The following is a 144,179-nucleotide window of genomic DNA, read 5'->3' on the forward strand; positions in this document are numbered from 1 at the left end:
TGTCACATGCTTTGCCCCACCAGTCTGTGCTCCTGAGGTCTTCAGGGCGAGACTCTTATGGAATGTTCATTTTTTCTCTATCTCCACCCTGTTTTTCCCCTTGTATTGTCACTTCAGATTCTGAAGTTCATTACAGGTCTTATTTGACTGAAAGGGAAAGGAATGGGTTAGCATCAGAGACAATGACCTGAATTTCAGTGAAATCCTGACACCAATGTGAGAAATTCATGTTTTTAAGACACTATCAGGTTTTCAGCCAAATGTAAAAGGCCACAACACAGTGATTACAGAGTGAGACTATCCAGGGATCACCCATCCAGTCTTAGACATGTGATTCCCTTTCCATAGGTTGATTCACTTAAGATAGAAAAATCACTTTTTCTAATCAAATAGTTCAAATGCAACTGTTAGGAAAACTACACTTGGATTATAAATTCATCTTTCTCAAATCATTTGGTTTGAGCCTAAAGTTGGTTCAAAACTTATAGTAGAGTTTAATTTCCATTTTAAGTGGTGGGATTTCCTCTTTCCCCTCGCCACTCCCATCTCATTTCTTCCTCACACTTCTCCATTTCTCAGATTTCTCAATGTGCCTCAATTTCATTCCTTCCTTCTCTACTCTCCCCACCAATTGCTCTTCCAGTATTTCTTACCGGAGTATACTCCCCATTTTACGCCTTCTTCTGGTCACTGCCTTGGCTTTACACTTCCTCTTCCCTATTGTATCTACATTCTTTTTATTTACTTTTTTCTTTTAATCCTTCCCTTGTGCTCTCATTGTCTATCTCCCCATTCTCACTAATTGTTTGATGTTTACAAAGTCCTATCTTAAAGCCTCGTTGAAGGCTAGGAATATTTACACTTACCTCGTTGCCTATGAATTGCTGATGGGACTGGCTGACGATGAAATCTGTAATCAGCTGTTTTTATTTCTTCAGGAAGCTGTTTGACCAATAACATCTATGGGCCCTGATTAAGTACCCTGTTGAGTTGGTTACTGCTGTTTTTAAACTGTTTTTTTTTTATTGTATATTTTTTAATCGGTTTTGTATTTGCATTTTATTTATTCACATGTGTATCTTTTGCTTTTATGGTTATTTATGTTAACCTAATAAAGATTTGTAATGATTCAATAATTCGACCCAAATGATTTGAACCCCTCTCTGGGTACCAACAGCTTGTTTTGTGTTTTTATTTAATGTCACCCTGAATTCGTTCATCAAAGTACTCACTTCTGTCAATGAAACAAGGCAACCAAATCTTAAAGGTTTTGTCAATTTTATTTGGCTTGAAGACCACAAAAAAAAACACAACGCAACAAAAACTTAGAAAAACACAGAATAAATGCTTGTAACAATCATCTGGTATATGGATACACACAAATTAAAGGAGGGCAGTCACAGGCAGCCAAGACAATTTGTGTTTTTACATATGGTTTTTAATACTGAAAAAAGATAAATGTAATAAAACAATACAAAAAACAGGACAGCACCTTTCAAAGTAAAGTAAACAGCAACAGAAATACTGCTTGTAACTGCAGGGAAATTGACTCCCCACAAATATGTGGTCCAACTACTGCCAAAGTGATGTAATAGCTCAAAGCTGAACAACAGTACATGTAATTTGCCTTTGGACTCCAGCAGCAGCCGAACCAATCCTTCTGATTTAAGGTTGTCCCACATCTGACACTATTCCAATGATCTAAGTAAACTGAACAAGTTGATTTTAATGGACTTCAACCACAAGAAGGAAACAAGATGGCCGCCACAAGCACGCAACCCCACACTCACGGTAAAATTCTTCTTCTTCAAAAGGTCCACCCAGGCATTGTATAAGACTTTTTTTTTTAAATAAAGAGGGCTTTGCTAATGTTTTGTCCCCAGTATAATAATTGATCAGCAGAGTGTGAAAGCTTTTGTGGTTGAGTGGTGAGGGGAGGTCACTGGGCACCGGCCATGGGTATTCTTTAAAGTGGACATGCGGTGGATTTCCAGATCATTTCCACTTTCTGCTAATGTGTCTTTAAACAGAACTGCTTTTGATACCTGGTGGTGGTGGCTGAGGTTTCCACCCCAATAAATATTCCCATTTAACAGTGGCAAATACTTGCCCATCTGCTATGTTTTGAGCTTTGCACAAGTGGCAATGTTCTCTGACTTCATTCCACCACCACTCCCCTACTCTCAGTTGATTATTGTTGCCTTGTATAACCCCGGCCGCGCCTTGCACAAAGCCGCCAATCAGGATGGGGCATACTTTCAAAATGTGGTTGCAAAAGTGGCAGTGATTATCTTTATGAGTTCTTGGGTGATTCTGGGGACATTTCTGTTGCATTTTCCACTGTAATGAGATGTGAACGTAAATTTGGGCCAATTAGCTGGAACACACCTACCCGCACTGAAGACGAGGGATTTGTTCTGTCCTTCTGCACCAGCGAGTGGTAGAGGTTGGCCCTATTACTAACACTGCACTGAGATGGTCTTTCAGGCACTGCTACGCGCCCTTCTCAGTACATACAGAGCAGAAATGCCTCCAAAACCATTAGAGGTATTGTGGCCATACCCAACAAATAATAATTGTAATACAAGAACAGCATCCAAGCCCAGATCCTCTCGCGACCCTGCTGAAGACATCACGCTCTTTGGTTTTTGTGCACGAAACATGAATGATGATGTCACCAGCAGTGAAGCGAGAGCGTCGGGCTTGGGTGAAGGACATTGCATTACCACGCAAAGCTCAATTGTGCATTTTCAGCTTATTTCGAAGACGAATAATCATTTATATTGTTTGATTTCAAAGCACCACATGATAATACAATATATTAAATAACAAATTTAAAAAAACTGCTAGCTAATGATACAAAATTATATTTTCTAAATAAAAAAAAAGTAAAAAAAAAGGGAATGGTTAGCTGTTCCTTGACACGGCTAAAATAAGCACCTACATGGAGCGTCGGGGGAGCTGGTGCAATTAACAGTGGAAGGAGGCAGGCGAGGCATGCATTTGATGGATGGGGAGACAGCAGAAGCTCAGGCTAGGACAAAGATATGTGGAGAAGCTGGGCAGAGGAGTCAACTCTTTCATTCCCCTCAAAAGCATATCAAAGCACTTTAATGGAAGCAGCAGCCGTGATGGGTGCTTGCTAGAACTCTCGCAGAGCTCTACTACACAAAAAAATTCCTGTTCACCATCCTAGGAATGTATAATTTATTGGAGAAGTAGCTTGTGGAACAGAGTGGGTCTACCTTATTTTGACTTTTTTTACTTTTGAAAACAGAGGGCGATCACCAATTTTCCACAAATGCAGACACCTAAGCATTGTCTTCCAAAATCTAAAACTTGAATGTGTCAACTATCTCTCTACAAAAATTACAACCTGTATTTAATTCCTAAATTAAGCCAAGCTCACTTCCCACAAGTTTAGGGCTGTGTTAATTTACTATTCGAAGTCCGGTCCACCCATACTCGGGGTCAAGTGCCAGGATTTGGCCAGCTTGAAATATAGAAAGGGAGGTATTGATTAACGTTGATTTTCTGGTAGTGTATGTTTAGAAGTTTATGATTTTGCAAAAGATCTTTTAAAAGTCTAGGTTTTCACAGACCCCAAACAATGAAATGATCATCACATCCTGTTATCAAGTCCCTCAAGTGCGCCTTATTTAGAGTCAGCTGCCCTTGTTGTGAGACTGCCTAGCCCCACCGGTTGCCGCATACAGAACCTGTGTGTAATCGGTTTCTGAAACACTTACAACTCTAAAACAATAGTTAAAGATCTAGGTTTTATCTGATCACTCCCAAAAGAAAGCCCTGCCGTGCCTACGTACTTCCTGTTTCCTCTTCTGATAGTTGCCAAAGTTTCCTACCTGCCATTTCTGAGTAGCGAGTGGAAAGGGCAGGAGGGTTGGCACCGTGGCACCTTGCATCCTCATATCACTTCCTTTACCCCTTCCACTACTTGCGCCTCAACCTACATGGTCAAGTTGGTTAGAACAACTGGTTTAAGCTTCCCACTGAAAAAATAAAAAAAAGAGATTTGGGCCCATACACAAATGCTTTGGTAACCCACCCAAGCCTGTGTTTTTAAAGAAATCCCTAACTGAAATGAACAAAACACATTCTTCAAATTAAAAAAAATTGTCGATATAAATTGCAAATATTTATGATCTGGCAAAAGAAGCTCCCTCTGCGCGTCAAACCCTGCGCCGATGAATAGAGATGCGCATGCGTGCTGGGCGCAAATCTTCTTGGCTCCTTCCACTGCAGTGACATCATGTCGTCTATATCTCCTTGCTGCTGATCTTTTTGGACTTTTCAACCGTCTCCTTCAGAAAGAAGAAACATAAATTAAAGGCAGCACTACTCGACAAGGTGATCACTCTCGTTCTCATTTTGTAGTCGCTGAATTGTTTTAGTAAAGTGGAAACCATTCTGTAGACGTTGCGCGGTGGTCATGCCAAAAGCACAATTTTCAAATTTTCACAAGGGAAACTGGGTTAAATCCCGCTTCCTCTGAGAAAACTTCTAACTCGCAGAGGGTTGACCTGGACTTCTATTGAGCAATGTGTTCATATTATGCATTGTAACCACTATCCTATTCATCCCTGTTACATCTAGATGTACTTATGCTGGGCTGTCCTATTCATCATCACACGCTGAATTTCTATAAACTAGGTGCTGCTGTCATATTTATAATCAGTTGTAGACTATCATGCATGGACGCTGATATGCTATTCAAAATCAGAAGATTTAATGTAATAAGTTCATGTGTTGTTGTCCTATTCATCATCACTTGCTGAATGTCTATATCCAGGAGCTGCTGTCCTATTTATAATCAGTTGTAGACTATCACACATGGACGCTGATATGCTATTCAAAATCAGAAGATTTAATGTAATATGTTCATGTGTTGTTGTCCTTTTCATCATCATACACTGAATGTCTATATCCAGGAGCTGCTGTCCTATTTATCATCAGTTGTAGACTATCATACATGGACGCTGTAATGCTATTTAAAATCAGAAGATTTAATGTAATAAGTTCATGTGTTGTTGTCCTATTCATCATCACTTGCTGAATGTCTATATCCAGGAGCTGCTGTCCTATTTATCATCAGTTGTAGACTATCACGCATGGACGCTGATATGCTATTTAAAATCAGAAGGTTTAATGTAATAAGTTCATGTGTTGTTGTCCTATTCATCATCACTTGCTGAATGTCTATATCCAGGAGCTGCTGTCCTATTTATCATCAGTTGTAGACTATCATGCATGGACGCTGATATGCTATTCAAAATCAGAAGATTTAATGTAATAAGTTCATGTGTTGTTGTCCTATTCATCATCACTTGCTGAATGTCTATATCCAGGAGCTGCTGTCCTATTTATCATCAGTTGTAGACTATCATACATGGACGCTGATATGCTATTTAAAATCAGAAGATTTAATGTAATAAGTTCATGTGTTGTTGTCCTATACTTCGTCACACGTTGAAAGTCTATATTTCAGGCAATGCTGTCCTCTTTATCATCAGTTGTAGACTGCCATGCATGGATGCTGATATGGTATTCAAAATCAGAATATTTAATGTAATAAATTAATGTGCTGTTGTCCTATTCATCATCATAATAATACGCTGAATGTCTATAATCCAGGTGCTGCTGTCCTATTTATTTATCATCAGTTGTAGAATATCATGCGTGGATGCTGATATGATATTCACAATCAGAGGATTTAATGTAATCAACTCTTGTGTTGTTGTCCTAGTCATCATCAGGGACTTCAGTGAGTAAGATCCAGCTATACCCACGTGCATTCCTGACCAGCGTCTTTCCACACAAACACCCACGTGCTGGCCTTGAGAGTATGACCAACACACTGCTTTTGCTGGAAATCGCAGAGATCAAATCTCATTCACTCTTTCCAGTCAGGCAACAATGTACGCCTGCATCACCGTTCTAGTGTGGCGGTAGCTTTGGAGAGACATGTTTGAACTACAGGACCTTTTTAGTGGTATGGCTGACTACAGTGTATGAGCTGGTGTCAGCCTGTTCCTAGTGTGTCTACATTGCTGCCTACATTTTAACCATTCTTCTACTGTGTATGTAAAATGGAGATTTGCAATGCTGAAGTCATTTTGTTTTAAATTACATTACTGAGTCATGCCTGTGGTAGGTTCTAATCTCAAATGTAAGATCATACCCTTGCCCATGCCAATTGTTTATCAGAAGTTGCGTCGGTGGAAGGGATTGGAATGGGAGTATGTAAAATGGAGAACCCAGCAATACTCCACCCTCTTCAATCCTCCCCCTCCCAATGAAGGACATACATGGGCACAAGGCTCTAGGAATAAGGTCAGCTGGAGTGACCCAGAGAGAGAAGCGAGAAGAGGAGACCAGGCCATGGGCTGAAGGGAGTGAGGATCAGGCTGGAGGGATGAGAACGTGACTCCTAACCTGGTGCTTCTGCAGCTCCTGCACGTATCTGGTCATCTCTTCCTCTGTCATTTCCTCGCCTGGCTCTCCATCCTTGTGAGTCTTCCCTAAGAATCAGAGGCAGAGGTTAAAAGCAAAGCATTCCCAGTCACAGGTCAGCATTCCTAGCAGCAATACTCTGTGAATCATAGCCAGCCGTTCATAGCAGAGCATTCCCAGACAGGCATCAGCATTCCTAGCAGCAGTACTCTGTGAATCATAGCCAGCCATTCATAGCAGAGCATTCCTAGACAGACATCAGCATTCCTAGCAGCAGTACTCTGTGAATCAGAGCCAGCCATTCATAGCAGAGCATTCCCAGACAGACATCAGCATTCCTAGCAGCAATACTCTGTGAATCATAGCCTGTTGTTTAGGTATGTGTGGGGGAGTTTTTAGAACTTCGTGCTCTGCTCGGAGCGCAGTTATCCAAAACTCTCTGCTAGCCCTTCCAGCAGAACAGAGCTCATCCGGTGCACGCTGCAGCCCAGTGTGGGATGCACAGTGCAAGAGCAGACACTCTGCACTTGTGCTGTGCAGTCCATAACTGGGCTGCAGTGCGCACCGGAGCAGACCAGAGGGAGGCAGCCTCGCTGAGACTCTGTGGATGAAGAGGAGGATCCCTGGGAAGACCCAGGTAAGTCATCGTCTCTTTTGTTGTCGCTTATGCACACTGGTGCACAAACATGGACTGAAATGGCAGCTTTAGCTGAATTCAGGCCAGGACCGTAGGCAGTGAAAGCTGCCGTTTCAGGCATCTTGTGCTCCAGTTTGTCCCGTGTGCACTGCACACTGGGAAGGCCAGTGCACAAGATGCCTGAAACGCCAGCTTTCACTGCTTACAGCTCTCCTGAATGCACCCATCCCGGAAGCGCTAAGCAGGGTCGGGCCTGGCTGACCAGGCCCGACCCTACTTAGCGCTTCCGAGACGGGCGCATTCAGGAGGACTCCGTGGGGCCCGGAACTCGGGCTTCACGGAATTCCACAGAGTTTTTTTTCAGCTCCGCGGAATTCCACGAAGCCAATTCCGTTCACTCCTCCATGGGCCAAATGCCGTTCAAGGCAGAGCGTTCCCATACACACATCAATGTTCTCAGCCTCTGTGAATCATAAACAGTCATTCAAAGAAGAGTATTCCTAGACACGCATCAACATTTTTGACTCTGTTAATCATAGCCGGTCATTCAAAAGCACAACATTCCCAGACACACATCAACATTCTTAGCCTCTGGAATCATCGCCAGTCATTCAAAGCAGAACATTCCTAGACACACATCAACATTCCTAGCAGGAATACTCTGAATCCTACCTAATTTTTTAAAACATTCCCTGACATATGTCAACATTCCTATTTGAAATGTGAATCATAACTAATCACTTAGAGCAGAGCATTCCTAGACACACGTCAACATTCCTAGCCTCTGTGAATCATAGCAAATCATTCAAAGCAGGGCATTCCCAGACACACATCAACATTTCTAGCCGAAATCTCTGTAATTCAGCCAGGATGGTCTGTAAACTATAGCCAACTGTTCAAAGCAGAGCATTCCCAAACATATCAACACTCCTATCCAGACTGCTTCTCTGAACCACAAGCGGAGGTTGAAAGCAGGACATTTCCAGGCATTTATGTACATTCCAAGCTGGAATCCGTCCGTGACCCAGAGCCAGTAGCTGGAAACAGAGAATTCCCAGACACACATCAACTTTGTTGTTCCGGATTGTTTTGTAAAACATGGCCAATGATTCAAAGAAGAGCATTCCCAAAATACATCAACATTCCTAGCCAGATTGCTTCTGTGAACCACAATCAAGGATTTAAAGCAAACCCTTCTAATTGTCATAATTTATAATCGAATTAAGTCATGCATCACCTGAAACTCTTGTTTAATAATGTAGGTGGTTCTGTCCACCATCCCCATCACAGGTTCTAAACTAATATAACTAGATGCTGCTCTCCTGGTCACCATCGGAAGCTTTACTTTAATAAATACACGTGTTCCCATCCTGTTCATCTTCAGACCATGGATCCCTTCCCTCAAACCTCATAACCAGTCTACCCACCCACCAACCCTTGGTACAGGGGTCAGAGAGTGACTACACCCATCCGTAGCGTTAATGGGAATTCACTGAAATTGACTTTAGTTTGCCCTTTCATTCCAGAAGGCAGAGTAGCACAGCACCACTGTTTTATTGCTCAGTGGGTTTAGATTGGAGCCTTTTAAGTTGAAGACCTTTTTCAGTGGTATTGCCAACCACAAGGTCATGACCTTGAGCCAACTTGTAATGGGCTTGTTTAAATATGAGCCATATCCTGCAGAGGTGAAGTCTGTCCTCAAAAAATGTATAATGAAAATAACTTTTAAGAGAAGATGGATGCCTGGGATGTGAAAAGGCAGTTTTAAGTCACAAAGATTGCAATTCACAAAATCACGGGCTTTGCAAACTGTAAAAAGGTGTTGCTATTTATTACAAAAACTCTTTTAGAAGCCAGAAAAATGTTTCTCACTCAGAAATGGGCATTCACGACCCTGTTTGAGTAGCAAACAGAAGGGCAAGAGACAGGGCATCCTATTTGCGATTCAGGTGCAATTGGCAAACCAGTCAAGGTGCAAACTGCACATACCTGGTTTGCGAATGAGAATAGTACATAATGCTCATGATTCCCTCCCAAACAACAGTAGGGATCCCCTGAGCGAAAAAGGGCTAAGCTCTCGCCGTCCTCACTCTCATGCTGTGGATTTCTTCGCCTTTATCTCTGCGGCCCCAGATAGATGTACTACTTTTCTGGGGAAAGTGAAAATTTGTTTTTGGAGTAATACTTATAGACTGTATTGTCTACATTCTGTAGTTCCCAGTGCCAAGAAGTCCTCTTTATGAACGCTGCACCTCTCAAAAAGTTACAATATGAATTTGCAGGTTATGGTACATGTGGTTTAGGACAGGCTTCTCCAATCAGTAGCTCATGAGCTACTGGTAGCTCTCCATCCACCAGTGATTAGCTCTCCTGTGCGCAGCCAACCCTATTAAATTAGATGTTTTTGCCTGTTGTGGTCACTATTACAACCCTAATAACCATGTAATAAGTAGCTTGAGATGATCTTCATTGAACATAAGTAGCTCTTGTTTAAAAAAAGGTTGGAGACTTCTGGTTTAGGAAATACCTACCAGCACATGTCATGGCTGTGCACACCCAGTTCCCGCAGGCACACACACAGCGGTTGCACTCCACCTGAGTCTCAGCTCCATCCTCATAGGATTCATCTTCAAGGGCACACTCTAAGCGAAGGAAGAATAACGGATATTAGGGTGACATTGTGGGTATAGGGGTGGCCAACAGCACCGCCAGGCCCTGAACAGAAACCAGGAGCAGGTGAAGCAATGGGGTTTATAACATGCTTACTGGTGGGGTTAGCACAGGTATACACTGGGCCAAACCTTCAGCCTAAGGCCACACTAGAAAGCTTTCTGTGACTGCCATCAAATGAACTCCCTTGCAGTGCTTTATATTCACACCCTCCCACCTCTGATCTCTACAAATCCTTTATATCACCTATCACATCTCACGCACAGCTTCGCTTCCCACAAAACATCCCAGACCACTGGTTACTAGCTGCACCCCAACTCTGGCCCAGCACGCAAACGCCATCTTGACAGAGACCCCCATACATGACCTGCATCTCCTTTCTCAATGTAGGTACAAGTACCATGTGTTGATACCACTCTGGTATGTAATGCTTTATAAACATAAACTCGTATATTCCATTCCACTGTTTTGTACTCTTCTGCATGCCCCTCTGCTTCTCCTCTTCCCTTGTCTCCCTAATCCTCTCTGCTCTCACTGCCATTTCCAATGTGTTATCTTGTGCCTGACGCTTGATTTTGTCATTTGCTTTGTCCTGCTCTCTGCTACGCCTTCGCCATCCTCTTCTGCCTTTTGATTTGTGTCCCACTTCTGCCCTTATTTTCTTTCACGTTTACTTTTACCCCATCTTGAACTAATTAAGCATATCTCACTAACACCCTCTTAACACTGTTGTTCCTTCTTTGTCCTAATTCTGATCTACTGACTCCTTTGTGTACTTTCCCAATTTATTTTATCCCTCACTTTAACTCTGGTCAGCTTCTTTTTCTTTCCTTACTTTCTTTCTTGTCTTTCTTCCCCCTTTATTCGTAGCTCTTTTGCACAATCTGTACCTACGAGTGCGCGCTCCATCGCTCCATGCTCGCTTGCGCTAGCTCTCTCGCGCTCTCTTTGTCTCTATCTCTCTGCTCCACACTCCCCTTTGACTCTCACAGCCTGTCACTCTCTCTGTCACACTCTTTCTCCCTCCCTCAGATTCTGGCTGTCACTCCTGTGGTCCTCTCTCAAGTGCCCTGGGAGGGCTGAAGGGCAGAGAAGACACATACTTTTCTCTGGAGGGTTGAAAGAAGGATTCAGGCACTTGAGGAACTCATTGAAGCTCAGCTTCCAGTCTGCGTTCTCGTCCGACACCTCGATGAGAGCATCAACGCATAGACCCCTGCAGGAAGAATAAAGAGAGCGTTATACCCTATAGGCTCAGGGCTGTTCCCACCTTTGAGGTTTTTCTCACCCTGGTCATGGTCCACTTTCCGCGAGATCCTCTCCCACCATGTCCAGCACCTGACCAACCAAAGTTTTCCTGGCCTACATAGAGCAACATCCAGTCTCCTCTTCCACACATAGTACGTGAGCAGGCAGAGGGACCCTTGGTCCATATATAAAACCAAAGCAACCAGGTTGCCTCTTGGGTAGTGTGCAGTACCACAGCAACCGGACAGCCGCCTGGCACATATCTGGTATCGAGGAAGCTGTTTGGTCCCATGGGCTATATACAGTACCCAGGCAGCCACTTGATTTCCTGGCACAAATACAGCATCTAAGCAGTCATAGTTTAAATACAGTACTTTGGCAATAGGTTGGTCTCCTGGCCTATATGGAGGCCCTTGCATGTAACCATTTGGTCTCATGGAATAAATGAATTCCCAGGGCACATGGCTGTATAGACAACCTAGACAGCTGGCGGGTCCCATGTTTATGTACAGTACGCAGGTACCTGCTCGGTTCCCTGGCCCATCACAGTGCCTGAGCAGCTGCTTGGTGACATGTCTGTATATGCTACATAGACAGCTGGTTGATCCCATGTCTATATACAGTACCTGAGTAGCCGGTTAGTCTCCTGATCCATGTACGTGGTGATGTTGATGGCCGTCTCATTCTGCTCCACAAACTTCAGGAACTCGCTGGAGTCCAGGCGGGAGTCTCCATCGTCGTAGCTCTAAGGACACAAAAGTAAAGTCGATCACCAGGTGTTGGCTGCCGCAATGTTATGCACCAAAACATGAAGAATGGAAAGTCTTGCATCGATTTGGGCCACTTGCAATGACTCGATGCGTGTGCTCTTCCATAGATTTTTAGCTTGTGTTTACAATTACAGGAGATGAAGCACTTGCAAATCGGCCATAGTACTGCCCCAAACAGCAATCAAGCAACTTGCCAAGACAGGACCTCTCCAACATGTGGACATGCAACCCAAGACTTAATTCACCACGGTTGGCAAGTTAGAGACTTAAGTTTGTTATCAAAAACTTTTATGTTTATTGGCCACGTAGGCAGTTGCCTTGTAGGGCCACCACAAGAGGACACAGCTTGGGGGCCGCGCATTACAGTTAGTCATAGTGGCACCTCTTATGGCTGAATCCCAAAACAAAAACATTACCCCAAAAATAAAAAGAATCAAGTACAGTTCTCTGGATCCAGTCATCAGATGGTGGAATAAGGCACAGGATGTCAATCTAGAATAGGTTCATGCTGCCCTTATTGGTAGAGGCTCTGAACATCTGTAGGAAGTTGGCTCTGTATGTGCTATTTCAAAGTAAGGAATAGCATGCACAGAGTCCAAGGGTTCCCCTTAGAGGTAAAATAGTGGTAAAAATAGATAATACTAATGCTCTATTTTGTGGTAGTGTGGTCGAGCAGTAGGCTTATCCAAGGAGTAGTGTTAAGCATTTGTTGTACATACACATAGACAATAAATGAGGTACACACACTCAGAGACAAATCCAGCCAATAGGTTTTTGTATAGAAAAATATATTTTCTTAGTTTATTTTAAGAACCACAGGTTCAAATTCTACATGTAATATCTCATTCGAAAGGTATTGCAGGTAAGTACTTTAGGAACTTCAAATCATCAAAATTGCATGTATACTTTTCAAGTTATTCACAAATAGCTGTTTTAAAAGTGGACACAGTGCAATTTTCACAGTTCCTAGGGGAGGTAAGTATTTGTTAGGTTAACCAGGTAAGTAAGACACTTACAGGGCTTAGTTCTTGGTCCAAGGTAGCCCACCGTTGGGGGTTCAGAGCAACCCCAAAGTCACCACACCAGCAGCTCAGGGCCGGTCAGGTGCAGAGTTCAAAGTGGTGCCCAAAACACATAGGCTAGAATGGAGAGAAGGGGGTGCCCCGGTTCCGGTCTGCTTGCAGGTAAGTACCCGCGTCTTCGGAGGGCAGACCAGGGGGGTTTTGTAGGGCACCGGGGGGGACACAAGCCCACACAGAAATTTCACCCTCAGCAGCGCGGGGGCGGCCGGGTGCAGTGTAGAAACAAGCGTCGGGTTTTCAATGTTAGTCTATGAGAGATCTCGGGATCTCTTCAGCGCTGCAGGCAGGCAAGGGGGGGGTTCCTCGGGGAAACCTCCACTTGGGCAAGGGAGAGGGACTCCTGGGGGCCACTTCTCCAGTGAAAGTCCGGTCCTTCAGGTCCTGGGGGCTGCGGGTGCAGGGTCTCTCCCAGGCGTCGGGACTTTGGATTCAAAGAGTCGCGGTCAGGGGAAGCCTCGGGATTCCCTCTGCAGGCGGCGCTGTGGGGGCTCAGGGGGGACAGGTTTTGGTACTCACAGTATCAGAGTAGTCCTGGGGTCCCTCCTGAGGTGTTGGATCTCCACCAGCCGAGTCGGGGTCGCCGGGTGCAGTGTTGCAAGTCTCACGCTTCTTGCGGGGAGCTTGCAGGGTTCTTTCAAGGCTGCTGGAAACAAAGTTGCAGCCTTTCTTGGAGCAGGTCCGCTGTCCTCGGGAGTTTCTTGTCTTTTCGAAGCAGGGGCAGTCCTCAGAGGATGTCGAGGTCGCTGGTCCCTTTGGAAGGCGTCGCTGGAGCAGGATCTTTGGAAGGCAGGAGACAGGCCGGTGAGTTTCTGGAGCCAAGGCAGTTGTCGTCTTCTGGTCTTCCTCTGCAGGGGTTTTCAGCTAGGCAGTCCTTCTTCTTGTAGTTGCAGGAATCAAATTTTCTAGGGTTCAGGGTAGCCCTTAAATACTAAATTTAAGGGCGTGTTTAGGTCTGGGGGGTTAGTAGCCAATGGCTAATAGCCCTGAGGGTGGGTACACCCTCTTTGTGCCTCCTCCCAAGGGGAGGGGGTCACAATCCTAACCCTATTGGGGGAATCCTCCATCTGCAAGATGGAGGATTTCTAAAAGTTAGAGTCACTTCAGCTCAGGACACCTTAGGGGCTGTCCTGACTGGCCAGTGACTCCTCCTTGTTTTTCTCATTATTTTCTCCGGCCTTGCCGCCAAAAGTGGGGCCTGGCCGGAGGGGGCGGGCAACTCCACTAGCTGGAGTGTCCTGCTGGGTTGGCACAAAGGAGGTGAGCCTTTGAGGCTCACCGCCAGGTGTGACAATTCCTGCCTGGGAGAGGTGTTAGCATCTCCACCCAGTGCAGGCTTTGTTACTGGCCTCAGAGTGACAAAGGCACTCTCCCCATGGGGCCAGCAACATGTCTCGGTTTGTGGCAGGCTGCTAAAACTAGTCAGCCTACACAGATAGTCGGTTAAGTTTCAGGGGGCACCTCTAAGGTGCCCTCTGGGGTGTATTTTACAATAAGATGTACACTGGCATCAGTGTGCATTTATTGTGCTGAGAAGTTTGATACCAAACTTCCCAGTTTTCAGTGTAGCCATTATGGTGCTGTGGAGTTCGTGTTTGACAAACTCCCAGACCATATACTCTTATGGCTACCCTGCACTTACAATGTCTAAGGTTTTGTTTAGACACTGTAGGGGTACCATGCTCATGCACTGGTACCCTCACCTATGGTATAGTGCACCCTGCCTTAGGGCTGTAAGGCCTGCTAGAGGGGTGTCTTACCTATACTGCATAGGCAGTGGGAGGCTGGCATGGCACCCTGAGGGGAGTGCCATGTCGACTTACTCGTTTTGTCCTCACTAGCACACACAAGCTGGCAAGCAGTGTGTCTGTGCTGAGTGAGAGGTCTCCAGGGTGTCATAAGACATGCTGCAGCCCTTAGAGACCTTCCTTGGCATCAGGGCCCTTGGTACTAGAAGTACCAGTTACAAGGGACTTATCTGGATGCCAGGGTCTGCCAATTGTGGATACAAAAGTACAGGTTAGGGAAAGAACACTGGTGCTGGGGCCTGGTTAGCAGGCCTCAGCACACTTTCAATTGTAAACATAGCATCAGCAAAGGCAAAAAGTCAGGGGGCAACCATGCCAAGGAGGCATTTCCTTACACAACCCCCCCCCCAAACGAAAGAGGATGAGACTAACCTTTCCCAAGAGAGTCTTCATTTTCTAAGTGGAAGAACCTGGAAAGGCCATCTGCATTGGCATGGGCAGTCCCAGGTCTGTGTTCCACTATAAAGTCCATTCCCTGTAGGGAGATGGACCACCTCAACAGTTTAGGGTTTTCACCTTTCATTTGCATCAGCCATTTGAGAGGTCAGTGGTCAGTTTGAACTAGGAAGTGAGTCCCAAAGAGGTATGGTCTCAGCTTCTTCAGGGACCAAACCACAGCAAAGGCCTCCCTCTCAATGGCACTCCAACGCTGCTCCCTGGGGAGTAACCTCCTGCTAATGAAAGCAACAGGCTGGTCAAGGCCATCATCATTTGTTTGGGACAAAACTGCCCCTATCCCATGTTCAGAGGCATCAGTCTGCACAATGAACTGCTTAGAATAATCTGGAGCTTTGAGAACTGGTGCTGAGCACATTGCCTGTTTCAGGGTGTCAAAGGCCTGTTGGCATTCCACAGTCCAGTTCACTTTCTTGGGCATTTTCTTGGAGGTGAGTTCAGTGAGGGCTGTCACAATGGATCCATATCCCTTCACAAACCTCCTGTAATACCCAGTCAAGCCAAGGAATGCCCTGACTTGAGTCTGGGTTTTTGGAGCTACCCAGTCCAGAATAGTCTGGATCTTGGGTTGGAGTGGCTGAACTTGGCCTCCACCTACAAGGTGTCCCAAGTAAACCACGGTTCCCTGCCCTATCTGGCATTTGGATGCCTTGATAGAGAGGCCTGCAGATTGCAGAGCCTTCAAAACCTTCTTCAGGTGGACCAGGTGATCCTGCCAGGTGGAGCTAAAGACAGCAATATCATCAAGATAAGCTGTGCTAAAGGACTCCAAGCCAGCAAGGACTTGATTCACCAACCTTTGGAAGGTGGCAGGGGCATTCTTTAAACCAAAGGGCATAACAGTAAACTGATAATGCCCATCAGGTGTGGAGAATGCTGTTTTCTCTTTTGCTCCAGGTGCCATTTTTATTTGCCAGTACCCTGCTGTCAAGTCAAAGGTACTTAAGAATTTGGCAGCACCTAATTTATCTATGAGCTCATCAGCTCTTGGAATTGGATGAGCATCTGTCTTGGTGACAGAATTGAGCCCTCTGTAGTCCACACAAAACCTCATCTCTTTCTTTCCATCTTTGGTGTGAGGTTTGGGGACTAAGACCACTGGGCTAGCCCAGGGGCTGTCAGAGCGCTCAATTACTCCCAATTCCAGCATCTTGTGGACTTCCACCTTGATGCTTTCCTTAACATGGTCAGATTGTCTAAAGATTTTGTTCTTGACAGGCATGCTGTCTCCTGTGTCCACATCATGGGTACACAGGTGTGTCTGACCAGGGGTTAAGGAGAAGAGTTCAGGAAACTGTTGTAGGACTCTCCTACAATCAGCTTGCTGTTGGCCAGAGAGGGTGTCTGAGTAGATCACTCCATCTACTGTGCCATCTTTTGGGTCTGATGACAGAAGATCAGGGAGAGGTTCACTCTCCGCCTCCTGATCCTCATCTGTTACCATCAACAGATTCACATCAGCCCTGTCATGGAAGAGCTTAAGGCGGTTCACATGGATCACCCTCTTGGGGCTCCTGCTTGTGCCCAGGTCCACCAGGTAGGTGACCTGACTCTTCCTTTCTAGTACTGGGTAAGGGCCACTCCATTTGTCCTGGAGTGCCCTGGGAGCCACAGGCTCCAGAACCCAGACTTTCTGCCCTGGTTGGAACTCAACCAGTGCAGCCTTTTGGTCATACCAAAACTTCTGGAGCTGATGGCTGGTCTCAAGGTTTTTGGTTGCCTTTTCCATGTACTCTGCCATTCTAGAGCGAAGGCCAAGTACATAGTCCACTATGTCCTGTTTAGGCTCATGGAGAGGTCTCTCCCAGCCTTCTTTAACAAGGGCAAGTGGTCCCCTTACAGGATGACCAAACAGAAGTTCAAAGGGTGAGAATCCTACTCCCTTCTGTGGCACCTCTCTGTAAGCGAAAAGCAGACATGGCAAGAGGACATCCCATCTCCTTTTGAGTTTTTCTGGGAGCCCCATGATCATGCCCTTTAATGTCTTGTTGAATCTCTCAACTAAGCCATTAGTTTGTGGATGGTATGGTGTAGTGAATTTATAAGTCACCCCACACTCATTCCACATGTGCTTTAGGTATGCTGACATGAAGTTGGTACCTCTGTCAGACACCACCTCCTTAGGGAAGCCCACTCTGGTAAAGATACCAATGAGGGCCTTGGCTACTGCAGGGGCAGTAGTCGACCTAAGGGGAATAGCTTCAGGATACCTGGTAGCATGATCCACTACTACCAGGATATACATATTTCCTGAGGCTGTGGGAGGTTCTAGTGGACCAACTATGTCCACACCCACTCTTTCAAAGGGAACCCCCACCACTGGAAGTGGAATGAGGGGGGCCTTTGGATGTCCACCTGTCTTACCACTGGCTTGACAGGTGGGGCAGGAGAGGCAAAACTCCTTAACCATGTTGGACATATTGGGCCAGTAGAAGTGGTTGACTAACCTCTCCCACGTCTTGGTTTGTCCCAAATGTCCAGCAAGGGGAATGTCATGGGCCAATGTTAGGATGAACTTCCTGAACAGCTGAGGCACTACCACTCTCCTAGTGGCACCAGGTTTGGGGTCTCTGGCCTCAGTGTACAGGAGTCCATCTTCCCAATAGACCCTATGTGTTCCATTTTTCTTGCCTTTGGACTCTTCAGCAGCTTGCTGCCTAAGGCCTTCAAGAGAGGGACAGGTTTCTTGTCCCTTACACAGCTCCTCCCTTGAGGGTCCCCCTGGGCCTAAGAGCTCAACCTGGTAAGGTTCAAGCTCCAAAGGCTCAGTTCCCTCAGAGGGTAGAACTTCTTCCTGAGAAGAGAGGTTCCCTTTCTTTTGCTGTGTTGCAGTTGGTTTCCCAACTGACTTTCCTGTTCTCTTGGTAGGCTGGGCCATTCTTCCAGACTCCAGCTCTACTTGTTCACCCTGTGCCTTGCATTGTGCTCTTGTTTTCACACACACCAGTTCAGGGATACCCAGCATTGCTGCATGGGTTTTTAGTTCTACCTCAGCCCATGCTGAGGACTCCAGGTCATTTCCAAGCAGACAGTCCACTGGGATATTTGAGGAGACCACCACCTGTTTCAGGCCATTGACCCCTCCCCATTCTAAAGTAACCATTGCCATGGGATGTACTTTTCTCTGATTGTCAGCGTTGGTGACTGTGTAAGTTTTTCCAGTCAGGTATTGGCCAGGGGAAACCAGTTTCTCTGTCACCATGGTGACACTGGCACCTGTATCCCTCAGGCCCTCTATTCTAGTCCCATTAATTAAGAGTTGCTGTCTGTATTTTTGCATGTTAGGCGGCCAGACAGCTAGTGTGGCTAAATCCACCCCACCCTCAGAAACTAGAGTAGCTTCAGTGTGGACCCTGATTTGCTCTGGGCACACTGTTGATCCCACTTGGAGACTAGCCATACCAGTGTTACCTGGATGGGAGTTTGGAGTGGAACCTTTCTTGGGACAGGCCTTGTCTCCAGTTTGGTGTCCATGCTGTTTACAGCTATGACACCAGGCCTTTTTGGGATCAAAGTTTTTACCCTTGTACCCATTGTTTTGTGAAGAGGCTCTGGGCCCACCCTCCTGTGCAGGTTTTTGGGGGCCTGTAGAAGACTCTTTACTATTTTTAGTTTTGGTTGTCTCATCACCCTTCCCCTGGGGAGTCTTTGTGACCCCTTTCTTTTGGTCACCCCCTGTTGAAGTCTTGGACACCCTTGTCTTGACCCAATGGTCCGCCTTCTTTCCCAATTCTTGGGGAGAAATTGGTCCTAGGTCTACCAGATGCTGATGCAGTTTATCATTGAAACAATTACTTAACAGGTGTTCTTTCACAAATAAATTGTACAGCCCATCATAATTACTTACACCACTGCCTTGAATCCAACCATCTAGTGTTTTCAATGAGTAGTCAACAAAGTCAACCCAGGTCTGGCTCGAGGATTTTTGAGCCCCCCTGAACCTAATCCTGTACTCCTCAGTGGAGAATCCAAAGCCCTCAATCAGGGTACCCTTCATGAGGTCATAAGATTCTGCATCTTTTCCAGAGAGTGTGAGGAGTCTATCCCTACACTTTCCAGTGAACATTTCCCAAAGGAGAGCACCCCAGTGAGATCTGTTCACTTTTCTGGTTACACAAGCCCTCTCAAAAGCTGTGAACCACTTGGTGATGTCATCACCATCTTCAAATTTTGTCACAATCCCTTTGGGGATTTTTAACATGTCAGGAGAATCTCTGACCCTATTTATATTGCTGCCACCATTGATGGGTCCTAGGCCCATCTCTTGTCTTTCCCTTTCTATGGCTAGGAGCTGTCTCTCTAAAGCCAATCTTTTGGCCATCCTGGCTAACAGGAGGTCATCTTCACTGAGAGCATCCTCAGTGATTTCAGAAATGTGGGACCCTCCTGTGAGGGACTCACTATTTCTGACTAACACAGTTGGAGACAGGACTTGAGGGGTCCTGTTCTCCCTATTTAGGACTGGAGGAGGGACATTGGCCTCCAAGTCACTAATTTCTTCCTCTGTGAGGTCATCATCAGAGGGGTTGGCTTTTTCAAACTCTGCCAACAGCTCCTGGAGCTGAATTTTGGTAGGTCTGGAGCCAATGGTTATTTTTTTGATATTACAGAGAGACCTTAGCTCCCTCATCTTAAGATGGAGGTAAGGTGTGGTGTCGAGTTCCACCACATTCATCTCTGTATCAGACATTATTTTGCTAAGAGTTGGAAGACTTTTTAAAGAATCTAAAACTGTTTCTAGAATCTAATTTCAAACTTTTAACAAACTTTTAAACTCTAAAAGACAATGCTAAACAGGGACTTAACACACAAGGCCCTAGCAGGACTTTTAAGAATTTAGAAAAATTTCAAATTGCAAAAATGAATTTCTAATGACAATTTTTGAATTTGTCGTGTGATCAGGTATTGGCTGAGTAGTCCAGCAAATGCAAAGTCTTGTACCCCACCGCTGATCCACCAATGTAGGAAGTTGGCTCTGTATGTGCTATTTCAAAGTAAGGAATAGCATGCACAGAGTCCAAGGGTTCCCCTTAGAGGTAAAATAGTGGTAAAAATAGATAATACTAATGCTCTATTTTGTGGTAGTGTGGTCGAGCAGTAGGCTTATCCAAGGAGTAGTGTTAAGCATTTGTTGTACATACACATAGACAATAAATGAGGTACACACACTCAGAGACAAATCCAGCCAATAGGTTTTTGTATAGAAAAATATATTTTCTTAGTTTATTTTAAGAACCACAGGTTCAAATTCTACATGTAATATCTCATTCGAAAGGTATTGCAGGTAAGTACTTTAGGAACTTCAAATCATCAAAATTGCATGTATACTTTTCAAGTTATTCACAAATAGCTGTTTTAAAAGTGGACACTTAGTGCAATTTTCACAGTTCCTAGGGGAGGTAAGTATTTGTTAGGTTAACCAGGTAAGTAAGACACTTACAGGGCTTAGTTCTTGGTCCAAGGTAGCCCACCGTTGGGGGTTCAGAGCAACCCCAAAGTCACCACACCAGCAGCTCAGGGCCGGTCAGGTGCAGAGTTCAAAGTGGTGCCCAAAACACATAGGCTAGAATGGAGAGAAGGGGGTGCCCCGGTTCCGGTCTGCTTGCAGGTAAGTACCCGCGTCTTCGGAGGGCAGACCAGGGGGGTTTTGTAGGGCACCGGGGGGGACACAAGCCCACACAGAAATTTCACCCTCAGCAGCGCGGGGGCGGCCGGGTGCAGTGTAGAAACAAGCGTCGGGTTTTCAATGTTAGTCTATGAGAGATCTCGGGATCTCTTAAGCGCTGCAGGCAGGCAAGGGGGGGGTTCCTCGGGGAAACCTCCACTTGGGCAAGGGAGAGGGACTCCTGGGGGCCACTTCTCCAGTGAAAGTCCGGTCCTTCAGGTCCTGGGGGCTGCGGGTGCAGGGTCTCTCCCAGGCGTCGGGACTTTGGATTCAAAGAGTCGCGGTCAGGGGAAGCCTCGGGATTCCCTCTGCAGGCGGCGCTGTGGGGGCTCAGGGGGGACAGGTTTTGGTACTCACAGTATCAGAGTAGTCCTGGGGTCCCTCCTGAGGTGTTGGATCTCCACCAGCCGAGTCGGGGTCGCCGGGTGCAGTGTTAAAAGTCTCACGCTTCTTGCGGGGAGCTTGCAGGGTTCTTTCAAGGCTGCTGGAAACAAAGTTGCAGCCTTTCTTGGAGCAGGTCCGCTGTCCTCGGGAGTTTCTTGTCTTTTCGAAGCAGGGGCAGTCCTCAGAGGATGTCGAGGTCGCTGGTCCCTTTGGAAGGCGTCGCTGGAGCAGGATCTTTGGAAGGCAGGAGACAGGCCGGTGAGTTTCTGGAGCCAAGGCAGTTGTCGTCTTCTGGTCTTCCTCTGCAGGGGTTTTCAGCTAGGCAGTCCTTCTTCTTGTAGTTGCAGGAATCTAATTTTCTAGGGTTCAGGGTAGCCCTTAAATACTAAATTTAAGGGCGTGTTTAGGTCTGGGGGGTTAGTAGCCAATGGCTACTAGCCCTGAGGGTGGGTACACCCTCTTTGTGCCTCCTCCCAAGGGGAGGGGGTCACAATCCTAACCCTATTGGGGGAATCCTCCATCTGCAAGATGGAGGATTTCTAAAAGTTAGAGTCACTTCAGCTCAGGACACCTTAGGGGCTGTCCTGACTGGCCAGTGACTCCTCCTTGTTTTTCTCATTATTTTCTCCGGCCTTGCCGCCAAAAGTGGGGCCTGGCCGGAGGGGGCGGGCAACTCCACTAGCTGGAGTGTCCTGCTGGGTTGGCACAAAGGAGGTGAGCCTTTGAGGCTCACCGCCAGGTGTGACAATTCCTGCCTGGGAGAGGTGTTAGCATCTCCACCCAGTGCAGGCTTTGTTACTGGCCTCAGAGTGACAAAGGCACTCTCCCCATGGGGCCAGCAACATGTCTCGGTTTGTGGCAGGCTGCTAAAACTAGTCAGCCTACACAGATAGTCGGTTAAGTTTCAGGGGGCACCTCTAAGGTGCCCTCTGGGGTGTATTTTACAATAAGATGTACACTGGCATCAGTGTGCATTTATTGTGCTGAGAAGTTTGATACCAAACTTCCCAGTTTTCAGTGTAGCCATTATGGTGCTGTGGAGTTCGTGTTTGACAAACTCCCAGACCATATACTCTTATGGCTACCCTGCACTTACAATGTCTAAGGTTTTGTTTAGACACTGTAGGGGTACCATGCTCATGCACTGGTACCCTCACCTATGGTATAGTGCACCCTGCCTTAGGGCTGTAAGGCCTGCTAGAGGGGTGTCTTACCTATACTGCATAGGCAGTGGGAGGCTGGCATGGCACCCTGAGGGGAGTGCCATGTCGACTTACTCGTTTTGTCCTCACTAGCACACACAAGCTGGCAAGCAGTGTGTCTGTGCTGAGTGAGAGGTCTCCAGGGTGGCATAAGACATGCTGCAGCCCTTAGAGACCTTCCTTGGCATCAGGGCCCTTGGTACTAGAAGTACCAGTTACAAGGGACTTATCTGGATGCCAGGGTCTGCCAATTGTGGATACAAAAGTACAGGTTAGGGAAAGAACACTGGTGCTGGGGCCTGGTTAGCAGGCCTCAGCACACTTTCAATTGTAAACATAGCATCAGCAAAGGCAAAAAGTCAGGGGGCAACCATGCCAAGGAGGCATTTCCTTACAACATCTATGACCAGAGCTGGGCCACTGTACTGAAAGATCGTTCTCTACTGCCTGAAGTTGCAACATGAACATGGACACACTGGTGTCTAGACTAAGCCCTTCCAGTGCTTTACGCCATCATTTAACAATGAAGAATTGGTGATGATACCCCAATCTGTAAATCAGTAATGTACTCCCAAGATGCAGGGGACTCATTGGTAGCATCTGGTGGTATAACAGTCTTGAAAACATTTTAAATCTTACAACTTTTAAATGAATACACTTAGAAAGCACCAAACATGACCAGGGTTCTCATTACTAGAGCAGCAGCGTTGTACCGCCCCCCTCCCAGAGGGGTAGATACTGTGGTGTAAAGAAATGCCTCTTTTTCTATGGTCACCCCCAAGTTTTTTGACTGATGCAGCAGGTTTTTCAACTCTGAGAGTGCACTGAGTTCTGCTAACCAGACCTCAATGCCAGTGCCTGACCATAAAGTGTGTGTCGAATTGGCTGTCCCCAACTGGAAATGGCTAACGTATCTGTAACCTTGGAAACATAACCTAGTAGATGGTACCCTGGGCATGTAGGTTAGCAGGGTACCCCAGGGCTTGCAACACTGGTTACGCTACCCTGGAGGGCCTCTGCATAAAATGAGTCCCCAAGTTTGCCACTGCAGACTGGTAGAGCAGTTGTGTACTTCTAGCCAGACTTTTCCATTAAATATCAATTGCAATGTCACTAGTTCCCCTGGACAGCTGTTTAAGTCACAGGCCTACCGAGTCCTAGGCAGGATGCAACATATAACATGTGCAGGACATGTATTTTACATGTCCTGACAGCAAACATGCTAAGCTATTGCTTTTATTATGGAAAGACTTGGTCACCCAATTGGCAAATGCAGGATTACAACCTGGTCCTGCAGCGGTGCTAACTCCTGACGGTGCTACCAAAGTGGGTACCGCGAGGTGTGGTACCGCGAGGTGTTAAAGAACTGGTTACATTAAGCCCGACCTGTATCTGAAGTCAAAGTTAATGTCATTTGTTGCAGTGCAAGCGTTTACAAAGCTGCCATTTTGTTGCCTTTAAAACTCCTGTGTCTTGCCAGGCACTGGGTATTATGTGTCAGATCCTGAGGGCCCCCGGAGAAGTGAGGAATCTTCAATTCTAGTCTTGATTTCAAACCGTTTGTAGCAGAAGTAAACCCTCATTTGTGAGTGACATAGTTTTGGGGCGGAAGGGTGCACGGGAAACTAAAGATGTGCTATGGTGATTACGTTTCTGACTGTGAGAGCAGAAAACCTATTATCTAATCTTCGCTTCACAGGTTACCAAATTGTCTGCCTCCTGCCAAATCATTAAATTACAAATATTTTCCAATTACACATTGATTGCACACACAGACATTTGGTTTTAGAGTTGATATCCTCAAATCCCCGGCCCTCTCCCTCTTGTGATCACCTTTAGGAGTAAGAGAGCTAGGCACAGCATGCCCCATCTTTGGCCTTTCTCTATGGTGCACGTCCTCGGGAAGGAATGCTACTCTAAGCGAGAGTGTGGTCAGTCCATGAGCTCGCTCTGTATGGATCACCTCTCGAAGAGGAGCAAGACCCACTGTTCTCAATTATTGGTCATCTGTGTTTGGATCACCACGAAGAGAATGGAAGCAGGGCTAAATGCACTCTCCCTCTCTCTACAGACCACCTCTAAGAGCGAGAGCTATCATGCCCAGTCACTGGCCTCCCTCTACAGAGATAACAGATCACCTCCAGGAGTGAGGCCCAGAGTACTCAAGCATTGGCCTCTCGCTACAGAGATCACCTCTAGGTGCGAGACCCAAAGTATTCAGTCACTGGCTTCTCTCTAGCGATCAGCTGTAAAAGTGAGGCCCAGCATGCTCAATCTTTGAGTCTATCTCTATAGAGATCACCTCTAAGGGTGAGGCCAAAAGAGCTCAATCATTGATTGGCCTCTCTCTCTATAGACATAACCTCTACGGGTGATGCCCGGTGTGCGCACTCATTGGTCTCTCTCTCTCTCTCTATCGCTATATATATATATATATATATATATATATATATATATATATATATATAGACATCCCCCCAGGTTTGAGCCCCAGTGTGCTCAATCATTGGTCTCCCTCTATATAGACATAACCTCTAGGACTGAGGCCCGGTGTGCTCACTCATTGGTCTCTCTCTCTATATATATATATATAGACATCTCCCAGGTTTGAGGCCCAGTAAGCTCAATCATTGGTCTCCCTCTCTTTATATACAGACATAACCTCTAGGAGTGAGGCCCAGTGAGCTCAATCATTGGTCTCCCTCTCTTTATATATAGACATAACCTCTAGGAGTGAGACCCAGTGTCCTCAATCATTGGTCTCTTTCTATATAGACATAACCTCTATGAGTGAAGCCCAGTGTGCTCAATCATTGATCTCCCTCTATATAGAGACAACCTCTAGGAGTGAGGCCCAGTGTGCTCCATCATTGGTCTGCCCCTCTTTATATATAGACCTAACCTCTAGGAGTGAGGCCCAGTATGCTCAATCATTGGTTCCCCTCTATATAGACATAACCTCTAGGAGTGAGTCCCAGTGTGCTCAATCATTGGTCTCTTTCTATATAGACATAACATCTAGGAGTGAGGCCCAGTGTGCTCAATCATTAGTCTCCCTCTATATAGACATAACCTCTAGGAGTGAGGCCCAGTGTGCTCAATCATTAGTCTCTTTCTATATAGACATAACCTCTAGAAGTGGGGCCCAGTGTGCTCAATCATTGGTCTCTTTATATATATACATAACCTCTAGGAGTGAGGCCCAGTGTGCTCAATCATTAGTCTCCCTGTATGTAGACCTAACCTCTAGGAGTGAGGCCCAGTATGCTCAATCATTGGTCTCCCTCTATATAGACATAACCTCTAGGAGTAAGGCCCAGTGTGCTCAATCAGTGGTCTCCCTCTATATAGACATAACTTCTAGGAGTGAGACCCCGTGTGCTCAATCATTGGTCTGCCTCTCTTTATATATATACATAACCTCTAGGAGTGAGGCCCAGTGTGCTCAATCATTGGTCTCCCTCTATATAGACATAACCTCTAGGAGTGAGGCCCAGTGTGCTCCATCATTGGTCTCCCTCTATTTAGACATAACCTCTAGGAGTGAGGCCCAGTGTGCTCAATCATTGGTCTCTCTCTATATAGACATAACCTCTAGGAGTGAGGCCCAGTGCGCTCAATCATTGGTCTCCCTCTATATAGACATAACCTCTAGGAGTGAGGCCCAGTGTGCTCAATCATTAGTCTCCCTCTATATAGACATAACCTCTCATAGTGAGACCCAGTGTGCTCAATCATTGGTCTCCTTCTATATAGACATAACCTCTAGAAGTGAGACCCACTGTATTCAATCATTAGTCTCCCTCTACATAGACATAACCTCTAGGAGTGAGGGCCAGTGTGCTCAATCATTGGTCTCCCTCTCTGTATATATAGACATAACCTCTAGGAGTGAGGCCCAGTGTGCTCAATCATTAGTCTCCCTCTACATAGACATAACCTCTAGGAGTGAGGCCCAGTGTGCTCAATCATTAGTCTCCCTCTATATAGACATAACCTCTAAGAGTGAGACCCAGTGTGCTCAATCATTGGTCTCTTTCTATATAGACATAACCTCTAGAAGTGGGGCCCAGTGTGCTCAATCATTGGTCTCTTTCCATATAGACATAACCTCTAGGAGTGAGGCCCAGTGTGCTCAATCATTGGTCTCCCTCTATTTAGACATAACCTCTAGGAGTGAGGCCCAGTGTGCTCAATCATTGGTCTCCCTCTATATAGACATAACCTCTAGGAGTGAGGCCCAGTGTGCTCAATCATTGGTCTCCCTCTATATAGACATAACCTCTAGGAGTGACGCCCAGTGTGCTCAATCATTGATGTCTTTCTATATAGACATAACCTCTAGGAGTGAGGCCCAGTGTGTTCAATCATTGGTCTCCCTCTATATAGACATAACCTCTAAGAGGGAGACCCCAGTTTGCTCAATCTTTGGTCTCCCTCTGTATAGACATAACCTCTAGGAGTGACGCCCAGTGTGCTCAATCATTGATGTCTTTCTATATAGACATAACCTCTAGGAGTGAGGCCCAGTGTGTTCAATCATTGGTCTCCCTCTATATATACATAACCTCTAAGAGGGAGACCCCAGTTTGCTCAATCTTTGGTCTCCCTCTGTATAGACATAACCTCTAGGAGTGACGCCCAGTGTGCTCAATCATTGGTCTCTCTCTATATAGACATAACCTCTAGGAGTGAGGCCCAGTGCGCTCAATCATTGGTCTCCCTCTATATAGACATAACCTCTAGGAGTGAGGCCCAGTGTGCTCAATCATTAGTCTCCCTCTATATAGACATAACCTCTCATAGTGAGACCCAGTGTGCTCAATCATTGGTCTCCTTCTATATAGACATAACCTCTAGAAGTGAGACCCACTGTATTCAATCATTAGTCTCCCTCTACATAGACATAACCTCTAGGAGTGAGGCCCAGTGTGCTCAATCATTAGTCTCCCTCTACATAGACATAACCTCTAGGAGTGAGGCCCAGTGTGCTCAATCATTAGTCTCCCTCTCTGTATATATAGACATAACCTCTAGGAGTGAGGCCCAGTGTGTTCAATCATTGGTCTCCCTCTATATAGACATAACCTCTAGGAGTGAGGCCCAGTGTGTTCAATCATTGGTCTCCCTCTATATAGACATAACCTCTAAGAGGGAGACCCCAGTTTGCTCAATCTTTGGTCTCCCTCTGTATAGACATAACCTCTAGGAGTGAGGCCCAGTGCGCTCAATCATTGGTCTCCCTCTATATAGACATAACCTCTAGGAGTGAGGCCCAGTGTGCTCAATCATTGGTCTCCCTCTACATAGACATAACCTCTAGGAGTGAGGCCCAGTGTGCTCAATCATTGGTCTCCCTCTGTATAGACATAACCTCTAGGAGTGAGGCCCAGTGTGCTCAATCATTGGTCTGCCTCTCTTTATATATATACATAACCTCTAGGAGTGAGGCCCAGTGCGCTCAATCTTTGATCTCTCGCTCGCTCTCTAGAGATCACCACTAAGTCATCGGGGCACTAAGGTCTGCGAGCTCAATCATTGCTCTCTCTCCGGTCACTTCTAAGAGGGAGGCACAGGTTGCTGAATCCCCGGTCTCTCTTTCGAGCGAGGACCCTCATGCGCAATGAGTGGTCTTTCTCTCGAGAGTTCACCTCTAAGAAGTGGTGAAGCATACACGGTACCTGGTTTCCCTAACAGCGAGGACCACAGTGCCTAAACGTTGGCCTCTCTGTAGAGATCACCTCTAAGAGCGAGGACCAGCACAGCCCCGGCCTCTAAAGAGATCACCCCTAGGACTGTCCCTCGATCCAGGATCTAGGTCAGAAACGCTGAGCATTATATTTACAAAGCTGAGTCCTTGACAGCCCAGGCTATGCTCACAGGAGAGAAGCTCATCTCTAAGTCTCTCTGCAAGGAAACGCTCCCCGTGGGGCTGTCAGCAGCCCTTGTACCCACGCCAAGCCTGGAGGTCATTGAGCTGCCAAGCACACAAAGGTGTAATGACAGGTTCGGTTACAGCTCACTATCCCAGCCACACGCGTGCGTTACTGTAACCAGCAGGTTTCTTCAGACTGCCCCAGCAGGTTAGGCAGGAGCCAGGCCTGTCTGCTAGACCCATCTGGGCCTGTGGACTCGAAGGCAGATAAAGATCCATCTCGGAGACTGGGCACGCTCAGACCTCGCCCACCCCATCTTTGGATCATGGCTCATTGTCTGAGGTCTCCAAAGACCTAAGGCCAAAACACAAGCCAGCGAAGAGAGTGAGGGCCTGCTGGTCCCATGGAGAGCATCAGAGGGCCACCTTCTGGGTATGGGGCTCAGCCACGGGACGTACTGGTTGAATAGTGACACCTATAGAGCTTTCTCAAGATAGCAATGTCTGAGGCCTCCAAGGAGAGAGATTCATCCCAGGGGCCATAACGCAAGCAGAGGAAGAGAGGGGGGTTGCCAGCACCACAGTGAGCATCGGAGGGCCAGCTTCCAGGTGTGGGTGGTCAAAGGACCATGGGAAGGCACTGGTGCAGCAGTGACACCTACAGAGCAGTCTGAGAACAGAACTGCTGGTGGTCTCCAAAGAGGGAGGTTCATGCCTTGGGGCAATAGCACAAGTCAAGGAAGAGAGAGGTCCAGCTTCTGGCTGTGGAGATCGCAGGACTGTGGGAAGACAGCCACAGGAGACGCTGGTGAAACAGTGACACCTGCAGGGCAATCTCAAGATAGCAATGTCTGGGGTCTCCAAAGAGGCATCTTTGTCCCCAGAACACAAGCCAAGGAAGAGAGGCAGGGCCTGGTAGACTCATAGTGAGTATCAAAGGGGCAATGTCCGAGTGTGGAGGACTGAGGACTGTGGGAATGCAACAACGGGAGGCAATGGTGCAATTGTTGGAACTACATAGCAATCTCAGGTCAACACTTAAGGTGGTGTTAAGGAAGCAGGTTCATCCCCTGAGGCAATAACACAAGCCAAGGAAGACAGTGAGGGCCTGCTTGTACCACAGTGAACACCAGAGAGGCAGTGTCTGGGCTGAGACACTGGTGCAGGACTGACATGCACTAGTTACTTGAGGGCTCCAAGGAAGTGGGCTCATCACCTGCCGCTTATAACACAAGACACAAGAGACAGGGATAACAGATGTGTGGTACCCTTCTGGTCGTCAGAGGGGTAACTTTCGGATGTAGTGGACTTAGGAAAACTGACAGCGGAAGGCACCAGTGCAGCAGTGACACCTACAGGGCACTGCCACTATAGTACTGTCTGAGGTCTCCAAGGAGACCCTGGGGCTTGATCTGCGGCTTGCAGGTATGTGGTACCATAGCAAGAGCAGCAGACAGAGTCTGGTTGCTCAGTGGAATAATGCACCCACTCCAGCAATCTTTGTTTCACCTCATGGCAACAGGTTTGAATCCTGTCTAGTTCGCTAGGCCTTTCATCCTTACAAGGTTGAAAAATGAGTACCATAGACTTGAGTAACAAAGTATATCAAAATAGTTTCTTGCCTGTAAGTGTAGTTTTGCAGCTTGAAGAATTTTCTGGATTTACATGCTGTGCATTATTCTGCCATCTAGTGGTTGGAATCAGAATTCTCCAAAGTAGTAGTAGTCCTTTTTCTTTTTCTCCTTTTTGTGTGTGTCGACAACCTCCACCATTTGGTGCCTAGATCTTTCTCCAATGACATCATATGCCCTCCCCTGAGCCTTCCTGTTGGTCGCCATCTTCAGATTCTTTCAGGGCACCGTGGTGAACATAAGAGGAACAGCTTCTGCCTGTGGGTGTCTTAGGACTGGTGGGAGGCAGCAAAGAGTGGAAATGGTGCAGCAGTGACAGCCACTGGATACTCAGACCAAGGCAATATCTGAGGTTCCTATTGGAAGCAAGCAGACTCCTGTGCAGCAGTGGCAGCCAGTGGTTACTTCAAATATGTCAATTTCTGAGGTGCTATGGGGAGCAGGCACGCTCCAACAGCGCAGCAGTGACACCCAGTGGACATTCTCAGTATCGCACGAATTGAGGTCCCAGTGAGAATACTCAACACCAGTGGAATAGTGACACGCAAAGGACAGCCATAGTATGGCATGGACTGAGGTCTCTTACAGCTCAAGCCACATCAGCAAAATAGTGACACTTAAACTCACAGTATGACGTGACAAACTCAACTAAAATTAAGGTTCTGGACCACCTATAACCAAAGCCACTAGAAGTATGCAGCAGGAGAGAGCCAAATTATGCAGCAGGGTTGACCAAATTAATAGGCAAAAAAAGGCAAATTATGCGGCACATTTTCTGATAGTGTTACTTTACTACTTTGGCATTTTTACACTTCTTAACCCTGTCTGGGCATAGGTTGCACCTCATTAGTACCAGTTTAATGTTCAAACATAGCAATAAGCAAGAGAAGGGTGACCAATAAACCTTTGCAAAGGGCCTTTCACTGCGCTGCAACAAGTGTCGTTGCATTTTTAGTACCATGTCTTCAGCATTAAATAATATTATAGGAATTTTTGGAGATACCACAAACTTAGCTGTCTTTAAGTGTGTTGTTATAGACTGGAGTTCTCTTGGTTAAGAATAATGGTACTCATTGTAATAACATTGGTTGCATAAAAGGCTCTGATAGCCAGGTTAGACATCACATATCTGAATGTTACAGAAAGATCTCCTTAACTGGTGTATAGAGAAATTTGCTTGCGAAATAGAGGTGGAGGGCCAAATAAACCATTTGAAATTTACCAAGGTAAATCCAGGATTGATTTTGCGAGACAACTTTTAAGTTAAAGGCCATCTTTTCAGCTTATCTCAGACATGCACTGTTGCATTGACCATAACTATTTTTAGGTTTCATAATCTCCCAAATCAGACATGAGCAGAGGGAACCCATCCATTTTTAGGTTGAGCACGCAAGCGCTTTGACCTGTTGTAAGTATTGTGGGCTTTTAACCAGTGCTTAATTTGTAAATAAAAACGTGCTGGTGCCCAAAGCACTCCTCTTAAACACTCGGCTCCTTCAATTAAATGTGGGAACACGGAATATTGAGGCGGTGTAATCCTGAAGCCATCTTGAGCCTCTTCAGTACATTTACAGCCACTCACTGCCCCCTCAGCTCACTCTAGCAACTTTCTACTTTCTCCCATTGTGACGCTTTTTCGTTTTTCTCTTCTTCCGTCTTTCCCATATGTGTCTTTTGCTAGCAGTAAATGCTTGAGGCAGAAGAATAAGCCCCGGTCCTCAAAAATAAGTTCCGGTGCTCAGTACCGGAAACAACAAGCACAAATTAAGCACTGCTTTTAACCACGCCCAGCACTTTCACTCGTTCATGGGTTTGCCTTTAAAAAATCCATTGATATAATTGGTAAATGCTTTATGTTTGTCCCTCCTTGGGGCAGTTTTGTTGCCGCCTTGCAAACTGCCCCTGTTACATGGATAATTGCATGATTTGCCGATATGTTTGACTGTGAGAAAACTTATTTTTCCTTTTGTGTCTCTCATGTTCACGGCGGCCGTGGAGCTTTGAATCGGCTTGCTTATGTCAACTGTTTTACTTTTCATTTCAATTTATGTGGCAAGGAAAGCCGTGCTAGGAATTTACAACGCTAATAGCTCTAACTCGGGCAAATGCGAGACCCATTGCCTTGCAAATGCTTATTTTAGGTTTGATACGTATGGCAGTTGCGCAATTAATAGCGAATATATTGTGTTCTATGCATACTAGTGCCTTCTTCAGCCACTGGGTTTTTATTCTGTAACCTTGAGCCCTTGGCTTGAGGAATGGTCAATCACATCTTGGATAAGCCCATAGCAGTATTTTACTCTCACCATTTTTTCCACTGGCTGTTTGGCTGTGTCCTTCCGCCACCGTTGGAATGCATCAGGGACTATTCTACAGCTGAAATGTGTGGGTAAACAGCCTGGTAACAAGGGGTGACAAAAACTTCTGAAACATGATAGCTAAAGAAAATAAAGCACCTTCTCTGTAGCATCCATGTTCAGATGCTTTTGTCTGCTGGCTTACCCGTGCTGCCAGGCAGACAAGCATTGGTAAGGCCAATAGGTTTCATGATGCGCACGTCCTACAAACGTTAAGCCTATTGGCTTTGCCAACGCTTGTTTTAATTGCATTCAACTAACTACTTGTACTTTGTTTTCTCAACACTATAGATTGCCGTATTCAAAGAAAGATCAAGGCTGAACAAATTACTACGATCTGACATCCGCTGTACGAAAACTATTTATTCGTTCATCTTCAAAGGTCGGTGTAGCGCTTTACCATCAAAAGCCTAAATTCATAATCCTGTTACCAGCCACATTCGAGCCAGAGTAGACCCCTTTACCCGCTCCCTCCGCCATTACTGGAGCAGCTTCCAACCGATAGCCAGTCTGGTCAAACAGCTCAGTGGGTTAAGGCACCTGGGACAGATAACTTTGCAACTCGGTCGGGAGATCGATTTTTCGCAGATATAGTCACCCACCCGTCCTTCTCAGGTGCGTGAAATAAATGCAACTTAGTTGGATAAAAATATCACCCTTTACTTTAATCGCCGACAGACCGAGCTACCAAGAGCCCTCTATGTAACCCAGTCATTGTTTCTTAATTTGATAGCTAAATACACAGCACCGTTGTCGTTCTGCGTTTTTTAAAATAATAGCCGGGTGATCGGCTTCAGAAGGATGAAAGTCCTCGCAGGGTGCGCGCAGACCTCCGACGCATTAACCCCCTGAGCTACCTCACGTTCCATCACTAGGGAGCTTGGTGATTTAAAGATGGCGCCGCCCTGAGGGGAGGGAGGAGCAGGCGCGGTGCCAGGGCCCAGTCATTACTGGTAATCACAGGTGTGGGTGACACACCTGACAGGGCCGCCTCTGCGCACACAAAGGGCACTGATAACAGTAACAGTTCAGGTGCGGCGCTGCGGGGGCACTCCTCGCCGCCCGGGCCTGCGGGGGCCATTGCCATGGAGGAGGCCGCGCTCACAGTAAACTCCTGTCAGGCCCTGGCAGCCGAGGCCTGTGTTTATCCCCCCTGACGCCTCTCTCAGGCCTGTCACAGCGCTATGTACAACCAGGGACAATTTACGGATTTGGGGGGCCCGGGGCCAAACCTATTTCGGGGGGCCCTGTTCAGAGCAGGTTTCAGTTTATGGTTTAATTTCAGCTCTTTGATGCCCTCTTTGGACTGGTCACTGACAGCGCGCAGGCGCACTGGTTCAAATACTAAATGTGTTTATATCTAATATCCAGGGATAGTGACGTGTGTTTCCAATATTGTAACACAGCAGCAGCTCACTCACATTTTCTGTAGTTAATGTCTGTACCCCCTTCCATTTCTCATATGTGAGGTCCCGTTTTGATCTAAAAGAAACCTTTTTATGGATGTTGCATGAAAAATAAACACATCTCTCTGCAAAATGTCTGTAATTGACTCTCGCACATCACCCACATTAATAGTAAATTAAAGGAAAAAGGTATTTAAAACATTTTGTTAAAGAATTAATCAAGGTCATTAGGGCAAGACTCTATCTGGAGCAGAGCTGGCTCTATCAGAGGGCCTCTTGAACAGTGCTTAATTTGTGCTTGTTGTTACTGGTGCGGAGCACCAGCACTTATTTTTGAGGGCCGGCACTTGTTCTTCTGCCTCAAGCATTTGTTGCGAGCAAAAGACACATATGGGAAAGACAGGGAGAGAGAAAAACGAAAAAGCGTCACAAAGGGAGAAACTAGAAAGCTGCAAGAGTGAGCTGAAGGGGCAGGGAGTGGCTTTATGTGGATTAAAGAGGCCCGAGGTGGCTTCAGGATTACGCCGCGTCAGTATTCAGTGTTCCCACAATTAATTGCAGCAGCTGCGTGTTTAAGAGGAGGGTTTTTGGGCACCAGCACGTTTATATTTACAAATTAAGCACTGCCCTTGAAGGGATTGGGCCCTGAGCCAGAGCCCACTTTGTCCAGGCCTTGATACATCTCTGCTGCAGAGCGTGCACAGAAGCAGTGTGCGCCTTGAAGCTGTGAGCTTAGACTGTCTTGTTAATGTGCTTTAGACAGCACACACACATACAGAGACTGTTAAAGTGGTCGAAGTGCGTTAAAAAATTATGGGAACTGTGATGCTCTGCGCAATGGGGGTGGGGAGACAGACCATGGGGCAGGGTCAAAGGCGTGGCTAAAACAATCCAAAATATTTTAAAACTTTTTTTGGTCTTTCACCTTCAGGTAACTACATACAAAATAAGGCACAGCTTAAATGAAAAACACAAGTTGCGTTAATCAGTGGTAAGTACACTATTGTGCATTATGAAACTTCTATTAGTTAATGCACTGCAGAGGTCTGTGTCTGTAACCAGAGAGCCACATCATTGAATGCTGGCTGGTGCAGTGGAGAGTAGCGACTTCTGTATGTTTAGTGCTATGAGAGCCAAGTCTGTGACAGAAAGCACTGTGAATATGTAAGCCATTATTTAAAACTTGCATTGCGCACAGTGTAAGATGGGTTGCTACAAAATGCAGAAAAAAGTTTTAAGATAAAAGAGTGCTTCTAAGATATAGATTTTAGTAATACCCAGACTATAATGCAATTTTCTTTCCTAACTGCCCTTTAAAAGCACACACTTCACAACTCGACTGGTAACTCCCTTAAAAGACCACCCAAAAAGAATACATTTGTCTCATAAGAAAGGTTCAAGTGATTCTATCAATTAAAGCCAATACCGCTTCCAGGCGCCCTTTACATTTGCAGATTGACCAGTTGCACACAAAACAGAAATGTGCAGTGCTATGAATGGGTCTATGATTTGGCCCCTAGACGTTCAATTGACAAATCACTGCCTTTTTAGACTTCTAGGCACCGGGTATCCTGGAAAATGACCTAGGTGTGGAGGCTGAGATGAGATTCTGTATTTATGAGCGTTGAAAGTGGCATGCGCGTTTTGGGGGGTTGAAACAGAGCTGTATGCCTAAGTTTTATTAAGTGCATTTGCTAAGTGTTCTTTCGATAATGTGTTTGGCAGCTATGATGGAAGTCATATTGACTAGTGGCCAGCAGGGCTGAAGCAGACTAATATATTGTTAAGTGGCTTATAATATTCGACAGTGGCCAGCTACATATTGCAACAGATCTGTATGAAGGGTCATGTGCGTGAAAGTCTGCACATAAATATATTCTTCTTTGTTACGTCAGTGTGTGTGTGTCTTGAAACGATGCTTTGTGTGGGGACTTGATAAATTTGTGTTTAGTGTATTTTTGCTGAGATGATTCTGTGTGTGTCTGTGTGGCAGAAATGGGGGGGGTATGTCCTTGGGGGGGTGTAGTCCTTGGGGGGGTGTATGTCTCAACATTTCAGTTGACCTGCAGAAAACTCACATAAACAGTAACCATTACCACTTTGTTGTCAAGGTCAGTATACCCAGGGAAATATTGGTTTTCTATTCTTCACTCCACATCTATTTATCTTGACAATATATAATGGTAGTCGATATTGTGGATGCTGTAATCTGGTAGGTCGATATTTCAACAGTGATACAGTGACACGCCATCACCCATAAATGTCAAAGGACTACCTTTTTGTCACGAAAATAGATGCCTTTTGATTGTGCCCCTACAAATCACCAATTTCACCCAAGGTCTTCCATCAAAAACATTCCATCTAAATGACACCTACCACCCAAAGAAAGCTTCAAATTGTCCTTTTTCGCAAACCCCACAGTGTGTGCTCTTGTTTGTGACAGTATTTCGTGAATGTGTGTCCAGGCAGAGCTGTGTCAGTGAGTATGTGTGTCTGTGTGTGCTGGGACAGGGAGGTTAGTCTATGAGATGGTCCAACCTATTCTACCAAAGGATGACTTTGGAAAATTGTGTTGACAGCTTCAGCAATTGAACAGGTAGTTAAAGGGACTTTAGATAAGCTCAGATCAGAGGTACTCGGATCACTGACCCAGAAGGCATAGCTGCCAAGTTTTCCAGGTCCAAGATTGATGTGCCACTCCACTACAGGTTTTTACTTGAAATTCTGGGAGTTGTAGTCCTCTTTTATAATGATGAAAACAAGACTGCAAGTCCTAGAATTCAAAGAAAAAACCTAGAATGGAGCAGCACATCACACATGGACCTGGGAAACTTGGCAGGGCTGAGAAGGATGCTGTGTTACTGCTCAAGGGCAGAAGTGCGCCAAGAAGGCCAGGAATGTGCTAAATAATTGTGCATTTCTTTGTTTGATGGAAGCTCTTTCGTTGGATATAGTGGAATCAGAGGACATGCAGACCCAAAATTCTGGAGGGCAGTTTGATTCTTAAGGACATTTAACATTTCACCAATAGCATGTGCCACTTTTTCCACTTCACTGAGATGCAGTGGATGTGTGAAATCAAAAGAAGAAACACAAATCATAGAACTATTTGATGACAACCATGTTAAGTTGACTCCATGTACCAGAATGCTCAGCGGGTGAGCAGCTAAAGTTAATTCCATCCAATCAGTCTAAAAGGCTATAGATGGAGGCCACACCCACCTGCACCTAGTGGTTTTTAGGTTGAGTGCGCAAGTATTGTGGGCTTTTAACCATGCCCATGTCAAGCTCATCACATTCACTTGTTCGGGGGCTAGCCTTTCAAAAAACACTTGATGCCATTGGTAAATGCTTTATGTTTGTCCCGCCTTGAGGCTGTTTTGTCAAGACTTGCAGACTGCCCCTGTTACATTGGATTATTGCACGATTGCTAATATACTTCAGTGTGGACAAACTATTTCTTTTGTCTCTCCCCTTCGGGGTGCATGGTGGGCATGGCGCTCATAGATGAACGGGCACAACAGCGTGAATTCGATCAGTGGTACTGGAGCGCTTGTCAAATTGTTCACAGTTACCTAATCAGAGTGATTTCTTGTGGCACTCCTCGTAAAACGCTTGAAAGTGGTGAATGCTTTAAGTAAAACAAAAATCCTCAAAGCGAAAGTGGCTCTCCTGGCACAGCGGGAGAGCCAATACCACAGTATTCACTGCAATCAGGTAAAGTCAACCCATAATGCTTTGCAAGGAATTACTTTTACAAAACATTTTTGCTCATAACTCAGCCTGCGGTGGTTCTAGGACAATGGGACTACCTTCAAAACATTGACCACAATATGCTAAGTCTGCCTATATCATCTCTGGGTCCCAACACTGTTGGTGGGGAGTCCAAAATAATAACCACTATCACATTTCATTTTCTTTTTAAGCTTTCTCATGGCTGGAACTTTTGTTTTACAGCGGAGAGAAGTTACGGTTTATGAGCCTTGTTTGCAATATCATTGCAATAGTCTTGCTAGCCATGAAAATGTGTAATGTACTATGTCCACGAGGCTAAATATATGGTTACACTGCATTACTTTCTCCTGTTCTTTAATTCATGCGGTTCTGCTCTCTAAGGGCTGACTCTATGGTTACATGACCATGTTTCTTCCAAATGCTATTTTTTTTGTAGTGTTCTCTAGGGGCTGTTCTGAGCATTGCAGCAAACATACCATAATATCTACTGCACAGAATCGCACCCCATAATGCTTTGCAGGGCATTAGGTTTAGAAAACATTTTTGCTTATAACTAGGGGCGGGTGATGAGCACCGCTCCGCTGGCAGAGCTAACAGAGTTTTTGTCACTCAGCGCAGAGTTCGAACAAAAACTCCGGTAGCCCCGGCAGCAGCGCAGAACGTGTGTGCACCAATGCAGCCCAGTTATGGGCCACACAGCACAAGTGCAGGCACTGAGCACTCGGCCTGACGTCGGCGTCATGGAGCTGCTTCCGGTGCCAGCTCCAGATCCAGGCCTCCCTCCCCAGCGGCCCAGAAGCAGGGGACAGAGGGAGGCAGAGAGCCAGGCCACTGGCAACGAGGACCCGGGGAGGACCCAGGTAAGTCCTTGTTTTTAGGGTCGAGCGCGCAAGTGCTCTGGCCTGTTGTAATCTTCTGTGGGCTTTTAACCACGCCCATGTCACACCTATCACTTTTGTTGGTTCGTGGGATTGCCTTTTAAAATTCGCTTTATTTCATTTGTGCAAGGCATGCATACGTCATGTCTATTCCTGTGTTTAGCCCTCCTTGAGCGCCCCGGCCAACTACTAAAAACATACAAGGCTCCATGTTTTCAGCATGGTTTCTGAACTACTTTCCCTTTTTATTTCCTAAGCAGCAGGATCTCGCTGGGCAGAATTGAGCGCTTTGCAAGGCTACCAGTTTAATTGTATTGTTTATCCTAGTACTCCTTGGCGAATTTCAAGGTTTTACACAGCGCGATCGCGCTCGTTTTTTAATTTTTATTTATTTTTAATTTCCCCCTGTTCCCGTCCCTATCCCCATCCCCGCCCGCCCTCCCTTTGTTTAAAGGTACTAAAGTTCTGCAGGGAGAGGGGTCTTAGGAGTTTACAATGCTAAGAGCTCTAACTCGAGCAAATGCAAGACCCATTGCATTGCAAATGCTTGTTTTTAGTTCTAGTGCACTGGTGCACAAGAGGCCTGAAATGGCAGCTTTCTCTGCCTACGGCCCCGGTCTGCCCAGGCCTCTTGTGCACTTGCCTGCCCCGTGTGTAGTGCACACGCGGCAGGCCGGTGCATAAGAGGCCTGAAATGGCAGCTTTCGCTGCCTACAGCCCTGGCCTGAGTGCGACCGATCTCGGACGCGCTAAGCATGGTCAGGCTTGGAACTCAGTGAGCTCCGCCCACCCCTATTCATAACTCAGCCTGTGGTGGCCCTAGGACAATGGAACCACCTTCAAAAAGCTCTTTCTGTCTACATCATCTATCAAAATAATAACCCTTCCCACCATTGAGTGTCTTAAGCTTTCTCATGGCTCCAACTTTTGTTTTACAGCTGGTATAAGTTTTGTTTTAAAGGCCTTGTTTGTAATATCATTGCAGTCGGCCTGCTAGCCCTAAAACCGTCCTTTAGGGGGTAAGTATATGTTTACACTGCATTACTTTCTCCTGTTCTTTTCATGGGGTTATCCCCCCTAGAGGCTAACAATATGGGTAAATGACCATGTTTCTTACAAATGATAGTTTTGTTATGGTGCCCTCTAGGGGCTATTTTGAGGATTACAGTCTAATGCCAAAAGTTTATTTCTGATAAAGGTTTATATGCTAACTGTATATGTTTTAATAATCTCTCCTTATTACAATTATGACCACAATTCAGGCCAATTTAACATCCCTATTACACTATGACTGTTTGAACACTCTTGATATGTTTGGGTGACCCTTCTAGTTTATTTCTCCTGTGTGGCTGTCTTAAGCCTTTTTTGTGGGGAATTGTGTTAGCCAGCCAGCAACTCTGATGGAGGGGTGGTGAAAGTGCTATTCTATTAGAATTAGCATGGCAGATTTAAGTTAGGATGCTAAATGGCAACACTTTCATTTTTTTGCTGCAGACAGAGGAAGAAGTAAATGGAAGTGTTTTAGTTATATGCATGGTCACTGGAATTGTATGGCAGAAAAAGACAAAATCATGAGGCAAGGTTGACCAATTTATATGGCAAGAAAACTCCAGTTTTGAATTTACAATGCCAATAGCTCTAACTCAATCCAGTGCGAGACCTATTGCATTGTAAATGCTTGTTTCTTCTAGTTCCTCACCTTGAAGTACTTGTCGAGGATTTCACTGTAGTTGTTGCCCTTGGAGATCCAGCCGTCTGGAATCACCTCAGCTTCAAGCCACTGAATAATGCGTTTCCGTAGCTCGTCCCGATCAGACTGGTAGCAGACAACTGCCAATCAGGGGAGAGTAATAGAAAGGGCGTGAGCAACAGATGTACATCTAGCAGGAGCAGAGGCATACAACAGCCAATCCGGGGAGAGGAGGAGAGAGTGCGTGAGCAAAAGATATACAACCAGCAGGAGCAGAAGCATTCAACAGCCAATCAGGAGACAGGAGGAGAGAGAGCATGAGCAAGAGATGTACAACCACCAGGATAGGAGACATACAACAGCCAATCAGGGCACAGATGAGAGACCGTGTGACAAAGAGATGTACAAATAGCAAAAGAAGAGGCATACAACAGCCAATCAGGGGAACGGAAGAGAGAGCACGTGAGCAAGAGATGTACAACCAGCAGGAGAGGAAGCATACAGCAGCCAATCAGGGCACAGAGGGAGAGAGCGCACAAGCTGAGATGAACAACTAGCAGCAGCAGAAGCATGCAACTGCTAATCAGGGGACAAAAAAGAGAGAGAGTTTGTGAGCAAGAGATGCACAACTAGCAGGAGAAGAGTCATACAACAGCCAGTCAGGGCAAAGAATGAGAGCACGCACAAGCAAGAGCTGTACAACCAGCAGAGAAGGAGACATAAAACAGCCAATCAGGGCACAGAATGAGAGTGCACATGAGCAAGAGCTGTACAACTAGCAGGAGAGCAGACGCAACAACAAATCAGGTCATGGAAGACAGTAAGTTGTGAGCCAAGGGCATAAAACTGCCAATCAGGGGAGAGAAAGAGGGAATCTATGAGCTACAGATGTACAACTGCCAATCAAGGAAAGGAAAAAGGACTGGCTTCGAGCTAGAGGTTTACATGAGATGGAGAGGGTGTGTGGTACAGAGATGCACATCTAACAATCAATGGAGAGAAAGAACAAGCATGTGAGCTGAAGTCACAAAAATACCAACAAGTGGAATGAGAGGGCATGGACCCTGGCGATGTAACACTACAACATGGCAGAGAACAAGCAAGTATTTAACATACAGGTGCAGAACTACCAATCAGCGATCAGGGAAAGTAAGAGGGGGCATCAGATGAAAGAGCCAGTTACAGGTGTGTGGACTCCGCAAGGGCATAGGGATCCACTCGCTATACCAGCTCAATTGAGGGTGATACAGGAGGAGATTAAAATGTTTTATGGTCTTTAATTTTTAACTCGGGCTCGCATGTCATCACACATTAGGAGAAACTAATAAATTCTGCAAGACTAAACTACAATAACACAGCGGTGGGCTGGAGACCAAAAGAAAACCCAAACGTGGCCTAAAAGTGTGACAGAGAGAAAGAAACATGATTAAAACGGCAAAGAAAAAGTGAGTTAGCGGCAAATGAAGTGGGAAAGCATAAAGGAAAGACATTAAAATACAAATAACGAAGGAAGGAAAAAGGACAAAAAGAACATGGAAAAAAGAAAAGGCAGGAACAACAAAATAAAGAAGAAAAATTGAAGGAGAGGAAGAAGGAAAACAGAAAAAATATAGTGAAATAAAGAAGAAATGTGAGATGAAAGAATGGGCGACTGGAGGAAATAAAAGAAAAAATAATTAACAAACGGAAGTAATATTAAAATAAGAGCCAAGGAGCGACATGAGCAAGATAAGAATAAAGGGATATGAAGAAGGATAGAAAGCTAGAAAGAAGTGAGATAGAATGAGAGAAGAACAGAGTCAAGGGAAGAAAGATGGAAAGACAATGAAATATGCATAAAAACAAAGGGATGATGATGGAAAGAAGGAAAGGAAGCATAAAAAGAAAGCAAAAAGTTGGAAAGAATACATGGGAAATAAGCCAGAACAGGTAAATGTGTAGTTTCTAGCCAAATTCCTTTAAAATCTTTCTGTATTATTTACAATTTTGCACTATTTTCTGCAAATATTCCCCAGACTACAATGTCCTTGGTAATTACTAGAAAGGGCAGGAATCACTCACTTTACCCGTATATTTGGGTCAAAGTGGGGGTATTTTATTTTTCTGGCTGCCCCCTGTGTCACAGTGAAGGTGGTATGAACTGGCTGTTTGTTCACATGTGGGACACAGGTCTATTGCCATGTTACTCTCATGCGTTCTGTGTGATGAAGGCTGTCACTTCTAACTGGACACATCAGTAGAGGACTGTGGTTGTACAAAGACTTGAGTGTTCCAGTTGCACATTTTGCCTTTACAACAGTTATGGACCTGAGGTGGAGTGTATATGTCTTTCATGTTCAAGAAACAATCATTTTAACTTTACACATATGCAGAGATCTTGCAGTTTACTGCTAGCACATGTCTGTACAGGTGTGTGCTCCTCACCTGGGGTGGCCACTGGCTTGTCGGATGTCTTCTCTGCAATTAAAAAGATGGACATTCGTAAGTTCAGAAGTGATGAAAGCCCACTGACCCAACACCATACATTGCATGTTTCCTACTCATTCCATCAAATATCTGTACAGGCGAGGTCACGCCAGCCCTGGTCACAGAGCTCTTGAGTTTACAGGGTCCATGAGAGCAGCTCATGCGATCCAGTCTTTTCTCTTTGCATTCTGGGACTAGTAGTCCTCTTTAGAAATGTAGGACTATGAGGACCAATGTGAGCTACTCGTTCATGGAACCGGAGACTTGAGAGCTCTGTAAATGGTGTTGATGATGGATGACCACTCACGGACTACAGACAGCCTTCGTGGGATAGCCAATGACTTGTCTCCTCGTCCATAATCACCGGCTGCAGGCGCCTTGCACAAAAAAACTGACTCCAGCATTGGTCCCACCACATCACCAACCAAAAAACAGCCAATCACCTTTATACTTTCCAGAAGCACAATGTTAAATGTCTGACACCACTTTAAAAAGTGAAAAGAAGTATTACTGTGGGGCGAGAATTGATGGCCCTTTGCTGACACTTCCTACTGGTGCTGGGCACCCTCTTCTTCATCACAGGAGTCGTTTTCTGGCTGCCGTGGAAGCTGTTTCATGAATGACGTGTAGCTAGTTCATGGTCTACGTTGATGCTTTTTCATGAATTACCAGTCACTGCCCATTACAACAGTTTGGGGTCTCAGTCTGTAAGCTAGGCTCTGCTGTCAGAGCCTGCAGGGTCTGCTCTGCTGTTTCACCCTATAAAACCAACTGAGCCTATAAGAGGAATCTTTGTTATCTCAGCCTGTAAGATCAAGTTCAACTGCATGAGCCTGTAAGAGGAATCTCTGCTGCCTGAGCCTGTAAGATCGAGCGTTGCCGCCTAGGCCAGTAAAATTATGCTCTACCGATGAGCCTGTAAGATCGAGCTCTGCTGTCTGAGTCTGTAAGATAGAGGAGCTGTGCTGCCTGAGCCTGTAAGATCAAGCTCTGCTGCCTCAGCCTGTGAGATCGAGCTCTGCTGCCTGAGCCTGTAAAAAAAAAAAAACTGTAAACTTAGCACTTGTATAGCGCACTACTCACCCGTTAGGGTCGCAAGGCGCTGTATGCATACCACTGTGGAACCCCTCCTGGCTTTTCCCTGTGAGGCACTCACTCCTGGACAGCCCCAGGGTGAAACCAGGCATCCAAGCGCTGTGAGGGCCGTTGTGGAGATTAAGCAAGCTATTGCCCAGAGTTACAGAGTGGGACCCATTAATTAGATTAGGCACCAAGGCGAGAATTATCTGGTCCAAGGGAATTTTGCCCAAGACCCTACGAGATGGGAATTGAACCCTGGCCCCGGGCCAGATCTCTGAATCAGGGTCTGCCGCTCTAACCATTGTGCCACACTTCTCCACCCTGTAAGATCGAACTCTGCTGTCTCAGCCTGTAAAATGAATCTCTGCTACTTGAGCCTGTAAATTCGAGCTCTGCTGCTTGAGCCTGTAAGACAGAGGACCTGTGCTGTCTGAGTCTGTAAGACAAAGGACCTGTGCTGACTGAGTCTATAAGAAAGAGGACCTGTGCTGCCTGAATCAAGCTCTGCTGTCTCAGCCTGTAAAAGGAATCTCTGCTGCTAGAGCCTGTAGGTTCAAGCTCTGCTGCTAGAGCCTGTAAGTTCGAGCGCTGCCGCCTGAGCCTGTAAGTTCGAGCTCTGCCGTCTGAACCTGTAAGTTCAAGCTTTGCCGCCTGAGCTTGTAAGTTCAAGCTCTGCCACTGAGCCTGTAAGTTCAAGCTCTGCCACCTGAATCTGTAAATTCAAGCTCTGCCGCCTGAGCCTGTAAGTTCAAGCTCTGCTGCCTGAGCCTGTAAGTTCAAGCTCTGCTGCCAGAGCCTGTAAATTCAAGCTCTGCCGCCTGAGCCTGTAAATTCAAGCTCTGCCGCCTGAGCCTGTAAATTCAAGCTCTGCCGTCTGAGCCTGTAAGTTCAAGCTCTGCTGTCTGAGCCTGTAAGTTCAAGCTCTGCTGTCTGAGCCTGTAAGTTCAAGCTCTGCTGTCTAAGCCTGTAAGTTCAAGCTCTGCTGTCTGAGCCTGTAAGTTCGAGCTCTGCTCCTAGAGCCTGTAAGTTCGAGCTCTGCCGCCTGAGCCTGTAAAGTCAAGCTCTGGTGCCTGAGCTTGTAAGTTCGAGCTCTGCTGCTTGAGCCTGTAAGTTCGAGCTCTGCTGCTTGAGCCTGTAAGACAGAGGACCTGTGCTGCCTGAGTCTGTAAGACAAAGGACCTGTGCTGCCTGAGTCTATAAGAAAGAGGACCTGTGCTGCCTGAATCAAGCTCTGCTGTCTCAGCCTGTAAAAGGAATCTCTGCTGCTAGAGCCTGTAGGTTCAAGCTCTGCTGCTAGAGCCTGTAAGTTCGAGCTCTGCCGTCTGAGCCTGTAAGTTCGAGCTCTGCCGTCTGAGCCTGTAAGTTCGAGCTTTGCCGCCTGAGCTTGTAAGTTCAAGCTCTGCCGCCTGAGCTTGTAAGTTCAAGCTCTGCCATCTGAGCCTGTAAGTTCAAGCTCTGCCATCTGAGCCTGTAAGTTCAAGCTCTGCTGCCTGAGCCTGTAAATTCAAGATCTGCTGTCTGAGCCTGTAAATTCAAGCTCTGCTGCTAGAGCCTGTAAATTCAAGCTCTGCTGCTAGAGCCTGTAAGTTCGAGCTCTGCCGCCTGAGCCTGTAAATTCGAGCTCTGCCGCCTGAGCCTGTAAGTTCAAGCTCTGCCACCTGAGCCTGTAAGTTCAAGCTCTGCTGTCTGAGCCTGTAAGTTCGAGCTCTGCTGCTAGAGCCTGTAAGTTCGAGCTCTGCCGCCTGAGCCTGTAAATTCAAGCTCTGGTGCCTGAGCTTGTAAGATCGAGCTCTGCTGCCTGAGTCTGTAAGTTCGAGCTCTGCTGCCTGAGCCTGTAGGTTCGAGCTCTGCTGCCTGAGCCTGTAGGTTCAAGCTCTGCTGCTAGAGCCTGTAGGTTCAAGCTCTGCTGCTAGAGCCTGTAAGTTCGAGCTCTGCCGCCTGAGCCTGTAAGTTCTAGCTCTGCTGCTAGAACCTGTAAGTTCAAGCTCTGCCGCCTGAGCCTGTAAGTTCGGGCTCTGCCGCCTGAGCCTGTAAGTTCAAGCTCTGCCGCCTGTAAGTTCAAGCTCTGCCGCCTGAGCCTGTAAGTTCGAGCTCTGCCGCCTGAGCCTGTAAGTTCTAGCTCTGCTGCCTGAGCCTGTAAGTTCGAGCTCTGCCGCCTGAGCCTGTAAGTTCAAGCTCTGCTGCCTGAGCCTGTAAATTCAAGCTCTGCCGCCTGAGCCTGTAAGTTCGAGCTCTGCCGCCTGAGCCTGTAGGTTCAAGCCTCAGCCTGTAAAATGAATCTCTGCCACTTGAGCCTGTAAGTTCGAGCTCTGCCGCCTGAACGAGTCCCACCTATCTAACCCAAGGAATGGCTCTATACTCTAAGCCCGTATATTGTGAGATTTGTGTAACCTCCATGCTGAGTCTCAATCCTATTATATAACAGGTAATCTGCTTAGAAATGACTGCATGCAAAGGTTAAAGGAAGTGTCAGGTAAACACGAGGGACATTCATTCTACATAATGACAAATGATGAGAGGCTTTTTCAAAATGAGCACCCAGATTAATGGAAATGGTCTTGTTAACCAGTTTCTTTGTGCATCTCTTCTGCAGGATACACTGTTGGTCCTATGTTTGACATTCACTATTACTGGGGGCATCTCCCCCGCCCCCAGGAACCACGGTAGAGAGTCAGGCACGCTCTGCAGACGGGGAAATATTGCAATATTTGGTCTTCAGAAAGAACCTCAAGACATGGTTGTTCGAACAGTGACCCTCCCTGTCTCCCCACTTGATTCCCCCCTCCCCCCAGCGCCTTGAGTCCCTCACGGGTGAGTAGCGCGCTCTACAAATGTTTTTGATTGATTGATTGATTGAATATTGTATCAGTGTTGTCTCAGCCTTTTTCATGAGTCACCTTTCAAAAAACATATTCCTGTTTAACCAATTTCTGGAATTCCGTCCCTAAGTGTACCATTGTGCCCATTGTTTTCAAAATTTTCTCCCTTTGGGGACTCCTGGGACTCATTTGGACGGGTCAGTCGCGCTCACTTCACACACTCACTTGGTGCAATATTGGCACAACATTTCAGCCAAGATCACAAGCGATCACTGCAATGCAGAGATCCACCCTCAGCAGCCACTGCTGTGTCTGTCTGCAATGAGAATCTGCAATAATAAGCTGCAGTGCAGTCTGTCTGCATCAGGCACACACTGTCAGCCATGCCAGGGTGTCTGTCTGCAGTGAGGATCCCCTGTAATCCGCTGCAGCGTAGTCTGTCTGCACCGGGCATCCACTGTCAGCCATGCCAGGGTGTCTGTCTGCAGTGGGAACCCCCTTAATCAGCTTCAGTGCAGTCTGTCTGCACCAGGCACACACTGTCAGCCATGCCAGGGTGTCTGTCTGCAGTGGGAACCCCCTGTAATCAGCTTCAGTGCAGTCTGTCTGCACCAGGCACACACTGTCAGCCATGCCAGGGTGTCTTTCTGTACTGGGAATCCCATGTAATTAGTTGCAGTGCAGTCTGTCTGCATCAGGCACACACTGTCAGACATGCCAGGGTGTCTGTCTGCAGTGGGAACACCCTGTAATCAGCTTCAGTGCAGTCTGTCTGCACCAGGCACACACTGTCAGCCATGCCAGGGTGTCTGTCTGCAGTGAGGATCCCCTGTAATCCGCTGCAGCGTAGTCTGCCTGCACCGGGCATCAACCGATGTCACTGAGGACCTGGAACTAGAAGTCCCAGTGGGCATCTGCCAGCCATGGAAGTCAAGCAGAGGTATCCAAAGGAAGCAGCTACCACCTCTGGGTGCCCACTGGTACCCCTGGCACTCTCTTAGTCTCCCTGGCCTCGGAGGTCATGAAGGCAGAAGCAGGAACAGAAAGTAAACAGGGCACTGAATAAACAGGGTGTGAAGAGGACCATCTCCTGTCTGTTGTTGACCCTGTCCCCTCACCTCCCCCTGTCTGCTCATGATGTGTTACAGGAGGACCTGGGGGGGGGGGGGGAGGAGCACCTCTTCTCGCCTCTTTATCTCATCAGGTAAGTGAGCTAACTTTGAGCAGACGTGGTACTTTGGTATCTGGACGTCCATGCTGGCAGCACTGAGACTGAGGGCTGGTGAGCTACTCTCAGGATGTTACCCTGCTCTGCAGTGGGCCCCTGAGGACTGAGTGACTGAAGCTGGAGTGAGCCTTCCCCACTGCCCTCCATAATACCCCTGGGCAGAGGAGACAGCGATGCCAGCGAACTAGCTTGGGAGCATGAAATGTTAGTTCTCCTTCATGCCAGCACACCACCCTGCCAGGGTTCTCTCACCTTCAGGCTGCTGTCATGAGAAACAAGGCAACAGCTCTACTGTCCAAGCCTTTTAGCATATTACCCCGGTGACATCTCTAGGCCAGGACCAGTAGCCACACGCCAGGCCGCCTCACCTTTGCAGTGACCATCGTGGTCCACCTGGATCTTGGTGCCAGTCAGGCAGGCGTCGCGGTGCAGCTCGCAGTGATTGTGGTAGGTCTTGGCGTTGCTGCCACACACAGGCCTCTTGTGTGGTTTGCATTTCTGAAATAAAAGAGAAAGACGCATACTCAACTCATGCCGGCCCAGAATTATATAAAAGGGGTGCGTGGCTCAGATATGACGCATTAACCTAAATCACTGCAGTCTACCCTAGTGGTTCCCAACCGGTGGTCCGGGGACCCCTCGGGGTCCACAAAGCCTCATCAGGGTGTCCATGACTGCTTAGAAAATTAACTATCATTAACAGATTAATAAAGTGTATATCAATAAAGTGGGCTAAATGTACAATTGAAAATTTTAAAATATACTGTAAATGTCAAGGAATTTTAAATCAGAGGATAAAAATTAAATTAGTATCCTCAGATTGACTCGTGGAGCAGCGCAGGCACATCAAACAAAATAAAGTATGGAAGATGTGTGGCTTCAATTGAATCTAGAAAAACTCCAACCTTTTTATTACAATTATTCATTTTTCTTTTTTTATGTTATTTGTTTGCAAAGTAAATTACATTTGTTATCATTTGTGTATTTATTTGAAGAATATTTGTTTCTGTATTTTTTTGTCTATTGTTTTGCGGTTCAAATAATCGACAATGTTTAGGCTGGTGTCCCCTGATTCCAGTAATGACTCAGTGGGGGTCCAGGATTCCAATAAGGTTTCAGTGGGGGTCCCTGGGTTCCAGTAATGATAAAGTGGGGTCCACAGAAGTCAAAAGGTTGGGAACCACTGTTCTCCCCCACATCCAGATGTGTCAGCAACACAGTAAGGCAGATGTAAGCCCATGTCTTAGGGCACCACCACAAGAGGCCAAAAGAGGGAGCAAGATTATTATAAATAGACCAAATGGCTTGTTAAGTGAAGTGGAGTGCACGTACAGCAAAATGTCAGGCTCGGAATATACTTGCATTAGAGCTGAACTCACAATGCAGGGGCCAAGTTTTGACATTGGCTGTTTTCATTGTTGTGATCCGAATTTCTATTTTAATCCATCAAACATATATAGGAAAATACAGCATCCCATCTACTGAAATCTGACTCCTGTGAGCATTCTCTGCATTACCATGCCATCTAGTGGTTGGATACAGACTTTTTTAGCTAGTTTTTTGAAAAATCACTCTCCTTGCATTACTTCTATTACAACCTACTCACCCCAAAAAACCTTGACTACACTCCTCAGAGGTCAAGGTGGAGGGGTTTTAAGGGCACAACGTCTCCATACTATTTTAACAAAAACAGCTCCCATATTTTTTCTAAATAGACACCCATCCTGGGACGTTTAATTTCTAAAGTTAGGACGCCGTAGCTGCAGTGGATGGGAGGGAGTGCTGTGAAGTTGAGGGAAGGAGAGACAGCTAAACAAGGAATAAGCCTTCTTGCCCGGGGTCTGCTGTCTGAAAGAAACGTAAATGTGTGCAATTGGTTAATCTGCAAATGTAAAGGCTGCTTGGAAGTCGATATTGTCTTTAATTGAAAGAGTCCTCTGTGAGGTGAAAGATATATTCTTTTTCAGAGGTATTGCAAGGGTGTTACCAACTGACCTGCAGAGTGCATGCTTTTAATAGACAGTTATAAAAATATTTCCCCTGGCTTCTTTCTATTACTAAACTCTATATTTTATAAGCACTTTTTTCACTCTCATGCCTAAATCTTTTTTTGCGCATTTTGTGGTGGCCTTTCTTATATTGTGTTCAATGCCAGCTTAAAATAATGGCTTGCATATTTAGAGTGCTTTTTGTCACAGGCTGGGATGTCATAACACCAAAAACACACGTCATTATTCCTCACTGCCCCAACCAGAAGTCAGTTCTGTGTTTCTCTGTTTTATGCACGAACATCAGCAGTGCTCACATTAACTAATAGAGGTTTCATTACATAAAAAAGTGCATCCCTCTTTGATTAGGTTAACTTGCATTTATTTTTCATTTAAGGTGTGCCTTATTTTATTTGCAGGTACCTGAAGATGAAAGACCAACAAAACAGAATATGTTGTGCTTTTTAGCCATGCCTTTGACCCCACCCCCACACTCACTGACCCCGCTCACATTGCCATCGGGAGCACAGTAGGTGTACTTTTTTTTTTGCACTTTGAACACTGCTCCACCTTAATGTTTTTCATAAGCTCAGCTTTAATTATCTTTTTGCTTTACAGAAGAAAGCTGAAGGGGCACATCACAACCACATTAGAAGGCAAGATTCAAAGCTATTGCCACAGGCATGTAACATTATCATAGCAAAAATCAGAAGTTATGAAAACACTTTTTAAACTGCTCTCATCTTAAATAAATTACATTTCTGCCATCTACAGGCGGACAAAATAATTAAAAAATGCAGGCTACAATGTCAACTTAGAGGATTGCAGAGCGTGTTCTAATAAGGCGCTTCGTTTTTGACACTTGGGTATTACTGTTTGTCGACAATAATTGAGAGCATCCCTGGCAAGTACTATGTGTCAGGGGTTAAACTAACGCATTTTAGTGCTGGTGTTCGCATCACTACATTAAAATGCACGACGCCACGCATCTACGACACTGGGGGACATGAGAGCTTTAATGTAATAAGCCTAGGTGTGCTTCAGCGCTTATTGTACAGTGCCGCTCCGCCTGCTGCCCCATGCAATTATTATCTTGGCCTGCCGGCTTTGGCTCACCCGTTGCTATGGTGACGAGACTCTTATTGACCCTTGCAGGTTGATACATTGTTTCAGCACGTCAAAAAGAATCTGTTCTCAGGAGGCAGGTGTAGATTTGGCAGCGGGCGGGCCGCCTTATGAGAGAGAGATCTGACTTTCAACATACGCAACACCGAGCCTCAGGCCGAGGATCACATGGCTCCGACACCTGCATTCCGGGCGCGTATCTGCGGGTCACTGGTCAAGGCTGCAACTCCAGTGTGTCTGCTGTTGCTGTGCCTGCTGCGGAAAGATGAGCGCTTGGGACCCTGAGTGGACGCTGACACACTGGTCAAAGTGGGCATCGGGTGGTGACAATTACAGCGCAGGAGAGGAGTCACATGGCTCTCCCGCTCTCGACTCTCCTGGACCCTCCTCCCAGATTTCGCCACTACTGGCCAGATTAATTTGTTGATGCTGGAATCAGCATTTACTTTCCTTGTGTTGGGCACATAGGGGGTTATTACAACTTTGGAGGAGGTGTTAATCCGTCCCAAAAGTGACGGTAAAGTGACGGATATACCACCAGCCGTATTACGAGTCCATTATATCCTATGGAACTCGTAATACGGCTGGTAGTATATCCATCACATTTGGGACGGATTAACACCTCCTCCAAAGTTGTAATAACCCCCATAATGTCACATCTGCTTCTGCGTGTCGAGGGTGGAAGAGGTGCTTTACTTTCCTCTCCGTTCTGGCTGGTGGAGGCGGCTGAGTGTGCACACAGCACTTCAAAGCGCTAGCACCACCGTCCAAGTCAGACACAGATGAGTGAGTAGGCAGAGCTGACAGTTAACTGGGAACTTGTTGTCTCGAGCACTCTCCTGATCCGCAGCGCATTAGCCTCGTGAACTTCACAGCCGTCCTGCTGCTGCAGCAACCCAGTGGCCACCCGGCCCAACCCAGCCAGAGAAACCTGGAGGCGCTCGCAAGGCAAGTGCTCAGCCTGGCAGACACACTCCCAGGACTTCTAGACTAGCAGTCTAGTCAGATGAGTCACTCACCAGTGAGGATCAAGACTGAGTTCTGGTTGGCACAATGGCGTTAGTGACCTGTGTAATAGGCTCTCACAAAATGTGCAGAGGTTTAGGGACATATTTATGGACTGGTTTCCATTGCTCCTGCACCACGCAAAGCGGTTCAAGAGCGGCGCAATCCTTAAGTGAGATTTATGAGGCCAAGCCAGGGCCCCTTGTGTGTCCCTGAGTGGCTTCATATTTCTCGAGTAATGTAACACAGTGCAAATCGCCGCGCTACATTACTCTGCGCCTGTGAGGCATTTCGTGGGCGTCCCACACAACATCCATGGACACATTCACGGATTTACAAGAACTTGCAAACCTGGTAATGCACCAAAAAGATACGCCTCCTCAGGAAGATGTAACAAGGAGAAATATATTTATTTCTCCTCATTTGTAGCTCTTTCTATGTGTGCAGCATTCTGCAGAACACATAGAAAGACGAAAAAGCCTCTCAGGATAGTTCTTGTGCAGGAAGGTGGCCCTTCCTGCACAAAACCAATCCTGCATGCAATGCAGGGACTATGGTGCAAGGATGCCTGGGTTGGTACTAGACTGCCAAAAGGGTGCCAGTGTGGGAGGAAAGGACAGGAATATGCCATACTGGATAAATACAGCACATTCCTGCGATTTCCTTCTAACGGAGGACAGTGCAGGAAGGTGACTTGCTGCGCGGCCCTGAGCCACAAAGCCACTAAATATGTGCCTTGGTGTTCTTTATAGAACATTTTTTTTCAATTTATATATTTTTAGTAATGTGCAAATCAGGCTGTACCTAGTGCAAACCATTTTTTTATAAGTATTCATTAAAAGGAAACACTCTTATCTCTTAGACAGAGGCTGTAGGTCAGTGACCTTCCATTGCAGGGGCTTTGCACCAGTTTTAGAGTTTCTCATTGCTCAGAGGGGTATAATTTCTGATATTTATCTCTTTCAATGCTCTTCATTGCTTGAGTTTACTCACGAGAAAGTGTCCCTCGAAGTGTCACACATTTGGCGCTGAATGTACACTCATAAGTGCCCTGAAACTATGGAAATGTCACACATAAGCAACCTGAAAACTTGGCAGCTATGTGAGAGGAACCCGCAGACCGAGGCTGCAAGATAACACGGAGACTGAATCCTCTCCAGTGGTGGAGGGCCGGGGTTGGCGGCCTTGACACGCTCCCAAAAAGGGCAAGATTGAATGTTTAGATGTCACGTGGGGAGCACGACCCAAGGCGTCGCGCATCGGACTCTCTGGGTTGAATCTGGGGTGTCGGGCACATGCCTAACCTCGGATTTAGAAGTGCAAGATACTGGCTATTGCGCAACATAACATCGCTCGAGTACTTCTTGAATAACAAAGAACCTCTCCTGCGATGGTGCAGCGCTGCCCTTTATTTACCCGCCATAAAAAAGCTAAAAGCTGCCATTCCTGCAGCGGGCAGGGCATATTTATTTCACAGGCTTATAATGTTAATGTATACAAACATGAGGGGTGTACCCGCACGCCCCTCACATCTTCTTCAAGACTAGTGTTCATTTTTGAAAACTGGGTACTGAAAGACGTAACAAAGGTGATGATTTCCCTCAGCAGTTCAAAAGATACATTCCGTTAGCACGCTGCAGGAGACGCTGGCTGACTTTAGACAGTATTACAGCGACGCCTTGTGGCGTCTGTTAATTTTGTTCTGTTAATTTTGTTAATTTCACTTCTGTTAATTGTTACTGTGGAAGATTAGAACCAGGCACCGAGCCCTATAGAGAAGCCAGGCATTAATACACCAACTTTTAATGTAAAAACGCACATGCCAAATCTTATACACTGTCACAAGTCGGATGTATGAAAGGAAGGAGCAGGCGAAGAGAATTAAGTGGGGTAAGGCCTCTGGCCATTTACTTATGGCTTGAAAAGAATTATGTAGCACTATTGTTAATAGTTATTTGATGGACCCTCAAAAAAAGAATAACCAAATTGTTGGAGAGTGGGAGGGATCAGTAATGCAATGAGATCATTCCTTGGCCCTGCAGAGAAGAGAATTCTATAATGTGGAGCTATGCCTAGGACAGCTGCTTCACACAAAGTCTTCGGAAAGAGCACAGACCCTTGCTTCAGCAGACACCTAGCAGGGCACAGACGAAAAGGGCATAATTCTAAAAAAAAGAACAAAAGAAGGCTATATGGATTGTGAACAGCTACAGCGGAAAAAAAGATTGACTGGAGTTCCATGAGGCCTCTTTAAGTCAAGACCCCAGAAGTTTTGGCATTTGTCCAAAAAGGTAAGGGTGGTAACATAGTAAAGATGCAGTGTCCAAGCCAATAGGTTTCGCCTACAAGAGCTATTGGGGTTGTCAATGTTTTGCAGTACTGATGCTATGGGCAAAGTAAGGGATTAATTAGACCGACAACAGAGGGTCGGGCAGGACATGCTGAGAACAATCACAGCGACAACGAAGAGTGGTTGGGAGGAGGGGGAAGACCACACAGACAAATCCATGGGACAAGTGCACGAGGTAGACAGCTGAAAAACACACACTCTCATAGCGTGCTTAAACAAAAAGAAAAAAGCAGCAACTGAAAAAACGAGGAGTTGAAGAACAGTGTCCATGCTCCAGAGGAGAGACAAATGCACAAAGAGGAAGGGACCCTATGAAAGCTGATGAATAAGAAACAAACAAGTGAGACTGGCAAGAAAGTCAACCAATGGTAAGCAACGGGAGACCTCTAAGCCCCCTGTAAGGTAACAAGAGGTCTTGCAACAGACAGCAAGTACATCTTAGGCAAGACCGAAAAAGAACATGTTTCATCAGAAAAGTGGGCAGCATTTGTAAAGAGAATATATAAAATTAGAAATGCACTTACGCCAACAGATCTCTTTGCGCATTTAGATCGATTACACATGTGATGCAAATCTACTTAAGAAAATTTTAGTAAAATTCAACCCGATGGTGCTCCAGTCCCTAGAGGCCTTCCTGCGGCACTCTAAGGATGCCTCAGAGATTTGGGCAGTTGTCATTCAGCTGCTATTCACTCACTGCTTACAATCAAGGTCCATCTCTGAATCCTAACAAGAGTCGATGTTTCAGCCTTTACATAAATACAGGTCCCTCTCAGGCCCCACACATTGTAGGTTGTTTGCTTTAGTAGCTATTAAAAGGAGATTCTTTGCAAGAGTCTTATTAAAAGATCTAGAGGACGAAATGAATCCCCTATAATCAGATAGGTTTCTAGGCGAGCTCCAGGACCTAAGATAATATTTCAGAACTTGTTGTCTTCATAGAGGGCACGTTACACACAAACACATCAATTTGCACCTGTATCATAGATTTCACCTCGGTACATGACAGTGTCGACAGAGGACTACTATGGTCTAAGCTACATGCCTAAGGGATTCTCGATAGTGCGATGAAGGCTATTCAATCCTTAAACATCAACACTTGAGTGAGAATAAAATTAGGCATGTGATCCTTGTTCTCACCAACAATCTTATTAAATGCCAGCCTCGATTTATATAAAGTCGATTAGATACCTCATTCAAGGATATCATTTTTCACTCCCAGATGATGGTTGGTGATCAACTATCTTAGAGCAACAAAAACAAGGTGATCGATGGATTGCTTGAATTATTCTCAGATACTGGCAAACACACGGGCTGCATCTCAATCTATCGTTTTTCATCCACCATGCCACCTGTTTGGACCCAGTTGTATCCACATCAGTCTTGAGCCTGTTCCAATGCACAGGCCAGCCTGAACTCCCAGGCCAAGTCCTACTTGAAGCAGAACACAAGCAGACCATGACCAGTTATGCCCCTATTGGGGCTCATCAGCCAGGTACAGCTTGGTTTCAGTGGCACAGTGAGCACAGAGCACATGTCTGGGCATACCCGTTTCACTCAGGGCAACAATAACAAGGCAAGGGGTGGAGTGCTCGAATTAATCTCAGGTACTGGCAATCGCTTGGGGCCGCATTCCAATCCATTGTTTTCCACCCACCATGCCACTTTTGTTCAGATAAGGCCACGTGCAAATCAGTTTTGACCCTGCTCTAAGGGTAACAGTCCAGCCCAAACCACCAGGTCCTCCCTGAACCAGATCACAAGAAAACCAGGAAGGGTTTCACCCTTAGTAGGGATCATCAGCGAGGTGTAGTTTTGTTCCAGTGTCACAGTGAGCATAGGACCCACGTCATGGCATACCCGTCCCACTTAAGGCATGAAACTAAGATGATGGGTGAAATGCTTACATTAATCTCAGCCACTGGCAATCACTTGGGCTGCATCCCAAACCATAGTTTTTTCCTCATCATGCCATCTCATTTTGGAATCATCAATATGGAAACAGATCTTGAGCCTCTTCCAATAGGAACAGTCTAGCCCGAACTGTCTTGGTAGAGAGGCCCAGTAACCATCATCAAAAAATGGAGTGCAGGGACTGTTCAGCAATGTACAAGGGCACGGAAGAACAGCTTTACAAAGCCATGCTGAGGGCAGCCATCGCAACACGGGCAAAGGGCGGGCTGCAGGGAGACCTACATCTGGTGCTCTCATACACATCGTGTCACAATGGATTCTACCATTCACTCCCATTTTACATACATATACACGTAACATACGTATAGTATTCAGAAATCTCCCACACACGAAGATAAGCATGGGGGACTATGCTGAACTGCCCAGGGGAGGGCCAGGAGGCAGTCTCCAGACAGGAGTAGAAATAAAAAGGCAAGTGCCGTGGACTAAAATCCTACTGCAGCGACAGACAGTGTCTCCATTGCCTGGGATGAGAAGGCAGTCGCGACTCTCATTCATCTCATATATATGGGGGTGGGGGGGTATTTCCCTGGGCAGCACCCCTGTCACCAGAGCTGAGTTCTATCAAACAGTACAGCTAAAATAACAGAGACCGTCCTGTGGACCTCCAGGCCTGAGAGACCTACAGGGCTGGCGGCACAGCTGTCCCAAGCAGAGCACAGGACGTCTGTCCCAGCAGGCATGTTCCATCACATGCAGCACATATGGAACTAGCCTACTAGAACTGTAACAAGGTCTGCAGCACAGGAGGCAGATGACACATGTCAAGCACTAGCTCCGCTGTTTGCTGATTCATGTCAAATTTAAGGCTCCATCCGCCTTCCAGTGGGCAAAGTATAATGATGCTGCTGCCTCCTTCAAGACCAAGAGTGCAATCGACAAGCCTGTTTGTGCTCTCTTGCCCAGGTGCTGTTTGGGCTCTCAAAAATAAAAATACAAATTACATAGAGGAGGTAGGAGCCTCTTTCATCAAGCTCCTTCACTCTGGAATACTCTGAAGGGCTTCTTTCAGTTTAGGAAACAGATGAAGGCTCTGCTAACTCAGAATTATTTTTCTATTCCCTTGCCTGATGCCTTCTGATGTAGGTTAGTACTTTACAAATGCCTTGGAATGTGAATTTGTGGTGCCCCTGTATGTAAACCAATCACAATGATGCTAAATGCTGCTGGACCCACAGACAGCGAGAAAGCAGGTAGCAGGCAGTTTGTTTTCTTCTCCCCTAACTCTCTGGTAGGATTTACAAAATGTGGGTGCCCCAGCTTAGGAGGCACCTACCCCCTCATACCTTTCCCGAGCAGGTGAAGTGGTGTTACCTGCCCTGCCAGTAATTACTTTAAGATGGTGGAAGGCAATGCTTAATTTGTAAATAGAAAACATGCCGTGCACAAAGCTCTCCTCTGAAACACGTGGCTGCTGCAAATAAATGTGCCAGCACCGAATACTGAGGCAGCGTAATCTTAAAAAGCCATCTTGGGCCTCTTTAATCCATTTACAGTCACTCCCTGTCCCTTCAGCTCACTCTTGCAGCTTTCTGCTTTTTCGCTTTGTGACACTTTTTTTCGTTTTTCTCTTCCTCAATCATTCCCATATGTGTCTTTTGCTTGCAGTAACTGCTTTAGACAGAAAAATAAGTGCCGGCCCTCAAAAATAAGTGCCGGTGCCCCACACTGGATACCACCGTCTCAAATTAAACACTGGTGGAAGACCTTGCAAAGGTGTGTATGATTTTATTCTGTCAGATACTGTTTTGTGACCAGATGGTAGCACATGCATTCATTCAAAAACCATAGTTTTGACACCAAACTACATCCAATATGAAGCTCGCTGTAGGGCCTGGTTGCAATTCCTAGGCTGTCGTGAAAAGCAAAAGGCAAGTTTAATTTTCCTTTTCTCCCATAACCCTGCATGCATTCGCGTCACCTTAAGCGTAGCCACTGACACCCCTAGTATCGACCACCACTAAACAATTTCCCATCAGTAACCACCAACAGCATACTGACCGCCAAAGTTACCCACCAGCCTGCAAACATCCACAACTGCCAGCATTATACCCATTACTGCAGTCTGCCACCCTCAAATCCACAAGGTTACCTCTCACACCAACATACCCACTCCTGCACCACCAGCAAGAAAAACACCAACACATGCTTCCTGCCATTACCATAGATACATGTATACACAATCACAAAAACATATCCTTTGCCTTCACTGGGTGTGCCACTAAGGTCCATACTCATCCATGAGGTCTGCCACCATTAACACACTATACACAAGAACCAGCATAAAAAAGCATGCAAGCAAAAAGCATAAAACAATCATACTTGATACCACCACAAAACACAAATCCATACCTACCAGCGCCACAGTCATAAACGTATGTACTTGCTGCCACCACCCTGATTGTATTCATAATATACTTCACATTACCGACAGCCACCAAAGGCCTGGTCACCAAAATCATGCACACAATCACCTACAATAATGCCCAAACCCATGACCACTATATTCTCTATCAGCTACCACCAAGCAACAACCACCAATGAAATATATGTTGCATAAATCTCACAGTGCCCACCATCACATCCACACACGCCTCATATATATTTCCTGTCAGCCCCACATCAAATCAATCGCCACGAATGAGATGCACAGCTCTCATTTGTATCATCTCGCACCACCATTCTCACACGTGCAACCACCTAAGTCTTACCCACAGAACCACTTACAACATACCCGTGAATTCTTTATGCTCCCAAAATGCCCACATATAAACGCCGCTCATCATATTATGCTGTATTACGAACTAACCCCTACAGCAATCAACAGCTACAATTATTCATTTTAACAATATCTCTTACCACATTCCCCACATTGAATCCACTCAAACCATATATATTGTTTGCTACCACCATGCCTTCCACCATTAAGAGGATCCATCTTGTACCCTCCAGAGTTGTACCACTAGTGAGGTAGTTTATACATGCCCTAAAGTACCTAGAAGAAGGGCCCGGAAATGGATAAACACAGCAAAAAGACCCACCCTCCATTCTTCAGGGACAAGTCCCAAGGCCACCCCTGCAAGGCACTGTTGCAGCACTGGATACGTGGCGTAAAGTGGATTCCATGTAGATGAGACGTGGCCTCGTTGCTGAACTGTAACTGTGAAACCAGGAGCTTTAAGTGCAACACTTTCTACAGTGGCGTCAACAAGTTGCTCCAACCCCTACCAATGGATGCTCGGTGCATACACCATATGTGAATCTCTAACCATGAACCAAATGCTCATCCACAGACATTTTAGGGAAACTTGAGAGGCACTTCTTATGCTGGTTCAGGTAGGAAGATCCGCCCACCTCTCCCCATCTGTGCACATTACAGAGCTTCTTGGAAAAACCTAGTCGAGGGATCTCTTAAAGGCTTCTGAATTTGACTGCACCCTGCTAAAAAGAATGCTGCTTCAAACAGCAACAGTACAGACACATCACTGCCTCACACTAAACATAGCATTGTTGTTGACAAGGGTGATATGGGACCTTCTACTTTCTTACACAAGTTGCTTTCTTCCTCCATCAACTCCCTTGGCACTTTTGTGGTACCTACCTCGATGCACAGGCAGGTGGGATCGCCCTTCTCGGTCACAGCGCACTCGCGCCCGGCGCCACAGAAGACATTGGCACAAACTTTGGACTTGCTCTTCGGCTCCTCCTGAAAGACAGAGAAAACCAACAATGGTGAGTCTACGTGTGGTGACAATGTCTCAGCGCCTTGTTACAATGCAGGCGTGTTGTTATTGTCATTGGATCAGCTTATTTGACAATTAATGACAACTATTTACAGCCCTCAGCTTGATTACTCCCAAAAGCTAAAACGGGCCTTGTACCTGGCCCACAAAAATTGCAGAAACTTAAGGCATTCCAGAGCTCCAGCATAATCACTTTGCAGACTGTGGGTGGGAGGGGGGGAGGGGACAAGACATCAACCCATCCAGGGCATTCACTGTACGACTCTTCCCGGGGAGCCACCCGATGTTGGACTTAAGACCTAATTTGGAGTTTGACAGACAGGTTACTCTGTTACAAACTTGACAGATTTCCCACCTGCTGTATTATGATTTCCGTAGGATATAATGGAATCGTAATGTGGCGGACGGGATATCCGTCACCTTTGTGATGGAGGAACCCCATCTACCAAACTCAAAATCAGGCCCTATATGTGGGTTCTGGAGTCGCAAATGGAGAAACGGCTCAGCAGTGAAGGTACTCATTCTGCAGCCCACAGCACTACCCAGGAGTGAGGTAATGCAATGCCAGAGGGCCTATGCATCGAGGGGTACTGTTGCCTTCCACTAGTCATGCATGCACAAGAGGCCTTAGTCTGGCAGCACTAGGCCTCTGCTCCAAAAGGGCCTGAGCTCCCTGCATAACATGCATAACTGAGTATCAGGCTCGAAAATGTCAAAATCCAAACTAAATAAATTAAATCAATGCACTTTTCTGTTTAATTTTGGATATGGTAAATAATACTGGAATCAATTGGCTTAGTTATATTTTGTTTAAAATAAATCATTAAAATTTACAGCAAAGATTCATATTAAATTAATTGCATTTAAATAAATTAAAATGAAATATGTTTAATTCAATACAGGGTTAGTGTTAGCATTGCAGTTAGAATAAGGTAATTGGTATTTTATTTTGATTTGCTTTAAGGGACGGTAAGAATTATTTGTTTGCAATATATGAGTATTTCATTTGATTACATTTATTTTAAATGCATTTAATTGTAGGGTTGTGGCCCACATTGGGAATACAATATTTACATGCAATTAAATTGAATTAAAATTGGGTTAGGGTTAGAATTACTATTACCTTAATATAAAAATTATGTATATTGGTTTAAGTTAGTGTTGTAATTCGGTGTAGCGTTAGGTTATGTTATTGTTTATATTAAGTACATAAAAGGTTAATTTGATTCACTTGAAGTTGGGGTATGGTGTAGTGTAAATGAAATTTAAGGCAATTTCATTAGGTTATGGCTAAATTTGACAGCAGGGTAGCGAACAAAGTGGAGATTATATCAAAGAAAAGTGGTGGAGTAAAAGTCATGTGCATGGAATGGATCGGTTGGGGAAGTAAGGGTGGACAGTAAAGGTATGGCGGTGTAGTTAACCACCCGGAAGTGAAGGTAAGGGGGTGTGGTTAACCACCCGGAAGTGAAGGCAGGGGGGTGCAGTTAACCATCGGGGCCCCGTGCAAGCTTCAGCAGCATCCTGACTGCAGACTGGCACTGCAGTGGTTCATCTTCCATTGCTTTGTCCCAGTGCCCACCGCGGCCTTTGTTCATGGATGGGGCCTGCGGAGGCGCGCGCGGATTGGAAGCTTCTGCCATCCATACTACCAGGTTGCTCCTAATAATTTACATAGGCTGCACACATGATGTCAGTCTCCCTGTTTGTGACTGGCACAGGGCACTGGCCGCAAACATGCCACCGGTGAGAACTAGATGCATGGAGCAACGGCCCTGGGACTCTAAAAGAGATGTGCTTGGGGACTATTCGTGCCCACTGCTGCACCCCCCTGTTGGAGAAGTTCAAATGCACAGACCACAGTATGACCCTAAGAATTAGATTTTGAGTGAGAGACTTCGAACTGCAAACGTCTCTCAGCCCACATGTTGCGTCTATGTGCAAAAGGCTGATACAAAAGGGACGCTTCAGTTCGCGGCAGACAGCTCGCTATCTCTACTGTAGCAATGGCCCCGTGTTGTCTTGTGTGCAGGTAACTCGAGGTTTTAGAAGGCTGAACACCTACTTAACAATAGCACATGGGGCTATATTCAGAATTTAAATGCACAATATCGAAAACTGTTTTTTTCTAATCACTTAAATATTGGCCCAGTAGCTAGATGACTAGCTCTCATATATTGTCTCTGAATGATGAAGGCTTAGTCGACAGGTTGGTTGCAAATTCTGCCTTGCAGTACTGCAAGCATACTGCAGGTATTAACATCAACGCAACATAGTGACTGCTTCGTGCACATTTAAAAATTGCCAGGAGCGGATTCAATATTTCCTGTTTGATTAAAATGAATATTTCATTGCTAAGCCACAATTATCACTAGATGCATGTTATGTTATTTTGTGACTGTGACATGACTCACGTTTGAAAATCTAGCCAGAATGCTCAGTGATTTAAAGCGATTGATGTCTGCTTTTATCTACAGTTCGAATTCTGCCAAGGCCAACTCGGCCGTCCATCATTCCAAGGTCGGTACAAAGGATCAACAAACTGGATGAAAACATTCATTTACAGCATTTATATACTGCAAACGTGCAGTAAGTATAAAGCGCTACAACCAGTATACGGCATTGTATCAATGTCACTCTTAAATGTAAGTGAAATACACAAAATAACCGCATGGGGGCAGCATTGGGCGCAAACTGAAATCAACAGTATTGGCGCAGCAACCTCTGGCGTTGCTTACCGCGGATTGCAAATCTACGTTACAACCAATGTGCAACACAACGCCAGGAGTATGTTTCAACTCCCCAGCAGCCTGGTGACCCAATTTAACATGCTACAGAAAGTCGACTGTCCGCAGCTGCCTAATGGCGTCACAAGAAATGGCCACTGGAGAGGGCAAGAGTGCAAAAGCCTAAAATGACCTTTGTTGCCAGATGAGAAAGGCACTCAAGCTGCAGAAATGCGGCTTTGAAAATCCTTGCACTGCAAGTGAGTGTACTAACGGCACTTGTATGGTTCGTGCAACAATTGACACTTTATGGCACAAGCCCAGGGCTTAATTTGAGCCAGTGTTTGCTGGTGCTTGGCACAGGCCTTAGACCCCGATTTATGGGATTTTGGTGCAGGGCAGCGCCCCAGTCAGCTGCTGCGCTGCCCTGCGTCAAAGTGAAGGGGAAGGAATGCTCTGTTTCTAGGCATACGGTGCATTTCTGTCCTGTCCCCTGCGCTCTTGCCCTCTTGGCAGCCTAGCTCCAATGCAGGCACCCTTGCACCAGTGACATAACAAAGGCCTCTGCATCATGTGGTGCGGGGGGACCCCCTCAGTACAGTACCCTTGCCAGAGTGCACCTGAGTGAGTCTGGAAGGGGGGCCCTCCATGTACTGTTCAGGGGGCCCCCCTCAAGTTTCATTACGCCACTGCCTGGCACCGCTGCGTCACAAAAAGTTACGCAACAGCGGCGCAAGGACCTCGTAAACATGCGCCTTAATTCCAACACTGACACTTATGACAGTTCACAACATCATCAGCTGAGCTTTTACCGATTAAATACATAACAAAACTGATTATAAGCACAGCCAGGCCCTTCTTTGGGTGGACTGGAATAGTCCAAGTTGTTGCATTGCTGGAGTGTGATGTTTAGAAGTTGTGTTGGTAATGACATTTGGCAAGTTGGCAACCATGGCAGTGGTGGTGAGTGTTGCAAGTTGCAGCGGCCCTTGCACTTTTTACAAATTAGGCACTGGGCACAAAGACTCATAAGGACCACAGAGCACTTCTGATCCTGATTTATGCCTGTCTCAGTTAAAATCTCTCTGCAACCGGTAATTTAGTGCCTCGATTTCACGCCCACGCCGGGGTGCCCGCCCTGTAGGGAGCCTCTGCCCCAATACAGTATTTAGGAACTGACCGAGGGGGAGGGGTGCTGGCCCCCGTCAGACAAAAGGAAAACAAAAAGGCTATGTTCACTGATTGCCAAGAAACTGCCATGAAGGTATTTCCGAGGCCCCCGTGGGCCGGGATCTCAGCTACAATCTGTGCTAAGTATTTCCACATGTAACTCCAGGAAACCGGCTGAAGGGTAAGAGAAGGACAAGCCGCCCGGGAATCAGGGACATGCAGGGAAATCAGTGCCCGTGAGCGAGCAAGGAAACCAGGGTCCGAAAAAATGCCGCACAACCAGGATCCGCTGACTTACACAGAGGGATATGGTTCGGGGATGTGTAGGGAAATCAGGACCCAGGAAGGGGTAAGGGAAATCAGGATCCCATACAACGGAACATGGTAATAAACAAAGAGTAACATAGTGCAGGGATTTATAGGAAAACCAGGACTCATGAATGTGTAATGGAAATCATCAGGCCCCTAGAATGTGCACTGAAACAGTCAAATAAGATGCCAGGCACTGAAAAGAGCATGTAGTGGAGCACGCAGGATCAGTGTAGGCACACCGAGACAAAAGAGCATGTGTGGGATCCAGCGTGCAGGAACTCGGGGAGCATTGCTGAAGAACTTGCATGGAAACCAGGAACCAGGGAACTTGCATGGAAACCAGGAACCAGGGAACTTGCATGGAAACCACGAACCAGGGAACTTGCATGGAAACCACGAACCAGGGAACTTGCATGGAAACCACGAACCAGGGAACTTGCATGGAAGCCACGAACCAAGGAACTTGCATGGAAACCACGAACCAGGGAACTTGCATGGAAACCACAAACCAAGGAAATTGCATGGGAACCAAGGAACTTGCATGGAAACCACGACCCAAGGAACTTTCATGGAAACCACGAACCAGGGAACTTGCATGGAAACCACGAACCAGGGAACTTGCATGGAAACCACGAACCAAGGAACTTGCATGGAAACCACAAACCAAGGAACTTGCATGGAAACCACGAACCAAGGAACTTGCATGGAAACCACGAACCAAGGAATTTGCATGGAAATTTCGACCCAAGGACACGCAGAGAAACCTGCATCCAAGGATGTGCCGTACAACCAGACCACAGTATATACAAAGGAGCATGGTTCAGGAATGTGCGTGGAAATCAGGACTCAGGAATGTAAGGGAAATCAGCCTCCAAAACACCAGAACCTGGTAATTTACAAAGAGTGAGATGGTTATGGTCAGGGATGCGTATGGAGACCAGGACCCCGGTAGCGTATGGCAAATCAGGACCCAGGAATGTGCACTGAAACAGAGTCAAATGAGAGACCAGGCACAGGGAAAGAACATATAGGGAAACACGGATGTGCAGTGGCGGGAAACCAGGACACAAGAACATGGATGGGAACCAGGGTGCAGGAACTTAAGAGGAGCACAGCTTAAGAACTTGCATGGAAACCAGGAACTTGCATGAAAACCAGGAACTTACATGGAACCCATGACCCAAGAACAAGCAGGGAAACCAGGAGCCAAGAACATACGGGGAAACCAGGCACCAAGAATATGTGGCAGAACTAGAACCGGTAACACAGGCAGAGGAGCCGCTCAGGACTAGGCAGGAAACTCAGGATCCCAGGTAGAAAGACAGGAACATGGCTCAGGAACCCAGGACTCGCGAAAATGCAGGAAACCAGGCCTCGGAAGTAGGGGACAGAAATATGCAGGGGAACCAGGGCTCAGACACAAGCCTTACAACCAGGGTTCAAGAAGGTGCAAGGAAGGCGTCGATTTAGGCAGACTGGTCAAGCAGGCCCAGGAGAGATGCCGCAGCCGGTGACAGAAAGCATCTCCAAGCATAGGGAAGTCAATGAGAACTAGAGGCCATGAGGTTTCACTTTGGCACATCAGCACGAGAATAGCGCAAGAGGACTACGGATAGCCATCGGATAAGACGTGGTGTTCATTCCAAATACGACAATAGTGGTCACAGAGGGCCAAATGCACAACATGTTCATATACTCTGGACAAACAGGTCTTTGGCAGTCAGAGGACGGCCCATACAACACTCGGTCAAACAAGGTTACCTAACATAGGCAAGATGGTCAGGCAGGGTATCCCAAAAGTGCTAGGGTGTTCTTAGAGAGAGAGAGACACAGACAATCTGACACTGTGTGAAAGCAAGGCTATGGTGGCCTGAGAGCCTAGAGAAAACACTAGGTCAAGTGTAGTGTTAAGCCATGACCTGAATGGCTTAAAAATCCCAGAGATCACAGCTGATCAGAACAAGTCTTTTTTGTTATGACTGGCTAGGCAACAGGGCTCTAGTGCACGAGACCAGTAGTGAGAGCTGGTCAGATATGATTCCATGTCAGCCCAGTTGCACCTTAAAACAGGGATTAGTGCTTGAAACAGTCCACCAGAAGTGTTGTATCCAAACATGAAATCAGAACAGTGCCCACATGGGTACAGTGTGAGCAAAGGAAAAGCTGGAGACCACAGTGCACGTGTGTGCACCCATTTGACTATGTGGTCCTAGAACTGGCTCCCAGATGGGCCCAGCACGCCCACTGTGGGGCAGCTTCAGTGGCCCCTGTTGACGTCCTTAGATGGAGTCTCCAACCCTGAGACTTGGGGTCATGCTGCACAGTGCCTGTGATGCAGAAATAGTGCCACGAGCCCTAACGCAAGCAATGACTCTGGGCCATCAGTTGGGTAATAAAACAGCCATAATTGGCGCACATAGGGCCCGGGAGAAAGACAGGGCCCCGGTGCACTGCACCTACTGCACCATTCGTAGCTGAGTCTCTGCAAAGTCTACTAATCGGTTCAAATTAGAATCCTGATTTCCTTAAGTGATGGAAAAAGCATTCTCATGCACACGCCACATTATGTTCTCATAAACCCCACTTGGGACTAGAAAAGAGAGTAACTCTCGAATTTAAATTTTCATTCCAAATTGACCTTCTCTTTGAAAACGTAATGCGCGGGGTAAAACGCTGAAACTTCCCTCCTAAAGGATATGGAGGTTGCCTCGGTGAGTTTCTCCTCCATGGAGAGCTGGCTGGAGGCACAGGGGCTGTGGCTGAAGCCTGCAGGGCCCCGCCACACATTTCTCGTTCCATGGGCACCAGCCCCGGGCCCCTCCGGGGGTTTCTGCCCGCCGGTTCCCAGGCATTCCAGCCCAGCTTTTAAGTTATTACAGCTGTGAGTGCACAGCTGGAGAGGAGGGGGGACTTCCTGGAAGCACGCGCGCCATGAGGGGGCGCCGACCAATCGGAGAGCGACAGCGCACAGCGGCGGCTGGCGGAGCCAATGAGGTGGCCGACTGACGTCATCGTGTCTTACTTCTTCCACATGCAGGTCAGAGGCAGGAGCATGGCCTCCCTGGAGGCTGGTGCAGCCCCACAGGCAGCCCCTGTGAGTCTGCACTGGTTTCCTGTAGTGTTATAAACTCCAGGGTGCATAGCGACCAGCTGGCTGGCAACCACATAATATGTGGGTACTCATGATTTTTTAGCCTACTGCAAGTTGCATTCTGGGACTTGTAGTTTTGAAAATTCAAGCATCCCTCGTGCTCGGTGCTTACAAGTAGAGGTGGGCGAGCCAACATTTAGACTAGGAGAGCTGAGCCAAGGGTCTGCTTTGGCATTAAAAACCAGGCACGAGCCTGGCTGTGTACATAATTGGCATCTAAATCATGCAACAATTTATAACATTGATTCAATTAAAAAAAAAAACACGTTTATTTCTTTTTACTTTTCAACGCGTTTCTCCTTAGTACATCAAATTATATTACTACATTGAGAAGTATTTATTAAAAGCGAAATATTGAAACCTTCGCCACCTTGCCCTGATGAGAATGCCACTAGTGAACTAAAACACAAGTTAGTTGTTACGCACACCATATATGTGGCTTGCGTTCTTAGTACAAACAGAGCAACAAACTCAAAGCAGTAGCCTGAAATCACATGAAAGCTCTCCTGGTTTTGGGCTTATGCAGGGCCACTGGAATTATGCGATTCTGCAGCTGCTGCAAATTTCGCATAATTATAGATATGCCACATTTGCCACATAATCCATCATCGGCTGCATAATCTGCATATTTTTCAAAAAAATTTGTTTCTACCTCAAACCGTTCAAAAGTTACTAAAATGCAGTGATAGATGTGGCTGCACATTGAAAGGCCCTTTGGAAAGTTGAACTGGTCACCTTTCTTTTGCTTATTGCTATATTTGGGTATTAAGTAGGTACCGATGAGGTGCAACCAATACCCAGACAGGGTTACCAGATTTAAAAATGACAAAATAATGAAGTAATACTATTACAAAATGTGCCTCATCATCCCTCATATTTTGCCTTTTCTTGCTATATTATTTACTCAACCCTGCCACATAATTTGGCCATCTCATTCCGCATAATTCCAGTGGTCCTTGATTTAAGGGTCCAAGAGGCTCTCAAACTGAGCCAGAGGATTTGCATCTGACTCAAGCTTTCAGTGACACTCCCACTGTCTGCTAAAAAGCAAAGACTGACTTTAAGGTGTTAGACCTGGTAAAGAACGCTTAGCCAACATGGGTTGTTTCTGAAGTCATTGTCCCACTTGGTGCATGCTCTATAAAGCATCAAATGGGTCTAAAGCAGTAGTTCCCAACCTTTTGACCTCTGTGGATCCCACATTATCATTACTGGAACCCAGGGACCCCCAGTGAATCATTCTTGGAATCTGGGGACCCCCCCACTGCGTCATTACTGAAAGCTGAGGACCTAATGTGTTAATATTATTACATTTTCTAAGCAGTCACTAACCCCCTGAGGAGGCTTCGCGGACCCTAAGGGGTCCCTGGACAACAGGTTGGGGAACACTGTCTAAAGGGAGGTGGGGCACATTACAGCTATTCCCAAACATCTGCGCAACATAGGGCCATTCAAATTTTTGTGGTCGCCACTGTGCTGAGACAAAGAACTGGCATGACCATAAGACCCAAAGCACAAGCCGAGTCATCAAAAACCATACCACAAAAGCCCTGAAAGTGTGATAAAACCTAAGATTAAACATGAGTCTCCACCCTACACTGAAAATATTGCAATGCATGCCTCCACATTCAGTGGCATGCTTTATAATTCATAATTTCTAAATTTAAGCTTATACAGATTTTAAAATAAAATGTCCAGACAGTGCTACCATTTTGTTGTGCTATATATATATATATATATATATATATATATATATATATATATATATATGTATATATATGGTTCATTTTGTAGCCGTGTGTGTCGTAGTGATGGGAGGGGCCTTCTGCTCCCAGCCTTTCGCTGGTGGTTGCAGTGGTTGGAAAGCGTGGGTACCCAGCGGCTGCTGTCTTCTGCCCGTATAGATTCGCAGAAAGCCCCTGATGATAGCCCTAGGTAGAGGTGGGCAAGCCACTGAAACCTCGAGCCAGGCTGTGGCTCAGCTCGAGATCCTGTTGGAACCTTGAGCCCTCAAAGAGGCACGCTTTCATGTGGCTTCTGACTGCCAACCTCCCTCTACCCAGGATGTGGCGAAACAGTCAGAGCTGCCAACTTGGGAGTACTGGGAACTAGGTTCAGGTCTTGGCATTGGCTCAACATCCTGTGATTCTGGGGAAATCATTTAATCTCCCAGTGCCTATGAAAGGAATGTGCCCTTGTGTAATGCAACTGGTGCTCATGTACAGCACTCCAATACCTTCAGGTCGAGTTTGCGCTTTATAAAAACTGCAGAGGGGACAGACAAATAGATAGTGACTGATTTGTACAAAGTGAAACCAGAAAACCTGGATAAATCATGGCTTCCCCGCTTAAATTGTGTGATCGCAGGCAAATAATTTATTTGATCAAAACTCCCTTTTCTTCATTATTGCATATGAAAGCACTTTCAAATATGTGAGTCCAAAATACCAGTTGTACAAAAAACTATTGTGTTTGATTTATTAGTCAATGATGTTGCTCTATAATAATCTGGGCCCCACGTACAGGGTTTACATAACAATAGTTTTGCCTGTTAGTTCACTAATGGTTGATGTTTAAAAACTATCACGTTTAATAAGTATTCTCAGTGCAGTGCTATAGTGTAATATATTAATGTCAAAGCTTCCACTTGTTAAAGAAATACACGTTTTTGAATTTTGAAGAGAATTTATCATGCTTTACGTGATGTTTGTTCTATTATTTTTTCAGGGCTCGGCTCGTGCATGGGCTCTAAGAGCCGCGCCAGCCTCTTGGCTCGGCTGTCCCTGGTAATTTGTTGGCCATTATTGGGACCCAACCAACAGGAACATGGGCTTGCTCCTACCTTTTGCTTTGCATATTACGTATTGTGTTTGTTCCTGATGTGTTGATTCTTTTATCAGGTCCCTGCATCAGGTTCTTGCCCCTTCTTCAGTCCTTTCATTCACAGATCGGCCTGTGTCTGCCCCAGGGTGGGGAACCCTGCTCATACTAACTCCCTTAGATGGGTCTGGACCTATCATACAGGTTCAACAACATTTGGGGTTCATAGTCCTCCTTATGCCACCAGCCACAAGGAGGTCTCTTGTTCTTCAATGGGTCACTTACAGTGCAAACCATCTGCACATCATGCCAACCCCGGGTGAGCACCGCGTAAAGGGTCAACATTACTTCAACCACGATGTACCTGGTTACCGCTTAGAGCACATCAGCACTTGGGATAGAAAACCTGTGCAGAGTAATGCACAGAGTATTTAAGACTATCAGCGGATGAGGTGTGTGTGAGAGGATAGTGAGTCATGATGGGTGACAGATAAAAAATACTGTGGGTGGGAGACAGAGGAGTAAATAAAATGGATGATAGCATTTTGGGGAATAACATACATGGACTGGCGTTTCTGTATCTTTTCACACGTTTTTCTCCTGTGTTTCACACAGACATTTCGGCAGCTGTCCTTTTATGAAATACAACTTTTGGTTCTGATGGGCCAGTAACTCCTGGTAGTGGTCCCATTGGAGTTGTGGGACACTGTCAACAGGAGGTTAAGTCTTTCTTCTATGTCTATATGCCTGTATTCCTTCCAAAAGGGCTTTACTTTTTTTGTAGGTCAATGAATTTATAGTCTTTGTTTTGTCTCCGTGCTTTAGCTATGCATGGGCACTTTTTGGCATGGTGAATCTGACATGGACATGTGCAACAGAAAGGCCTAATGTGTTCCAGGCTTTTCCGCCACTCACAGTCAGAATATTCTTTTTCAAATGATAACATTTCAGCTCTTAACCCAGCCCCTCTCTAATCGTTAAATCAAGAAAGGTGCCATAACGTTTTAGAAAGTCGAAGAAAGTGAAATAAATGAAGATTCCAGGACCACAAATATCACAATATATACCCAGGGCATGGCAGGGCAAATTATGAGGTAGGGTTGAGTAAATTATGCGGCAAGGCAGACCAAATTATGTGGTGTAATCTAGTACATTTTGTAATAGGATTCATTAATTTGACATTTGTACACTTGTTAACACTCTCTGGGCATCTGTTTTACCTCGTTAGAACCAGTTTAATATCCAAATACCAGCACTAACCAACAGAAAGGTGACCACTCAACATGTGTTGCTGTGCTTTTAGTAACCTTTGAACTGTTTGAGCTAGAAACAGTCCTTTTTGTTAAAATCTGAAGATTATGCAGCATATGATTAATTATGTGGCAAATGCGGCAAATCCATAATTATGTGAAAAACCCTGTGGCCACACAGTCACATAATTCCAATGGCCCTGTATATACACGTTTAAATGCATTGGAAGAAGTTTGAATGGGACACAGCAGGAAATCTAACTAGTGAGTTTATACATCTTCTACTACTCGTGTCTCTGCTTAGGACCTGCTCAGGTCTGACTCAGCCTTTCATCCCAGTGGGGTACCACTGAGGAGGATAAAAGTAATACTGGGCATCTGTAGTGGTGTGAACTACAGTGTGTTAGCAAGCACTTTATATATAAAAAAGCTCATATTAAGAAATTATTTTTTAACATAATTAATGTTCAATGTGGACATGGGAAGGGAAGCAAGGACACTGGGACAGACAGACACAGCTCTGGGGAAGAAAACAGCCCCATGGGGCAGAAGGGTACTGGTACTTAGACTGGAAAGGCCCAAACCTAACCCCAGAGAATGTCAATCCATCAAAATGCCAGTGCTGGTGGATATGATGTCACATTCCCTATGTCCACCAATGAGAACACAGAATTGGTCCCTTGGTCTACCTTTACTCCCTCGTTAGCCTCCTATCAGCTGCTCAGGAGTTAAGGGAATGGCAAGGAGAGGAAACAGACTTTGAAGAGGGGTCTAGGGGGCCTGGTTGCTTTCAGTTCCTGTCACTTTCTTCATGATCTCTGAGACCAGGGGTGGCAAGGGCGATGCCAGGGGTACCAAAGGGCAAGCCATAGGTAGCCAGAGGTTTGTCCATGCTGGACCCTGAGAAATGGAACAACAGACTGACAAGTCAAGGCACTCATAGACACAAGCTTCAGGGCAAAGAGACTGACATGCACACCGGGAGGCCACCATTTGCACAGGGTTGGCGGACTGACACCAGAGGGGGCCTGCTCAGCATGAGGCAACAGATAAAAGGGACTAGCGTACCCATGGGCTTCAATCCGAGATGTGACCACTAGGAGTGCGTGTTCTTTACTGCACCTGTGATGTACACATCCGCGCGTGCTAGTTTTATGACCATCCTCCACATTTCTGGCCACAACTGCAAAAAACAAAAAATCCCATTTTGTTGATGGGGCATGGTCTTGGAGGAGGTGGGGGCCTCATGCCAAGAACTATCGAAGAGGCACTTCTGCCGACCCCCCCACCACTCCCCGTCTCCAAAAAAAGAAGCTTGCTGAGGCTGGTGCCAATGTCCTGAGGTGCTTTTACACCTCTCATTTGACGTTAACCATTAAAACCTCTCAAAAGACGAGCTTGTAATCCACTCTTTGCATTGGTTTCCAGCTTGTCTTGCCTGCCACCATGTGGTAGCGGCTTCTGGTCCTCGCCGGGTGACCTTGTGAAGGGAGCCGATATCATGTGACACACGCTGGCACCGTGTGAGTTGGCAGGTCTGCAGTGGATAGAGACAGACGGATCCAAGACACTGAGAGATACAAGCATTGGACAAGGACACACGGACATGCACACTGGGAGACAGGAAGATCTGCACAATGTAACACCAACAATGAACAAATACAGCATCCATTTTAGGACATCCTCATTCCTCACTCCTCATCCCTACTTCTCATCCATCATCCCTACTTCTCATCCATCATCCCTACTTCTCATCCATCATATATTATCCATACTTCTCATCCATCATCCCTACTTCTCTTCCATCATCCCTACTTCTCATCCCTGTGTCTCATCCCTGCTTCTTACCCATCAGTCCTACTTCTCATCCATCTTCCCTGCTTCTCTTCCATCATCCCTATTTCTCTTCCATCATCCCTACTTCTCATCCATCATATATCATCCCTACTTCTCATTCATCATCCCTACTCCTCATCCCTCATCCCTGCTTCTCATCCATCATACATCATCGCTACTTCTCACTTCTCATCCATCATCCCTACTTCTCATCCATCATACATCATCCCTACTTCTCATCCCTGTGTCTCATCCCTGCTTCTTACCCATCAGTCCTACTTCTCATCCATCATCCCTGCTTCTCTTCCATCATCCCTATTTCTCTTCCATCATCCCTACTTCTCATCCATCATATATCACCCCTGCTTCTCATCCATCATCCCTACTCCTCATCCCTGCTTCTCATCCATCATACATCATCGCTACTTCTCACTTCTCATCCATCATCCCTACTTCTCATCCATCATACATCATCTCTACTTCTCATCCATCATCCCTGCTTCTCATCCATCATCCCTACTTCTCTTCCATCATCCCTACTCCTCATCCCTGCTTCTCATCCCTACTTTTCTTCCATCATCCCTACTTCTCATCCCTCATCCCTGCTTCTCATCCCTGCTTCTCATCCATCATCCCTACTCCTCATCCCTGCTTCTCATCCATCATACATCATCCCTACTTCTCATCCATCATACCTACTTCTCATCCATCATCCATCATCCCTGCTTCTCATCCATCATCCCTACTTCTCATCCATCATCCCTGCTTCTCTTCCATCATCCCTACTCCTCATCCCTGCTTCTCATCCCTACTTATCTCCCATCATCCCTACTTCTCATCCCTCATCCCTGCTTCTCATCCCTACTTCTCATCCATCATTCCTACTTCTCATGCCTCAGCCATCATCCCTGTTCCTCATCCATCATCCCTACTCCTCATTACTCATCCCTCAGTCATACCAACACATTTTCAGTTTTGTGAAACACACCTTCACACTGATTGGTTAGTAACAGCCAATCAGAGTTATGAGAGAGAGCTGCATTCTTACAGCTCTGCTGGTTTGGGAAATACAAGGAGCCCACAGCTAGGGCCATAAATCAGCTCTTGGAGAAAGGGTTATACAGTTCATCCAAAATCTTTCTGGTTTCAGAAAAAAAAAAAACAGCTCTCAGAGATAAAAGCAGCCTCAGATGTAAACATGTTATTTGTTACAAATAAAAAGCAGGCTCAGATTTAAACATTTTATTTGTTACATATAAACATGAAACCAGAAAAGGTTTGGATGAACTGGATTGCACTGTCACCAGAGTTGATTTTAAACATTTTGTTTCTATATTTGAAACTGAAACCAGAAAGGTTTTCCATTGAACTGTAGATGACCTGTATAACCCTTTCTCCAAGAGCTGATTTATGGCCCAGGCTGTACACTCCTTGTATTTCCCAAACCAGCAGAGCTTTCTGCAGAGGCCTGTGCAAACAGAAAAACACTGAGTTAAATAAAATGAAATATTGTGCAGCCCTGAATTCACTGGAAACAAACACACAGTTGCATTTCCTCTCCTCCCTCTTCACCCACCATGTGCAATGAGGGGGCTGTTTTTCATTGAAATTGAAATGCAGCTCTCTCTTATAACTCTGATTGGCTGTTCCCAACCAATCAGTGTGAAGGTGTGTTTCACAAAGCTGAAAATGTGTTGGTATGACTGAGGGATGAGGAATGAGGAGTAGGGATGATGGATGAGGAGTAGGGATGATGGCTGAGGCATGAGAAGTAGGAATGATGGAAGATGGATAAGAAGTAGGGATGAGAAGCAGGGATGAGGGATGAGAAGCAGGGATGATGGAAGAGAAGTAGGGATGATGGAAGAGAAGTAGGGTTGAGAAGCAGGGATGAGGAGTAGGGATGATGAATGAGAAGCAGGGATGATGGATGAGAAGTAGAGATGATGGATGAGAAGCAGGGATGAGAAGCAGGGATGATGGAAGAGAAGTAGGGATGATGGATGAGAAGTAGGGATGGTGGAAGAGAAGCAGGGATGATGGATGAGATGTAGGGATGATGGATGAGAAGCAGGGATGAGACGCAGGGATGAGAAGCAGGGATGATGGATGAGAAGTAGGGATGATGGATGAGAAGCAGGGATGAGACGCAGGGATGAGAAGCAGGGATGATGGAAGAGAAGTAGGGATGATGGGTGAGAAGTAGGGATGATGGATGAGAAGTAGGGATGATATATGATGATGAGAAGTATGGGTGATGGATGAAAAGTAGGGATGATGGAAGAGAAGCAGGGATGATGGATGAGAAGTAGGGATGATGTATGATGGATGAAAAGTAGGGATGATGGATGAGAAGTAGGGATGATGGAAGAGAAGCAGGGATGATGGATGAGAAGTAGGGATGATGGATGAGAAGCAGGGATGAGACGCAGGGATGAGAAGCAGGGATGATGGATGATAAGTAGGGATGATGGATGAGAAGCAGGGATGAGAAGCAGGGATGATGGAAGAGAAGTAGGGATGGTGGATGAGAAGTAGGGATGATGGATGAGAAGTAGGGATGATATATGATGATGAGAAGTAGGGATGATGGATGAGAAGTAGGGATGATGGAAGAGAAGCAGGGATGATGGATGAGAAGTAGGGATGATGTATGATGGATGAAAAGTAGGGATGATAGATGAGAAGTAGGGATGATGGAAGAGAAGCAGGGATGATGGATGAGAAGTAGGGATGATGTATGATGGATGACAAGTAGGGATGATGGATGAGAAGCAGGGATGATGGATGAGAAGTAGAGATGATGGATGAGAAGCAGGGATGAGGAGTAGGGATGATGAATGAGAAGCAGGGATGATGGATGAGAAGTAGAGATGATGGATGAGAAGCAGGGATGAGAAGCAGGGATGATGGAAGAGAAGTAGGGATGATGGATGAGAAGTAGGGATGGTGGAAGAGAAGCAGGGATGATGGATGAGATGTAGGGATGATGGATGAGAAGCAGGGATGAGACGCAGGGATGAGAAGCAGGGATGATGGATGAGAAGTAGGGATGATGGATGAGAAGCAGGGATGAGACGCAGGGATGAGAAGCAGGGATGATGGAAGAGAAGTAGGGATGATGGGTGAGAAGTAGGGATGATGGATGAGAAGTAGGGATGATATATGATGATGAGAAGTAGGGATGATGGATGAAAAATAGGGATGATGGAAGAGAAGCAGGGATGATGGATGAGAAGTAGGGATGATGTATGATGGATGAAAAGTAGGGATGATGGATGAGAAGTAGGGATGATGGAAGAGAAGCAGGGATGATGGATGAGAAGTAGGGATGATGGATGAGAAGCAGGGATGAGACGCAGGGATGAGAAGCAGGGATGATGGATGATAAGTAGGGATGATGGATGAGAAGCAGGGATGAGAAGCAGGGATGATGGAAGAGAAGTAGGGATGGTGGATGAGAAGTAGGGATGATGGATATGAAGTAGGGATGATATATGATGATGAGAAGTAGGGATGATGGATGAGAAGTAGGGATGATGGAAGAGAAGCAGGGATGATGGATGAGAAGTAGGGATGATGTATGATGGATGAAAAGTAGGGATGATAGATGAGAAGTAGGGATGATGGAAGAGAAGCAGGGATGATGGATGAGAAGTAGGGATGATGTATGATGGATGAAAAGTAGGGATGATGGATGAGAAGCAGGGTTGAGAAGTAGGGATGAGGAGTGAGGAATGAGGATGTCCTAAAATGGATGCTGTAACAAGGAGACCCACACAGAGCACATGTACACAGGTGTTTGTTGGGAAAATCATAGAACGAGGCTCTCCCTCCATGACGCCCGCCATGGGGAAAAGCAGCAGTGTGCTTCCAAGACCTGACCCCGTGAACACACAACCAGGAGACAATGCTTCACACACACAGTCTAAAAACAAGAACCACTGTGTACACAAGTGACGTGAAGGTCCCAAAATGGCCCCCACCTCCCCCTTACAGGGCACCCACAATCTGGAACATATACAACTAGTAGACAACGGGCTGCACACCGAATCACCCAACAGCGCCAGGAGGCCATATAAATAGCAAACGTTGCGCTATACGTAACTGCATAAAAGAAAAGTCTGCTATACTTTAAGCCAGTGGTTCCCAACCTATGGTCCGGGGAACCATAGGGGTCCACGAAGCCTCCTCAGGGGGTCCATGACTGCTTAGAAAATTTCATATTATTAACAGATTAGGTTCCCAGCTTTCAGCAATGACTCACTGGGGGTCCCCGGATTCCAATAATGATTCAGTGGGGGGCCCTGGGTTCCAGTACTGATAAAGTGGGGGTCCACAAAAGGTGGGGAACCACTGCTTTAAACTATAAAGTTATGGCTCCCATCCCCTCTCAGCCTCCAGTCCCTCGCATAAGGGCTGCTTTTAGAGAACAGACTCATGTGAAACAGAGGAGGGAGGGGAGACATTCTTGAGGGAAATAATCATGGTTTAGCAGCAAGAATCAGGCAGTGGGTGGAGGAGGGGGGGCTGGACCCAGAGGAGGCTGTCTAGACTTTGATGGGGGTTGGTTGAACTCAGGTGGGGGAATGGGGGCGCTGCAGGCAACAGAGAGGAACATTTACATTCCTTGTCATAACTAGCACAAATACATGAGCTCACTCCTGCAGGGGAGGGGGATGAGGGGGCATTAAAGGCACCCCCCTCGCAGAAGCACAAAGTGCCTCTGATGGGACTGCACATAATTGTTACAGCCTGGGAGGCAGAGAAAGGCCCTAATGACAATAAATCTAATTCACATTTAACTAACATTTACATATCCTGAGCAACTGGGCACAGCTTCACATTTCAGGCAATTTGTAATTAAAGATACTGAATGAGCCAGTGTGCCTGTTGGTTTATGCCTGGCCTACAGAGAGCTTTAGCGGTCTAGCTAGTATGTGATTTCCCCCCAAAAATCGTGATGCACATAAAAATATAATACATAACGGATAACTGTGTAATATGGTCCAATATCCCCATTGAAGGGTTCTGGTTACATCGTAAACCACAAGGCCAAATGCCTAATGGTTTGTAAATATCACTAGAACTCTGAAATGCCCATTTACAACACAGCCATTATGTTTTTTTATGGCACATTTTGTGGTAGTTAGCTTGAAAAGGCTATTTTCTTGAAAACTACAGGATGGAATTAGAATGTTTAACTTTTGTGTACTTTTCACAAATGAAATAATGGATTTAATGGCGAGTGAATTAACGTTATTCTGTGGCTGCAGAGTTTACTGCGTGGTTATTGATTCACAGTATTTACCACATACATGGCATGATTTGCAGATTTCACAAAAAATGCTGCTTCTGGTTCAGACAAAGTCAAAATAATACCGCAAGTCATTGTACCACATAATTTAGATAACCATTCCAAATAACTTGCTCCCCCATGCGGTATAATTCAAGCAGCTCCGACATTAATAACGTTTTGCAAAGTGGTTTGGAGGCTGTGAATATGATGCTGAAAGTTTTACAGGGAATCATGAAATATTCGCCATGTTTCATTGGCAAAAGCAGTTTTTTTTTTATTTTAAACTGAAGAATTGAAAAAAAAAAAAAAACAATTGAAAACCATAGCCCCGGCAATAAAGTGCACTAGCTTGTAGACAAATGTGCACATGGGATCAGGCACAGTGCTTAATTTGAGCCGGTGGTTTCCGGTACTCACCACTGGCACTTTATTACCAGCACTTGACAGCTGCCACATGGTGGTGCTGTTTTTGTAATATAAAGATGAGCAGAACAGCAGTTGTTTAGTAATTCAATATACATTGTAAATAACTAATGCCTGCCACCCAAGCCATTCATATAGCTTTGGGGGCCTCGAACAGAATGCATTGTCACACTTGTAGCAGACTGATGGTTAGGTGTGATGGTTAGGAGTTGTGTAGGTGCTGCCACTGACAAAGCTGACTGACAATATGTGGTGCAAGCTGCGGGGGCCTCCTAACGAGGGCCCTGGCACTTATTTGTTTACAAATTAAGCACTGGTCAGGCAAAAAAACATAACTCACAGTGCAATCGAGACAGCAGCTAAAGTAGCCTGCCCCATTGCCCCAGCTGTATGCTGCTGTCGGTGGAAGTATAATGCATTCATATAGCGCTTACTACCCCTGACGAGGTGAGACCAGTGAATGAAGAGGGCTGACCCAAAGCCCCTCTACGTAGGTTATTTATGATGTTTTTAATTACTTGAGGCTGGAAAGAAAGCTAAAAAAATAGTACCTTACGCCAATATAACCAGGGCAGTTGGAATTAATACGAAATAGATGGGAGATGTGGCCTAGCTGACCTTGGAACTGGGCTTGACTCAGCATTGTGTGATTCTGAGCAAATCAATTTTCCTGTCCCTGAAAATTTGGAACGTACTGAGCCAATCGCATTGCCCACTTGATGTACACGAGCTCTTAAACTGCATGCCATCCCTCCAAGTACGTACAACACATCATTGCTTCTAGCTGGGTTTGTGCTATATAAATACCAATACAAACACAGAGCAGCCATAGAAGGAAAATTATGTGGCAACAAAAGCCAAATTTGATCCGAATGAAAATGTTTTGTACTAACAATTATAAACTTTGTCTTGCATGGAGGCAAACGAGCAGCCTTATATTAATATTATCTTTTCTACTTCCTGGGTTTGCACATGTTGTGTAAAATGTGCAGTGTTACACTCAGCATAAAACACGTCTACATGCATGCACTGCTTTTATTAAAAGGTTTGCATTCTTCATAGAGCTCACCAGTTTTATTTTCTAAAACCTATCTTCAATTTTGGGGTTACCTTGTGTTCACATTAAAGACCTCTTAGAAGCAGATCACTAATATACATTTTTAAAATAGAAGGTGACAGAGACGACCGCTTGGTCTGTTAAAATCCCCCTTATTTCACTGCCCCAGAATTACTTTTACCAGGAGTTCTCTTAGTTTCCAGTGGTACAGAAATATGGCGAATTATATGTTTGGGGGGAATAACATGCAGGAAATAGTGTTTCATATAGTGTTCCTGGACTGTATTATGAACGTGTTTCATTAGAAAGCATTTCAGTAATCAACTCATCAGAGCTTAGAAAAGTAGGAAGTTCAAATCTGATGTAAGTGTTTGCATTCTGATACTTTCAGCCTCTGGTCTTGACAGGCAACTGACCCTGCCCAGCCCTACAGGGTCTTTAATAGGTACCAATACTGTTAACATACAGACGGCCCACACAGGCCAGCCCGACCTATCCTGAGTTATTAACCCACAGCACCCTAAGGGCCTGCTCGTACAGGCCCATGCTAATATTGGATAAAAGAGAAACTACAATTCCCAGCAAGCACAGCAGAAAGTCAGGACGTGCTGCATTTTCCCTGTGACATGGTGTCAGCTGTGAGCTGTGAGGATTGGAATTAAAAAAAAGATCTGTGCTAAAGATCACTAGATACATAGCTGACAGGTTTCCCAGAGCCACTGCGTGATGTGCTGCGCCAGTCCAGTTTTTCTTTGAATTCTGAGACTTGTAGTCCTATTTTATAATGAAATAAACAAGTCTACAGTTCCCAGAATTCAAAGGAAAAAAAACCTGAACTGGAGCAGCACACCACTCATGGACCTGGGAATGTGGGCAGGGCTACAGACATAACACTGTACAGATAGGCCCTAGAACATAAAATTAAATAAAAACAATCACGTGATGAAAAGCGATAAATATGCGGCCGATAACCGAGGGAGTCCGGGGCGTCAGAACTTGTTAAACATTTGAAAGTTTTCGTTCAGACTCGGAAGGGGTGTAGCTTTGCTGCTGGGTGGGGGTGGTAACGAGGGTCGTTTTGGGACAAGTTAGAAAGACCTTGGGGTGGGGCCCTTGTGGGGAGGGCCATTACAGAGTACTGGGCCGCAGGGAGGACATTTTTGGGAGTATGATGCTGTGTTCACAGAGCACCCCTCCCCTGGACCTTCGGGGAGCCCCCTCCCTCCTGCAGCAGCTGAAACTTTGCTTTGGCTGACGAGAAACAGCAGAGAACAGGTCATAGGCAGCATTCCCCATGTGTAGACCAGGAAGGAATGCGGGGTCACACCCTCCCTGCTGCATATAAAAAGCAAACACCCTCCAAATGAGGGAAGCCCATCCATAGGGGCAAACACAGCTGTGCATACAGAGAAAACAGGCTACAGGTCAGGGGGGCAGCAACACCCTCCCCCAGCCTCACACAGCCCTCATCTTCTTCATCAGATGCACACACAGAATGAATAAAGCCTAGTCAATGCCAGTAGGTCTGGTGTAAAACTGAAAGCACTGCTTCAGTCACCGGTGTGCTTAGGCACTCAATAACCCGTCATTTATGCACTCTGTCATTCATCCTTGCACTGATGTCTTCTTACATCCAACCACTCATTAATTCTTGCATTCACCCACTCACTAATTGTCCACAACGAAACACACACAAACTAAAAAAAAAAACATATGTACGATCAAATCAAAACATTAAATTAGAAAAAAGAACACATCACCATCTAACCATGGCAGCCATATCCCTGCAGTAAAATAGACTAAAATTAAACATAGCAGAGGGCAGCCATCTTGGGAAGGTATTGTACATAATTTGCACACAATATGATAACAATCAAACCTTAAAAGCCCATTGGTTTGACATACACTTTTAACAATAAATATGCTAGTCCTACTGCCTTTGTCATAGCCTTTCATAATAAACAGGTTAGACCTATAGCATCTGACTTTTCCCATAAACCAATCAGGCCCATTGTCTTTATCATTGGCCTGACACCATAAGAAACCAAGCCTACTCAATGGAGCATACTTTTTTCCCACAAAGCAACTTTCGGCCATGTAATCATTACAATGCAGATATATACAAAACTGCAGTTGGCAAACCAATATACAGACCGAGCTAAGATGTCCTAAGGAGGATTATGCCCTCAAGGGAATCCTCCATAAGGAAGCATGTCTCATCAAGGGCCTGGAGAAATAGGACATCTTCACACCCACCCTGATGAAAGTACACTGGCTCCATTTGCCATCCCTCACCATCTTCAACCCCAGCTGCATCACTTACAAAGCCATCACAACCAGTACCCCGCATACCTAGCTGACAAGTTCACTAACTCTAGGGACTCGCTTGACACTGGCAGGTAGGACACCTGCACACAGGCAGCACACAAGTGCAAGAAGGAAAACTGAGATAACATTGTCTCATCACCAGACGCTCAGGACTACTGCACTGAGCATAAACTTTCCCACAAGGCAGCCATCAGGCCGACAGTCATAAAATTACAGATTAGTACAAAATTACTTTTGCCAAGACGATCTACAATATCTGAGAGGGGTGTGAGTGTTTTTGGGACTGTCAGAAATGTCTTGTTTTTAAGAGGAGGCATGATTGTTTGAGAGAACCTTGGCCTAGTTTTAGTCTATGTTCATGTTAATGTAATCATTTAAACTACAAACTGAAACAAACATTGGCATAGCCAATGCTTTTGCCGATCCTGTGCAGCATAAAAAAAACAAGCATTTGCAACGCAATGGGTCTCGTGTTGCTCGAGGTAGAGCAATATCTTTGTCAATTCCTAACTGGCCTTTTCTTGTCACATAAACTGAAAATGAAAAGTAAAACGGTTGACATAAGGCAGCCAATTCAATGTGCCATGGCCGCCATGAGCATGAGTGCGCACGAGAGACACAAAAGGAAAAATAAGTTTGCTTGCAGTCAAACATATTGGCAAACGTACAATTATCCATGTAACAGGATTGGTGTCCAAGGCGGTAACAAAACTGCACCAAGGAGGGCCATACGTAAAGCATTTACCAATGATAACAAAAGATTTTTGAAAGGCAATCTCATGAACAAGAATTAGCGATGGGCGTGTGGTGGGTGTGGTTAACAGCCCGCCGATAGATTACAACAGGTCAAAGCGCTTGCGAGCGCAACCTAAAAAAGAGAGAGAAAAAAACATGCAATTTGCCATTGCTAAAACTGGCACCGATGCCATGGTGAGCACTTGTGATGACGTATGCATACGCCGGCACTATTTTTTAAACTTAATTACTGTTCCAAGGTGGTAGATGTCATTTGGATTAGTAAATAAAACAAATTTAATTTTTGGTGCATTGAAACGCTTTATTACACTGCAAGTCGGCCTGAGAGCAAACGGCAGCTCCTGTGCACTCCAAGAATAATTAATATTTAAAAAATGATATTGACTGCGAGCTGTTCAAGGAGTAACAGAGGATTGGGTGGGAGAGAAGATGGGGAATAAGCAATGGGAAGGAAGTGATTGAACAGACGAGGTGCTTGAGGCTGGGCCTGTGGGAGGCCACAAAAATATTTTTAAAAAGGCAGGGAGGTATGAGGAAGCAACATGGAGCACATGAGTGGGGAAGGATTTGGGGGGAAGCAGCATGAAAGGGGGAGAGCTTAAAAATATATGCCCTCTCATGGATTGCTGAAAGAAAAAAGTATTTCCCTGCAGATGAGAAGTGAAATAATACAAGTCTTGTGATCAAAAGCATGGTATAGAGACTATGCTCCATGGGAGGGACAAACACAAAAAGAGGAAGTCAAACCAACGCTTAAGAAGTAAGCAAATGAGAGTGACAATAAAGCCAACCAATGGTAAGCAATGGGTGGGCTCCAAGTCCGCTGTAAGTTTTTTCTTGTGGTCCTTAACAGACTTTTGCATACAGAACTCTGAAAGCTGATAAGCAAGATCTAAATAATGATTTCTATAATTAAATCTGTGGGTTAGAAATCACTGAATAGTCTTTTCAATCCCATTATTAAAACAAAACTTAAAATGTCTCAGAATGCAAAGCCAACACGTGGACTTGATAAGCTACTCACACATGGACTCGGAAACTTGAGAGCTTTGCTGCCTAAAAATGTATTCTAGGTGTGACCTTGTATTTGAGACTGCAAAATGCAAGGCTCTAATGCTGGTTACTGCGTGCGAAGAGAACTATTCCTTCCCAGGCCTGTGGGTGAGAGAGTGGAAACCTCTCCACCACACTGTCTGCTTCCCATTTTTGGCCTGACTTATCCACCTCCTGGGGGACTTCAGGAATGCATCTGTAGTAATTCTACCATTTAACTCTGTGCATGCCAGCTCTTGTCCTTACATCTTCCTGAACTCAGTCTGATTCTGAGACTTCAACACAAGAACCCTGTAGTCATCAGTGGTGCACATCTCTGCAACAAGTTTCTTCCAGAGATGCTGTGCATTCACAGAGCTCTCAAGATTTCCAGTTCTATCCATGGTTAGCTCACACAGCCCAGAAATGGTCTTTGCATTCTGGGACTTGTAGAACTGCATTTATAAGCGGTTAAACAGGGCTACAAATCCCATAATACAAAAATCTACTCAAACATGGAGCAAAAGCCTGCCTATATCCCTAAGTGGCGAAGATTGTACCCAGACGTGGCTGCCACCCTGACTGTGCCACTTACACAAAGCTACACCCAATTGAAGAGCCCCAATGAGGGTGAAACCAGTCCTGGGTTGCATGTGTTCCAGTTGAGGGTGGACCTGGCCTGACAGTTTGGGCTGGACTGTTCCTTCTGAAGCAGAGTCAAGACTGATGTGCAGATGGGTGAGTCCAAGCTGAGATGACGTGGTGTGCAAAATAACGATGGATTGGGATGCAGCTCGAGTACATATCTGTGGCCAAGATGAATGCAAGAATTACATCCTTCGCTTCTTTGTATACTTCATTATGTTGCACTAAGTGGGATGGGTGGACCCAGACGTAGGTCCTGTGCACACTGTACCCCTGGAACCAAAATATATGTGGATGATGGCCATAATCAGTGCCAAACCGGTCCTGGGTTGCATGGAGCAGGGTCAAGACCGATTTGGGCGTGGTCCAAACTGAGTTGTCATTTTGGGCAAAATAACAATGGACTGAGATGTGCCCTGAGTAATTACCAGCAACTGCCAGTGGTTAGACTTATTGCAAGCTCATCACATTTTCTATGTGACATGCCATATTATTCATTGCCAATGTAAGTGACAAAGAGAAAAATATCAATATCGACCTCTAGCCAACTATTTTTCCATTTATTGTCACCTCTCTCTAACACACAGGTGCATAGTCCACACCTCGCCCATTTTTCATGTTCAGGGAATATGTTTACTGATGCAGTGTAATCATCCATAATCCATTTGCTGTGCTCAGCACCAGATAAGCAAAGACAATTCCTCACTAATTGGTGAGCAATTAAGAGCAATTAGTGCGGAAGCCCTTGATAAGGGTCTGCCAGGCAGCATTACCCCTGGGAGGAATGGGTGGGGGCTTAGAGAGCAGCAGCTCTCCCTAGCCCAGCAGCCCTGCTGAGGGTTGCTATGATCTATAATAACAGCATAATGGAAGTACCTCGTCTGCTGCAGCCCTGCCAAGAGTCTCAGCTCCATGTGTGACTAACCGCTTGCATTCTGGGACTTGTAGTCTTGTTTAACCCATTATAGAACTGGAAGTCCCATAACACAAAGGAAAAAAACTGGCAGGAGGAGATAGCTGTGCCTCTGAGGAGGAGACCTCAATCTCTCGTATAACCATACTTTGTGAGCATCGCTGCCAAGTGGCCTTAAGTCAAGGATGGGCTTTTTCGCTAATAGTGCTTGGAACATGTAAATCACCTGCAGCTGGTCTTGGCTTTTCATGCAACTGGAGTTTGCATTCTTTGGCCAGACACCCTCCAGAAACACAGCCACAGTGATCCAGTACCCCCCTCCCCCCCCCCCCCCCCCACAAGAGGATCCCCAAACCTTATGATAGATAATATTAAGTGACGTATTTGGAGACCAGCATATTCTGTAAATGGTGCGCCGCCCATACCACGCCTTGGTCTTCGGGAATGTTTTAAGACAAATTTCCCCGTTTTTGCACTGGGGAAGAGCTCAACATGAAGTAGAAAGAGAAAATCAGTTTAAATGTGACTGTCAGCTAACGGCAGCCAGACATCCCTCAGAGGTGCTCAACAGATGCAGCCAGACACCACTCATGGATGTTCAACAGATGTAGCCAGACACCACTGAAATGTGCTTAACAGGTGCAGCCAGACATCTTTCAAAGATGTTTAACGGTTGCAGCCAGACGTCCTTTAAATATGTTTAAAAAATGCAGCCAGACACCCCTCAAATATGTTTAACAGTTGCAACTAGGCATCCCTCAAAGATGTTACAAAAAATGCAGCCACATATCCCTCAAAGCTGCTTAACAGGCGCAGCCAGACATCTCTCAAAGATACAGCACAGGTGCAGTCCGATATATCTCAAAGATGTTTAAGAGATGCCAGTAGACATCCTACACATCCTTCAAAGATGTTCAGTAGATGCAACCTGACACCCCTCAAAGATGTTCCAGAGGTGCAGCCAGACATCCCTCAAAGATGTTTAGCAGGTCCAGTCAGACATCCCTCGAAGATGTTCATTCAGCAGTTACAGCCAGAATCCCTCCGCATTGATCAACAGGTGCAGTCAGACATCCTTCAAAAATGTTCAAATGATGCAACCAGGCATTCCTTAAATATGTTCACCAGATCTGACATGCCAAAAAATGTCCAACCAGAACAGCCAGACATCCCTCAAAGATATTACAGAGATGGAGCCAGATATCCCTAAAAGATGTTCGAGAGACGCAGACAGACATCCCTCACTATGTAAAACGGGTGCAATATGTCATCATTTAAAGGTGTTTAACAGGTGTAGCCAGATAGCCCTCAAAGATGTCCAGCAGGTGCAGCTAAACATCCCTCAAGGAAGTTCAACAGGTGCTGCCAGACATCCCTCAAAGATGCTCAACAGATGCAGCTACACATCCCTCAAGGATGTTCAAGAGATGGAGCTAGACACCCCTTAAAGGTGTTCAAATGATGCAGACAGACATCCCTCAAGGATGTTAAACAAGTGCAGTCAGACATCTCTCAAAGATGTCCTACAGGTGCACTGGGCTGTGTTTGGAACTGATCAGTGGGATGAAGTGAACACACAGTAAACGCAGCAATACCACACCTTATGGTCACAACAAAACACCTCCCTCAGGGAGTCCTATGCAGGTCCAGCCAAGCCAGACCCATTCCAGGTTCTGAAGACATCAACACAAGATATATGTACGTACCATAACCTGAATGGGACTCATTTATTTAGTGAGTGGTTATCCTGTAAATGTGACATGGAACCAGCCCTCTTGGGCCCAGATTGGACAGCCTTCGCCTCGATAACATGGAGAGTAAAAACACAGGAACAAAACCACGAGTAATGAGGGATTTCGTACAGCAACACTTGAAAGTCTGAGTTTATAAAATACTACTTTAAATCTAGATATATTCTCTTTCTTATGCATGTATACCCTCTCTATGTACTTATGCATCTACATATTGATTATTTTACTCCTACTGTAGAAAAAAATAACTTTTTACTCACTCCAAGGCACTACTCTATGGCTCACCCTAAACTCTCCCAATATATCCTCGGCCTCCTCTCTCTGACTCATCCCAAACCTCATTCTACTAGTATGATCTCCCTAATACATTTCTAGAGACTCTTCCCTCCTTTTACTCACCCCAAACCTCATCTCAATACTATGATCTCCCAAATACCACTTTCTGGACTCTTACCTGTTCTGTCCCCCCCATTATCCTATTCAATCCAATTTACAGACACTGCTTAAGTTAACTCGTGTTTCCCTGTACTAATCCAACACTAATCCTTTTTATGTTCTGGAGTAGCTTGCTACTCACCGAAAAGCGCTTTGACGCGTCGTCAGGGATAGTAAGCGCTATGTAAATTTCATTACAATTTCATCCCTGATTCCAGGAGAGAAGGATATGCTAACCTAGAAAACGTGCTTCAGAAAACTCAGCTGAAAATAACAGCGCTTCCCCTCTTGGGATCTGACCTCACACACCCGCAGGCTCGCAGTTATGCAGCTCATGCAAAATTCAGTGTCAGAAAATCTTTACACACTCGAAAATAAAATATTTCAATATTCAGAGGTGCCTTGGAGCTGGAGGGAAGAGAAGCATTATTATTTATATCGGTAGGCAGGAGCTTCCAATTTTTTTTAATAGGAGGAAATTCGTGCTGGCTTCTGTGTGAAGAGAAATGAAATATTGCAGCTTAAATTAATGGCGTTATTTAAAGGGCCTGTATAGTTAATGGTGTCACAATGTCTCTCAAACCCCACTTGGGCCATATATAACTGAGGGACGTTCTGGAACCCTTATTGTTGGCAATGGGGGCTTCGGTAGAGGGAAATGGTGTTCTGTTTTTGTTAGACTGAGTGATTACAATTTGTTACCCTTTTGTGGAAAAACAGTGGTCGGGATTATTGACGGGGGGGGGGGGGGCACTGCCCAACGAAGCACTCTTTCGCACTATTTCGTGCATCTGATCGGGCTGTGGCCCCTAAGAAATGTACGCCAGGCTCTGTGCCCATCCAGTCCTTGGCATCTCTGCTGATGCATGAAAGCAGATTGCTAATCAGCCAGGTACTGCAGCAGTGTTTAATGATTTGTGATGGCGACCGGTTATAGGAAAGTGTGTGGGGGGTGGCGGTAACAGTTGTGCAGTGCTCACTGTATGTGGTGTTCGTGGTAATCCTTTGTATAAGATTGCCGTGTGGCCCAATTCTACAACCTGTGAAGTGAGTGAGGGCCTGGGAGTCACAAAGCGCCTAGGGGTAGCTACACGAGTGGGGGACTTCCTGATAAAGCACAGACCCCCTGAGGAAGGGGGTTCACTTGTTACATGCTGTTGTGGGGTGACCTGCGTGTGGCTGGACCACCTGGAGTGTACCGCACCTGGATACCACTGAGAGAGGCTTCCCCCGGAGGAGGCTGGTCCGTATTTCAGTGCCAGGTCCGGTACCCGACACATAGCGCCTTGAGAGGGCCCTCTCAGTACACAGAGCCACGCAGACAGCTGTTCAATATCCCATGTTTAAATAGGGGTGATAGCTGTGTGTGAAGAAAGGGCTGAACCAAAACCTAACCAATCAGAAAGTTAGGATTCTAGGGTGGGCCCAAACGTAGCTAACATCACCCCCCCCACCTCCCCCCCCCCCCCGCCCTTTTTAGACTCAAAGAACAAATAACACTTAACACTGGAGCTGTACTGGCAGAGCGGATCGGGGCGCCCTATGGGCACCCTCAGTGCAAGGGTCCCCTCGATGGGCAGTGGGGGCTGCCCATTCCCACAGTAGCTCGCCGCTATTCGCAGGGTGTGTTGGCACAGGTGGCGACAGATCTGGGGGGCTGGGGGGGGGGGGGGTGGGGGGGGGGGGGGGGTTGCCCTGTAAACAAGGAAGCAGCAGCTGTGTTTGCCAGGAGGTGTCAAGACCTCCTGCACCTGTGTGAGGCCTGGGTGGGCCGGGGTGCAAAAACATGGCATCTCAGAATTTACCCCCACCCAGGGACCCAGCGAACTGCTTGTCAAGAAATCAATAAATGAAATCGCTTACCCTCTGCATAGGTGCAGTCTCCCTTTGAGCATATTGCCCAATTTGTAAGCGCTCGCCGAGCGGGCCAGCGCTTAGAAGTGACCGCAAGGTAATTTGTAACGCTATAAAAAAAAAAAATGAATATACACCTTTAATCTAACATTTTAGACTGGCCCGATGCTCATGCATGTCCTCACTGTAAAACATGTTTGAACAATGTTTCCAGATATCCCACGGGACGAGGTTTCCGCTTTTAGTTGAATATGTGGTACAGGTATTAAAAGCTAATCCGAGACCAGGTTGTGGAAGTACCTTAGAAATACCAACGGGATATTTAGGTCAAGGGTTGCCTCACATCTCCTTCCTGCTGTGAGAGGACAGCCTGCCCCTCCCCCACCCATCCTACACCCCTACCTGGCCTGCACAACGAAGCCGGAAATGGTGATTGGGCCTGGGGTGTAAGCAGAGATGGGAGTCGGGTGTGCCACTGTGAAATGTCCCCGTGTGCCCACTTCCCCTTTTCACCACTACGTGCAAATATCAGCTCAGTGCGTAATGCGGGCACCAGGGCCATGCTGTGTGTCCACCAATAGTGTCATTATCAAACATAGGCCTGTCATTCCTCATTCACACACTCACTCATTCAGACACTCGCTCACACCACTTCTCCGTGATATCGGCCCACCGAAGACAGGTACAAACCGGGATAAAATCCAGGAGATTTGAACCCTGTCAGTGCACTTGGGTTCACGCTGCTGCCCCCTGTCGGCAGCACCGTGAAAGACGGGACAGTAGGGCTTGCCTATGGAAATAACCTGCATATAATCTTAACGCAGGCCTGGTCGGGTCCTTAAACTTCCTAGCAGATGCACCTCCCCCCCCCCCCCCCCCCCCCACACTTCAGGCCTCCTGCAGGATCCTAAACCTAGCAGATGCACCTCCCCCCCCCCCCCCCCACACTTCAGGCCTCCTGCAGGATCCTAAACCTAGCAGATGCACCTTCCCCCCCCCCCCCCTTCTCCCCCCCCCCCACACTTCAGGCCTCCTGCAGGATCCTAAAGCCGCCAGTTGCTCTAAGAATGGCCTGGCTGCACTCCGGCCTGGATGGGCCTGGTTGTCCTGCAGCCTACAGTGCCCTGGCTGTACTGCAGCACAGAACACCTTAACCTGAACTGCTCTATGGTCTACAGGTGTCTGTTTATACTGGGCCTAGGTGGGAATGGAGGTACCGCAGGCAAGATGGGTCTGGTGGTGGTCCTGCTGACAAGATGGGTTTGGTGAGGGTCCTGCAGACAAGATGGGTCCGGTAGTGGTACTAGAGACAAGATGAGTTTGGTGATGGTCCTGAGACAAGATGGGTTTGGTGATAGTTCTGCAGACAAGATAGGTCTCGTGGTGGTACTAGAGACAAGATGGGTTTGGTGATGGTCCTGAGACAAGATGGGTTTGGTGATGGTCCTGAGACAAGATGGGTTTGGTGAGGGTCCTAGAGACAAGATGAGTTTGGTGATGGTCCTGAGACAAGATGGGTTTGGTGATAGTTCTGCAGACAAGATGGGTCTGGTGGTGGTACTAGAGACAACATGGGTTTGGTGATGGTCCTGCAGACAAGATGGGCTTGGTGATGGTCCTGCAGACAAGATGGGTGGTCTAGCAGCTTACTTGAGCCTGCTGGTCATCCACACAAGGTAGGCCTGGTGGTGGTAGTGCAAAATAAGTGTGGCAGTGGCCCAGCAGCCTAGATGTGCTTGACGGTCCCACATGCAAGATAACCCTGATGGTCCTGCAGTATAGTTGGTCCTTCCTGTACCGCAGCCTCGATGGGCCAGGTAATCCTTCAGGCAAGATGGTTCTTCTGACTATACGGGTCCGGTGTTGTGGCCTAGCAGTTCGTCAGGCGTGGTTGGCTGGCGGTGTCTGACCTGGCAGCATTGTACACTGTATAGGTCCGATGGTCGAGCCTAGCAGACCTCCAAAGGAGGTGGCTGGCAGTGCCTGTCCTGGCATTGTTGGACACTAGATGAGGCTGGCGGTCCGGACTGGTGGTCTTCCACACTAGACGCTGACCTGCAGCCACTGTGTGGCCCTTCATGGCAGTGGCACGGTGATACTAATCTGGTATTCGGCTGAGGCATTCAATGGACAGGGTGTTGCTCGAATATGGGTGTTCTAGTGAAAATAAGTTCCCGCCACCAGTCAATCAGCCAGCGATGCAGGAAGGGGGCGGTGGCTCCTGTAGGCAGCTGGCACCGCAGGGCAGGAGCTACTGCCCATTCCATGCTGAGATCCCAGGTACAGCAGCACACGCACATGTGAACACTGCGCCTTCTGAAGACACCTGGGACAACGCTTCCTCTAATAATGGTTCGCGGGCACCAGTCCAGGGTGCAGGTGACACAAAGCATCCATTGTAACCCCATATGGCAGTTTTATTGTGTGCTGTGCTGTAAAACAGATCTACTAGTGAACTTTCAAAACTTTCGAGTTAGAATATCTTAGCAGATTCAGTCACTAGAATTAGGGTCACTAGAGTTACGTGATTGTGGGGCCACAGCGTTCTTCGAGTAAATATGGATTGGCCGCCCTTGTCACGTGATCCATCGTCTGATGCATAGTCTGCAGATTTTAACAAAACAATTGTTTCTAGCTCCAGCGGTTCAAAAGTTAGTAAAATCATGGTTACACGTGTTGCTGTGCGGTGGAAGGTCCTTTGCGAAACTTGACTTCTCACCTTTCTGTTGCTTATTGCTATGTTTACGTGTTAAATTGAGGCGCAACCTATGCCCAGACAGAGTTAACAAAGGTAAAAATGACAAAATAATAAAGTAATACGGATAGAAAATCTGCCTCAGTATGCTGCATAATTAGCCTTTTCTTGCTGCAGAATTTAGTCGACCTTGCCGCATAATTTATCCCTCTCCTGCCGCATAATTCCAGTGGCCTTGATATCAATCGACAGTCATTAATCGCTGAGCGCTTTTCAATTATTACAAAGACTCCGTCTTCCCATCGTCAAGGGTGTGACAGGTGAGCATCTTCAGAAAACTGCAAGCAGACTGGATCTCGTGCCTCAGCTGCACGTCTCCCTTTGGGATGAACAAGGACGCTGTGCACCTACCTGATTCCTTTAACATCAGGTCAGTACTCTATACCGTCTGCAGCTTCTGCTTGCCAAGAGTGAGGCAGATGTTGCAAAATGATACCCTTCCTTTACGAAATTGTGCCTTTTTATAGGCGAGCGCAAAGAGCTCCGTCCATTCTGTAATCTCTCTTTGGGCTTCAAACCACGCCCAGGTCACGTCAGTCACTTACATTGGTTCGTAGGCTTGCCTTTTAAAATCCGCTTGCTTTTATTTGTGAAAGGCATGCATACGTCATGCCTTTTCCGGTGTTTAGCCCACCTACACAGCACCGGTAAAGTACCAAAAACACACAAGGCTTGATGTTTTCAGCCTGGGGTCCGGACTACTTTATCTTTTTATTTTCCACGCAGCGCGATCGCGCTGCATTTTACATAGCGCGATTGCGCTGCGTTTTTTTTGCTTTACAACGCTAATAGCTCTAACTCGAACAAATGCGAGACCCGTTGCATTGAAAATGCTTGTTACTATATTGGCGTGACTGTGCGCTACATGAACCAAGGCGCACCCGCTATAATTTTGTGAGTAAGATTATAATTTGCAGGCGCCCAATAATTAGAAATTAGCTATTTTCCTCATGATGTTCATTGTTGCACTGGTAAAAATGTAAATGTAAATTAGCACTTGTATAGCGCACTACTCACCCGTTAGGGTCTCAAGGCACTGTACTCATACCGCTATGGAACCCCTCCTGGCTTTTCCCTGTGAGGCACCCACTCCTGAGCACCCCCAGGGTGAAGCCAGGCATCCAAGCACTGTTGGGGCCGTTGTGGAGATTAAGCAAGCTATTGCCCAGAGTTGCAGAGTGGGACCCATGAATTAGATTAGGCACCGAGGCGAGAATTATCTGGTCAAGGGGAATTGAGCCCAAGACCTGCCGAAGTGGGACTTGAACCCTGGTCTTGAGCCAGATCTCTGTTTCAGGGTCTGCCGCTCTAACCATTGAGCCACACTTCTCCACTAGTAGGTAAAAGTGGCTTGCAAAGGAGGTTTTGGCAGACTTCCTTATCACTGTATTTTTGTCACGAGTTGCCCAACAACTTTAGCCAGTGAATCAGTCTAAGAGCACACGTGTCAGGGCCAGGGCATTTCTTCATACTGAGTCTGTGCCCTGCTTGCTGCACATGTGTGTCTTGGGACAGGACACTTTCCTAAACACACAGGAGTGGGACTTGTCTAAATTGTGCAACAAGTATACAATATTTTACATATATATATATATATATATATATATACATATATATCAAAACAAATCCCTTTCAGGGTTAGAGTGACGCATAAATGATGCAAAAAAAAAAAAATAGAGAACTCTGGGTAGTTCCCAAATTTAGGTGGAGAGCAGCTCTAGTAAGGAGCACTCTGCAACACCAGCGACACTCCAACCCAACCTGGAATGAGTAAAAACAACCCCTGACACGTGTTTCGCTCTCATTAGAGCTCATCAGAGAGGTTTAGCTTTGTCCAGACACAAGGGAGCACCCAGTATAAGTCAAAACAAATCCCTTTCAGGGTTAGAGTGACGCATAAATTATGCAAAAATGGCAAAAGACTTTGTCACTATCTAGCTCAGCGTGGATAGCACTGTGCTGATCCAATGCTTAAAAACTTTGCTAGATAAACAGACATTTGAGGTGAGCAAATTTAGAGTGTCGCTGGTGTTGCAGAGTGCTCCTTACTAGAGCTGCTCTCCACCTAAATTTGGGAACTACCCAGAGTTCTCTATTTTTTTTTGCATATATATATATATATATATATATATATATATATATATATACACACATATATAAAATATAATAATACAGAAAAATATAACAAGTATAAAATAAAATATAAGATGATTAAGACACTTAAAAATTAAAAAGAAAAGTATTTCTTTAACATGAAGAAGCGTTTCCCCTTAGTACATCAGATTATGTCATTGCACTGAGAGGGATTTCTTAAAACTGATAGTTTTTACCATGAAGTTAGAACCATTCGTGCAACGACCTGCCCTGATGAGAATGTCACTAGTGAACTAAGAGGCAAATCCGTTGTGATGTGCATCACATGTGTGTCTTAGATTCTTATTATACAAGAGGAAATATTATAGTCTATTAAATCAAACATCACCGATGTTTTTGTATAGAGCACATATTTCAAGCTATTCTGATGTGCAATAATGATGAAAAATTAAGGATAGTAAAAATAAAATATTTGCTTAGAATCACACACTGCAGTCAAGCGGGGAAGGAGGATTGGTTCCAGTGGCGGCTGCCAATGAAAAGGGGTGGCAGGACATGGCAGGGGGCAAAGGGACGGGCATAAAAAAAAAAAATAATAAACAAAAACAATAAACACTTACCTTTGAGGGGAAAACGTTTGTCTCCCCTCTGTCTTCTTCCTCTTCCCGGCTGCACAGGCTCCCAGCCAAACACAATGCTGAAAGCAGTGTCATGATTGGTCTGAGCAACTCAGACTTCGCTGCTCAGACTGGGACTGGGAATGGGAGTCTGGGCATGCTCTCTACCATGCTGTGCTATATAGCCGGGTAGAGAACATGCAAAGTGCACATAGCCATCCTCCAGCCCCCTCCCTCCAGCCCAGCCCCGCCCGCAAGGAAAAATGAAACGATAATAGCATAGTGTAAATTATTATAATTTTATTTTTTCCTCAACACGGCCGGCCAAACAGACAGGCGCACTTTGTGTGCATATAGTCCTCCTCCAGCCCCCTCCCTCCAGCCCCGCCCGCAAGAAAAAAATTAAATGATAATAACCAAGTGTACGTTATTATCATTTTATTTTTTCCTTTTTGGTAAATCCAGCGGTGCGACGCTCCTCCGCCTGCGCGGAGGAGCTGCCCCTGATTGGTACCAGATTTTCTTATTTCATTCACATTATGCAGTTCAGCCTCTAGAAGGAGGTCCCTTTCTTTGTTTTGCCTCACATCAAAGATTAATGTTCTGTCTTTAATTCTTGGCACAAGAGGTTTAAGTGTGGGTGGCAGGCAGAAGCCACTTGAAAGCTCGGCTCGTTCTGGGCTCGGGGTTCGAGAGGACCTTGAGCTGGTCCAGAGCCTGGTATCTCACTCAAGCCATCAGTGCATCATCACTATATACGGATGGTTCTCCTAATTCTAGTGTCACACTTTGGTTCTCTGAAGGCAAGCATTACATATCTTCCCATGACCTCAGCAGTTGGGACCTGGAATGCTTATGTGTTTTTGTTGTTTCTAGCAACACCATTATATTACTGGGTGTAGCAGGGAAGACAGGGAGTCCATCTAATGACAAATTGCATTTTTTCCAGATTTCTATTTCATTCCAAATTCCGCTTTTCCAGACGTGGGCCTAGTCGGGTCTTCTGCACTAACCCTTCAGCCTCTCTCCTTGGAACTGGAAGGCCTCCTGTTTGTCTCCAGCAAGACAACCCTTCTGTCCAGGGCAGCAGGAGGGGGGAAGCTGGATCTCAGGTCATGGTTTCCCCTCCTGGTTTCTGTTCTGTTGTAAACTCCAGTTTTCCAGTATTCCTCCTGGTTGGACCTTCTGCTCCAAGCCTGCAGGCCTCAACACTCAGCTCTTTTTTCAACACTACAATTCTGCCTCTGCTTGGTTAAACAAGCATTTGCAATGCAACGGGTCTTGCATCGAGTTAGAGCTATTAGCGCTGTAAACTCCTAACCAGACTTTTCTTGCCACATTAAATGAAAAAAAAAAAAACGAGCGCAATCGCACTGTGTTTTACACAGCGCGATCACGAAATAAAGAGAAAAAGTAGTCCAGAAAACATATGGAAAACATGGAGCCTTGTATGTTTCCAGTAGTTTACTGGTGCTCTCGAGGAGGGCTAAACACCGGAAAAGGCATGACGTATGCATGCCTTTCACAAATGAAAACAAGCGGATTTTAAAAGGCAAGCCCACGAGCCAATGAAAGTGACTGAGGTAACATGGGCGTGGTTAAAATCCCCCTAAAGAGAGATGAGAAGAGAGACGGAGCGCTTTGCGCTCACCCCTAAAAAAATCACTTGTCAGACTTGCCACACCATTGCCTTGCCAGCCTGCCAGGAGAGCTCCCGAGCTTCCTAGCGGCAACACTGCCTCTGACCGCAGCAACCAGAATATCCTTTTATGCAAGGGATCCCCAAACAATTATCTCATAAAGGTGAACCATATTTAATTATAATTATTGGTGTTAATATTGATCATGGACACAAATCCAATTGAAAGAAGGTTCTTTAAGTGCAGTAAATATGCCAGACTTTTGGGCACTTATCTTACTGACCTCAGAAGTATGAAAAGCTAAGTCAGCCCTGCCTTTATTTACTAAGATGGATTACATAGTGCTACATGTGACGTCATGGGCTGGATCCGGTGACAGTGGATTGTAGGTGCAGAGATGGGATAAGTGGTAGTGAGGCCCTCCGGAGCATTGTTGATGGACCAAATACTCCGATAACTAAGCAAGCACCAAAGAGTTCCCGAAATATGGAAGAACAAACTCAAGGTGCTGCAAAGCCTCCCCAAAACTGTAACCTCTGCTAAATGTCTCGGCTTCTGGCTAACTAAGTCCTTAAACTTTCACAGGCATTTCAAAGAAGCTCTCCTAAAACTAAATAAAATCCCTAATCAAATCTATGCATTTCACAACAACTTTGACAAATAAAAGATCCTCATCGGATAATGCACCCAAAATTTGGAATAAACTCAGACTACATCAGACCCCTCCCCACCCTATATCTGTTCACGATTGAGCTCAACCAGGCTAGAAGAACTCCCTCCCTTCCCTCTCTCTCGACTGTTTCCCCTCCCTCTTGTCACCATCATCTCAGAAAGCTCATCCCCTCAGCCTCTTTGGGGACCTCTGTGTTGTATTTGCACACACTGTGTATGTACCATGACAATTACATGTACCATGTGTAATTTGTTCACTAGTTGAACTCTCTGGAATACACTGTTTTCTGGTGTACCTGATCACCCTGTACAGTGGTCTGCAAACCTCTGATAAAAACTATTAATTAAATATTGTAGGAAGTTGGCTCTGTGTGCACTATTTCAAAGTAAGGAATAGTATGCACAGAGTCCAAGGGTTCCCCTTAGAGGTAAGATAGTGGCAAAAAGAGATAATTCTAATGCTCTATTTTGTGGTAGTGTGGTCGAGCAGTAGGCTTATCAGAGGGTAGTGTTAAGCATTTGTTGTACACACACAGGCAATAAATGAGGAACACACACTCAGAGACAATTCCAGGCCAATAGGTTTTTGTATAGAAAAATAACTTTTCTTAGTTTATTTTAAGAACCACAGGCTCAAGATTTACAAGTAATACTTAAAATGAAAGGTATTTCAGGTAAGTACGTTAGGAACTTTGAATTAGCAAAATAGCATATACAGGTCTCACATAAATGACATATAGCTATTTTAAAACTAGACACTGCAATTTTCAACAGTTCCTGGGGGAGGTAAGTGTTTGTTACTTTTTGCAGGTAAGTAAACCACCTACGGGGTTCAAGTTTGGGTCCAAGGTAGCCCACCGTTGGGGGTTCAGAGCAACCCCAAAGTTACCACACCAGCAGCTCAGGGCCGGTCAGGTGCAGAGGTCAAAGTGGTGCCCAAAACACATAGGCTTCAATGGAGAAGGGGGTGCCCCGGTTCCAGTCTGCCAGCAGGTAAGTACTCGCCTCTTCGGAGGGCAGACCAGGGGGGTTTTGTAGGGCACCGGGGGGGGTGGACACAAGTCCACACAGAAAGTACACCCTCAGCGGCACGGGGGCGGCCGGATGCAGTGTGCAAAAAGCGTCGGGTTCGCAATAGGAATCAATGGGAGACCAAGGGGTCTCTTCAGCGATGCAGGCAGGCAAGGGGGGGGGCTCCTCGGGGTAGCCACCACCTGGGCAAGGGAGAGGGCCACCTGGGGGTCGCTCCTGCACTGGAGGTCGGATCCTTCAGGTCCTGGGGGCTGCGGGTGCAGAGTCTTTACCAGGTGTCGGGTCTTTGAAGCAGGCAGTCGCGGTCAGGGGGAGCCTCGGGATTCCCTCTGCAGGCGTCGCTGTGGAGGCTCAGGGGGGTCAACTCTGGCTACTCACGGTCTCGCAGTTGCCGGGGAGTCCTCCCTGAAGTGATTGTTCTCCACAAGTCGAGCCGGGGGCGTCGGGTGCAGAGTGCAAAGTCTCACGCTTCCGGCGGGAAACGTGTGTTGGTTCAAAGTTGCTTCTTTGTTGCAAAGTTGCAGTCTTTGTGGAACAAAGCCACTGTCCTTGGGAGTTCTTGGTCCTTCTAGATGCAGGGCAGTCCTCTGAGGCTTCAGAGGTCGCTGGTCCCTGGGGAACGCGTCGCTGGTGCAGTGTCTTTAGAAGTGGGGAGACAGGCCGGTAGAGCTGGGGCCAAAGCAGTTGGTGTCTCCGTCTTCTCTGCAGGGTTTTTCAGTTCAGCAGTCCTCTTCTCCTTAGGTTGCAGGAATCTGAGTTCCTAGGTTCTGGGGAGCCCCTAAATACTGAATTTAGGGGTGTGTTTAGGTCTGGGGGGTTAGTAGCCAATGGCTACTAGCCCTGATGGTGGCTAAACCCTCTTTGTGCCTTCTCCCTGAGGGGAGGGGGGCACATCCCTAATCCTATTGGGGGAATCCTCCATCTGCAAGATGGAGGATTTCTAAAAGTTAGAGTCACCTCAGCTCAGGACACCTTAGGGGTTGTCCTGACTGGGGAGTGACTCCTCCTTGTTTTTCTCATTATCTCCTCCGGCCTTGCCGCCAAAAGTGGGGCCGTGGCCGGAGGGGGCGGGCAACTCCACTAGCTGGAGTGCCCTGGGGTGCTGTAACAAAGGGGGTGAGCCTTTGAGGCTCACCGCCAGGTGTTACAGTTCCTGCAGGGGGAGGTGATAAGCATCTCCACCCAGTACAGGCTTTGTTACTAGCCACAGAGTGACAAAGGCACTCTCCCCATGTGGCCAGCAACATGTCTGGTGTGTGGCAGGCTGCTAAAACTAGTCAGCCTACACGGATAGTCGGTTAAGGTTTCAGGGTGCACCTCTAAAGTGCCGTCTGGGGTTTATGTTACAATAAAATGTACACTGGCATCAGTGTGCATTTATTGTGCTGAGAAGTTTGATACCAAACTTCACAGTTTTCAGTGTAGCCATTATGGTGCTGTGGAGTTCGTGCCTGACAGACTCCCAGACCATATACTCTTATGGCTACCCTGCACTTACAATGTCTAAGGTTTTGCTTAGACACTGTAGGGGCACAGTGCTCATGCACTTATGCTCTAACCTATGGTATAGTGCACCCTGCCTTAGGGCTGTAAGGCCTGCTAGAGGGGTGACTTATCTATACTTCATAGGAAGTGTGAGGTTGGCATGGCCCCCTGAGGGGAGTGCCATGTCAACTTAGTCATTTTATCCACACTAGCACACACAAGCTGGCAAGCAGTGTGTCTGTGCTGAGTTAGGGGTCCCCAGGGTGGCATAAGATATGCTGCAGCCCTTAGAGACCTTCCCTGGCATCAGGGCCCTTGGTACCAGGGGTACCAGTTACAAGGGACTTACCTGGATGCCAGGGTGTGCCAATTGTGGAAACAAAAGTACAGGTTAGGGAAAGAACACTGGTGCTGGGGCCTGGTTAGCAGGCCTCAGCACACTTTCAAATCAAAACTTAGCATCAGCAAAGGCAAAAAGTCAGGGGGTAACCATGCCAAGGAGGCATTTCAAATATTCATATTCATAATCATTACAAATATGAATCAGTAAAACATAAATAAATAATCATAGATCTGGACACTTTTGGATTTGAAAAAAATTAGGACGACTATCCTTTGTTGCTGGGAGGTGTCTCAGACTAGTTAAGCTCCTGGTAGATGTTAAAGATATCTTTGGTTCCGATGGGTGCTTTATCGATGTGCTTTACATAAGCTATTTTGTCTCTCTTTATGGCACTGAAGTAGCCTCTCCCGGCCCTTGCAGTTATTTTTTTAACCACGCCCACTGCACGCCCATCACTATCACTTGTTCATGGGCTTGCCTTTCAAAAATCCTTTGTTATCATTGGTAAATGCTTTACGTTTGTCCCTCCTTGGGGCAGTTTTGTCACTGCCTCAGCCATTGTGCATGTTATATGGATAATTGCATGTTTGCCGAAACGTTTGACTGCGAGCAAACTTCTTTTTCCTTTTGTGTCTCTCCTTCGCGCTCATGGTGGCTGTGGCGCTTTGAATCGGCTCGCTTATATCAACCGTTTTACTTTTCATTTTCAATTTATGTACAAGAAAAGTCCAGTTAGGAATTTACAATGCCAATAGCTCTAACTTGAGCAAACGTGAGACCCACTGCATTGCAAATGCTTGTTATCTTTTCTTGGTTTGGGACTCAACATCGCTGTTGCTCCAGGAAGTAATGAATTATTGACTTGCATAAATCTCTGTGGAGCAGACCCCATCCACCATCTTGACTATTCTAGGTGCTTGACAAAGCAGACTCACACCACCTCCCTGGACATTTGTTTCAGAACTCCACCTACAATCTAGGTTGGTTAACCCATAACAAAGGACCACGTCAGCTGGAAGTGTCCAACAAAGGGTTTTCCAACAAAGCTTCTGTAAGAGTCCTATCATTTTCAGAACTTCTCAAATTCTTCTGTCTCCTCTAGAGGATGAAAGAGGCAAACAGAGGTCACACTATTCACCTAAACCTTTTCTGAATTCTAGTATTTTCCAGGAAATCATGTACACATTCTAAAAGATACGAAACAATTTCACAATGTTCGATAATTCTATAACGTTTTAGATCAAAGTGTGCTTTTTCCCCACCAGTTTTTCTAGTGAAATAACTGTAAGATCGCTCAGTTTTCTGCATCGCTTGCGCCAGGTCAGCATGCACTATGTAGTTTTTCAGAAAATGATGGATGCTGTGCTGAACAGACAAATCTGGAAGGGGAAAGAAAAGATCCTCATTTCCCTTTTCCAAATTTTATCTACAGAACACTCACCTATTAGAAGGGTTCCTGAGAGTCCTTTTGTTTGAGGAGGCTCAGTTGAAGGGCAAAATATGTTGTTGCGTCTTTCACTAGATAGACCCTTTACGAAACCCTATGGGAATGTCCTTAAATTCCATTAAAATTCCTACAGAATTTTGAAAATGTGCTTTATTTCCCACGAAAATCTCCTTAGCTTCAGTAGGAACAATGAATGGTAGGTTTTCTGTTGTATGTCAATAAATCATTATACTTCTACATATACTGTGTACAGTGTCCCTCCTGGAGTATTTTGTGCAGAATTAAGTTTTTTACAGCACTGCTGTAACCCAACAGACTTGACCATTGCTTTATCGACCTTGAAGGCATGAAAGGCAGGGTAGGCCCACAAGGACTTTAATCTTTGATTGCAAGTATAAAACATATGCCAGTGCAGGCAAAAAAAAACTACTGTGCTACAATCGCAGCCCTTTCTCTGCACATCTGCAACAAGAGTATTTCATATTAAAAGAGATGTTGTTCAGATTTTTAGAAAACAAATTGAAAAGCAGGTCAACAGTTTTTGTTTTCCAATTTAAATGCAAGCAGAGCATAGAATAGATTACAATCTCCCAAGTGCTGTTTGTGATGATAAATATCCCCGGGTAGGGGTAATTACATTAAACCTCCCAATTGAAAACGCAATTAGCCCAAATCTTTCTGAAGTGTAGATAGTGCTAAGAATGAGGAATGCCTCCTGGGCTGAATAAATTGTGGTAATTATGCAATTACATTGAGTTCCTCCAAGCCCCCACCTCACCCGCCCGGATGTGTGATAGCACCCCCCCCCCCCCCCCTCACATCAACCCACCCACTTGTATCACATTATTCTGCTGGCATTCAGTCCAACTGAGCAAAAATAAACAGACTTTACCGCTCCTTCCCATTTTCACACAATTATCCTGAGAATAATTCTAATTTTCATCTTCAGGGGAAGCAACCCGTTCACTTTATCACCGAAGCACAAAGCTGTAAAGACATTCCTCTCCTAAAATGGAGCGTGGCTTGTGGGGGCGCGCGCATGCGCAGACGTGAGCTGTACATACCAGCGCGTGGACCCAGGAGACGGCCAGCAGGACGAGCACAGGCAGGCACTTCAGCATCTGAACAAGGAAGCAGAGGGAGGCAGGCATGAGTACACGAGTCTAGGGTGACAGGCACATCTAGGCAGACACAGGACAATGAGGCTACAGGAATTCAGGGCCAGATGTCCGAAGCTTTGTGTTTGCAATTTCCAAACTGCAATTGTTTTATGCTGTAATCACAAACACTAATGTAGGAAAGTGCGTTTTACACTTTCTGCGACTCTAAGGGGATGCAAAAAGACCTACCTCATGAATATTAACGAGGTAGGTCTCGCTTTGCCACCCATTGGGAATCACAATAATCACAGGGATGGTGGCCTGCTGGGGTCAGCAGACCACCATGTCTGTGATTGCTTTTCAATAAAGGACTTTTCTTATGGTCAAGCCTCTTCTTTACAGCCTTGTAATTTGTCAAGGCATGTCTGGCATCATTTTCGTTCCTCTGTGAGGAGCATGGATCAAGCATTAATTGATTTCAACTTAATTAGTGCCCGTCCGCTGCTCCCGATGTGATCGGGATACTATTTTGTTCTAACTTCTAGTGCCCAACAAACGGAAGGCTTGTTATGGGCAAAAACTTGCCCTGCAGTTTCAAACATAATTGCAAAGTTTGTTTTTTAAAGCTAACTTTATTTTATTTTGTTAAGTAATCTTTTCTCAGTTTTGTTTTTGTTTTTGCTCTTGGGCGCTGTTGATAAAAGATGACAATTAACTAGTTTTAAATATGCGAGACCCTTTGCTTTGCAAATGCTTTTTTGAAATGCAGCCCTTCTTCTTTAAATAAAAACATTTAAAAAAAAAAAGTTTTCTGTTTCATTTTTAAGGGTAGGCAGGACCACTGCCTGCTCTTACATGTTTTGAAAACTATTCTGAAAGGGAAAGGAATCCCACAGGGACATCTTCCCTTTAGCAAATGACTTACCACCAACTTTGAGTTCGTGGTAAAAAGCGAATGTTTTGCAACCGCATTTCGGTCGCAAAACATTTGTGCATACCAATGCGAATCAGTATCAGGAAGGGACTCTCTAAACACACTCCTTCCAAACACCGAATCGCAATCCCAATTTGCAATTTCGGTACTAGGCTACCAAATCTCAATTTGGGCATTGTAGATTTCAAAAATGGCATTTTGTGTTCACGCACAGCAAACACCAAAAAAGCTATGTACATCTAGCCCATAGTGTTTTAGCTAAATCTACGGAGTACACAAGCCTCAGGTACATGAGTGAAGGGTGATAGGTAAGTCTAGGTTTGGACACATGAGTTTGGGATACTCAACTGCTTATGGTGATAGATGGATTTGACATACACAAGTCTAAGGTCAAAGATAGTCCTTGTGGGATACATTAGACTATGGGCACAAAGTCGCAGTCAAGCTTAGGTGTACTATGTTGGCTCATGAAAGTGTGGTACATGAGCCAACCTGGTAGATATTTCTAGGGAGATACATGAGTATGGTGTATAAGAAGATGGGGTGAAAGTTAAATCAAGGGGGAAACATGAGTTTTGTGGTAGAAGAGTTTAGATTGTAGATGTGTTAGGGTACAGGTTAGTCTAGAGGGGTACATAAGCCTGGAGTACACATGTGGGATACATAATTCTGTGGTATACAAGTCCATGTAGTAGAAAAGTAATGGAGGATACATGAGTCTGAGGTACGAGAGTCTAGAGGAACACATAGGTCTAGGGTGACAGGTGATAGATACCTAAATAGGACACATAATTCTAGGGTATAAGAGTTTAGGGTGCTAGGTTAGTCTAGAGGGGTAACAAGTTTAGAGTGACAGGCGACCCGTATGTATATGGGATATATAATTCTGGGGCATACGAGTCGGGGATACATGAGTCTGAGGTACGAGAGTCTAAGGTGATAGGTGAGACTAGAGGAACACACAAGTCTAGGGTGATAGGTAAGTCCAGAGGGGTACATAAACCAGGGGTACACAAGTCTAGAGTGACAGGCGACCCGTATGTATATGGGATACATAATTCTGGGGCATACGAGTCGGGGATACATGAGTCTGAGGTACGAGAGTCTAAGGTGATAGGTGAGACTAGAGGAACACACAAGTCTAGGGTGATAGGTAAGTCCAGGGGGGTACATAAACCAGGGGTACACAAGTCTAGAGTGACAGGCGACCCGTATGTATATGGGATATATAATTCTGGGGCATACGAGTCGGGGATACATGAGTCTGAGGTGCGAGAGTCTAAGGTGATAGGTGAGACTAGAGGAACACACAAGTCTAGGGTGATAGGTAAGTCCAGGGGGGTACATAAACCAGGGGTACACAAGTCTAGAGTGACAGGCGACCCGTATGTATATGGGATACATAATTCTGGGGTATACGAGTCGGGGATACATGAGTCTGAGGTACGAGAGTCTAAGGTGATAGGTGAGACTAGAAGGATGAACAAGTCTAGGGTGATAGGCAAGTCTAGATAGATATATGTGTCTTGGGTACAGAGTGACAGTAAGTATACAGGATACATAACTCTGCGGTCTATGAGTCCAGGGTCTAGGAGGATACATGAATCTGAGGTACCAGAGTCTAGGGTGCCAGGTAAGTTCAGATGGGTACATAAACCAGGGGTACACAGGTCTAGAGTGACAGGCGACCCGTATGTATATGGGATACATAATTCTGGGGCATAAGAGTCCAGGTGATAGTAAAGTGTAGGGGGCGCCTGGGACTGGATTAGAACACTTGTGTTAGTGTATTTTTTATACCAGTTTGATATAGCGCCAGAGAACTGGGCAATAGAGCGCTTTACAGGAAAGAACTATGTTTACATACAACACAACCTAGAGAGAAGAGGAAAACTCATGGTCGATGGAGGTCGAAGAAGTAAGGGTCGTGGCTGAGAATGAATTAGTTACCATACGAGTGAGTCACCGTAGGAAAGTGGGGTGCCTGGGGGCAGGGCTCGAGGGAGAGGGAGACAGGGTGAAAGGGGAGCAGTCAATGCGGATACTAGAGAGGGAGGGACGCAAGTATGTTATTGCTCTTGAAGGGAGAGAGGCTATTGTTGTTGGGAGGAGAGAGGGTGGGGGTAGTAATTGTAGATATATATGTAAATGTGCCTGGGTGTGATATTCTCATGGGGCACAGATGACTCGAGGGGTTGAAGGGTCAGTCAGGAGGGGTACAGGATTCTATGTGGATAACTGGGACTGGGGGTCTTGAGTCTGAGTGAATAAATAAGTCTAGGATCTTGGTCAATTCTAGGGAGAAATGACTGGGAAGAAAGCGAACACAGGTATTTAATTACAAGAAAGCCAACACTGGGCCATAATAGGAAGAAAGCGAGCACAGGTATGTGACATTGAGTCATAATAGGAACAAAGCAAACACGGGTATATAATTACAACAAAGCGAGCACAGATCCAGAATGGGAAGCAAGCAGACATAGGTATTTAACTGGGAGAAAGCCAACACAGGGTCAGAATAGGAAGAAAACGAGCATAACTATGTAATTGGAAGACAGCGCGCACAGGGGCACAATAGGCAGAAAGCGAGCACAGGCCAGAATAGGAAGAAAGCAAGCACAGGTATATAATCAAAAGAAAGTGAGCACAGGCTTATTATGATCGGAAGAAAGGGAGAACAGGTATATAACTGGAGTAAAGTGAGCACAGAGTCATAATAGGAAGATAGTGAGCAAAGGTATATTATCAGAAGAAAGCTAGCATGGGCCAGAATAGGAAGAAGGCAAGCAAAGGTATGTAATCGGAAGAAAGCAAGCAAAGGTCAGAATAGGAAGAAAGCAAGCACAGCTATATAGTCAGAAGAAAGCGAGCACAGGCATATAACTGGATTAAAGCGAGCAGAGCCATAACAGGAAGAAAGTGAGCACAGGTATATTATCAGAAGAAAGCGAGCATGGGCCAGAATAGTGTAATCTTGTAATTAAGAAAGCTAGCACAGGTATATAATCTGAAGAAAGCGAGCACTGGTATATAATCGGAAGTAAGTGAGAACAGGTATTTAATTGGAAGAAAGCCAGCACAGGTATATGAATGGAATAAAGGTAGCACAGAGCCATAATAGGAAGATAGTGAGCCCGGGTATATTATCAGAGGAAAGCGAGCTTAGGCTCTAATAGGAAGAAAGCAAGCATAGGTATAAAATCGGAAGAAAGCGAGAACGGGCCAGAATTGGAAGAAAGCAAGCACAGGCATATAATTACAAGAAAGCCAACACTGGGCCATAATAGGAAGAAAGCAAAAACAGGTATATAATTACAAGAAAGCCTACACTGGGCCATAACAGGAAGAAAGCGAACACAGGTATGTGACATTGAGTCATAATAGGAAGAAAGCAAACACATATATATAATTACAACAAAGCGAGCACAGATCCAGAATGGGAAGCAAGCAGACATAGGTATTTAACTGGGAGAAAGCCAACACTGGGCCATAATAGGAAGAAAGTGAGCATAAGTATATAATTGGAAGACAGCGCGCACAGGGGCACACTAGGCAGAAAGCGAGCACAGGCCAGAATAGGAAGAAACCAAGCATAGGTATATAATCAAAAGAAAGTGAGCACAGGTATATTATGATCGGAAGAAAGCGTGCACAGATATATAATTGGAATAAAGCGAGCACAGAGCCATAACAGAAAGAAAGTGAGCACAGGTATATTATCAGAAGAAAGCTAGCATGCGCTATAATAGGAAGAAAGCAAGCAAAGATATGTAATCGGAAGAAAGCGAGCACAGGTACATAATCAGAAGTAAGTGAGAACAGGTATGTAATCGGAAGAAAGCCAGCACAGGTATATAATTGGAGTAAAGTGAGCACAGAGCCATAATAGGAAGATAGTGAGCACAGGTATATTATCAGAAGAAAGCTAGCATGGGCCAGAATAGGAAGAAGGCAAGCAAAGGTATGTAATCGGAAGAAAGCAAGCACAGGTCTATAATCAGAAGTAAGTGAGAACAGGTATATAATCATAAGAAAGCGAGCACAGGTGTATAATCGGAAATAAGTGAAAACAGGTATATAATCATAAGAAAGCAAACACAGGGACAGAATAGGAAGAAAACGAGCACAGGTAAATGACATTGGGTCATAATAGGAAGAAAGCAAGTATAAGTATGTAATTGGAAGACAGAGCGCACAGGGGTATAGTAGGCAGAAAGCGAGCATGGGCTATAATAGGAAGAAAGCAAGCATAGGTATATAATCAGAAGAAAGCAAGCAAAGGTCAGAATAGGAAGAAAGCAAGCACAGCTATATAGTCAGAAGAAAGCGAGCACAGGCATATAATCGAAATAATGCGAGTGCAGGTATATAATTGGATTAAAGCGAGCACAGAGCCATAACAGGAAGAAAGTGAGCACGGGTATATTATCAGATGAAAGCGAGCATGGGCTATAATAGGAAGAAAGCAAGTTTAGTCATATAATCAGAAGAAAGCGAGCATGGGCCAGAATAGGAAGAAAGCAAGCACATGTACATAATCTAAAGAAAGCGAGCACAGGTATATAATCGGAAGTAAGTGAGAACTGGTATATAATTGGAAGAAAGCCAGCACAGGTATATAATTGGAATAAAGTGAGCACACAGCCATAATAGGAGGATAGTGAGCACAGATATAGTATCAGAAGAAAGCGAGCTTAGGCTATAATAGGAAGAAAGCAAGCATAGGTATATAATCGGAAGAAAGCGAGAACGGGCCAGAATAAGAAGAAAGCAAGCACAGGCATATAATTGGAATAAAGCGAGCACAGGTATATAATTGAAATAAAGCGAGCACAGGTATATAATTGGATTAAAGCGAGCAGAGCCATAACAAGAAGAAAGTGAGCACAGGTATATTATCAGATGAAAGCGAGCATGGGCTATAATAGGAAGAAAGCAATTTTAGGCATATAATCAGAAGAAAGCGAGCATGGGCCAGAATAGGAAGAAAGCAAGCACATGTACATAATCTGAAGAAAGCGAGCACAGGTATATAATCGGAAGTAAGTGAGAAGAGGTATATAATCGGAAGAAAGCCAGCACAGGTATATAATTGAAATAAAGTGAGCACAGAGCCATTATAGGGAGAAAGTGAGCACAGGTTTATTATCAGAGGAAAGCGAGAATTGGCTATAATAGGAAGAAAGCAAGTATATGCCTATAATCGGAAGAAAGCGAGAACGGGCCAGAATAGGAAGAAAGCAAGCACAGGTATATAATTGGAATAAAGCGAGCACAGGACCATAATAGAAAGAAAGCGAGCATAGGTATAAAATCAGAACAAAGCGAACACAGGGCCATAATAGGGAGAACGCGAGCACAGGTGGATGGATAATTAGAAGAAAGAAAGCACTGGCCATAATAGGAAGAAAGCAAGTGCAGGTATATAATTAGAAGAAAGTGAGCATGGGCCATAACAGGAAGAGAGTGAGCATGGGTATATAATCGGAAGAAAGCGAGCACAGGACGAATAGGAAGAAAGCAAGCACTGGTATATCTATCGGAAGGAAGTGAGCACAGGTATATAATCAGAAGAAAGCGAGCACAGGTATATAATCAGAAGAACGCGAGCACAGGTATATAAATCAGAAGAAAGCGAGCACAGGTATATAATCGGATTAAAGCGAGCACAGGACTATAAAAGGAAGAAGGCGAGCACAGGTATATAATAGGAAGAAAGCGAGCACAGGTATATAATGGGAAGAAAGCGAGCACAGGGCCAAAATAGGAAGAAAGTGAGCACAGGTACATTAATAAGAAGAATCAATCAGAAGAAAGCGAGCATGGGGCCAGAATATTAAGAAGGCGGGCACAGGGCCAGTCTTGGAAGAGAGCAAGACCAGGGCTATAATAGGAGGAAAGCGAGCATGGGGCCAGAATAAGATGAAAGCGAGCACAGGTATATAATCAGCACAAAGCAAATACAAGACCAGACTAGGACAAAAGCTAGCATAGCCCTAGAATGGGAAGAGACAGAGCACAGGGTCAGATCCGAAAGAAACAGAGCGCAAGGGCAGGATGGGAAGAAAGCGAACGCAGGATCAGATTCAACATAAAGTGAGTTGAGGGCCAGAATGAGAATAGAGCGTACAAGGGGCAGAATGGGAATAGAGCGCACCAGGGCCAGAATGAGAATAGGCCAAGGCCAGAATGGGAATAGAGCACGCCAGGGCCAGAATGGGAATAGAGCGCCAGGGCCAGAATGGGAATAGAGCGCGCCAGGGCCAGAATGGGACTAGAGCGCACCAGGGCCAGAATGGGAATAGAGCGCGCCAGGGCCAGAATGGGAATAGAGCGCGCCAGGGCCAGAATGAGAATAGAGCGCGCAAGGGCCAGAATGAGAATAGAGCGCACCAGGGCCAGAATGAGAGAAGAGAACGCACAAGTCTAGAATGGGAAGAGAGTGAGCACAGGGCCAGATTAGAATGTATGTGAGCAAACAGCTGGCCAGATTAGAAAGAATGTGAGCACAGGGCAGAACAGGAAGAAAAAGAGCCCTGGGCCACATGTGACAAGAAAAATACAGCATCCGAACTCAAAGAGAGCACGAAAGTGAACAAAACAAGCACAAAACAAAAATGTGAGGTGACGGACCACAGGGCCAGAATAGGGAGAGAGAGAGCGCAGGGCCAAAATGGGAAGAGAGAGAGCGCAGGGCCAGAACTGTAAGAGAGAGAGCGCAGGGCCAGAACTGTAAGAGAGAGAGCGCAGGGCCAGAACTGTAAAAGAGAGAGCACAGGGCCAAAATGGGAAGAGAGAGAGCGCAGGGCCAAAATGGGAAGAGAGAGTGCGCACAGTCAGAACTGGAAGAGAGAGAGAGCGCAGGGCCAGAACTGGAAGAGGGAGCGCGCATGACCAGAACAGGAAGAGAGAGAGCTCAGAACCAGAACTGGAAGAGAGAGAGCTCAGGACCAGAACTGGAAGAGAGAGAGCGTGCAGGGCCAGGATGGGAAGAGAGAGAGAGCGCAGGGCCAGGATGGGAAGAGAGAGAGCTCAGGACCAGAACTGGAAGAGAGACAGAGAGCGCAGGGCACGAACTGGAAGAGAGAGAGCTCAGGACCAGAACTGGAAGAGAGAGAGCTCAGGGCCAGAACTGAAAGAAAGAGAGCGCAGGGCCAAAACGGGAAGAGAAAGAGCGCAGGGCCAGAAGTGGAAGAGAGAGAGAGCGCAGGGCCAGAACTGGAAGAGAGAGAGAGCGCAAGGCCAGAACTGGAAGAGAGAGAGTGAAGGGCCAGGATGGGAAGAGAGAGAGCGCAGGGCCAGAACTAGAAGAGATAGAGCGCAGGGCCAGGATGGGAAGAGAGAGAGCGCAGGGCCAGAACTGGAAGAGAGAGAGCGCAGGGCCAGTACGGGAAGAGAGAGAGCTCAGGGCCAGAACTGGAAGAGAGAGAGCTCAGGTCCAGAACTGGCAGAGAGAGAGCATAAGGCCAGAACTGGAAGAGAGAGAGCTCAGGACCAGAACTGGAAGAGAGAGAGACCGCAGGGCCAGAACTGGAAGAGAGAGAGCGTAGGGCCAGGACTGGAAGAGAGAGAGAGCGCAGGGCCAGAACTGGAAGAGAGAGGGTGCAGGGCCAGGATGGGAAGAAAGAGAGCGCAGGGCCAGAACTGGAAGAGAGAGAGCGCAGGACTAGGATGGGAAGAGAGAGAGCGCAGGGGTAGAACTGGAAGAGAGAGAGCGCACAGGTCCAGAACCGGAAGAGAGAGAGAGAGCGCAGGGCCAGAACTGGAAGAGAGAGAGCGCAGGGCCAGAACTGGAAGAGAGAGAGCTTAGGACCAGAACTAGAAGAGAGAAAGCGCAGGGCCAGAACTGGAAGAAAGAGAGCTCAGGACCAGAACTGGAAGAGAAAGAGCGCAGGGCCAGAACTGGAAGAGAGAGAGAGCGCAGGGCCAGAACTGGAAGAGAGAGCGCGCAGGACCAGAACAGGAAGAGAGAGAGCTCAGGACCAGAACTGGAAGAGAGAGAGAGCTCAGGACCAGAACTGGAAAAGAGAGAGCGCGCAGGGCCAGGATGGGACGAGAGAGCGAGCGCAGGGCCAGGATGGGACGAGAGAGAGCTCAGGACCAGAACTGGAAGGGAGAGAGAGAGCGCAGGGCCAGAACTGGAAGAAAGAGAGCCCAGGGCCAGAACTGGAAGAGAGAGAGAGAGAGCGCAGGGCCAGAACTGGAAGAGAGAGAGCGCAGGGTCAGGACTGGAAGAGAGAGAGAGCGCAGGGCCAGAACTGGAAGAGAGAGAGTGCAGGGCCAGGATGGGAAGAGAGAGAGTGCAGGGCCAGAACTGGAAGAGAGAGAGCGCATGGCCAGAATGGGAAGAGAGAGAGTGCAGGGGTAGAACTGGAAGAGAGAGAGCGCACATGTCCAGAACTGGAAGAGAGAGAGAGAGCACAGGGCCAGAACTGGAAGAGAGAGAGCGCAGTGCCAGAACTGGAAGAGAGAGCGCTTACGACCAGAACTGGAAGAGAGAGAGCGCTGGGCCAGAACTGGAAGAGAGAGAGCTCAGGACCAGAACTGGAAGAGAGAGAGCGCAGGGCCAGAACTGGAAGAGAGAGAGAGCGCAGGGCCAGAACTGGAAGAGAGAGCGCGCAGGACCAGAACAGGAAGAGAGAGAGCTCAGGACCAGAACTGCAAGAGAGAGAGCTCAGGACCAGAACTGGAAGAGAGAGAGCGCAGGGCCAGGATGGGAAGAGAGAGAGAGCGCAGGGCCAGGATGGGAAGAGAGAGAGCTCAGGACCAGAACTGGAAGAGAGAGAGAGCGCGCAGGGCCAGAACTGGAAGAGAGAGAGCGCAGGGCCAGAACTGGGAGAGAGAGCGCGCAGGGCAGGAACTGGAAGAGAGAGAGTGCAGGGCCAGGATGGGAAAACAGAGTGCTCAGGACCAGAACTGGAAGAGAGAGAGAGCGCAGGGCCAGAACTGGAAGAGAGAGAGCGTAGGACCAGAACTGGAAGAGAGAGAGCTCAAGACCAGAACTGGAAGAGAGAGAGCGCAGGACCAGAACTGGAAGAGAGAGAGCTCAGGACCAGAACTGGAAGAGAGAGAGCGCAGAGCCAGAATGGAGAGAGAGAGAGAGAGAGCGCAGGGCCAGAATGGGAAGAGAGAGAGCTCAGGGCCAGAACTGGAAGAGAGAGAGCGCAGGGCCAGAACCGGAAGAGAGAGAGCACAGGGCCAGAACCGGAAGAGAGACAGCGCACCGGACCAGAACTGGAAGAGAGAGAGCGCAGGGGCAGAATGGAGAGAGAGCGCAGGGCCAGAATGGAAAGAGACAGAGCGCAGGGCCAGAACAGGAAAAGACAGAGAGCGCAGGACCAGAACTGGAAGAGAGAGCTCAGGACCAGAACTGGAAGAGAGAGAGCTCAGGGCCAGAACTGGCAGAGAGAGAGCATAGGGCCAGAACCGGAAGAGAGAAAGCTCAGGGCCAGAACCGGAAGAGAGAGAGCGCAGGGCCAAAACTGGAAGAGAGAGAGCGCAGGGCCAGAACTGGAAGAGAGAGAGCTCAAGACCAGAACGGGAAGAGAGAGAGCGCAGGGCCAGAACGGGAAGAGAGAGAGCTCAGGGCCAGAACTGGAAGAGAGAGAGAGAGCTCAGGGCCAGAACTGGAAGAGAGAGAGCTCATGGCCAGAACTGGCAGAGAGAGAGCATAAGGCCAGAACTGGAAGAGAGAGAGCTCAGGACCAGAACTGGAAGAGAGAGAGCGCACAGGGCCAGGATGGGAAGAGAGAGAGAGCGCAGGGCCAGGATGGGAAGAGAGAGAGCTCAGGACCAGAACTGGAAGAGAGAGAGATCGCAGGGCCAGAACTGGAAGAGAGAGAGCGTAGGGCCAGGACTGGAAGAGAGAGAGAGCGCAGGGCCAGAACTGGAAGAGAGAGAGTGCAGGGCCAGGATGGGAAGAGAGAGAGCGCAGGGCCAGAACTGGAAGAGAGAGAGCGCAGGGCCAGGATGGGAAGAGAGAGAGCGCAGGGGTAGAACTGGAAGAGAGAGAGCGCACAGGTCCAGAACTGCAAGAGAGAGAGAGCGCAGGGCCAGAACTGGAAGAGAGAGAGCGCAGGGCCAGAACTGGAAGAGAGAGAGCTTAGGACCAAAACTGGAAGAGAGAGAGCATAGGGCCAGAATTGGAAGAGAGAGAGCTCAGGACCAGACCTGGAAGAGAAAGAGCGCAGGGCCAGAACTGGAAGAGAGAGAGAGCGCAGGGCCAGAACTGGAAGAGAGAGAGCTCAGGACCAGAACTGGAAGAGAGAGAGCTCAGGACCAGAACTGGAAGAGAGAGAGCGCGCAGGGCCAGGATGGGAAGAGAGAGAGAGAGCGCAGGGCCAGGATGGGAAGAGAGAGAGCTCAGGACCAGAACTGGAAGAGAGAGAGAGAGCGCAGGGCCAGAACTGGAAGAAAGAGAGCGCAGGGCCAGAACTGGAAGAGAGAGAGAGTGCAGGGCCAGAACTGGAAGAGAGAGAGCGCAGGGCCAGGACTGGAAGAGAGAGAGAGCGCAGGGCCAGAACTGGAAGAGAGAGAGTGCAGGGCCAGGATGGGAAGAGAGAGAGTGCAGGGCCAGAACTGGAAGAGAGAGAGCGCAGGGCCAGGATGGGAAGAGAGAGAGTGCAGGGTAGAACTGGAAGAGAGAGAGCGCACAGGTCCAGAACTGGAAGAGAGAGAGAGAGAGCGCAGGGCCAGAACTGGAAGAGAGAGAGCGCAGGGCCAGAACTGGAAGAGAGAGAGCTTAGGACCAGAACTGGAAGAAAGAGAGCGCAGGGCCAGAACTGGAAGAGAGAGAGCTCAGGACCAGAACTGGAAGAGAGAGCGCATGGCCAGAACTGGAAGAGAGAGAGAGCGCAGGGCCAGAACTGGAAGAGAGAGCGCGCAGGACCAGAACAGGAAGAGAGAGCTCAGGACCAGAACTGGAAGAGAGAGAGCTCAGGACCAGAACTGGAAGAGAGAGAGCGCGCAGGGCCAGGATGGGAAGAGAGAGAGAGCGCAGGGCCAGGATGGGAAGAGAGAGAGCTCAGGACCAGAACTGGAAGAGAGAGAGAGAGCGCAGGGCCAGAACTGGAAGAGAGAGCGCACAGGGCCAGAACTGGAAGAGAGAGAGTGCAGGGCCAGGATGGGAAGACAGAGAGCTCAGGACCAGAACTGGAAGAGAGAGAGAGCACAGAGCCAGAACTGGAAGAGAGAGAGCGCAGGACCAGAACTGGAAGAGAGAGAGCTCAGGACCAGAACTGGAAGAGAGAGGGCGCAGGACCAGAACTGGAAGAGAGAGAGCTCAGGACCAGAACTGGAAGAGAAAGAGCACAGGGCCAGAACTGGAAGAGAGAGAGCTCAGGACCAGAACTGGAAGAGAGAGAGCACAGGGCCAGAATGGAGAGAGAGCGAGAGAGCGCCGGGCCAGAATGGGAAGAGAGAGAGCTCAGGGCCAGAACTGTAAGACAGAGAGCGGAGGGCCAGAACCGGAAAAGAGAGAGCACAGGGCCAGACCCGGAAGAGAGACAGCGCACCGGACCAGAACTGGAAGAGAGAGAGCGCAGGGGCAGAATGGAGAGAGAGCGAGAGAGAGAGAGAGCGCAGGGCCAGAATGGGAAGAGACAGAGCGCAGGGCCAGAACAGGAAAAGACAGAGAGAGCAGGACCAGAACTGGAAGAGAGAGAGCTCAGGACCAGAACTGGAAGAGAGAGAGAGTGCAGGGCCAGAACTGGAAGAGAGAGAGCTCAGGGCCAGAACTGAAAGAGAGAGAGCTCAGGGCCAGAACTGGCAGAGAGAGAGCATAGGGCCAGAACTGGAAGAGAGAAAGCTCAGGGCCAGAACCGGAAGAGAGAGAGCGCAGGGCAAGAACCAGAAGAGAGAGAGCGCAGGGCCAGAACCGGAAGAGAGAGAGCGCACAGGGCCAGAACTGGAAGAGAGAGAGCGCAGGGCCACAACTGGAAGAGAGAGAGCGCAAGGCCAGAACTGGAAGAGAGAGAGCGCAGGGCCAGAACTGGAAGAGAGAGAGCTCAAGACCAGAACTGGAAGAGAGAGAGCGCAGGGGGAGAATGTAGAAAGAGCGAGAGAGAGAGAGCGCAGGGCCAGAATGGGAAGAGAGAGAGCGCAGGGCCAGAACAGGAAAAGACAGAGAGCGCAGGACCAGAACTGGAAGAGAGAGAGTTTAGGACCAAAACTGGAAGAGAGAAAGAGCGCAGGGCCAGAACTGGAAGAGAGAGAGCGCAGGACCAGAACTGGAAGAGAGAGAGCTCAGGACCAGAACTGGAAGAGAGAGAGTGCAGGACCAGAACTTGCAGAGAGAGAGCTCAGGACCAGAACTGGAAGAAAGAGAGCGCAGGGCCAGAACTGGAAGACAGAGAGCTCAGGTCCAGAACTGGAAGAGAGAGAGAGCACAGGGCCAGAATGGAGAGAGAGAGAGAGCGCAGGGCCAGAATGGGAAGAGAGAGAGCTCAGGACCAGAACTGGAAGAGAGAGAGAGCACAGGGCCAGAATGGAGAGAGAGAGAGAGCGCAGGGCCAGAATGGGAAGAGAGAGAACTCAGGGCCAGAACTGGAAGAGAGAGAGCACAGGGCCAGAACTGGAAGAGAGAGAGCGCAGGGCCAGAACTGGAAGAGAGAGAGCGCAGGGCCAGAACTGGAAGAGAGAGAGCGCAGGGCCAGAACTGGAAGAGAGAGAGCTCAAGACCAGAGCTGGAAGAGAGAGAGTGCAGGGGCAGAATGGAGAGAGATAGAGAGAGAAAGAGAGAGAGAGAGAGAGAGAGAGAGAGAGAGAGAGAGAGAAAGAGAGCGCAGGGCCAGAATGGGAAGAGAGAGAGCGCCGGGCCAGAACAGGGAAAGACAGAGAGCGCAGGACCAGAACTGGAAGAGAGAGAGCTCAGGACCAGAACTGGAAGAGAGAGAGTGCAGGGCCAGAACTGGAAGAGAGAGAGAGCACAGGGCCAGAACTGGAAAAGAGAGAGCTCAGGACCAGAACTGGAAGAGAGAGCTCAGGGCCAGAACTGGCAGAGAGAGAGCATAGGGCCAGGACTGGAAGAGAGAGAGCACAGGGCCAGAGCCGGAAGAGAGAGCGCACAGGGCCAGAACTGGAAGAGAGAGAGTGCAGGGCCAGAACTGGAAGAGAGAGAGCTCAAGACCAGAACTGGAAGAGACAGAGCGCAGGGGCAGAATGGGAAGAGAGAGAGTGCAGGGCCAGAACAGGAAAAGACAGAGAGCGCAGGACCAGAACTGGAAGAGAGAGAGCTCAGGGCCAGAACTAGAAGAGAGAGAGCGCAGGGCCAGAACTGGAATAGAGAGAGCGCAGGGCCAGAACTGGAAGAGAGAGAGTCCAGGACCAGAACTGGAAGAGAGAGAACGCACGGGCCAGCACTAGAAGAGAGAGAGCTCAGGGCCAGAACAGGAAGAGAGAGAGCTCAGGACCAGAACTGGAAGAGAGAGAGCTCAGGACCATAACTGGAAGAGAGAGAGCGCAGGGCCAGAACTGGAAGAGAGAGAGCGCAGGGCCAGAACTGGAAGAGAGAGAGCACAGGGCCAGAACAGGAAGAGAAAGAGAGTGTAGGGCCAGGATTGGAAGAGAGAGAGCTCAGGGCCAGAACTAGAAGAAAGAGAGCGCAGGGCCAGAACTGGAAGAGAGAGAGCGCAGGGCCAGAACAGGAAGAGAGAGAGAGCGCAGGACCAGAACTGGAAGAGAGAGAGCTCAGGGCCAGAACTGGAAGAGAGAGAGCTCAGGGCCAGAACTGGAAGAGAGAGAGCTCAGGACCAGAGCTGGAAGAGCGAGAGTGCAGGGCCAGGATGGGAAGAGAGAGAGCACAGGGCCAGAACTGGAAGAGAGAGAGAGCGCAGAACTGGAAGAGAGAGAGCGCAGGACCAGAACTGGAAGAGAAAGCGCTCAGGACCAGAACTGGAAGAGAGAGAGCGCAGGACCAGAACTGGAAGAGAGAGAGCGCAGGGCCAGAACGGGAAGAGAGAGAGCGCAGGGCCAGAACTGGAAGAGGGAGAGAGAGCTCAGGGCCAGAACTGGAAAAGACAGAGCGCAGGGCCAGAACTGGAAGAGACAGAGCGCAGGGGCAGAATGGAGAGAGAGAGAGCGCAGGGCCAGAATGGGAAGAGATAGAGCGCAGGGGCAGAATGGAGAGAGAGAGAGCGCAGGGCCAGAATGGGAAGAGACAGAGCGCAGGGCGAGAACAGGAAAAGACAGAGAGCGCAGGACCAGAACTGGAAGAGAGAGAGCTCAGGACCAGAACTGGAAGAGAGAGAGAGTGCAGGGCCAGAACTGGAAGAGAGAGAGCTCAGGGCCAGAACTAGAAGAGAGAGAGCGCAGGGCCAGAACTGGAATAGAGAGAGCGCAGGGCCAGAACTGGAAGAGAGAGAGTCCAGGACCAGAACTGGAAGAGAGAGAGCGCACGGGCCAGAACTAGAAGAGAGAGAGCTCAGGGCCAGAACTGGAAGAGAGAGAGAGCGCAGGGCCAGGATGAGAAGAGAGCGCAGGGCAAGAACTGGAAGAGAGAGAGCACATGGCCAGTACTGGAAGAGAGAGAGAGTGCAGGGCCAAGATGGGAAGAGAGAGAGAGCGCAGGGCCAGGATGAGAAGAGAGCGCAGGGCCAGAACTGGAAGAGAGAGAGCACATGACCAGTACTGGAAGAGAGAGAGAGCGCAGGGCCAGGATTGGAAGAGAGAGAGTGCATGGCCAGGATGGGAAGAGAGAGAGAGCGCAGGGCCAGGATGGAAGAGAGCGCAGGGCCAGAATGCACAGTGCGCACAAAGCCTAGAAGGACAGAGACAGTCGTCACATAAAATGAAGAGAATGTGACGAGAGCGGCGCAGTCCAAAAAATAGGACGAGAGCCAGAAAAGTACCAGCGAGTGACGAGGACGAGGGAAGTGCCAGACTGGGGGCGGCCAGAACGTTAGCAGAGTAGCCGAGTGCCAAGGCAGTGCCAGAATCTGGGGAGGATGAGAGCAGTGCCAGATCAGGTTAACTGAGCAGTGCCAGAATTGAGATGAGCGCCAGGACGGACCAGCAGAGCAGTGTCTGCATCTCAGTAGGATGAGAGCAGGGCAGACCGGCAGAGCAGTGCCAGACGAGAGAGCAGTGCCCGGACAGACCAGCAGAGCTGTGCCAGAATACAGAGCAGTGCCCGGACAGACCGGCAGAGCAGTGCCAGACGAGAGAGCAGTGCCCGGACAGACCAGCAGAGCAGTGCCAGACGAGAGAGCAGTGCCCGGACAGACCAGCAGAGCAGTGCCAGAATACAGAGCAGTGCCCGGACAGACCGGCAGAGCAGTGCCAGACGAGAGAGCAGTGCCCGGACAGACCAGCAGAGCAGTGCCAGAATACAGAGCAGTGCCCGGACAGACCGGCAGAGCAGTGCCAGACGAGAGAGCAGTGCCCGGACAGACCGGCAGAGCAGTGCCAGAATACAGAGCAGTGCCCGGACAGACCAGCAGAGCAGTGCCAGACGAGAGAGCAGTGCCCGGACAGACCGGCAGAGCAGTGCCAGACGAGAGAGCAGTGCCCGGACAGACCAGCAGAGCAGTGCCAGAATACAGAGCAGTGCCCGGACAGACCGGCAGAGCAGTGCCAGACGAGAGAGCAGTGCCCGGACAGACCGGCAGAGCAGTGCCAGACGAGAGAGCAGTGCCAGACGAGAGAGCAGTGCCCGGACAGACCAGCAGAGCAGTGCCAGACGAGAGAGCAGTGCCCGGACAGACCGGCAGAGCAGTGCCAGACGAGAGAGCAGTGCCCGGACAGACCAGCAGAGCAGTGCCAGAATACAGAGCAGTGCCCGGACAGACCAGCAGAGCAGTGCCAGACGAGAGAGCAGTGCCCGGACAGACCAGCAGAGCAGTGCCTGCATCTGAGGAGGATGAGACCAAGGCAAGACCAATAGAGCAGTACCAGAATTGGCAGTAGTGCCAGGATAGGCTAGGAGAGCAGAGTCTGTCCTGAGAGAGCAGTGCCCGGACAGACCAGCAGAGCAGTGCCAGAATCGACAGCAGTGCCTGGACAGGATAACAGAGCAGTGCCAGAATCGACAGCAGTGCCAGGATAGGCCAGCAGGACAGTGCCGGAATCGACAGCAGTGCCAGGACAGGCCAGCAGGGCAGTGCCAGATTCGACAGCAGTGCCAGGATAGGCCAGCAGGGCAGTGCCGGAATAGGGAGATAACGTGGGCTGAGGTGAGGCGAAAGCTGTGAGGCTGAGTGAGACAGGAGAGGGGACGGGGGTAGCGGGGAGATCTAAGTGATGCACACGGGAGAGAGAGACGAGGGGTGGGGGGCAAGGGGTGCGCGAGATGGTAAAGCAGGCAGGGAGGAGAGCAGGGTGGTTCTGGGGAGAGAGGAGGGGAACTGTTCTGGGGGTGCACAAGAGAAGGCTGAGTCCCTGGGAGAAAAGGGGGTATACGAGAAAGGGGGCGCCTGTGAACGGGGGGGGTCCTGTGGATGGGGCAGGGGCTCGGAGGAGACATCAGGCAGCCAAGAACGGATAAATAAATGAGCGCAGGGGGGCCGGGGTTACAGAATACCCGAACCTCCAAACAGTGAGGGGGTGCTGGGAGACGGAAGGGCAGAGATCCCGGTGGGCAGGAGACACATGTAGTCTTGGGGGGACGGGTGGGGGCTGCTGCTATAGAAGTAAGGGGCATGGAAGAGACTCAATAGAGGAAATCTTGGGAGAAGCATAGATAGAAAGATGGAATTTGGGGTACACAACTGATAGGGGAGTGGGTGGGGGGGTAGTGTCAGACTGGGGAGACGGATCTTCGCTCCCACCAGGAAGGATTGCTTTCTCCCCCCGTCCCAGATGGAGTGAGGAGCCCCTCGCGTGTCCCTCCACCCCCCCCCCCCCCGCCCCTTCCCGAGTACTGGGGTCCTCACCATGTTGTCTCGGGGCTGGGGGGTCCTCGGCTGTGGGGTGCTGTGGTGCTGGCTCCGGGAAGGGCGGAATGCAGAGATGTCTTCCCCTGCTCGGATGCTTTTCTCTCCTGGAGGAAATCTGATCCAGGCAGGGCTGAGGGCCGAGTATGCCAGCCTTCCTCCAGCCTGCACCGCCCCCCTCCCGGCGCCTGCCCCTATCCCCGCTCTCCCCCCAGTGCGGCCCTGCCCTCCGCCCACCTCACCCCCCTTCTCTCATTCCATTCTCCCCTTCAGGCCCTCCCTCAGCATGGACCCCCCTCCACCCAGACCCCCCCCGCTCGCCCACCTCTCTCCCTCTAGCCATCACCCTCCCATCCATCCCACTCCCGGCATCCCCCCCGTTCTCCACATTCTTTCACCCACCCAATGACGTGGCCCGTGTGGAGTGCCCCCCCCCCAAAAAAAAAAAGATGAGGGGCTGTGGGCAGGGAGCACAGTGAGGGGAGGTGGCGATCAGAGGGGCTGAAACTTTACATACACATACCATCCCATCAACGCACTCCCCTAGCTGTGCCCCCCTCCTCCTTCCCACAGGTCCCCCTGGAATTAAGCAGACGGGACCCAGTGCCCACTCAGATAGGGTGAAGACACACTGGGTGCACACGGGAGGTGGGGGGCATTTCATCACCCGAGCAGGCCTCGAGGGGTGCAGTCACAGACAAGCCAGACATGGACAAAAGAGTGCCCTGGTACTCGAGAGACTTTCCCATCCCACCCCTTAGCACAAGAGAGGACAAGCCCCGAGCCTGCCTGACAAGCAAAACTCGATTAACAAAAAACACGTAACACAATCTGCCTTTTTTTTTCGAAAAAAACACGATTTTAGCTAGCAATAGCACACTGCAAACCAGAATTGAAAGTGCGTGTTATTATTATTAAAAGTTCCACCGGTGTTATAAAAGTTGATACATGGCCCTTTGCAACGAAATCCCAGGACTGTAGAGGGCGCTGTGACCCAGAGGCACACCGACTGTAAAAGGGCGCTCTACAAATTATTCTTTTAGTCGCTGTTGATGTAGCGCCTCTTAAACCAAAGGAGCCCATGAGCGCTTTAGAACATAATTCATGTGTAATGCACAAAACAGCACTTGGCCGCGTTACTTATGCATCTGAGCTTTCATCCTAAGGAAACCACAGGGAAGTACTTAGCCCGGATGGACAGCCGGACGTGACATCATGCATGGCACACAGAGTGGCTATTCCTGCTGTCTCTTTTGTCTGGTGAGATGCCGAGCAGTCGTATTCCTCTCGACTTCAGTGTTCGAACAAGTTTTTCCCAGTCAGAGACGTTTCAAGCCAGGGCCAAAGTGGGCTCTGGTCCAGGGCCCAGCCTTGCAGGGCCCCCCTGATACAGCCAGCTCTGTTCTGCAGGGAGTCTTGCCCTGGTGATATTAAATAATTCTCAAGCACTCTTGTTTTAAAAATCGTTTCCCTTTAAATTATTTGTAATGTGGGTGATGTATGAGAAGCTACCACAGGCAGAGGAATGTTGTTTCATGCAACATCCATAACAAGTTTCTTTTAGATCAAAACAGGAGGCCACATGTGAGAAGTGGGAGGGGGTCACAGAGATTATCTGCACTAATATGAGTGAGCTGCTGCTGTGCTACAATATTAAAACACACCTCACTATCCCCGAAAATTAAATGTAAAAACATTTGGAATTTGGACTAGTGCTCGGTGCGCTGTCAGTGACCTGGCCAAAGAGGCCATCAAAGAACTGACAATGGATTATGAACTCAAAGTTGTTCCGAACAGGGGAACCCAAAATACGTTTGGCCCAGGGACCCCAAAATCCTTAAGATGTCCCTCTTTTCAGTTTCAGTCCACAGTATGTTCACTACCGGGTGTCTCAAGAAACAGGCGTCCACACACAGGTGCACTGTTGTGTTAATATCGTGTAAGCAATACGTGAACGGGGTTGTTTGCTAGGAGTAGGAGACGGTGATGGATGAATGGGTGAATAGATAGCTGGGTGGTTGAGTGGGTTACAGTGGACTGGTGGCAGAAGGTGAGTGGGTGAATAGGTAGCTGGACGGGAGAGTGAGTTACAGTGGAAAGGAGGGAGACGGGGTGAGTGAGTGGATGAGTGAGTGGTTGAACACAGCTGGACGGATGAGTGGGTTACAGTGGAAAGGAGAAAGACAGAGTGAGCGAGTGGATGAGTGAGTGGGTGAACACAGCTGGATGAGTGAGTTGGTTGTAGTGCAGAGCTGGTTAGATGGATAAATGGATGTACAGATGCACCATTCGCGGGTGGAAATGTGAGAATCGGCCATTAATTGGACGGATCAGTAAGTTAATGAGTGGAAGTATGAGTGAGTTAATGGATGGGGAGTTTAAGATGGGTGAAGACATAGCTGGACGGGTGAGTGAGTTACAGTGAAGAGCTGCTTAGATGGATACATGTGTGTGAATGGGTGAATAGATGCCTCGTGTGTGGACAAGAGTGTCGAACAATAATTGCACAGATCAGTGAGTTAGTGAGGGTTTGGAAGGATGAGTGAATTAATGGATGGGGATTCTAGAAGTAGTGCGTGGGTGGGCGGTTGCTTGTGTGGATGGGGTGAGGAATGGATAAGCGTGTAGATACCTGAGTAGGAAGATAGATGGTTGAATGGATGGATTAGGCAGTGGATGGATGAAAGCACTGGGGAGTCCACCTCTTTCTATCAACACTTTCAGCTCCACCCCTCACATCTGACTCCTGTGGACGGCAGTATGGTCAAAAGTCACCAAACTGCAGATGTCACTGGCTCTGAGATCACAGCAAGGGCAGGGGCAACGCTCCTGGACCCCAAAACTGCACTGAAAGCCACTCCACGCCAAGCAGCTACAGAGGGCAGTAGTCGGTGTGTCACTAGCCCTTGTGCAAGGGAATAATAAGCCCCCTGCCCAAGCTATAGCAATGCCCAGGGTTCTCAGGACTCTGGGCCCTGGTGCAGCTGCACCTGCTGCACCAATGGAAGCTCCACCCTTGACAGATGTCTCTCCAAGAAACAGGATTTGAGATTACAGAGACAACCCCAGGGCTGGACGAGACACCAGTTTCAACCACCATGTGCCTTAATTAGAGGAAAACACACTCACAATATACTGAATTGCACTACTAAAGAGACGAAGGCATTCCACAGACATTACACTTGTTCACGAGCACAGTCTCGTGCTCAGATGAGGAGCCCCTTCCGAGAAACTCTTTGTTAAAACAAGCATTGGCAAAACCAAACGTTTTGTTTTTCTACAGTGAAAAGATTGCGCGACAATTCTCTCACACGTAGTACAGAGAAAACTTGAGCAGCAGTTATCCATGTTTCCCTGACACACAGAAGAGGTACAGCCAGTGCTTAATTTGTAAAAGAATGAGTGTCGGTGCCCAAAGCTCTGCTCCAGGGTTTTTTAAAAATCAGTCCACCAAACACCAAGGTTCCAATGGGTTGCGTTTACCTCATGCCACTTTAATCCACTACCAGACACTTCTGCCCCTTTATCTCACTCTTGCCAGACCCTGCTTTCTCCCTCTATGCCTGTTGTTCCATGTTTTTCTTCCTCCTTGTGTACCGTTTGTGTGTTTTTCTCTCACTCGCTCGCAGTCAATATCTGATGAGGAAAAATAAGTGCCAGTCCCCAAAAATGAGTGCCGATGGGCCCCACCGGCAGCCACCAGCTTACATTTAGTACTGGGTACATGGTAGCTGAAAATGTTAAGTTCAACATAACATTTTAAACTAAAAAAAAAATTGCACAAATTTACCAGTTATGGTTTACTGAGCTAATTAGCTTGTGCCCCCAGCATGTTCTGCTCCTGACCTCACAACTTGCATCACTCATGACATGTTCAATGACATCATTGATGACATCACTGCTAACATCTCAAATGACATCACTGATGACAACACTGGGCATAGTGGAGGGTACAAGTTCTGGCTAGTTCAGTAAACAGCAAGTCAGCAGCGGTACCAAGGTCCCTTATTGTTGTGCATGTGCATGCACAAGAGCTGCGGCAGGGCAGTGCTCATAAAGTGTAACGGTAAACCTTCTGACATATCTGTAGGGGGTGGGCGGGACTAAAGGAATGCTGGGAGGCAGAGGGAATCATAATAAAGCCAACAAGAAAGGGAGGTTGTGTCACATCTGTACAGTGCACACATCACCGGTAAGGCCTCGTCTTGTACACTGTGGCCTATTCTGAAGGACTCACCGGGAGCTTTGTCTGTCCGTTGATGCCACATCTGGGGCCAGATGTATCAAACAATTTTACCCATTCTGTGTCTATGGGAAAATGTGTTCGTACATATGGCCCCTGGAGTATTGCTACTTCTGTCAGATGCCACGCCTGGTGTATTGTGCCCAGTTTTAGAGAGCCATCTTTAAGAGATGCAGGTCACATCTGGAGTACTGTGACCAGTTCCCATTGAGTGGAGTATTGGTCCTACCTTTAAAGGCTTACTGTGTTCCATGATGGATGGTGAGAGAGCAGATGAATGTTGAATAGGTGGAGTAAAGTAGTGGATGGATCAATGGGTTGAGATGGATAAATGATTGGATGCATGGGTAGGTGGGTGGGTGGAAGAATGGTGCTAGGGAAACACCAACTCAACAGGGCAGGAGCAAAAGACAAAAACAGTTCATGGACCATTAGTATCACAGAACTTTCAAAGTGGGAAAAAAGATTTTCTGTCTTATATCAGGAAAGACGCATGCGGGAAAACAAGTCTTGGTCATTTGTCCCAAAGCATGGAAAGAGACCCAAACCTCTCTTACTGCCACCACAAACACTCTTAGGAAAGGATTCCACTCAGAACATCCAAAAGAGACAGCACCAACCTTTAGAGGTGACCTTTGCAAGACAACCAGCGTTCTTGTCTATGTAGACAGAGGACAGAGGGGGAATCCAGGAGAGGAGGAATCCATCGTTCGACAATCAGCAGCTGGGCCGGAAGGTCCAGGACATCACACGCAATGACACTCTTATGAAAAAGAAAGAAAGCTCAGATCCAAAATCAGACGATTGGAGATCAATAGACCTTTGTCTTAACAAATTCAAAGAAACCCTCAAGGCGTGAACCCAGACATGCCTTCAAAAACAAGACCAGGGCTTGTCTTCATTCCAAGATTATTTCAGGTGGGATCAGGGCACAGGACATTCAAGATATTCTCATAGGACCAACCTAGATGACTGGTGGTCTTGTAGCCCCCTATATTGTGCCTTTGCGAGCCGAAAGGAAATCAGGCTCAGGCAGTCCTTGCTTTAAACCAACTCTGGCGCTGAAGATCATTCTGGACACTTACGAATGGCACCTAGAGTCCTTTCACATCACAGGATGCGACGCAGAGCGACACAAGGAGTCTCTACTATGTTATTGGTAAGTGCCCAACCACCGTAGGACAAGGGGTGTGTCTTAATCCTTACCCTGGTTTACAGAGTGTCTGTTTCCAATCTAATCACAGTGGGTTTGTTTTGATCATCGTTCAACTGTGATCTTGATCGTATATCTCAACCCAAAGAAAACAAGGTGCATTAGTTTAGCTAATGAAGTGCTCAGAGGCCCAAAACAGGAGACTGTAGGTAACACAAAAGAGACTTTTAGAGCTTTGCACCGGGAGAAATAAAGGATAAACCCACCCATTCCCATGGACGCCGCATCATTTGTAAATAATTTCACCCATCAGTGTACTCGGGTACTCTCGCTTCATTGTTTGTACTGTCAGTTTCCCACTATTGTATGTTTCAGTCCAGCAGACCTTGGAATAGAGCCTTTAAGAAGGAAAAAATTAATTACAGTCCAACATCTTAACTTTGAGACTTGGGCAGCTGAAGTATGGACTTTTGTGGCAGTCAGAGATGGCCAGGAGTACACAAATCCATAAGTATGTTTGCATGAGACATTGTGGCAAGTGTACAATTTAAAAACGTAAACTTTATGCAAATTTGCTTTTAACTTTTACTGTTGCTTTGACGTGAAAATGTTATTAAAATCATAAGTTTCAGGTGAGTTCCCTCCCCATTCTTAACTTGAAAATGTACTTGGCCCTGAACTGGTTAGTGCCTTGACAGGAGTAAATCATACTGAATTTCCATGTTGGAAAGCGAAAATTCCACCCCATGAGCGGCTTTTTCATATTGGTGTATCACCTTTCGCAGTTATAAGTGTGTTATTTTATGATTCTGTTAATCAGGAATAAGATTTTACTCCCACAAACGTTTTATTGTGCATCTAAGTTGACCTCTGGTGCACAAAACCCAAGGATAAGGCCTACATTTATATTATGCTGCGTCAATGAGTCTGCTGTAATGTGCATGTTTTCTTGCAGAGAGTGGGCTCGGGTTGCCAGAGTTCTTCTGGAACAGCTGGAAGTATGACATCATCTTTTTCATCATTGCTGCTGTAAATTAGGCCATGGTCCCAAGGTGAGGAAACACCCGCTCATAGCCCTGGACATCTTTGAAACACCCATCTTTTAGTCACAGATGCTGTGAAGGAAGAACCAGATGGCTTGTGCTTGAACCCAGCTAACCTCGGTGGGAGAGGACAGCCTTGGACTTAACGGAGTTCGAGTGCAGTGGCAGGGCCTTACAACACCAGGGTTTGCAGAATGACAAGTGCAATGGCAGGGCCTGCCCTGGCAAAACCAGGATAGACAGAATGACAAACACCAGTTGTAGGAAAGTACCATCTTGCCTGGCATGTTACCCCCAATTTCACTGTATGTATGTATGTTTGTTTTATCACTTGTGTCACTGGGATCCTGCCAGGCAGGGCCCCAGTGCTCATAGTATGTGCCCTGTATGTGTTCCCTGTGTGGTGCCTAACTGTATCACTGAGGCTCTGCTAACCAGAACATCAGTGGGTATGCTCTCTCTGCTTTCCAAATTTGTCACTGCAAGCTAGTGACTAAATTTACAAATTCACATTGGCATACTGGTACACCCATATAATTCCCTTGTATATGGTACTGAGGTACCCAGGGTATTGGGGTTCCAGGGGATCCCTATGGGCTGCAGCATTTCTTTTGCCACCCATAGGGAGCTCTGACAATTCTTACACAGGCCTGCCACTGCAGCCTGAGTGAAATAACGTCCACGTTATTTCACAGCCATTTACCACTGCACTTAAGTAACTTATAAGTCACCTATATGTCTAACCTTCACTTAGTGAAGGTTGGGTGGTAAGTTACTTAGTGTGTGGGCACCCTGGCACTAGCCAAGGTGCCCCCACATTGTTCAGGGCAAATTCCCCGAACTTTGTGAGTGCGGGGACACCATTACACACGTGCACTATACATAGGTCACTACCTATGTATAGCGTCACAATGGTAACTCCAAACATGGCCATGTAACATGTCTAACATCTTGGAATTGTCACCCCAATACCATTCTGGTATTGGGGGCACAATTCCATGATCCCCCGGGTCTCTAGCACAGAACCCGGGTACTGCCAAACTGCCTTTCCGGGGTTTCCACTGCAGCTGCTGCTGCTGCCAACCCCTCAGACAGGATTCTGCCCTCCTGGGGTCCAGGCAGCCCTGGCCCAGGAGGGCAGAACAAAGGATTTCCTCTGAGAGAGGGTGTTACACCCTCTCCCTTTGGAAATAGGTGTGAAGGGCTGGGGAGGAGTAGCCTCCCCCCAGCCTCTGGAAATGTTTTGATGGGCACAGATGGTGCCCATCTCTGCATAAGCCAGTCTACACCGGTTCAGGGATCCCCCAGCCCTGCTCTGGTGCGAAACTGGACAAAGGAAAGGGGAGTGACCACTCCCCTGACCTGCACCTCCCAGGGGAGGTGCCCAGAGCTCCTCCAGTGTGTCCCAGACCTCTGCCATCTTGGAAACAGAGGTGTTGCTGGCACACTGCACTGCTCTGAGTGGCCAGTGCCAGCAGGTGACGTCAGAGACCCCCTCTGATAGGCTCTTACCTTTCTTGGTAGCCAATCCTCCTTTCTTGGTAGCCAAACCTCCTTTTCTGGCTATTTAGGGTCTCTGCTTTGGGGAATTCTTCAGATAATGAATGCAAGAGCTCACCAGAGTTCCTCTGCATCTCCCTCTTCAACTTCTACCAAGGATCGACCGCTGACTGCTCCAGGACACCTGTAAAACTGCAACAAAGTAGCAAGACGACTACCAACAACATTGTAGCGCCTCATCCGGACGGCTTTCTCGACTGTTTCCAGGTGGTGCATGCTCTGTGGGTAGCCTGCCTTCACCCTGCACCAGAAGCACAGAAGAAATCTCCTGTGGGTTGACGGAATCTTCCCCCTGCTAACGCAGGCACCAAAAGACTACATCATCGTTCCTCTGGGTCCCCTCTCATCCTGACGAGCGTGGTCCCTGGAACACAGGAACCCTGTCCAAGTGACTCCCACAGTCCAGTGACTCTTCAGTCCAAGTTTGGTGGAGGTAAGTCCTTGCCTCCCCACGCTGGACTGCAAACCTGTGTCTTGCGTGATTTGCAGCTGCTCCGGCTTCTGTTCACTCTTCCAGGATTACCTTCATGCACAGCCTAGCCTGGGTCGCCAGCACTCCGTCCTGCAGTGCTCAACCCTCTGAGTGGGCTTCCGACGTCGTGGGACCCTCCTTTGTAACTTCGCGTGGACTCTGGTTCCCAAATCTTCTAAGTGCTTGTTGGGGTACTTCTGCGGGTGCTGCCTGCTTCTGTGAGGGCTCTCTGAGTTGTTGAGCGCCCCCTCTGTCTCCTCCTCCAAAATGCGACATCCTGGTCCTTTCTGGTCCTCAGCAGCACCCAAAAACCTCTACCGCAACCCTTGCAGCTAGCAAGGCTTGCTTGCAGTATTTCTGCGTGGGAACACCTCTGCAAGCTTCATCACAACGTGGGACATCTTTCATCCAAAGGAGAAGTTCTTAGTCCTCTTCTTTCTTGCAGAACTCCAAGCTTCTTCCATCCGGAGGCAGCTTCCTTGCACCTTCATCCAGGGTTTTCTGGGCTCCTGCCCCCCCTGGACACTATCGCGACTATTGGACTTGGTCCCCTTGCTTTGCAGGTACTCAGGTCCAGGAATCCGTTTTCAGTGCACTGCTGGTGTTTGTTGTTCTTTCAGAATCCCCCTATCACAACTATTGTGCTCTTTTGGGGCAGTAGGTGTACTTTACTCCTACTTTTCAGGGTCTTGGGGTAGGGTATCTTGGACACCGTGACTGTTTTCTTACAGTCCCAGCGACCATCTACAAGCTCCCATAGGTCTGGGGTCCATTTGTGATTCGCATTCCACTTTTGGAGTATATGGTTTGTCTTGCCCCTAGACCTGTGTTCACCTATTGCAACCTATTGTAATTCTACACTGTTTGCATTACTTTTCTGACTCTTACTTACCTATTTTTGGTTTGTGTACATAGAACGTGTGTATAATACTTACCTTCTCATTGAGGGTATTCACTGAGATACTTTTGGCATATTGTCATAAAAATAAAGTACCTTTATTTTTAGTAACTCTGAGTATTGTGATATAAGTGGTATGGTAGGAGCTTTGCATGTCTCCTAGTTCAGCCTAAGCTGCTTTGCCATAGCTACCTTCTATCAGCCTAAGCTGCTAGAAACACCTCTTCTACACTAATAAGGGATAACTGGACCTGGCACAAGGTGTAAGTACCATTGGTACCCACTACAAGCCAGGCCAGCCTCCTACACCAGGGTAGACAGAATGACAAGAGAAATGGCAGGGCCTGCCCTGACAACACCAGGAAAGACAGAATGAGAGATGACTGACACTGTAATGAAACCGAACCAAGGCTGCTCAGATCAGATAAAATTTTATCATCATTTATTTATTTGAGTTTTTTGGTAACAATTATCATTAGTTATTAGAGTATAAACAGTAGTACGTGATACAATTGTATCTACATGTGTTCTAGTCTGAGCAAGTTCGAGTTGCATGCTTGTACACATAGTATATATAAGGCAGGAACCATTGGCTCATTTAAGTTTAGAAACAGCTGAAGAAACTCGGAAGTTGGTATGCATGCAGCAAAATTATGACATAACCATTGCAATCATAATTTATTTATTTGTAGAAATATTGCAGGAAACTCGTAAATGTGAATATACAAACTCAGGGGATTATTACAACTTTGGAGGAGGTGTTAATCCGTCCCAAAAGTGACGGTAAAGTGACGGATATACCACCAGCCGTATTACAAGTCCATTATATCCTATGGAACTCGTAATACGGCTGGTGGTATATCCGTCACTTTACCGTCACTTTTGGGACGGATTAACACCTCCTCCAAAGTTGTAATAACCCCCTCAGTGTCTTCTGCAACCAGGGGCGGCCCCTCTGCTATGGTAGAGGAGCGTCGCCGCGCTGCTGGAAGCAGAAAAATAAAGGGATGATAAAAGTATTTTATTATCCCATTATTTCTCCGCTTTCGTGGGGCAGGGCCAACATCCTCCATGTCGACAAGTGGAGGAGGAGTGGTGGTGCACTTCTAAGTGCGCATGTCAGTTTGGCCAGCCGTCCGAGGCCGGCCAAACTGACATGCGCACTTAGAACTCTCCACCCAGTTGTATTTTACAGCCGGGCAGAGACCAAGCGCATTGTCCCACTCCCTCCTTCAGTGGCATTTCTGCATGCTGAGGCCAATCCTGGCACTTCTTTCATGCTGTGTAACAGCATGAGAAAAGCGTCGGGATTGGTTGGGGAGGGACGAGAAGACAAGAGGCGGCTGGAGCAAAAGTGGCAGAACATGGAGGTGGCAGGTACGTTTTTATTTTTACTGCCCCCCTGCTCCCCCTGATCCCCCTGCTCCACACGCTGCCCCCCACTCCCACCCCTTCCTGGCAGCAGCCGCGACTGTCTGCAATAAACATTTTAATCACTTTTTCTTTATTGATAGGCACAGACATTTTAAGGCATGGGTAAAAGGTGATCTGGCCCAGGGGCACAGCATTTCAGGGGACCCCCTGATAGAGCCAGCTCTGTTCTGCAGAGTCTTGTCCTGATGACCTCGAATAATTTTTAAACAAATTGTTTTAAATAACATTTTCCTTGAATTTAGACCCAGATTTAAAAGAAAATGACAGAGCACGACGCTGCGTCAAAATCGGCAGCACCGCGTTCCGTCATTTTCACAATGCAGGGATGCGCCATACTTAATTGACTGCGGCGCACCCCTGTGTTGACCTCTGCACTGGCGTTAAATTGACCTGCCTAGTGCCAACGCAGGCATCCTTGCACCATCGTGCAAGGATGTCTGCGTTGAGGGGTTTGATTGTTTATGTGTGGGAAGGTGTCCCTTCCTGCACATAAACAATCACTCATGGCAATTAGGTACTTCTGTGTGTGCTGCAACAATGCAGCACACACAGAAGTGCCAAAGCGTTATTTTGAAATGATTGTTTATGTGCCGGAAGAGACACCTTCCCGCACATAAACAATCATGTCTGGCATTTTGCTCTTTCTATGCATGCTGCAGAATGCAGCACACTTAGAAAAAAACAAAAACCGAGGAGGAATAAAAGTAATCCTCCTTGTTGCGAGTTCTAACGCCACCCCTGGGGTGGCGTTAGATTTTGGCGCTCCCTCAGGATTATGAAATCTTGTAAATCTAAGGCAGTGTCAAAATGCAATGGGTGTTGCTGTGCGCACCCCCTTCCACGCAAAGTGCTGTGTTTGAAGGGGCCGTATTTACAAGGTGGCGTTTAGCCGCATAATATGGCTTAACGCCACCTTGTAAATACAGCGCAGGACACAGAGCCACCAGAGTGTCACTAAAAGTGACGCTCCAGGGGCGCTGGGGGCTCCTAAATATGTCCTTATTTTTTATGTAGGTGATGTGTGAGTCTACTACAGACATTTTACAGAGAAATGTTGTGTTTGTTTCATGAAACACCCATAAAAAAAGTTTCTTTTATATCACAAAAGGACCTCACATGTGAGATATGGGAGTGGGGAGCACAGTCATTATTTGTAGTAATATAAGTGAGCTGCTTCTGTGTTACAATATTGAAAACACACATCACTGTCCCTTAATACTAGATGCAAACACATTTAAAATGTGGCCGAGTGTGTCTGTGCACAGACAGTGACCTGGACTAAGAGGGCATGAAAGAGCTGAAACTGGATCATAAATTCAAAACTGTTCCAAACAGGGGCCCCAAAATATGTTTGGCCCAGGGCCCCCAAAATCCTTAAGATGTCCCTGTTGATTGGCACAGGAAGTGAGGCTCGGGTCCCTGTGCTGTGTACAGTGCTGCAGTCTCCTGTCCCCTATGAGTTTATAAGTGTCTGGATATGGGGTCATGGGGTCTATTGGGCTTTAATAGATGGCATAACACAAAATTGGGGTGGGGGCGACCCTCCTCCGTCATAGTGGAGCAGCCGCCCCTGCATAAGTGCCATTCCCCAAAAATGAGTGCCGGTGGGCCCCACCATTCAATCCATCCTTCCTTTACCATTCTATCCATCAATCCTTTCATCATTATCCTTTCATCTAACCATTCATCCATCCTTTTACCCATCCATCCACCTCTTCCTTTTCATCCATCCATCCATCCATTATTTCACCTTCCTTTTATCATCCATCCATTCACCCTTTAACGAGTCAATCCAGGTCTCCATTCAATCACCCATTCATCTCACCTTTCGTAAATCCTTCCAATCTTTTTTTTATCCCACCCATGCGAATGTTGTGCAAGCCTTTCACCCGTCAGTCCCATCACCATTACATTTAATCCTTCATCATTTGGTCTCTTCCTTCCTGTAAATGTATTCCCTCTTTTCATATGTTCTTCCTTTAGCTCTCCCTTGCTCCCTGTGCCCGTCTCTCTGCCCTCTCTTTTTTGCTTCTCTTTTTTTCCCCTCCATCTCGGCCTTCTTCTGCTGTGATTGATTTTGCATCCCCCACTTCTGTTAAGGATGTCCCCAACTTTGAAGAACAGGCTGATGAATGACTCGACACCACCAACACCTGAGCTGCTAAAGCAGAGGGTTCACAACGCCCCCCCTAGCAGGGCCACCTGGCTGGGGCCTCAAGGTGAACCGAGCCCCTCCCCTGCCAGGAGCTGCAGGTTAATGTGGGAAGAGGAAAGGGTCAGCTCTAGGGCAAGACAAGGCTGAGGCAGCTGTGCTGGGGGGACTTGGGGGGTTTACGATGCTTTTATAAGCTTAGGGTGGAGGAGGTAGGGGGGTACATGGAGATTCCAATGCTCCTTAATGGTGCCCAGCATCCATGCTCTGACCCTTTAAGAGTGATCTTTGCTGCTGATCTATGCTCTCACATCTTGGGATTAGCCTCCTACGGTGTTCTGTGTAGGACAAAAATGTTAACATATCGAAAGCAAAGCTGAATCTGCCTGGATAGGGATGCAGCAGGCTAGATTCAGGCCACACCTGGGGGTGCCCGGTTTCTGGTCTTTATCAGCCCCACGTTCATTCTCCTGGGATGAAGGCTAGATCTCCTGCACGGCAAAACACGGGTGAAAATACACAACAAGCATTGATAAAGACAACAGGCCTGACTTGCATTTTGAGTCCTGTCAATCGCATTCATACTTCTTTACCTGGAGAAAAAAGCTCATTCTTTAGAATTGGTAATAGTAGGCACACTGACAAGCCAGACTTAAAAGAGACTGTCCTTCCGGATTTGAGGATGGACTCATTTTATAAAGGCAGAATGCACGAAAATGCTCCGGTATACTGCTTCAGCGGCGTGATCGCACCTATATAATGAGAAAATGAGGCGGGCCTGGATAATCGCACCTGAGGTTCCTCTGTCACCTGGGCCTGCAGGTGAGGCCTGTAATCAGCCGCCTTTGAACATGCCCACTCTCGCCCAAATAACTCCTTCCTGGTAGAGACCTCTTTAGTGCACGGAGGCCCTCGGCTGTACTTCTTACATAGCGTGCATTGCTGCCCACACTGTGCACCGCGTGCAGTTACCACTCTCAGTCTTGTTCCCAGATTATAGAGCATGGTGGGCCCGCTCATCAGTGCACTGCAGAGTGTGTGCACCTATAGTGCACGCACTCTCTAGTGACCAGGGTGCTAAGTACCTGATCTGAGATGCAAAGTTTTATCTGAAAAGCCTCATTGGCTCTCTGGGGTAGCGTGGTCGATTTCTCAACGGCTAGCTTCAGGGCCAAAGCAGCCCTGGCAAATGTTGTCAGGCCAACCCACATAGGGTGCACATGAAGCAAACCTGACCACTACAACGAGACTTGTGGTGGTTCTCCCTCCCCCACACAGAAAATTAGGAAAAAATGGCAAAAAGTGCATTTTACAACACGATTCATTATGTATTAAATTGCATTCGTTTTTAAAGCATAGTAAATGATGACCTTGCAGTTCGCGAGGATACAGCAATCTTCACTGGGGTCCTTCAATGATTCCCTCACCATCGCCTCTCACCTCTCCATAGCCCCTCTCTCACAGGTATTTCATTTGTTTTGTAGCACCTCTCTTACCAGCGTAGGATGTCGGAGCACTTTACATTCAGTGCCTAATTTGTGTTTGTTGTTTCCGGTGCGGAGCACCAGCACTAATTCTCGAGGGCCGACACTTATTTTTCTGCCTCAAGCATTTACTGCGAGCAAAAGACACATATGGGAAAGACGGAGGAAGAGAAAAACGGAAAAGAGTCACAATCAGAGAAAGCTGCAAGAGTGAGGTGAAGAGGCAGGGAATGGCTGTAAATGGATTAAAGAGGGCCGAGATGGCTTCAGGATTACGCTGTCTCAGTATTCCGTTCTCGCACATTTAATTGCAGCAGCCGCGTGTTTCTGAGGAGAGCTTTGGGCACTGGCACTTTTTTATTTACAAATTAAGCACTGTTTACATCACAAACACATACAAAGACAACAAATCATGCATGTGTAAATCAGTGTATAGGGAACGTTATATAAGACAAAGGAGACTACAAGGTACAGAATTCACGTCATACATACTGGTAGCCTTGTTTTTAAGAGTGCTTGGTCTGAGGAAGCATAAACGTAGGATTTAGAATGTAACACAGTGGTTATGGTTGACTTTACTGATAAGAATGTATTTCTACCCAAAGAGACCCTTTTAAGCAAAATTAGGACAATGAAAGACTGGGAAAAAATATAGCTTTCCAATCTGTACCATGCAGTTTGCATGCAGCTCTTTGATGGCAGTTCACAGCTCATTGTGCAAGATTATGAATGTAGTGTATCAACTTCACAGTAGCAGAAGGAGCGTGGTGACAAAAGCAGTATCCCACTGAGCTGTGTACATAAAATCCTGTTCTGTAATCTGCATAGTACACGTTCTTAGCAGCAGGCGTATTATATTAACCCTCTGCGCTACCTTAGATGAGTCAAAGCTGCCACTAGACAAAACGTTCCATCTCTCTTCAGCAGGTACATTAATCACCAGAGTGATCTTGGCACTTTTATCGTTGCCTGAAAACTGTTGGATATACAAGGAACTCTGCAGTGCTTTTAAAACTGTTGCAATGCTAAAAAAACAGCCTCCCAGCAACAAAGGCAGCCACACACCCTTCCAGCCTCCCGGGGAAACACCAGGAGACCGGTAAGGGCAGTCCGGCCTTGGCTAGCTTAAAGGAGAAGGCTGAGAGCAGCTACAACATGTCTTCACACAAAAAGGACAAGAACTATGGTCAAACTCCCAAAAATCAAAAAATGTGAGAAAAAACGGCCCTCACCCACAATTTGTGGCATGCTTCATCATAGGGCCCTGCTGACACACTCCAAATAATAAAAACCCTTTGGAGTGGAGCAGTAAGGGTGGGGGAACATATAAGCACAAAAGACAAGACCAACAATTATGGTACAGGGATCACAGACGAACAACATAACACAGCTGATTATCACACACAGTACACATAACTGTGGGTCAGAGTGATTTGGTAGAAATAAACAACCCTTTAATGGCAGAGCAGCTAAGGTAGGAAGAACAATGTAAATAGGAAGTCTGTAAATGTGACCCCTCCACTCAAAGAAATATCAAGGTGCCTTTTTTTGGTGGGAGGCGCCCCAAGTTCATTGAGTAACTTCATGTCTCATGGTCTAGGTGGGCCAAGGTCATTCCCTTGAGCTTTCTGCCCTATGCCTTACCCTGAAGCTGCCTTCGGCATTTAAAACCTTTAATATAGGAGTCTTTAGGCACTTAGAAGAGCTCAGAATAATGTGTTTAGCGGAGGGTGATACTAATGGGTCCAGGTTTTCACAACCACTATTGTTTTGTGCCTCTTTTGGAAAGTTTTAAGAAATACCAAAATATCCCAACAGTGTTGTTTAGGTCAGTTTATCACTGTTTTCCATTGGCTGCCACTGGAATGTTTTACTTTCCCTCAGTCCCTCAGTTCCATGAACCTGGCTCAGTTTGGGGTTAGGATCAGAACTACCGGGGACTACAACAGGCCTGTACCTTCGTACTTGATGTTAGTGGTTGGCATTTTCAGAAGTCTTTGAAATACTTGAGTTCTTTAAAGGTCCAATATCTATGAAATGGACTGTTGTGATTATTAGATTCCTTCATCACTGGGGTAAAACACACTGGGGGTACCTCAAAGTTACTGTTAGCGGCTTCCCTGGTCCTTCAAAGTCCAAAATGTTGGGTGAAGACCATTCTGGTCAAGAACTTCTTAGGATGCTTGTTCCTCCTGGTGCTTGCATCCTCCTCCTTAGGGTTGAGACTCCAGAAAGTGGATTGAACTCCTAGGGCTCCCAGATACAGAAGGCAGTCTCAAGTCTCAGAGACCTTCCAGTCTTGGATGACAAACATGTGCTATCTGAGTTCTGGAGCAGACGTGTGCAGCCCACCAGCTGTCTGACACCTCAAGGTCTAGCAGTATTAGTGGCATGACCCCTAAATAATGAAGCCACAGCAACTACAAGAATCTACGGCAACACCAACAGGACTGACTGTGATATAATTTTTAGTTCTTGCATATAGGCAGCTTTAGCTTTGAGTCTACGACATAGCAATTGTAACCAAAACTTTAGCATATGCTTAGGGTTTTGGCTCAGCCCATTTCAGTTCTTTGCATTTTTGGGATCTTCCTCTTCCAGCCATTGGCTCGATGCATTGTCAATCACATCTTAGATCAGCCTGCAGAAGGTTGTCCCTTCCCTAATCCTATCTGCTCAGTGCTGTTTCTGTGTTCTTATGCCTCCCAAGAAGTCCTTGCATTCCAGTGCATGAGAGAGGATTTCCTCTACTGCATCCTACTCTGCTGACCATTACCTATGCATCCCTCACGCCCCACACCCTGGTCCTCTCTTTGCTCCCCTCTGTTCTACCTATCACCAATTCATGTACCCCTCCGCTGCTCGCCCGGTGCGCTAAGATGGACATCTGTGAACTCGGGCCCTTATTTACGGGCTTTTGAGTCAGGGTAGCGCAGTTTGCGCATGTCACCTTGCTGCACTGCCCTGCGTCAAAGTGAAAGGTCAGGAAAGTGCCTTATCTCTGCAATACGGTGCATTCCTGTCCTGTCCCACTGCGCTGGTGCCATTTTGGCTGCCTAGCACCAATGCAGGCACCCTGGCACCGTGGTGCTAGGGTGCCTGCGTTGCATGCAGGGTTGTTTTTGTGCAGGAAGGGACACCTTCCTTTACAAAACAATCCTGAGAGGTTGTTTCCTATTTCTGTGTGTCTGCAGAATGCAGCGCACACAGAAAGAGGAAAAACAAGGAGAAATGCAAATATTTCTCCTTGCTGCGCCTCACTTGGGGAGGGGCTGGGGTGATGTAAGTTTTTGGCACATCCTGAGGTTTACAGGGCTTGTAAATCTGAAGATGTATCAAAAAATCTATGAGTGTTAGTTGAAATAATCACCTCAATGCCCATGGAACGTCTTCCTGCGGCAGAGTGCGGCATCGCAGCGATTTGCGCTGCCTTGCCCTACTCTATTTCTATGAGGCCACTCAAAGCGGCCTTGCGTGCGGTCACAGATGTGAGTTAAAGGTTTGTACCACCAGAGCGTCATGAAAAGTGATCCAACAGTGGCTCAAGGGTCTCATAACTATGCCCCTTGTTTTTTTAAAAACATTCAAAGATGGACTGGTGCGTGCACGTAAAGGTGGCAATATTTTAAGGCATAATTGCAAAAACAACACACGCACACCATATTTTAAATGCTTTGTGGTATAATTAAAAAAAAGAAAAGCAAATCAACTATTTTATTGGCAGTTCAGCAGAGTTAGGCTGGACTAGGAAATGGCAGGGCTTAATTTGTAAATAGAAACGCGCCGGTGCCCAAAGCTCTCCTCTTAAACACGCGGCTGTTGCAATTAAATGTGGGAGCACAGAATACTGAGGCAGCGTAATCCTGAAGTCATCTTGGGCCTATTCACTCCATTTACAGCCACTCCCTGCCCTTTCAGCTCACTCTTGCAGCTTTTTGCTTTCTCCCTTGAAACGCTCTTTCGTTTTTCTCTTCCTCCGTCTTTCCAAAAAGTGCGTTTTGCTCACAGTAAATGCTCGAGGCAGAAAAATAAGTGCTGGTGACCCGCACTGGAAACCATCGGCTCAAATTAAGCACTGTCAGCGTGTGGTGAGACTTATCTGGCAAGCCTTGCACCCTAAGGCCCATATTTAAACTCGGTTTGCGCTGATTTAGCATCATTTTTTTTTTTTTACGCTAATTCAGCGCAAACCTAACTCCATATTTATACTTTGGTGCTAGACACGTCTAGTGCCAAAGTTATGGAGTTTACGTCATTTTCTGAACGTGGAAACCTACCTTGCCCCCGTGCTAAAATCTTGCACGGAGGATGGTGGCCTTAAATAATGGCGCTAAGATTGCTTAGCGCCATTATTTAACGTCTGGGTCAGGGCAGGCGTTAGGGGACCTGTAGGCCTTTTTCCATGGTCAGAGACCATGGGAAGAGCCCACAGGTGCCCTTCCCTGGCCCCAGGGACACCCTCACCCACCCCCACCCACACCAGGAAGACACCTAAGGATGGGGGGGACCCCATCCCAGGTATGAAAGGTAGGTATGGGTAAGTATTTATTTTTATTTTACGAAGTGCCATAGGGGGGGCCTAACTTGGGCCCCCCTACATGGCACTGGGCCCAATGGCCATGCCCAGGGGACATTTGTCCCCAGGGCATGGCCATTGGGCTGGGAGGCATGTCTCCTCTCTTAACTGAGACAGGAGTCATGTCCATGGGGTTCTAACATCAGAAAATGATGCTAGTCTGGGCAGAGGCTGACGCTAAACCCCATGTTCCCCCTATGACTCCCCCACCCGGCTAGCATCCTTTTCTATGACGCTAGCCGGGCCTTACTGCAGGCCAGCATCATACCATAAATATGACACCCGGACGGCATCTTGGTATGGCGCCAGCCGGCGGTAAACTTTTTGACGCTGAACTGCGTTAGTGCAGGTCAGCATCAAAAAGTATAAATATGGGCCTAAGTAGCTCAACCTTTGAATCTCTCATCTTAGCACAAGCCATCTGCAGGGAAAGATGAGTGCGTGTGTGAACGCTTGTGAGCTTAGGGGACAGAACACAACGTGGGCCTCGGGCGAGGAGTGTCAGAGGTTCCTGGACATAGAGGGTCTGAAACTAGACATGCGTGAGAAAGACACTAAATAGTTCAAATAGTGTGCTTTGAAAGAAGAAAACACCCAGGCATGTTGAAAATAATAAAACATTGCCTGCTGCAGCCTGCCCTGGATTTGTTAGTTTGGGCATTGAATCAAGAGGTAGTGATAAACATTTTCACAGTCATTTTTTACAAATATCCATCCGTCGGTGGGTAAATAAATCTTGCACCAGTGTATACACCCCCCAGCGAATTACCACGGACATCCTGTGGTGTGGCAGGCCAGAGCGGCCGACTTTGTAGCTGGGGAAATCACGTTCGAGTCTCGGCATCAGCTCAACATCCTGTGATCCTGGGCAAATCACTTAGGCCTTCAATACAACCTCGGTCGGTGATAAAGCAGCGGTAATACCACCAATAGGCCGGCGGTAAAAAAATGAAATTATGACCATGGCGAAAACCGCCAACACAGACAGCCACTTTAACACTCCGACCACCACGGCGGTGGCAACATGCACCGCAGCGGTAACCGCCAACAGCCAGGTGGGAGACAATGTACCGCCCACTCTATTACGAGAGGCCAATCCGCCAGCTTTTCTGGGGCGGTACCAATGGCATCAAAAGCATGGCGGAAACAGTACACAGAAGGGACACAACTCATCTCTCGACACTCAAGGAAGAACCACAACATCATGGAGCCCGAGCTGCACATTTTTCCAATGCTGGTCTACCTCCTCCTACACCAGGAACACGAACGGTGGCAAAGACGACCACGGTGAGTACCGCACCTAGCACACAAGGGAGGGTGGGAGAAAAAAGAGAGTGACACACACAACACGCAACGCCCCCAACACCATGCACACAAACAGATGCAAAAAAATTCCATATCCACCCCGTACTCATCAGTAATAACAAAAGGACTAAGGAATTGATTAAATTGAGTGTAATAGTAAAAATTTAGATAAATACGTCCTTAAAGCAATTAACAGTATGTACAATCTATACAAATGGAGGGACAATGCCCACTCCAAAATGTCCGTGGCCCACAGGGCCATAACACATAGGCCAAGGCCACACTTGACTCCTGCCTCAATACGGAGAGAACACTGCAGGAGCATCAGGTCGGAAACACACAGGCACCTCAGGGGGACAGGGAATGGGGGGGCACTTCAGCTTGAAGATGGTACAACGCCACTGCTCATGGAGGGGGCTACATGCCCTCTGCGATGTCCTGTGTAGTGCAAGGCCACGTCTCTCAAGTGGGTGGTATGCCCACTTCTTGGTTCTAGGGAGTGCAAGGCCACAGTCTCTCTAGTGGGTGGTTTGCCCACTGTTTGGAACTGGGGAGTGAAAAGCTACAGTCTCTCTAGTGGGTGGTTTGCCCACTCCTTGGTCCTGGGGAGTGCAAGGCCACAGTCCTGGGGAGTGCAAGGCCACAGTCTCTCAAGTGGGTGGCTTGCCCACTGCTGGGTCCTGGGGAGTGCATAGCCACAGTCTCTCAAGTGGGTGGTTTGCCCACTGCTTGGTCCTGGGGAGTGCAATGCCACAGTCTCTCTAGTGGGTGGTTTGCCCACTGGTTGGTCCTGGGGAGTGCAAAGCCACAGTCTCTCAAGTGGGTGGTTTGCCCACTGCTTGGAACTGGAGAGTGCAAAGCCACAGTCTCTCTAGTGGGTGGTTTGCTCACTGCTTGGTCCTGGGGAGTGCAAGGCCACAGTCTCTCTAGTGGGTGGTTTGCCCACTGCTTGGTCCTGGGAAGTGTAAAGCCACAGTCTCTCAAGTCCTGGGGAGTGCAAGGCCACAGTCTCTGAAGTGGGGGGTTTGCCCACTGCCTGGTCCTACGGAGTGCAAAGCCACAGTCTCTCAAGTGGGTGGTTTGCCCACTGCTTGGTCCTGGGGAGTGCAGGGCCACAGTCCCTCTAGTGGGTTGTTTGCCCACTGGTTGGTCCTGGGGAGTGCAAAGCCACAGTCTCTCAAGTGGGTGGTTTGCCCACTGCTTGGTCCTGGGAAGTGTAAAGCCACAGTCTCTCAAGTCCTGGGGAGTGCAAGGCCACAGTCTCTCAAGTGGGGGGTTTGCGGACTACTTGGTCCTGGGGAGTGCAAAGCCACAGTCTCTCAAGTGGGTGGTTTGCCCACTACTTGGTCCTGGGGAGTGCAAAGCTACAGTCTCTCAAGTGGATGCCCTCTTCCACTGGTTCTGGAGGGGGCTTTGTGCCCAGTGTGCTTCATCCTGGCAAGGATGGGGTGAGTGGATGGCTTCTTCCACTGGTTCTGGAGGGGGCCTTGTGCCCAGTGTGCTTCATCCTGGTTGGTGCAAGGTCACAGTCTCTCACCTGGGTGTCACACATACAGGTGTTGCAGGGGCCAGGACGCACTGCAGCTCATGTAGTCACGACTACACACTGCTTGCCGGCGGTGACGGCTGCTCAGTGGGTGGCAGTTGCGGTGCAGGTGGCAGTGCTGTCAGTGGTGGGGGGAGGCTCCAGCCCTTCCCCTGCAGCCTCGGACAGCTGCCCACTGGGGCTGCTGCCAGTGGTGCTGGTGGCGGTGCTGGTGGCGGTGCAGGTGGCAGTGCTGGCCGCGGTGCAGGTGGTGGTGCTGTCAGTGGTGGGAGGAGGCTCCAGCCCTTCCCCTGCAGCTTTGGATGGCTGAAGTGCCATGACTGGTGTTGTTTGCCCAGATGCTGGTCCATCCCGAGGCACAAGATCTATCCTGCCTGCGTCGTCAGTTCATTTAACATTGGCCTTGGCAGCTGTTGTCCCCTTCCTGCCCTTGGCCGATGGTGATGCCTCCTTGTTTCTGCCAGCTGGTGTACCCTTCTTACCCTTGCTGGCTGGTGGTGCCTCCTTCCCCTTGCTGGCTGGTGTCCCCTTCTTGCCCTTGCTAGATGGCGGCCCCTTCTTGCCCTTGGCAGGTGGTGCTGGCACACTGGCTTTGCTGACGGGTGCCTCCTTAGAGCCTCTCACACCTGCAGTAGCTGCAGAAACTACAGTGGCCGTGGACCGGGTGGCTGAGGTGCTGGGCTGGGTTCTGCCCACCCTGGCCCTAAGTGAAGGATGGGGGGAGGGGCATGGAAAAGGTCAAGGGTGGCGAGGAAAAGCCTTTTAGGGACACTGGGGCTGGAAGAGGGTGAAGGTTTGGGAGTGGAGGAAGAGGGAGTGGTTGTAGGAGGTGTCTGTCTGCTGTGTTTGGGTGCAGGTGCATGGGCTGGATGCTGTTGTGAGGTGGATGCTGTTAGGTATCTGATGCCTGCATTTGTGTACTTTGGGAGGAGGGGTCACAGACACAGTGGGAGAGGACACAGGGGGCGTGTGCATGGATGTGGGGTGGTGACTGCCAGTAAGGGTCGTTTTGTGATAGGTGTGCAGGTGATGGAGGTAGTGGATGAGGATGTAGTGCATGCAGGTGTGAGTGGAGACACTACTGGGAGGGAGGTGGACAATGAGGAGGAGGGGGACACAGTGGCGGCAGTGGATGTTGGTGTGTCTGCATCTGAATGGTGCTTGTGTGAGTGCCTATGGGATGAAGTGTGGTGCTTGTGTTTGCCTGGGGCACTTCTGTGTGTTGATTTGGGTGCATGCAGGTCTGAAGGTGTGCTTGGGATAGGCTGGGGTTGAAGGGATTGGGACTGGGTAGAGGATGTTGGAGGGGGGAGGCTGGAGACAGGGACAATGGCTGCCATCATTGAGTTGGCCAGAGCCTGGAATGCTCTATGATGGGCCGCCACGCCAGAGTGAATGCCCTCCAGGTATGCATTTGTTTGTTGCAAATGCCCTGCTAGACCCTGGGTGGCATTCAGTATGGTTGACTGCCCAACAGAGAGGGATCTCAGGAGGTCAATAGCCTCCTCACTGAGGGCAGCAGGGCTGACTGGGGCAGGGCCTGAGGTGCCTGGGGCGAAGGAGATGCCCACCCTCCTGGGTGAGCGGGCACAGGAAACTCGCTGACGGGCTGCTGGGAGGGCGGTGCTGGTATGTAGGATGGCGGCTGTACCTGTAGTTGGGGTGGGCACAGAGGTGTCTGCCACCGCCAGGGAGCTTCGGAGGAGGAGTCCCTGTCGGTACTGTCCACTCCTGTCTCCGTCGTGGTGCTTCCCTCGCCCTCCGTCCCACTGGTACCCTCACCGTCGGTGGATTCGGCCTCCAGGCCCGTGTGGGATGTAGCTCCCTC

The 144,179-nt window shown here is 47.3% G+C and overlaps 1 protein-coding gene across 1 annotated transcript; it reads right to left on the reverse strand.

Moving 5' to 3' along the window:
* Positions 1 to 1,261: 1,261 nt before the first annotated feature.
* On the reverse strand, positions 1,262 to 120,682 carry FSTL1 (follistatin like 1). Its single transcript, XM_069202698.1, has 11 exons — positions 120,486 to 120,682; positions 102,648 to 102,704; positions 59,599 to 59,703; positions 47,924 to 48,053; positions 42,387 to 42,419; positions 39,972 to 40,102; positions 11,653 to 11,771; positions 10,882 to 10,994; positions 9,640 to 9,750; positions 6,454 to 6,539; positions 1,262 to 4,322 (listed from the first exon to the last, which is right to left on the reverse strand). Exons 1-11 carry the CDS (start codon positions 120,486 to 120,488, stop codon positions 4,278 to 4,280), a joined length of 933 nt encoding a protein of 310 aa, XP_069058799.1. The 5' UTR covers positions 120,489 to 120,682; the 3' UTR covers positions 1,262 to 4,277.
* Positions 120,683 to 144,179: the final 23,497 nt, after the last annotated feature.

This window comes from Pleurodeles waltl, chromosome 8 (assembly GCF_031143425.1).
Source record: "Pleurodeles waltl isolate 20211129_DDA chromosome 8, aPleWal1.hap1.20221129, whole genome shotgun sequence".
Lineage (NCBI taxonomy): Eukaryota > Metazoa > Chordata > Amphibia > Caudata > Salamandridae > Pleurodeles > Pleurodeles waltl.

Coding starts and splice junctions, on each gene's coding strand:
- FSTL1 (XM_069202698.1), bottom strand. Junction 40,103..42,386: donor CAAGCCAGTGGCCACCCCAG/GTGAGGAGCACA, acceptor CCTGATTGGCAG/TTGTCTGCTACCAGTCTGAT. Junction 9,751..10,881: donor TTTCAACCCTCCAGAGAAAA/GTATGTGTCTTC, acceptor TCCTTCGCTTAG/AGTGTGCCCTTGAAGATGAA.